Here is a 126954-nt window from a genome sequence, read left to right on the forward strand (position 1 = left end):
AAAATTTTGTATTTAATTTAAATATCCTTTTGTAAAAAATAAATTGTATATAATTTGAATATTTAATGTTAATTCGATGAGGTTAGAGAGCGAAGCGAGCTTTAGCTTATTGTTTGGTTGCGTTATGTTGATTCCACTTACGATAACTGGGTGGGGACTCCCTTGAGATGCCATTGGGGGGAAAAATAAGACTGTAGTCCCGGTGGGGGATCCCTCTGCGGGTTTCTCACTAGAGGGAAGGCATCAAGACTGGAATCCCGGTGGGAATTTCCCTTTTGGGAACTCTTCACTTGCGGCATGGCAAGCAAAAAGACTGAGTCCCAGCTACCTGGGCGGGGCCTTGCGTCCTTCCGAGGTAGTTGAGTGAAGCGAGGGCAACCCCCGGAGCTGAATTAATGTTTCGTCGCGGATCTGGCTCTGGAGGGCGGAGGAAAAAATAGTTATGTTGATGTGTAAGAATGTTAAAAAAAAGAAGGGTTATGTTCTGTCTGCGTCAGAAGTTGTGTTTTCACAGTAACGTCATGGTGTCTGAGGGAGAGCTCCCGAGAGAGCTCTCCCTCAGATACTCGGGAGGGGTGAGAGTCTTCGGTCTTCCGCCTTCAATGATCGGGCGGAGACTCCTTTGAGATGCCACTGGGAGGAATGCAAGACAGTAGTCCCGGTGGGGGATCCCTATGGGAGTTCCCCATTATTAGCGGCGAGGGTCAAGACCGATGTGCCGGTGGAGAGCAAGACTACACTTCATTTACATTCATGCATATTATCTTCTGAAGTAATACCATACGGCGGTTCCGGAGGCTAAACAGAAAAAGAAAAAAAAAGTGGTTATGTTGATATCGTACGAAGTTCAGTACAAGGAATCATTAGCTATGTTACTAACCTAAATAACCTTAACTCTATCCTTGATGTAAACCTAACCTTAAATATTAACCTAATTAATTATCAAATAGATGCAATATACAAATTGACAACATAAAACCGAACCGATAACGTAACCGCTGTAGAATCGATAGGTTATGTTGGAATGAAATTTTATGATTGATACGGATAAATTAAGCAAGAAAAACATAAAACGTAATTAAAATGTTGCATTTATTTACGTTATTGTTACAAAAGATGTTCAAAATGACCACCCTGGGTATCGATGCACTTTTGTGCTCGACTGATCATATTGAGAGTTGTCCGACGCAAAACGTTGTTGTCAATTGCGTTGATTTCTAGTTGAATGTTCACCTTCAGTTCATCAATATCATGGGGATTAGATGCATAAACTCTCTTCTTTAAGTAGCCCCAAAAAAAAAAAAAAAATCGTTAGTAGACAACTCTGGGGAACGTGGGGAGGCCACCGTCCTTTGCTGACAGCTCATTCATTTGTGAAAGCTGCATGAACGCGATTCAGTAAAACGTTTGATGTGCGACACGTTTATCCGTCTTGTTGGAAGAAGCTGTATTATCAGTTAATTGCGCATAGAATTCTTCGAAAATGACATCTTCTGGACTGGCCTAATTCTCCTTTCAATATCGAAAATGGCCTGTGGAGTCCTAACGGAAGGTTACCTATTTCGTTTTGCATCTGAAACCGAACCTGTTGTACGCCATTTTTTAACTAAATTGTGTATGCTACTCTTCGCCGAGATACAGGTATTCAGAAAATTTTTTTACCAATACTTGACGTGATTCTTCAAACGATCCAGAACGAATATAGGCCTCAATTATAGCTACCTTCTCCTGGACTGAATAGGGAATTTTACACAAACACAACTGCACTCCAATACTGCACTGACACGTAATCACTTGACAAACGGCAGCAATAATCAGTAAGTCTACATATAAAACATTGTACTAAAAACTTTTACTTCCGATGTGGTGGACGCTATCCAGAAAATCTTTTTGTGGGCTATAAGTTGAAGATTCCCTAGTGTGTTTGTCAGCAGAATGTCCAATATAAAATGCAACCCATCTATGTCAGTAGGTATATTTAAATAAAAAAGCCATTTGCAAGTTATGAAATTAAACATTTTATTTCCAAACTTTCCGATACTTTACATTCCACAGTTAATGCGGGAAGTGGCCGCCATCTTCATGAGTGCACGCTTGCACCATTTTCAATGTGTTTGTTTTCAGAATTTGTGGGTTAATATTTAATATAGGTTGTTCGATAGTGACCTTCAGTTGTTCAAGTGTTCATGGTTTGTTGTTGTAGGATTTTTCTTTGAGGTAACCAATAACGCGATCACCAAAGAATTCGTTAATGAAATCAGAATTAAATGTGCGTAGTGTGATGTTGGAACAAGTAGTATCGATCTTTCTTTTCCAAGAGTGCAATGAATTACAATAAAATATTCTGATATTGTTCTGTAGTAATGGTTTACTCGAAGAAAAGAGGATCAATAATTTTTTCGTGATATTGCATATTATACAAAAACGAAAGTTTTTTTACCAAAAAACTGTGATTCACCAAAAGTTTTTTTTTGTGAATCTTCTGCGGTTGCAATGATTTTTCATGGTACGCGTGGGAATTTCAGCACTCCAAATCCTACTGTTATGGCTGTTTACGAAGCCATCCAGATGAAACCACACGTTGTCTGTGAAAAAAAGAGTCCATCACATGAATATCCTCACACACGAATCGACAAAACCGATGACGATATTCTTCTAACCTTTTCCTTTGTCTGGATCAAGATGTAGATGAACTGTTTGATTCGATTTGATGGTAATTTTAATGATTTATAGACTGATGAACGGTTGATTTTGGTAAATTAATTTCAGCTGACAAGCGTTTAATTGATTTTTTTGACGAGTCAGTTAATCGGTCTTTGATTTGTCTTTTTTTTTTTTTTGACTGCGCCTGCATTCAACACTGTCATGGATCTTTTGTATTCCTTGTTATTAACAGAACCTGTCTGTATAAATTTAATCACTAATCTCAAAACTAATGTCTTGTTAGGTGCTGGTTTGTCACGGTACTTACGGCCAAAAGATTTTTTTACTACAACCACTGATCGCTTACTAAAGTACGACTCAAGAATAAAGACACATTTATCTTGTAAAAACAACATCTTTTCTTTAACCAGTTATGATTGTTTTGTTATGGCTATCAATAGCAGTCTACTTAGTCGGCGCGGTGTTCACTTGTTGGACGAGTCCAATACAGTAAAACGTAGGGAAATTGGACAGTCAGTTCAAATATTATAGAAGGCTGATTGGTTAGTTTGCATTTTAAATGGGTCACTCTGTACTACTCTATATCTAGAGCTAGTTATAGAATCATTAGTAAATCTAAGAACTTTCACGGATTTGAAATTCATTAGAGATTGTCTATATCATGGAAGTTTACTGTCTAATCAGAAGATTGCGTTAAGGATTATTTCAAGAAATATTCCGTATTCCGATTATTGTATATAAATCTTCTGAATGTTATCTTGCCACAAAGTGCCTGAGTTTTAACAATGTATTAGAATTCTTGGATTGACAAAGAAAGAATAATCTCTCGTGGGAGTAAAATTAAATCAACATGGGGTTAAAAAACTCTAATAAACTAAACTCTCTTTAACAGTTAAATTTGTAAACTGAAAATTGTATTTCACAAAAACATTTGAATCATTATTTTACATTGTCTGTATACATTTTTAAATACCGAATTTTCTTTTATACTCTCGTAAATATGCATTACTCATTACTCTACTTACGAATGTGTCATAAGTTATTCATTCAAAAACATAAATATGCACAGATTCATTCAAAAACCGTATGAGTGTGCTCAGATTAAATTACAGGAAGACAAAGAAGAAACAGAATTTAGGAATAGCAGATGAGGTCACGAGTAATTCAGTAAAATTTACATATGAATTTAATAAGAATAAAATATGTGTTGCTATATTAATATGGATACATGTTGCCGAGGAGTGAAATTAGGCATAACACCAACATATTTGCATAAATATGTCAGCTAGTTCTTGAGTTGCATTTATCACAGGCGTTTGCGGAAACAGAGGGGCAAATGAAACCACAGGATGTATAAAGCACAAAATACAAAGCTACCCCTGAATCCTCGACCCTAACCTTACACTTCTATCTTTGTCTTTCCTTGTCTATCCCTTATTCGTTACCCTTAAAAGTTACTTTTGGGTGCGTTCTATCTCTCCTAATTCTCTTATATTTTAGGTATCATTATTCATGCTTTATCAATTTTAACTCCCCTTTATCGTTTACCACTTCCGTTCATTTATCGTTTACCACTCTACGAATGAACACACAAAGGTTTTGTACAAATAATTTATTTTAATTATGAACAACAAACAGATTAAATACAATAGGTGTCTATTTATATAAGTTAATATTAGTTTTAAAAAACTGGCAATTCATGACTTACCGGTGATTTACAATAAAAATTAAAAACGGTACAAAAAAACCAAAAAAATATATATGTATTTTTTAGAGGTGAGGAACAAATTTTAACAAACATTTTTCTAAAAATATTCACATATAAACCAAAATTAAAAGATTTTTTAAGTAAAGTTTTTTTTCTAAATCAAACCCCTTGAATAAAAAAAGAAAAAACCTAACAAGATAATGTTCTGTATTTTAATTCCCGGGTCTATAATTTTTTTAGGCAAATTTCAGAAGAAAGAAAAAAAGTAAAAAATAATAAAATAAAATAATAGGGTGTCCCATATAAAACGCAACCCAACCTTATATTGATTGGTATTGAAATAATAAAAAGGCATGTGTAAATGTAAATGTAATTTTTATTATTGCCATCCATTACCTTACTACATTTAGAGTAAATGTTGGAAGTGGAATTACTGCGCAGTGCAGGTGAGGAAGCGATTGATAGATTATACAAACTGGTGTGTAATATTTATGAAAATGGGGAATTTCCATCAGACTTCAAAAAAAGTGTTATAGTTATGATACCAAAGAAAGCAGGGGCAGATAAATGTGAAGAATACAGAACAATTAGTTTAACTAGTCATGCATCAAAAATCTTAACTAGAATTTTATACAGAAGAATTGAGAGGAGAGTGGAAGAAGTGTTAGGAGAAGACCAATTTGGTTTCAGGAAAAGTATAGGGACAAGGGAAGCAATTTTAGGCCTCAGATTAATAGTAGAAGGAAGATTAAAGAAAAACAAACCAACATACTTGGCGTTTATAGACCTAGAAAAGGCTTTCGATAACGTAGACTGGAATAAAATGTTCAGCATTTAAAAAAAATTAGGGTTCAAATACAGAGATAGAAGAACAATTGCTAACATGTACAGGAACCAAACAGCAACAATAACAATTGAAGAACATAAGAAAGAAGCCCTAATAAGAAAGGGAGTCCGACAAGGATGTTCCCTATCTCCGTTACTTTTTAATCTTTACATGGAACTAGCAGTTAATGATGTTAAAGAACAATTTAGATTCGGAGTAACAGTACAAGGTGAAAAGATAAAGATGCTACGATTTGCTGATGATATAGTAATTCTAGCCGAGAGTAAAAAGGATTTAGAAGAAACAATGAACGGCATAGATGAAGTCCTTCGCAAGAACTATCACATGAAAATAAACAAGAACAAAACAAAAGTAATGAAATGTAGTAGAAATAACAAAGATGGACCGCTGAATGTGAAAATAGGAGGAGAAAAGATAATGGAGGTAGAAGAATTTTGTTATTTGGGAAGTAAAATTACTAAAGATGGACGAAGCAGGAGCGATATAAAATGCCGAATAGCACAAGCTAAACGAGCCTTCAGTAAGAAATATAATTTGTTTACATCAAAAATTAATTTAAATGTCAGGAAAAGATTTTTGAAAGTGTATGTTTGGAGTGTCGCTTTATATGGAAGTGAAACTTGGACAATCGGAGTATCTGAGAAGAAAAGATTAGAAGCTTTTGAAATGTGGTGCTATAGGAGAATGTTAAAAATCAGATGGGTGGATAAAGTGACAAATGAAGAGGTATTGCGGCAAATAGATGAAGAAAGAAGCATTTGGAAAAATATAGTTAAAAGAAGAGACAGACTTATAGGCCACATACTAAGGCATCCTGGAATAGTCGCTTTAATATTGGAAGGACAGGTAGAAGGGAAAAATTGTGTAGGCAGGCCACGTTTGGAGTATGTAAAACAAATTGTTGGGGATGTAGGATGTAGAGGGTATACTGAAATGAAACGACTAGCACTAGATAGGGAATCTTGGAGAGCTGCATCAAACCAGTCAAATGACTGAAGACAAAAAAAAAAGTTGGAAGTGGCCGCCATCTTCTTGAATACAAGCTTCAATTCTTTTTACAATGTTTCTTGCAACTTTTTTCAAAGTTTGTGGTTGAATATTTAATACAGCTTGTTCAATGTTGACTTTCAATTGTTCAAGTATTCGTGGTTTGTTGCTGTAGGCTTTGTCTTTGAGGTAACCCCATAGAAAAAAATCCGCCGCAGTCAAATCTGGAGATCTTGGTGGCCACAAGCCTCGACCGATAACACGATTACCAAAGAATTCCTCGTTAAAATCAGAAGTTGAACCTGCGTAGTGCGATGTCGCACCGTCATGTTGTAGCCAGCAGTGTCTGTCTTCCTCTTCCAAGAGTGCAATGAACTGAAATAAAATATCCTGATATCGTTCTGCATTAATGGTGTACTCGAAAAAAAAAGGACCGATTATTTTCTTCCGCGATATCGCGCACCACACGCCCAACTTCTGCGGGTGTAATTGTTTTTCGTGATAAACGTGGGGATTTTCAGCACTTCAAATTCTACTGTTTTGGCTGTTTACGTAGCCATCCAAATGAAACCGTGCTTCATCTGTGAAAAATAACGAATCCATAACATACTTCCCTCACGCAGAAATCGACGGAACCGTTGACAATATTGTAGCCGTTTTTCTTTGTCGAACTCAAGAAGTCGATGAACCGTTTGAATGAGATTAGGTCGTAATTGTAATTGTTTGGTCGCCCGATGAACAGTTGATTTAGAAAAATTAATTTCAGCAGACAAACGTCTGATCGATTTATTTGACGAGGCGATTAATCGGTCTTTGATTTCAGTTACTGTATCTGTATTCAACACTGACGCAGATCTTTTGTGTTCCTTGTTATTAACAGAACCGGTCTCTCTAAATTTTGCGACTAACCTTAATACTGATGTTTTGTTAGGAGCTGTTGAGTCGTTCTTCAGTATGACTCAACAGCTCAACAGAATTCTGTTTTCAACAGAATGAAAACACGTTCATCTAGTGAAAACACCATCTTGTCTCTAGCAATACACTGAACGTTATGATTGCATTGTTACTATCGGTAGTGTTCTACAGCGTCGCCGCGATGTTCAGATGTTGGACGAGTCCATTTCAGTAACGAGTAGGGGAGTAAGCTTGACTTTTGAAATTTCATGGATGAGTGATTGATGGGTTGCGTTTTATATGGGACACTCTGTATTTCATACGGAAGAAACTACCTATTGTAAGGGTACCATGATTAGACTTCTGAAAACTTTCGACATATCTTCGCGTTTCACATCCCACACTCCAAAACCACCGTCAGCTAAAAAGTTATATATACATTTATATATATATTTCACTTTCTTGTAGACATGACAACTGCCGTAATCTTGCTACAAACACTTTCAAATTGTACCTTAAAAATAACTCGTCCCAAGATCTCGGTTAAGTTCGTTAACGGCTAAAATCGGATCGTGGGAATAGAAATGGGAGGGCTTTTTCGAAAAAACAAAATATCGCTATAATTTTCTTATTAAGAAAAATATCAATTTTTTTTGAGTTCCTACTATTCTTTTGATAAGGGCCTAAAACTTATGTAAGTAAGGTTTTTTGATATCACCAACCATTGGCCCAGGGGATGGAAAAAATAGGATTTCGAAGACAAAAAAATCATACCTCCCTTAATAGGGATAGTATCAAATCGGTTTAAAGTGGTCCTTAGTCCTCTAAACATTACCGAAAACGTTTGAAACATTTTTTTATATGAACAACCCTTACGGCAAGGGATGACAATAATGTTGCTAGAATTGTAAGAAGATAGATTGTAAGAAGAGTAGTATGATAAACATGTGAAACTTTTTTTCACATGCAACCTTTGTCGTATTGAGTAAATTTGAAGTTTTTCTTAAGTTTATGGTGGAAATCTTTTTTATCCCCTACTTGCATCGGTGAAATCTACTTCCGCTTTCCGGTGTTCCGAAAGCGATTTTTTAAATTGTAGATATTTCTTGACAGCTCTATGAAAGAGATAAAAATTTAAAAAAAAATTCGATATTTAAATCAAAAGGGAATAAAGCAAAAGAACAAAAAACACTTATTTTCAAGATTTTTTTTTTATATAAATATATGCATTGTAGATAACAAAGTTGCTTTAATAAAGTTTTTTCTAAAATGTCATGGAAGAAAATCGAGATTGGTTTTTTCACGATATCTCTCTAACCCTAAACAAATTTTGAAGAAAAAAATAATATGATCAATGCCCTTTATATAGAAATATTTCAACCAAGATTTGAAGAAAATCGGTTTGGTCAATCGTGAGATATAAGGCCAAAAGCAGTTTGACCACTATACCATATATTACGTACATACATATGGCGTTTTAGTCTAGATGAACTAGTTGGACCCTAAAACGTAATGGTTTGAGAAAAAATCCGATACCCCATTTCTGACATCATTACCGTACTTTCCCCTTTAATATAGCTGTTATAGCAATATTCCCAGGAAAGGAAAAATAAAATTTTAATTAAATCCTATCACTTTCAGTTAATATCATTACATTTTAATAATGTTATAAACAGTGAATGAATTTTTTTTTTAAATCAATCAAGCCCTGTCTGTCTTGATTTTAAACGCCATCATTGATTGTTAAAGTACCCAGATTTTGATTTTTATAATAATTTTTATTTTTTACATGATTTTTACCAGAAAGCCGTTAAAAAAGGTATATCTTTTATATACTATACTGGTATTAATTAGTAAAATATTCTATTTATGAATACTTCTAAAAAATCTATTTACTTCATTGAGAATTCTATTGAAACTACGAGTCGATTAAACATTTTGTTTAGGTTTTTTCACTTTCTTAGCAACTATGATCCATTTCTCATTAATTAAAAAATGTTAAAATAATTTTATTTTATTTAATTTACAAGTTGTTTAAAAATTGAAAACATTTTTTATTGTTATTGTAGTTTAAAATTAGAATTTAAAGTACTATAAATATTTTATTTGATTGTTATAATAATTTTTATTTTTTACATGATTTTCACCAGAAAGCAGTTAAAAGTATATCTTTTATATCACAATAAAGAGTATAGCAAAAGATAATTAATTAGCAGTTAAAAATAAATAAAGATATTAAAATATGAATAGATATTTTTTCATAATAATTTCAGATATGTCTTTAGTATAAGAAATTTCAGAAATCTTAACTGGAAAATCGTCAGTGAAAGAGTAGATTTTGCTATGACTTACAATGAGGTAAGAAGCTAAAAAATCGAGTATGTTAATGAAAGATAAAGAAACATGCCTCTTTTATTTTACCCTAAGTATCCTAAACTGCAGTAATTCTTTTATAAATAAATGCTCTTTTGGTGGAAATCTTTAGGGTAATGAGATCAGAAGAAGCCAGTTTTCAAGAAGTAACGTTAAACACATATGTGAATAAAAAATTAGAATGTTATGTGGATTCAAAAGTTGTAAATGGTGAGAAATGATTCAGTATGCAGGATAATTATTAAAAAAAAAAATAATAATAAAGCAACTCTGAAATATCATTATCAGTATTTATGACAAATTGAAAATTACATTAGAAAAATGTTTTAAAATTATACTATCGAGAAACAATCGACATACTGATGACATGAATACGGCCAGGATGGTATTGAAAGGTTGAGTGGTAGATTTCTTGGTGATTAGACGTGTTGCTACGCTCCTTGGTTTTTTACTACTTTTCGTATTCGAGTGTATTTTTTTTGTGTGATTTTAACTTCTACTTTCAAATACTTTAAGGGTTGTGTGTATCAGGTGAGCTGTTTTAGTAAACACTTAAAAAATGTAAATAAACTTACATTTTTTAAATAAGGCATATTATTTTTTTAAATTAAGGCCTATTGCTGCTTGAATACAGTATAAGTACCAATCGGGCTGTCAGCTGTTAGACACGGTCAGCCAGTTTAGAGGTTAGATCTGGCTGGAATTTCTACCTACAGGCATTTTCTGTCCTCCGTTTTATAGACAGAAGCTAATCTCAACGTTTTTGAGGTTAGTTTAGAAGGGAATCTACTTTTCCTACACAGAGACTGGTTTAAGGTTGGCCTGGGCGGGAATTCTTCCCGCCAAATTAGTCGGGTGTCATTCTTAAAAATGGATCACAATAATCCATTTAAACACAAGAAGAGCCTAGCTAGGTCTCCGCCCGCCCGATGGAAGTAACACTGTCGAAAAGCATCACGGCTTAATAGAGACTGTACTTCTGAGCGGTTTATGTTTACAAATTTATTTGAATAACCGTTTAACATAACTTTTTTTATATTTATCTTTTTTATTACATTATTGGTATTTAGATACTGATGTTCGTGGTGGAGTGATAGAATCTCTGCTTTTTCATTTGGAATTTTCTGAATTCGAATCCTTATTAGGTTGCAATTTTTTCATTTTCTACAGAATGTATCTCTTATCATTAACAAAAGGGATAGATAAGTTTAATTGGATGTAGCCCCGTAATTAGCGAAGGTAGGATAAATAAATACATAAATTATCGTTGAAAACTTTGAGAAGGATTTTAGTAATTTTATTTATGTTTAAATGTATATTGTTATAATCTGGTTAAATCAATTGAAATAGTTTAGGTCTGTCTGGTTTGCTTAAATTTTGACAGGATTATCACCATTTGATGAAATTTTATGTCTAAAACACTGTTTTTAGATAAGTATAGAAAGTAAGTTTTAGGAAAATTTAAAGATGAGTAATTTAATTAAAATTATTTAATAAGATGTATATCCTTAAGAAAATCAATATTTTATTATAAAATACAAATTGTTTAGTTTAAGAAAGTAGGAATATTCCGTTATTTTAAATATCCAACAAAACAATCGATCGGATATGAAAATTCAGTTTTTATTTAATTAAATCTGAGAAAATTTTATGAAATAAAAAATGAATGTTATTATTTATAGGCTAAGGGTGTTGTAGTTATATAGAAAATAAAACGATGAACGAATGGAAGGCTTTTAATGAAATTGTCTCGGCTGATATCAGGCAGGCAGGGTAGAAACCTGGACCCCCTCCTATCTAACAAATATGACAGCGACAGATTTCAAGTTATAGCCCAATGCCGTGCTATCTAATTTACGCTACCTCCCCCACCATAATCTCTCTTCTTTTCTACCCCTCCACAGTTACATCCACCACCCTCCATTCTACTTCAGAGTATCCTTTTTTTTGTTTGCAGTGAAAAAATCTAATCCAGTAAAAAGGTGTTTTTTTTTTTTTTACATTATATATGGGGTGTTTTGTGTAGGATACGTATTGAAAGGACGGGAAATTCGTATGTCAGAGACCAGGAAATATAGGAAATTATTAGGCCATAAAAATTGTCCAAATAGTAGGCTATAGTGACAGGCGACGTGACGTCGCCTATCTTGGCATGTTGTTCACGACAGGATGAATTTCTTTACAGTCCAGTGGATTTCTTGATGTTATGATGAGTAAGATACTGTTCATATTATCTCATACAAAAGATATAAGAAATAAAAGGGTGTATATAATATAGATAAAAACGTGGGGAAATGTTGGTTGGTAATATTTTTCATAAATATATTTTTTGGATTGATGCCAGTTGTTTTAACTATTGAATTTCTTCGAATTGATTCAGTTTTTATTTATTTAAAAATATATATTTTATTAGTTTTATTTTTAAATTGTTAAAATACGATGCAAAAAAATTGTTTTGCATGTAGTATTAAAATTTTATAGCTGCATGCTCGTCATCATATTATTGAATGTACAAATACTGTTTCTTTAACGTAAATTTTTTAATTCATTTCACGTAGGATAGATTAAACTTAAGCAGAGTTTATGTTATAGTTTACATAAAGTAAGAAAAGGAGAAATACATTTTTATTTTAAGCTGGATTTAGAATGGAATATTAGTTCAGTATTTTTGCGGATATTTGTTTGTAAATCTGTTTGTTTTTGTTCTTGCATAATTTAAATATTCAATGGATTTGATTGAACATCTCATAATTATAAGTGATTTTTATTTAGTAAGTACCCAATACCTTCCTTTGTATAAGAATTGTTTTAACCATTCTGTAGCTAAATAAATAGTATAGATTAAAATATAATATTCAGAAATTACTGAAATTAAAGATAAGATAAAACATAGAGAATAATTTAATACTTAAAATTAAACGTGTAAGAAAAAATAATAAATTTTTTTTTTCTCAATAACAATTATAATTACAATCGGCTCTCCTGCGGAGCCATAAGTAAGTTTCTTGACAAAATCACGTGATAAGAAGGTCCTTAAGGAAAATTCCGTTGATTGTTAAAATTTTAAGTGAAGAGATCTATAATATTAGAAGAGAAATATTTTGTGCAAAACTCTTGTAAACGAGAAGGAAGATGATGGACCATATATTAACTAATATATTCACGTTTTTTTAATCGGTTAAAGAAGAAATATCCAGAAAGTAAAGATAGTAGAGATAGACAAAGATTAGGCTACGGTCTGACCGGAAAATAAAGAGAATCAAATAACTGCATTCCTTTGGGTAAACTTGGAGAATGACCGTTCAAGACTACTTATATTGGTATCACAGATATAAGGATTCTTTTCAGATTTCTCTGGCTTTCATGGGTTTGTATTACTGACTTTATATAATTTTTTTCAGTATCTCGTTCCAAAAAATGCAAGCTAGTTTGGAAACGTTATGAAAAAAAATTCCACTGAAGCTCGGGAAAGATGCATTAAAAACAATTAAAATGTTAAAAAGAGTTTATGGACAAGCCACCCTGTCATCAACACAAATATATAGGTGGCACAGGGATTTCAAAGAGCACCGTGACAAGTGAAAACGAACAAGACATTCAAAAAATGATAGTAATGTGAGTTTTCGGTTCTGAGCGAGATTTCTGAACTGAACTAAACTGTTCATATGAATTGAAAAAAGAACTTTAGAAGAGGTAAAACTACTTAAAAAAATTTGTTCATGAAATTACAGGAAATTATTGAAAAGTTGTTCCCGAAATATTGATTTCTGACCAGAAGATACGTCGTCTGCACGTCAGTCTGAAAATTTTGACTCGTTTAACAACTGAACCTGATCTCTTGAATCAATTGATTTCAGAAGATGAAAGCTCGAATAAGACCGGGAAACAAAATTCCGAAGGCACACCTCATCCAAAGAAAGCTCTCATGAGTAAAACAGATCAAATCAATAACCTTGATTCTCATGGAATTTTCCATAGAGAATTAACACCACCGATCCAAACGGTGAACCAAACTTTATGTAGAGAAATTTTGGAATATTTGAGTAAAAGAACATTTGTGTGACTCTTCAGGTTATTTATAGAGCCTTACTATGACAATGCATAAGCCATTCATCCGTAGCTCTAAATGTTTCCTGGCCAAAACATCTACTGCAGTCCTTCTATATCCTTATCACTTACAAACTTGATTGAGCACCTTGCGATTACGTTTTCCTCTAACTGAAATCTTAATTGAAAGATTACTATTTCAACACAGTAAAAAACATCCAAAAACGGTGACGGGTCCTGAACACGTCAAAAAATTATACAAAGAACAATTATTATTATTATTATTATTATATTTATATATATATAATAACTTAAAATGTAAGATGTAATAATTATGCTGAGATTAAAAGAGAAAAAACGAACGGAAAGGAATTTGGAATCAGATCAAAACCTCAAGAAACTTGAGAATAAAAAAATAACTGCCATATTTTAAATTTTTTATTAATTTTCAAATAATAACTACACACATAAGTATAAAGTAGATAACTTTAGGCTACGAAAAAGAAAATTAAAAGATAATAAATAATAAACAAGTTCTATTAGAAAATAATTATAAGAAAAATTATTATAAAATTAAATAAACTTTACTAGAATAATAAAACTAATTCTAATAGAAAACTATATTTTATAATAAAATAAATTTATTAGTTTAGTTAAAACAATTTGATAAATTAAATTTATATGAGTCAGCATTTTGTAATCGTGGAAGGAATTCTCATTGTTTCGGTCCTTTTAGATTTCACACAAATAGACTAAGTTAAGTATGATTGAGGATCTGTGTTAGTATGCAAGAACAAGTAAGATGGTAGAGGGGGTGTTATATATAAGATTGCGGCAATGAAGATAAGACACTTAAATGCCAGCTCCCTAAGGAATAAGGCATAAGGAATGTTAATACAATTATATACGTGACTATACGTATCACCACAAGTATATACGCATAAATTTACTCATAAAATAAAATAATTATTAGTTTTCTTTATTTTTAAAAATAAAGAATTTTATTTTATGGTGTATGCGAATAGAATAACAACTGATTATTTTCATAATCAGTGTTACATAAATTCTAAGTGAGATTAAATCAAGAAAAAAATTATTTATCAGTTTAAAAATGTGTCCTCAATAATTAAAACCGATAAGTCGACCTTTTGAAATCATATAAATAAATTTATTTATTTATTTAATATATTATTAATTATTATTATAATTACAATATAATTTTTTTTTTTTTGAATTTTTATGGGCATTGACTGCTAAGGTCATTAGCCCTCGTCACATTATTTAAAAGAAATTATTATCTCCATCAGTATCGTCATATGTAAGGGTGTAAAGGGCCCTTACATTTTATTTAAAAAAACACAAACTTCACAATATACATTAAGACATAAAAGACAAGGACAATCACAAACACTTACGGGGTGTAAAGGGCCCCGATATTAAAATTTGAGATAAGGTTCTCAAAAGACCATGAAATTAAAATTTCAACTTATCAATACCATTTCTTTCTTTATATATATATAAAACTACCGCTTAGACATTCTTTTATCACAGCTTTAAACTTTCATTTTATAGACTTTTAAGAAGTCCACTGGCGTGTAAAAATGTAACTATATTTTCTTCATTTCCATTATCCAGATCAGCACTAATATTATTTTTAAGACGGAACCTCTTTCTGAGGTCCTCATATATGGTACACTCTTCTATTAGATGCTTGATTGTTAGTGTTTTATTACAAACACCGCACACTGGTCTCACTTCGCCGGTTAACAAATATAAATTTGTTAAACGCGTGTGACCGATTCTAAGTCTGGTCACCGCTACTTGTTCACGGCGAGTCAACTTAAAGTTGCTTTTCCATTTATAAGGAGAAGTTTTTACTGAGATTAATTTTTTATTTAAACTCCTCCATTCAGTTTATTAAGATTATTATAGAATCATATATAAATAAATTTATTTATATATGATATGAAATTTATTTATAAAAAAATTTAAAATAGTACTGCACATAATTTTATTATATTGATATTTTCTAAAGTAATATTATAATAAAGTATACCATTCTATTTAAAAGCATAAATTTATAATTAAATATACATATATATATTTAATATATAAAACCATCAGAGATAGTATTATACGATAGTGTAAAGTCATTTTCATGCTCTTTACCATAGTTTGCTAGATAAATTGCCTGGAATATAAATATACCAGGAATATTGTATGACCTTCAAAAACGTGTAACTCCTGTAACACTACAAAAAATTTTCCAAGGTCATGCATGTGTGTGACTACATAATCCAATGTAAAATTTTCTTTTATTCTGATTGGTGGGGCCAAAAATAGGTGATTACATTTGAAACAATCTTGTTAACCGTAAAATAACGCAAAGGTTAACCGTAATAAAGGTAAAGGTCAAATCCAAGGTCACCATGAGGTGTACCTCTCCAATCTGAGTAACTTTTGGTTGGTCTTTTTTTTTTTGTATTGTGCGTAGTTTATGAGAAAATCGCCTGGGGTGATTAAAATAAAACATATATATATATATATATGAATTGGACTAACTACTTTTTTTTTGTATACTCCGAAAAAGGGTATGAGTTTATAAAAAAAAAGATGTTTTGTTATCTCTTTCTGGGTTTCATTTTTAACTCTTCTACATCTTCAGTGTAACTCATTACTCGCAGCTTAGAAATCATGGCAGATATGTTCATAATATCTTTTAAAAATTTCTGGGTAATTACGTTACACAAATCTAAATTCTATAAAACAACTGAACTCTAAATATAAGTACATCTAAAATATACTCTAATTCGGTAGTATATCTAATTCATGGTGTCCGAATGGTAATTGGCATTAAACCTTTTCCCCATTCGATGTCACATTTATCAAAATAACTTCCAAAAATTCAATTTGTCGTTTGAATTGAATTACAACTAAATAATTTTAATATTTTTTTTTTAAATAAGTATGTCGCCCATCAAATGATATTGTAGTACAATCTTATGATGATATGATCCCTTTTAGGTATAATGAAAAGGGATGTATACATAAAATCAGAGTCGAAATTTAATCCATCTTAAAGTAATTTTATTCAGTTTTCCTTAAATTGACGACAAAGGAACGTAGACGCTAGAGACGAGTCATACATTTTATGATGTGACAGATGGAAAGCGATAGCAGACCTTGGATGGATAATACCCGATAAAAACTGTAAGCTGTGATACAAGGGGTGGTAAAATAGAATGCTATAGACGGTTTGGCCACGAAAATTCTTCAGAAAAAAGAAATAGAGTTTCGTTACTGGAGCAGGAACAGCAAGTATAAAAAAAAGGAAGAGAAAGACTGGGACCCGGCTACTTGGGAGGATTTGGAAGCGGCATAGCCGGAATTGGTTTCCCTCCATGGTGGCTTGAGGCAGATAAGAGGCAAGATCGAGTTCCGGTTACTGTGGCCGGGCCCGGAAACGGCAAAGCCGGGCCCGGTTACCCCGTCTCAGTGATTTGAGACAGGCGAATGAGGTGAATAAAAGATCCGCTCCTCCTGGGTTGAGTATTGCTTGAATCCCGATCTGGCCCAGAGGAGCAGGAGAAAAAAAACCGTTTTCCTTAAATTACTGTGAAAAAAACTTTAAGAGATTATAATTAAGCTGTGTCTTCTATTACTTTTTTCGGCCGAATTTCACATTGAAATAAAAAATTTAGATTAGAATTTGAAAGTCATATTATACTTCTCGAATATAAATACCAATTGACTAGCTAAGACTATCTACTCCCACGTCAGGTCAGATTATTGGATGATTATTTATTAAAATTCTATGTTTGAATTTTATCTTAATCAAATATTATTACTTGATATATATATATATTAGAATTTTGGTATGAGTTAAAAGCCAACGTTATTTTTAGGTGTTGGTGAAACTGAACTACTGTATTTACAAAATATAGTCCAACAGTCGCTTTTCATTTTTTATTAAATCAAAAAATTTGTAACATTTTATTTATTTTGTTGAATTTTCTCACTTTCCACATCAATATAATGCAGCAGTAACTTATTATGTTATAGTACTAGAGTTGTATGAACTGCAGAAATGTTTACGAACGGGTTGAAAAATTTAAACAAGGTCGAATTTAAGTAACTGACGAGTACTGTTTGGTAACTCTAATTGATGTTTAAATTCTAGCCCTTGAAACTTGAATTTGATTGCCTCATCCAAGAAGACCGACAGATTACAGTTAAGATTATAGCTGAAAACCTAAAAGTAGATGTCGGAAACAGTTCAATCATTATCACCGACAAGCTCGAATATTGTAAAGCAAGTGCAAGCTGAGTTCGAAGAGAATTGACCGATAACATCAGGTGACAAGCTTCGAATGAGTACATATTTTTAGGACATATATAAGCGGAAACAAGGTGGTCGCAGGAAAGCGATGCTTTTCTGTATAGAATTCTACTCTGTAATGAGACCATTATAAACCAAGAATCAAAAAGACAGAGCATAGAATGAAAGCGCACGAGTTCACCAGTCAACAAAAATTCCGAACGCGACCATCAGCAGGAAAAATTAGGATAACGATCTTTTGGCATGCAAAAACTTTTGTTGATTTTCTTGAAAATCAACGAGCAATAGACTGTGCTATGGTGACATGCTTATCAAGAAAATGCAGTCGACAGTTTTAAAAACGTCCTGGATCTCAGCGCAAAGGGATTATTCTGCTTCAACATAATGGCCGGGCTCAATGGCAAAGGTAATTCGACAAACCATCGGATTACAAAGGGAAGAACTACCTCATTTTCCAAACAGTGCTGATTCAATCTCATTAGATTTCCGAATTTTTGGTTCACTAAAGAAGGTAAAAAATTTAATGGAAATGACGCCATCAAAGAAAATCTTCTAAATATCCTCCGACATCAAAACAAAGATTTCATTGCAGCAGGTTTAAATAATCTGAGTCAGATATGGGACGAATGCAATATTGTTGCTGGAGATTACATTGCAAAGTGAAAAAAGTCACTTTGATTAAATAGACCATTTTAGTTCCAGAGCAATTTGTGTCTGTAATTAACGAAACCGGTTTTTTTTCGGAAAGTAAAAAATCCGTTTCGGCACGCCAGAAGTCGGAGGTAGATTTCATCGGTGCTAAGTACGGGATAAAAAAGATTTCTACCTTAAAGATAAGAAAAAATTCAAATTTACTCATTACGACAATGGTTGCATGTGAAAAAAAGTTTCACATATTTAGCATACGACAAGCCACGTGATTTTAAAATTCCAGGAATATTTTGGTTATCCCTTGCCGTAAAGGTTGGTTATATCAACAATTGTTTCAGACAAAATATTTAGGTAATGTTTAAAGAACTATCTAACACTTTAAACCGATTAGATACTGTACCTTTAAAGGGTGGTATAATATTTTTTGTCTTCGATACCCTATTTTTTCCACCCCCTGAGCCAATGGTTGGTGATATCAAAAAACCTTCCTCAAATACGTTTTAGGCCCTTAACCAAAGAATAGTAGGAACTTTAAACAAATTCGATATTTTACTTAATAGGAAAGTTATAACAATATTTTGTTTTCTTCGATAAAGCCTTCCCATTTTCAACCCCATGGTCCGATTTTGCCTATTAACGAACTCGACCGAGAGGTCATTATTTTAGGTCATTACCTAAAAAGACCGAGAGGTTTTAGGTCATTATTTTTTATATATAAATTTGAAAGTGATTGGCGTAAAATTACGGCAGTTATCGTGTCCACATAAATATGTATATAAACTTTTGAACTGAAGTGGTTTTGGAGTCTGGAGGATGTGAAACGGGAAGATATGTCGAAATTTTCCGGAAGTCGAATGCCCATTACAATAGGTAGCATTCTTATGAAATTTACCGAAAACCAGATCACTGTATGCTGTTCAACTAATTTGCAATCTTCAAAAGGACTCACCATCTTAAAGAGAGAGTTTTAAAGTTAAAAAACAAAACAGCTTTATTCAAACATCATATTGAAAGTCAGTAGGCTAAAAAAAACAGGGTTACAGTATACTACTCTGAAAGAATCATATTCCTCTTACCAACTCTTTTGGCTCCACAGCTATTTGGGTCTTTAATAATTGAATGACCCTTGTATATCCGTACCAGTATAATATGTTTGGATTTAACAATGGAATAAAAATTTAAAAAAAAAACTCTAAATCCAGATTTCTATTTAGATTCTGAATATTATTTGACTGGTTAGCCTAATTTCAGCCAGTGTTTAATTTTTAAACCGTAATTCTAAAACATTATTGCTCAAATATAGTACTGTAGCTAGGAATATTTTTGCAACATTTGCAGAAAACGTTTTCGTTCATGTAAACTGATTAATATAAAACAGTTGCTAAAAAGGTCGCAAATTCGTAATGTTATCCGTTGAATTTTATCTTACTGCATCGATTTATATAAATTTCTCAGATGTGATTAGCATATAAATGACAGTACACGTACTCAAGTAATTGCAATTTTAAAATTCGGGAAATAATTTTTTCGTTTTCAATTAAATTAAAAACTTTTGTGAACATTACCTCATTTGCTATATTCTTTAAAATTTCATACAAAAAATTTATTCGTATAGATTTATCATTATAAAAAATATGTAGAAAAGAAATTCGTATTGGAGTGGTAGCGTCTCGGCTTTTCATTCGGGGTTCCTTGTTCGAGTCCCGATCAGACATTGAAATTTTCGTACGCTATAATATTCCATGAACAAGCTTCTGTGGTGAATTATTGAGCTAATTAATCAAAAAAAAAAAAAAAAAATCTAGATCGGAATATACATTCCCATAATCAGCTGTTTTGGAAGTCGGGAGTTCCATCGTTCAAGTCCTACCTAGTAAAGTCAGTTATTTTTACACAGATTTGAATACTAGATCGTGTATACCGGTGTTCTTTGGTGATTGGGTTACAATTAATCACCCATCTCAGGAATGGTCGAACTGAGACTGTACAAGACTACATTTCATTTACACTCATATATATCATCCTCATTCATTCTCTGAAGTATTATCTGAAAGGTAATTACCGGAGGTTAAACAGGAAAAAGATCGGAATATACAATTTATTGGTTCGTAATACCGACTGGCTGGTTGCCGTAACCACATAGAAAATCTCAATTTACCTATGGTAAATTCTAAAATTTTTACTGTTTAGTTATGTTTTATAATTTTCTAGGAATAGTTAGGAAAACGTGATTCGGTGTCTCAAATTTATTGAGATAAAAACTGCTTTTAAGGAAAATAGTTTTTAAATGTTTTCAGTAATTTAGGTTAATTTTTTTTTTAATTTTGTGTATTCTATTCTATTTCAAATCAAAATATTATACATTTGTAAATTTAAGAAATAAAAAATGTAGTTAAGAAAGTTAAAACGTTAAATTCTTCATTTGAATCGAAACGCTAATTAGTTTCGTAACTTTAAGCAACTCCTCGGATTATGATAATTTCTTAAAACTGTATTCATTAATCTAATCTTATCGTAGAATATCATTGCCTACTAATAATTTGGAATAAATTTTAAATTTTGCACGTATATGTATACATGATTTTACATCACAGTACTGTTATATATAATATACTTAGAAAAGGAAAGCATTGCTGAAGAGATCTAGAGCTCTGCTTAGATTTCTCTTGTATTTTATTCTTGTCCTTTGTTTTGTTTTGTTTCAATGTTTTTTTTTCCCCGTAGCGGAGGAAAAAGCTCTGCCAGCCGCCGTCAGGCCCGCACTGACGGCAGTGCGGAGTTCTCACCCGCTAAAAACCACCCCTTCTACCATGCAGGGGTCGGATCTAAGCCATATAATATGTACAGCCCCTGCATGATCACCCAGGCACTCCACTATCCGAATCCGTGTGACCGGAAGGCGTCCCCAGGGGACGATCGACGAGCGACGACTCCGAGGAGCCCCCGCCGCCCACCCCCAGAAGGTGGCCTCCCTTGATCACCCATCATCGAACTCCAAGCCTCCATAGATTTGAATCAACTCAGCCTGCCGTCGCCTCTCTTCATTGGCCTTCTCTCGTATCATTGATGAGATCGTAGTCGAGACACACTCTCACTTGTTGCCATTGCTGAGCATTACCTCGATTATATTGTTGGCCCCCTCCACACCCTGACCCTCGAGCACTACGCGGAAATTGCGCCAACTAGGGCAAAAAAATACTACATGCTCTGCTGTATCCAGTCCACCGCAATCGTGACAGCGACTTGTATGGCATCTGCCTATCCTGTACAGGTAGTCTCGAAAACATCCATGTCCAGACAGGAACTGGGTGAATTCGTAGCTTGTATTACCATGCTTTTGCTCCACCCAGTTCCTGACGTCTCGTATGAGCCTATAGGTCAGTCCACCTTCTTTTGTCCGAATCTCGCCATCTGTCACGCCTTAGGTCTTTTCAGTCTTGCTTAAGACTCGATGAGTTGTTTTTTATTTTGAGTTCATTAAATAGTAGTACACCGATGGGAATATCACTCGTGATCACTCGACATTTGCATCGGTGGCTCCTGACCGAGGTGGATTGGAATATGTCAAAGGCCGAGGTTTCGAAGATGACCTCCGTCAAAGCCCATAAGGGCTCAGAACGGAGGGGCGGTGGAGGGTGCCTTCCCCTACGGAATCAGTACTCTTATAATGCTACTTAGAAATCAAGATTTTTAAGTGGCATTAAATGTACGCATGTGCATTTTTTCTTGAGGTTTGTAATATAAAATCATTTCAGAAAATTTTTTTTTTTTATTTTTAAAATACGAATTTATATTATTAAAAATTATTGAATTGTATTTTAGAAACTATCTCTGTTTTAATAAAAGTGATTTTCTAAATATTCCATATTTAGCACGTATAAATTTTAAGATTACAGTCAGATTACCTAAGTTATTTCAAAAGGGTAACAAAATAAACTAAGTGTAAATTCTTCAATGTTTTTAAAAGTTCAGCGAAGAACGTTTTAAAAACAGTATGGGATTTAATTTATCAGTGTGAATATGTATATACATATATAATAAAATACTTTATAATAAAAAGAAATCCTTTTGTATATACGATCTATGTGTAAGACCACTCCAATTTAAAGGGTGACAGAATGGAAATATCGCAAAAGAGCGAGGGTTAAGCTTGAAACCTCTACGGCATATGCAACGTCTCATCTCGCAATTCATCACAAAAATTTAATCTGCGAAATGGATTTGGCCTGTCCTTCGTCCCCGACCAAACTAACTGAACTGAACTGGATAAGTGCTAACTATAACGTTTTACGGAACAGCAAAGCACACTTGCTGTCAAATAATTCATGCTAGAGAAATATGCTCTGGTATGTTGTCGCGGTCCTGTATTAAATTTTGAGATTCAACCAACGCAGACACAAAACAAACAACACAAGGTCTTTTGATTTATTTTATCAAAAAAATATATTTATGTGAGGTAGCTTTACTGTAACTTATTTTCAATCACTATAATTTTATTGATAACTTACGGTATATTTTAATCTTTTATAATTGTAAAAACTTTACTTAGCTTAACTTATTTTTGCTTCTTCTTTTACACTTTCTACGTGAACGTAAAATAATTCAACTATATAACTAACAAGTATTTGTTTTATTAGTGGATACAATAAAATACTGAATTTAAATAAAAAATCCCATTTTTTTTTATAAAATCAATATTATCTTTATTATATCTTAAAATCTTATCTTATATCTAATATAATATCTTTAATATTTATCAATATTATTATCTTGATGTAGAAAATAGAATGTCCCTATGTTTGTTTATATCGATTTTCTCCGAACTGATGAGATGAGCTAAATTATTTATTTTATCACTCATTTTTTTTTAAATTTTATAATATTTAGACATAAATACACCCAAATAATTAAAGAAATGAAATAACTTTTACCGGAAGAACGTAATGTATACAAATTTACATAAAAATTAATTTTTCTAGTATTAATTACCTCTATTTCTTTCACCACTTTTTTAAGTTTCTGGTAATAAAATTTAAATAATAGGATAATTCTTTTACTGGTATTTCATTAGTTTTCATATTTATTTACTGTGTTTCACAGGTATGAGAAGATGGAACTTTTCGTAACGAGATCAACTTGTTATTATAAAACATAATTTTAATTACGTATTTAGGAACTCTTGGATTCTTCAAGTTCATGAAAGTATTGTACAGTTCAAGGGCCGTTCAGATAAAGAAAATTTAACGAAATATATTTAAGAAATATGGATACTATGTTTAATTAGTTAGGTAGAATTTAAACCTTACATACATAATTTGCCTAAATATTTTAAGTAGTATTACAGTTTTATTCGATGTGTTTACACATTTCTATGTATGAAATTTTTAACTGTTTTGAACATGATATAAGCCATATATTACAAATAATTTTTGAAATTTTAGAAAATTATTTTCTACTTTGATTGAGATTTTGGAAAAATTCTAAGGGACTATTACGAAAAAAAACATAGATTTCTTTTGGTAAGATAAAAATATTCTGTTTTTAACATAATTATTTCTTTCCTATAATTATTTCAGTTATATTGCTTAAAATGAGTAAAAAAAAATCATGTACGTCCATACACCTTGTTATGTACGTCATTTTATTTTACTCGGAGAATTACGACCCCGATATATATATATATATATATATATATATATATATATACACACACACACGCACAGTCAGCGAAGCGGGAAAATGTAAAACTCCATAAACATATATTTTAAAATAATTATTTCATTCAACTCTATATTACTTTTTAAATATTTTCAACTCCATAATTTAAAATTAATTTTTTTTTCAGTTTTATGTTGACACGCCATTTTAAAATACCGCTTGGTAGGAGGGCACTATTACGATCTAAATATTCTTGTAGTCTTAATTGAAAACTTTCCATACTCGCTGTGACATGGCTGGTGTAATTCACGCAACATCTTGAATTTTCAATTTTAGTTCTGCTAACGTTTTCGGACGCTTGGTGTACACTTTGCTCTTGAGTAAACCCGAAAGAAAAAAATTTGCATATAGACAAATCAATAGATCTAGTTTACCAAATATTCTCCCAATTTTTGAATATTATTTTGTAAGAAAGATTTTTCTTTGAGTAGTAACAGACACAAGAGCAGTATTACTTGTCTTGCTGGAACCATTTAATTTGTTGAAATCAAGCTAATTCTTGCCTCAAAAATGTTATGTCTATGCTTCTGTAACGCGCTGTAGTAACCGTTGTAGCGTTTCCTCGATCATTTTGACAGAAGAATGATCCATTGCCAAAATGATCAATGAAGAATGGTCTTGCCAGATGACGAAAGTCCACGTAACTTTGTGATTATTCATCTGTTTTTAGCGTAACTGAAGTGAATTATCAGCATTGCAATATCGACTTCTCTGCTTATTTATGTTCAGGTGAAACTGAGCTAACAAACATAAAGCGGGTTAAGTTTTTATCATCATCCAAACGTTGCAATATTTCTTGACAAAAATCCATGCAAGCAACCAAATCAGCATCTTTTAAAAAATTTCAATTTTATAGGGACGAAAACATAAGTCTTTTTTTGGGAATTAAAAGATCGATGGTCCATTGATATTCAATACTAATGCATGTTAATTGCAGCATGTTTTGGACTGTGTGTTTGACAGTTCAATCTTTTCTAACACTTTTTGCTGCTCCTGTATGTTTTAAATTTAATGTGGACCCAGTATCGTCAAACTTTTTAACCCATAAGTTAATTGCATGAACAGACGGTACCCACCCATGATGCTGATTACTGACCCGATTGCGAAATAACCTTCGTACAGTTGTCGCAGTATCACTGTTTTTGTAAAATGATTTAACACAGAAAGCAAGATGTGAACCTGAACACTGTTCTTTTGTTACTAAATGACATTAAATTGACATCAATAAGTTCATTATCCTCATACAAACATCAAATGAATAACTAAGTTTTACATTTTTCCACCTTACTGACATGCACAAACTCAGAGTAATTCCAAATCGCACGGAAATTTCTTGGAAGATGATTCTATAGCCAAAAATAAGAAAAAACATTCAAATAAACAATAAGACGTTCATATAAACACAATCTTAATAGACTTTATTTCCATTAATTTTCTCAAAATTAAATTCTCTATAAAGGTAATTAGGAATTTTTATTTATTTATTGGTAAATTAACAAAGTTATTTTATTCCAAGCCTAAAAAATTGTATTTTCCGACAAAATTGTTTCGTGTTTTACCCCGTTTTTCTTAAAACTTAATTGATATAGATATCTGGACTACTTTTATTCAATTTCTTAGATTAAAAACTACAAGGAAGGACTAAATTTATATCTCTATTTGTACCCCAAAAAATTCAGTACGGTTTAATTTCACAGAGGGAGCAGAAAGCAAAGTTAAATGTTTCGCGAGCCGAAACACGAAATAACGAATCGTTTTCTGACGTAATAAATGAAGAAGTATTAAGGAGTATAGAAAAGAACAGGAAAATGCTAAATGTGATTGAATATAGAAAAAGGAACTGGTTAGGACATTATATGAGAAGAAGGTGTTTTTATTAGTAGATGCGATAGAAGGATTGGTGAATGGAAGAAAAGGAAGAGTTTCAAATGATGAACGGGATATGGAAATGGAAAAATATGCGGAAACAAAGAGGTTGGCAAAGGATAGAATAAGATGGAGAGCAGCAGCCATGACAGAACCTGCCTAAAGGTAGAACACTATGAATTAATGAATAAATCAATGAATGAAGTTGTTTCTAGACAGAAATGTTATATTCTAAATGCTTACTCATATCTCTTTCTGAAAACGTTTTAGCGGCTGATTACAGCATCATATTATGTACTCGTGAGATTATAATTGAAAACGGAGTTTTAACTTCGAAACATTTAAAAGAAGAAGACTTGATGTTTTATTTTTGAAAATCATTGATATAATTGTTATTCGTCGCCTTCCGCTATAAATAAATCTTTATATACTTCACATGGGTAATGACGCTTCAGTGCTTTCAGTTCTTATTTTGGGTATGTCTTCAACCTGTAGGTTTGGGAGACCTTACCAGATTAAGTAAGCTATACCCAACGTAGTTCTAAGGATCAACGGACTAAGCCTCCCACTATCATCAATATTCCCTTTTTTTATGCTTTTCATGAAGGTTTTATCTCTAGGTCTACAACTTTTAGAAATATGGGACACAATGTATTGATCTCGTAACGAATTCAATGTTATAATTTGAATATTACAACAAATTTATGGTGATCGGATATTTTTTTTACAATTATTGATTCTTTTAATTTTTATTATATGATAATAAAATTCCTTTTCTGGACGTGGGAGGAATGAGCATGAAACTTTCTTTCGGATAGTCATACCAGTTTAGAATTTATTTCCTTTTACACCCGAAAGTAGCACTAGATTTTTTTTTTTTCAACAATGTAACTGAAAAAATTGCTTTAAAGCAATTATAACATTTTAATTGCTGTTAATCTATATATATAAAAATGAATGTTTGTCCTCTGAATGTCTCTTATACCTTCCTAAACCGTTCATCCGATTGCGATGTAACTTTGGTGAATTGTTGTGTGCGCTCCTGCAAAGATTTCTGAATTAATTTGGACCCGCTAGGTGGCGCTGGGGTCGATATATTTCGTAAAATTGTATTTATGGTCCGATTTTGCTCATATTCAGAATATATGTTATTTACATGAAAAGAAATGCCGCTGCAAAAAATGGATCCACTAGTTGGCGCTGGGGTTGAGATATTTGGAAAACTTGTATTTAATGGTCTGATTTGGCTCATATTCAGAATATACATTAGTTATGTGAAAAGACAAATTTTTGCAAAAAACTATAACCGTTAGGTGATGCCGGTGTTGAAATATTTACGAAACAAACAAATATACAAACAGACTTTCTTCTTCTATATATATGTAAAAGGTAATGTTTGTATGTATGTCCGCTATAAACTAAAAACTGCTGGACCGATTTACATGCCGTAAAAAGGGAAAAATCAGAAAATAGAAATAGGGAAAAAGGTAAATAGTGGAAAAGTGAAGAAGGGAAAAATGGAAATAGGTAAAAGGGGAAAAGTGAAGAAGGATAAAGGGAAATAGAGAAAAAGGAAGAAAGGGAAATAGGGACAAATGGGAAAAAGAGATAAAGTGAAAGGTTAAATTTTGTGATGTTCCGTAATGTTCATTTTTTTTAATGTTTTATCAAACTTTCAATTGTGTTCATTTAATACATATATATATACACTCAAAGCTAGCAATAGCGAAGCATTGCCGGGTCTGCTAGTTTTGTATAAATGTAAGCTTCTATAAAAAATAATATACTTACACATTATACAACCATTAAATAAATTTTGGTATAAACAAATTTTTGCACCTAAATAAAAAAAGTAAAAAAAAAACAAATTGTAAAATATATATTTTCTTATAATACAAAACTTATTATTATTATTATTATTATTATTACAGTATTACAGTACAATTGTATGACGAAATATATCTGTTTTAAGGAGGTACGTTACGAAGAAGATGGAACTGAGCAATCTGTAAGGGAGTTCTCTCAAGTGGAAATCATGAAATACAGTAACTTAACTACTAAGGAAGTAAGGGATTAATTAATAAACATGGCGTTTGTGTTGCCTAACAGGCCAGTTGTAAAGATAAGGAAGAGTAAACCATTTACTTTGTAAGATCGTCTTCTCAGTGCTCATACATAAGGTGTCGTTAGGTTTATGGTCACGTTTTATATTCTCTTAAGCTTCTACGATAAAACAAAAACGTGCTGCGAGTGTTTTAACCCTCTCTTCGGCCTATTTCTTTTATTATTATTCCTTTTTTGTATATATTTTTAACCAGATTTCTTTTATTTATATATAAATATAATTTAAACGTGATATTTATTCATATATTATGCTAATAAATTACTTTTTATTAAAAAAAAAAGTTTAATTTTATCATTTATCAATTTATATTACTAATACATATTTTAAATTATTTTTCTTCTTTTTCCTTCAAAGTATAAGCGATACGCCTTATCTGATCTCAAAAGTAAGCGTCAACGTACCACGCTTCTTTGGTCTTCCTACCTCTCTTCTTCCTTTGTATCTCCATACCTTCTTAAATAACCTTTCATCCGACATCCTCTCCAGGTGCTGTAACCTCTTGCTGTATTCTCTAAAATTCTACTTTTTATCTTAAATATATTTAATTCCTTCCGGTTATCACCATTTTAAAACCTATGCAGACTCGTAAAACCTTTCATAGAAACCGTATTCACATTCTTGATTCTACGTTTTTGCTATTTAATAGGCATTCACATATTTGAACAATATAACAAAAACAGTACAGCCATCGTTCTATAACATTTTAGTCTTGTCTTTTATTTCCTAATTTTCTTCATCAATGTTTCCACATCTTGGTTAGAACTTGTTCAGTTTATGTTCAATATCATAGATTATCATCACATGTAATGTAGCAACTCAGGTAACAAAAATGAGGTAACTGCTCTATTAATTTACTATTTACTAGAGTACCCTAAATTTGAGTGTATGAATTAAATAAATTTTGTGTAATATTTGACAAATGATATTAGGAAGATAATAAAATCTATAATTCAATAATAATTGTATTTCAGTTAAATAAATCAAAATCATTGCAATGCTCTGTGATATACGATGTTTTTGGTGACTCCTATAAATAACAAACATCTCATGCCAAGTTAATAAATATATAGAACTAATGAACATTTAAACACTCCCGAGACAAATAATAATAAATTGTGAAATTTTCAGCGTAATCGGTTAAGTAGTTTTTGAGTTATTACACACACAAGAGGAAATGAATTAGAAAATGGTGTTATAGAGGAAGAAGAGGAAGTTGAGGAGGATGAAATGGGAGAAACAATACTGAGATCTGAATTTAAGAGAGCATTAAAAGATTTAAATGGTAGAAAGGCTCCTGGAATAGACGGAATACCTGTAGAATTACTGCGCAGTGCAGGTGAGGAAGCGATTGATAGATTATACAAACTGGTGTGTAATATTTATGAAAAAGGGGAAGTTCCGTCAGACTTCAAAAAAAGTGTTATAGTCATGATACCAAAGAAAGCAGGGGCAGATAAATATGAAGAATACAGAACAATTAGTTTAACTAGTCATGCATCAAAAATCTTAACTAGAATTGAGAGGAGAGTGGAAGAAGTGTTAGGAGAAGACCAATTTGGATTCAGGAAAAGTATAGGGACAAGGGAAGCAATTTTAGGCCTCAGATTAATAGTAGAAGGAATATTAAAGAAAAACAAACCAACATACTTGGCGTTTATAGACCTAGAAAAGGCATTCAATAACGTAGACTGGAATAAAATGTTCAGCATTTAAAAAAAATTAGGGTTCAAATAGAGAGATAGAAGAACAATTGCTAACATGTACAGGAACCAAACAGCAACAGTAATAATTGAAGAACATAAGAGAGAAGCCGTAATAAGAAAGGGAGTCCGATAAGGATGTTCCCTATCCCCGTTACTTTTTAATCTTTACATGGAACTAGCTGTTAATGATGTTATAGAACAATTTAGATTCGGAGTAACAGTACAAGGTGAAAAGATAAAGATGCTACGATTTGCTTATGATATAGTAATTCTAGCTGAGAGTAAAAAGGATTTAGAAGAAACAATGAATGGCATAGATGAAGTCCTACGCAAGAACTATCGCATGAAAATTAACAAGTACAAAACAAAAGTAATGGAATATAGTAGAAATAACAAAGATGGACCAATGAATGTGAAAATAGTAGGAGAAAAGATTATGGAGGTAGAAGAATTTTATTATTTGGGAAGTAGAATTACTAAAGATGGACGAAGCAGGAGCGATATAAAATGCCGAATAGCACAAGCGAAACGAGCCTTCAGTCAGAAATATAATTTTTTTTACATCAAAAATTAATTTAAATGTCCGGAAAAAATTTTTGAAAGTATATGTTTGGAGCGTCGCTTTATATGGAAGTGAAGCTTGGACAATCGGAGTATCTGAGAAGAAAAGATTAGAAGCTTTTGAAATGTGGTGCTATAGGAGAATGTTAAAAATCATATGGGTGGATAAAGTGACAAATGAAGAGGTATTGCGGCAAATAGATGAAGAAAGAAGCATTTGGAAAAATATAGTTAAAAGAGGAGACAGACTTATAGGCCACATACTAAGGCATCCTGGAATAGTCGCTTTAATATTGGAAGGACAGGTAGAAGGAAAAAATTGTGTAGGCAGGCCACGTTTGGAATATGTAAAACAAATTGTTAGGGATGTAGGATGTAGGGGCTATACTGAAATGAAACGACTAGCACTAGATAGGGAATCTTGGAGAGCTGCATCAAACCAGTCAAATGACTGAAGACAAAAAAAAACACACACACAAAACGAAGACTTTTTTTTATTTATGTAACTATTTTTAAACGACTGGTTGCTTCCCAAGGGACCCGTAGATTTGGTCTTCTGTGTAGAAATCATTGTTGTTAAAACCAGTTAGTTTTAGTCTGTATACGGCACTGAAATTCATATTTATTCTGCTGTATAATATTTTGGTCATCAAAAATAACATCATATTTAACACTGCATATTACAAATTAATTAAATTATTTTTTAAACTAAATATTTATTTTTATTTATAGTACCGGTTGAGGACCTTTAAAGTATTTGCAATTCGATTTTTTAACCGTTAACATTTATTTTCGTTGTTTTTATGACTTAATCCCTTATATTTAACAAATGATAATCTCGTTTAATGGGCTAAAAAATATTTATCTCCCTTTAACCGCCCACTAATTAGTTATATGAATAATCAGGTAATTATTAGTTTAATTATATTTTAATCCACATTAAAAATGTCCTTATTAATTATTGCTGACCATGAAGATCCGGCCACTGCGTCTCGTTTTATTCAAGATTATATCACTCTCCTTGAATCGTACCGTACATGTTGGAAGATAAAAATAAACGAAACAAAATCAAAGCACGTGACGTTCACCCTTCGTAGGAACACTGTCCTCCTGTTTCTATCTTCAATGTTCCGATTCCGAGATCTCAGGGTTGTGAATATTTGCGTTTTTATCTTTACTGTCCACTTACTTGGGCGAAACAATCAAATCTAAGCGGAAACAGTTGGATCTCAATTTTCAAAACATTTACTGATAGGACTGAATTCACGCGGCTAAAGCCGCTTTCCGGGGAAATTGTGCAACTGTGGGTTGTTTCTGATGCACGGCTTACACATACATAAAAACACAACTTAATTAAAAATATTTATCAATAATTAAAATATTATATTTTTTCGTTTAATTCAATGATTCTAACTAAAGCGCATGTGTGCCTCCGTAGCGCGAGTGGTAGCGTCTCAGCCTTTCATCTGGAGGTCCTGGGATTGAATCCCAGTCAGGCACGGCATTTTCACACATGCTACAAATCATTCATCTAATCCTCTGAAGCAATACGTAACGGTGGTCCCGGAGGTTAAACAAAAAAAGAAACTACAGCCCACGCGCATACCGTATTTAATTAGCGCGAATGTGGCGCTAATAGCGGCGATGGTTGGTACTAATTAAACTAATATCATTTTATAACTTATATAGAACAAATTTTGCTTTTGTGTTCGGCAGACAGGTGTATCTGTCTGCACTAGATACCGACGCACTACAGATACCGAAACATCCCGCACAGATACCGAAACATCCCGAGGATCGAGTTCTAGACTTACCCAGACGAGTTACTTTTTAACACTTTAAATTATATTCATTTATTTAATTCTACCGCTCACCTGCGATGTCAGTGCTACACTAGCGCTCCTTGTTGTGAAAATGGGTAATATTAACGCAGTATGCTCACTTAGCCACTAGTTTAGACTATTTTTGGGATGGTAATACGATTTTGCAAAAAAGATCTTTTTTGTATATATTGTTATTTTTTAATTGTTAACAAATTTGCCTAAGAAAATAAAAGGCCAAATTTCAAGATACTGAGGGTGACATTGATCTACAGCCTCACCCAATTGATCTTTTAAGTTAAATATTTAATGGCATCAATGCCTCATTTATAGAAGTAATCTGAACAAGTTTGATCAAAATCGGTCCAATAGTTCTGAAGATATAAGGTGATTTAAAGGGCGACATCAAACACACAAAGAAACGTACATACGAACATCCGATTTCTTTGGTGTCAAAATATCAAAATCCGATGAAAACCGCATATGCCCAAATTGAACAGATTACAATATTTTCCCTTCTAGTGTTATAGCTCTCCTATAGCACTGTCTATACGGGAAAATAAAAATGATAAATAATTATGTTTTTCGAGATTGTGTTATTTTTTTTTTTACAAATAAACGTATTTTTAAATTACGTTAAATGAATTCTTTAAGCAAATGGATCATTCTTGTTTCATATGTTTGTATATGCAGTTAAGAATACTAAGGTGTATTAGGAGTTTCCCACCAACGAAAATCGTAATAAAGGTTTATTACTATTTTCGTTGGTAGGAGTAAAAAAATGTTTTCCACACATCAGTTAACAAGGCTTAAGAATTCGGTCTGGTTTATTAGATTATTTCCAGAATTTTTATTTTATTTTAAAATACATGGAAAATTATGAACATACTTTAAGTTGGTAAATTTATTTAATAACATTACAAACGCGCTTGCACATTATTGTTCTTTATAAATACTTAGTTTTAGTATGTTGAAATTATTTTATCTTAATATATCATTTTCTTGAGCTTTTATTTCATCGTATTTATGTTTTTTTTTTTGTTTTTTTTTATGATAAAATACCCTAAAACACGTTTATATAGCATTATTATACTTCATTTTTTGTTATTCTTTGAAGACAAACTAACAGATCGTAGTATTTATAAGATTGATTGATTGACAAAAAAATGAAGATAAAAAAGGGACCTTATGTTACTGAAGATTTAGAGTGTATGGTTTTGACAGATATATGATAGAATGTCCTTATGATTAATACTAACAGATGTCATTATTTTTCTTTATGTACCAAGCACATAGAAATAGAAAAAAAAAATGTAAACAATTTTTTTATCTTTAAAAAAACTTATAAGTACCTATTTTTTTCATTATATTATATTCATAGCCATTAAATTTATTTTAACTCATTTTAACATTATTTTATATATTTATTTATTGTGAGACTAGCAGGTTACCTGTCACGGCCTCGCCCGACGTAGCCTCACTCGCAACGCTTTTTTAATAGCAAACTTATTTTTTTATAAATAAAAAATATTTAATCAACAATATTATATTCATTAAATCCTGATAAAACGGTAAATAACATTTTTTATGAAAAATACTGAAGGAATATACGACATCAATGAATTGTTGCCCATAATTAAAAAACATTATAAAACTGAACATTACGGAACTTCACAAAATTTAACTTTTCCCTTCTTATCTTTTTCCTTTTTCTCTTATTCCCTTCTTCTCTTCCCCCCTTTTCCCTTTTGCCTTTCTTCCTATTTCCCCATTTCCCTTTTTTAATTTTTTGCAAAAATATTTCTTTTCCGTAACTATAGTAATTCAATATAACTATAGTATCGCTATATTTGAGTATATATACAGATGAAATGAACATAATTGAAAGTTTGATAAAACATTAAAAAACGAAACATTACGAAATTCACTAAATTTACCCCTTTCCCTTTTCCCTTTCCTTTTTCCCTTTTCCTCTTTTCCTCCTTTTTCAATTTCCCTTTCTCTTTATCCCCCGTCTCTTCATCATTTCTCCCGTTTCGCTGTTTCCGTTCTCTTTATTCTCCTTTTCCATTTTCCTGATTTCCTTTTTCCTTTCCCCAATTTTTACTTTTTCTTTTTTTAATTTTTCCCTTTTTCCCTATTTTTATTTTTTTATTTTTTCCTTTTCTTTCTTTTTCCCGGGCGTAAATGGGTCCAGTATTTTTTTTTAGTTTATAGCGGACACACAAACGAACATTGCCTTTTATATGCATATATATATATATAGAAGTTGAAAGTCTGTATATTTGTTTGTTTCGAAAATATACCTTCACGACTCTCTCCCGCTAAAGCACTCTAATGTCAATTAATTTACAGATTATTCTATTTAATTTCTAAGCTTACATTATTTTAAATTATATTTTATATTAGTATTTTTATTTACTTATTATTATTTATTAATTTTATTTATTTAATTTTATTAATAAAAGAAGGAGATTATTAGTTAATATTTAGCAATAAAGAACATCCTTAAATGATCAAAATACTGTTCATCAAAAAATCATATGACTTCTTTTTTCTTAAATGTTTATAAACGATCGGTAAAAAGAAGCAACATCAACAAATAAGAGCCAGAAAAAAGAACATGCTTACATGATGTGATGCCCGTAAAATATCATAAGATTTTTTCTTAAAAGTTTATAAATAATAAATAACAACATTAATAATAAATTTAAATTATATTAAAAAAACAAATTATTAATAAAGTTTACTACCGTAATCCATTCATTTGATACCGATTGATGTTAAACCACAAATATTTTCGACACAAATAAATCGATACTGAAAATACTATCAAATATTCATTTGAACTCCTTAAAATCATTTATTTGAACCACTTAAAATCAAAATTTCACAAAATCCTTTCTTAGTGCACTTAAAGATACGAAGATACCCGGCGTGTAGTAAATACAGACTCGGCACTTGTCTTTAACCAAAAATCTAAGCTAACATACACCTTTTTGGTAAACAAATTATGAAAATGGATATTCGATATCCCGACAATAGAATTGTATTTAAAAAAATTTAATAAGTGAAAATCTGATAATGTAATTTGGCTTTAATATATTTTCATCTGGTCTTATAGATTTTTTAACTTACCTAATGATAATTTGTATTATTAATGAATAGTTTTATCTTTTCTATATTTAAATGTAGTTTTATTAATCAAATATGCGACAGTCGTTAAATAGTTAGATTGTATTATCAAATAATCATAATATATATAATAATAATTATAATTATATATGAATAGACTAATAATTAATATGAATAATTAGTTAATACGCGCATATTCATTTGTTATTTAGTATTTCATAATAATTTGATTGTTGCATCTGTATTCTTTTATTACTGTAAAAGAATAATAACATCATATCATGCATGTATAGAGTGATTCCAAAATTTTGTTTCGTTTAGTACCTAGTTAAAATCTGTTACATTTTGATATGTTTTATTTTTAATAAACTTTGAAATTCTTACGTTTTTGTTTAATTTCTGTAGATTATTCATACCATTTTACTCAAAATCAAATTCTGTACAAATTTTGTGTAATTGTTATGCGTTTATTACCGATATAACAAAATTATTTTACGCTAAACGTAAAATAGTGTGATTTTCGACCAACAAACTGTTTTTTACGCTAGATTTCTGAAAAACTTATAATGGTTGAGGAAATAAAAAAAAACGATTAACGATTTCTTTGTTTTTTACGCACGTTGTAAATTAAATATATTTTCAAAAAAGAAAATTATTTTAAAAGATTATTATAATACAATTTTTTTTAAATATATTATTGAGGTTTATTTAAAAATTAACTATAATTAATTCCATTTATTTATACTGTTTTCATTATTTTTATTTTTATTATTATTATTATTATTATACTGTAATTAATAATAAGTTATGAACTGATTGAATAAGTTTTGACAAAATCATAATCATGCATGGATTAATTTAAGCGTCTATCTACATTTTGTATAACCACGTAGTCTACAGTAGATACATATTCCTTTTAAGATAAATAATGGGAAATTTATGGAGTTAGCGATAAAGCTATTGTATAAAACAACGACACAGTAAAGTGGTTTTGGTATAAAGTGGTAAAATCATGTTAGTTAACGGAAAGGCAACAAATTAATTTACTCCCTAAGGGTTTAAGGAATATTGTGTAATACTTGCATACGTAAGACGGCAATAAGTGTTACCGTTGTATGGTCTATCTAAACTCTTGTTTTAGGTTTGTAATATATGTTCTTGTATTATATGGGGATCACTTGTTGTTATCGTAAAAATATTATTTGACTGTAGCTATTAACATTATTATTATTATTGTTACGTGGAAATTATTTTTTAATAATTCATAAAAAGATAAAGATTCTTTAATTAACAATTCAATATAATAAATAATATATTCTGAGTTCAGCTCACTAGCAGATTGTTAGAGGAACAGTGACGACTCGCGTATAAACACTGTGGAACTGCAGCACCCTTTATTTCCACTTGATATTGTCGATAAATACAATATCATTCTGTTTTCATAAAACAGAATTTTACTAGTGTTTTTAGATTAAATAAAAAAAATTTCAAAAAATTATTTTTGCAATTTTTTTGCATTCTTTGGAATGCGGTATTATGAATTGTTTGTTTTTTTTTACCTTAAATTTTCTAATTAATTTTTATAAAATTTTAAGTAAAATTAGTTTCAATGTCAAAATGACGTTAGTCTACGAATCATAATGCTACAGTAATATAACACAAATCAGTGTTGATAAAAAAAATGGAACTTGATTTCAAATTTTTGTTTAGAAAATCTTCCACTGTTATTATGAAAAATAACTGAAAGATGTTAAGAAAAGAAGAGAAGATGAAGCCAATGAATTTGTAAAAGAAGGGTATCGTTGTTAGGTGGAGATAAAATAAAGGGTCAAAATTTAGAGAATCATGTATATAATCGGGTTTATACTTTACTTATTAAATACTTTAAAGAAACAATAATTAATATCTCTATTCAAACAAATTATAATGTAACTTAAGTATTGTGTATTTTATAATTGTAATGAATTATAAATATATATATAAAATAAACTTAAAGTTTAGAAAGCGTATATACAGTGCAGTAGTAGTTCTACCTGAGGTATATGAAACCCCAGAACTGTTAATAGAACGAGATGGATATGTACCGTGTGCCAGGACGTCGTAGAACAAGAAGCGAATCGCTGGTCCAGTAACCTATCGTCACTCTTCACGTCAACTGAGCTTTCTAAACTTTGAAATTAATAGTTATAACATTTAGCCATTTCTTTTTTTAGCTACTTATATATTTTTATAAACAACTTTTGTAATATTCTAACGCCAAATTTTTGATTTTCTATTTTTTTTTTATCTTCTCATTTATATTAATTATTTTTATTAATATTTTGATATTTACTCGTATCTACGTACCTAGAAAACTTCATACAAAAAGAATGAAATAAATAAATATATACAGAGGCAGTAAAATTTTAAAATTTATTCATCGAATATAGATTACCCAAGCTATAAATATGTAGAACATGTGTGAGTGATTCATAATCAACGCCCAACAAAAAATACTGAAGATAAATTGATGAAAATTTGTATACACGTTCTTCTGACGGTGTAACTGCACGCTAAGAAAGGATTTTTTGAAATTCCAAGTTTAAAGGATAAAAATGGAGTAAAAATGAGATTTACTAATTTTTTTTAATTTCTCGGTAAAAAATGAAGATATCAACTTGATTTTTAGTGTGTGTAATCTTCATGTAAATACCTATAAGTTATTTTTTTATTTTTTTAAAATTTGGCCTTGAAATCAAGTATTCGAAAAATGATTACAAACTTTTCCATTTCCGACTATACTAAACGAAATATTCACTCAATTTGGACTTGTAAATACTGTGCAGATAAATATCTAAAAACCATTTTCAGGTTTTTTGAATTTGAATATTTTAAGGAGTAAAAAATAAAATGTGTTTTACATTGTTGATATTTTATAGTACCGCTATTGAATCAATGTTTATGAGATTTGGTAACATTGTGATGATAATTTGAATTTGTAATTGTGATAATATATTTTGCGAGTGAAGCTGCGATGGGAAATCTAAAAATCAATTTGTGGATCCTGTACTGACCAAAGTTTTGTTCTGAATAAAATACAATACATTGATGGTTTTTATAAATTGAACAGGCTTTAATATTTATTTATTATTATTATTATTCTAACAAGTATGAGTTTAATAAACAGGGGTCCAGGAGCAGAGATCCCTTGCTAGACAAGAAGACTGAGCGAAGCGAGCCTGACCGTCTGAACATCCCCTGACTGCGACGGGAAACAAAAGTAACCATACAGCGCGGGTAAAGCCGCGTTCGAGATACGGCTTTACATATATGCAGCTTTATGTAAATAAATATATATATTTATCATTTATATATTGATATATATATATATTTAAAAATACAAAAATGAAAAAGGAATACGTGTTAAAGATGAATTTATTCATTTATTCATTTTTTTCTCTCATATAGAAGATAACTTATGTATATAAACAAAACTTAAAATTGAACGCAATTTTAGGATATAAATGTGTCTTTGCTATAACCCATTCTTTATATTTAGAAGTTCGTCCTAAAAATAAAAAAGGATTCATACACTTCATTGTTTTATTTAAAATCAAAAAAAGTTTTAAAGATTTATAAACAGAATAAGAGCCTGAAGGTGTGTTAGTATGAATAATTTTGAAATTGCTGTAAAATAAAAGTCGAAGTTGATAAAAAAAAATAAATAAAAAATCTCGTTTTCTTTTTACTCGATTTTTGGAATTCCGTTTAGTAGCGATGTTTCCCCTCACTTGTCACGATGAGGTCGATGTAGAATGAGTTTGAGAGACCGAAAGCAGGCAGCAGAGGGGCCCAAGGCCTGGGGTTACTGCTGCCGTAATGAACTAGAAGATTGAGGTCGCGTCGGGCGTTATTCAGAATCAATTCGACTGAAACGCCCCCAGCGGCTAAAAGAGACACTACATCATCTCTAGATTGGGGTTGTTAGATTTACCCTCCACTCTTCAGAGTTTATTTTCTGAAAGTATTTATAGACATTTGTGGTGAATAATTATACTTTTTTAAGAGGAAATTTACTTTTTGTTTGTTTCTTGAATTCTGAAATTTTTAGTAGGCTATTTCAAGATTAAATTACATCATTTTTACAACTTTTACAAAGGAAAAATATATAAATATTTTGAAAGGGTTTTGAACAAAATTATCCTGATAACAGAATTTATTTTTGTCTTCTAAATTACACGAATTATTTCATTTATTTACTTTATTTATTTTTTATATTATCAGTAAAGGAGAAAATAAAATGTACCCTTTTTTAAATGGATAAGAATTACCCAATTTATAATTTAACTGGATTGAAATCAAAATAAGAGCAACAATACAGTTTATTAAAATCATTAGAAATATCTTTCAAAATTTTATTAAGCAAAATAAATTTTACTTTTTTAATTATATGCAACCGATATCGACTATTGTCACTCACGAAACAACAGATGAAGAATTTTTATCTGACATATTAATATTTAGATTTTAAAAAAAAAGATATATTCAAATCATACATATAGAATTTATTTTTTTTTTGTTATTTCTTACATTCGAATTTCTAAAAAAATAACTTTTTATAACTCTAAATTAAAATAATTTCTCAATGATATAAACAATTTAAATTTATTTTAGCATACCCATCTATATTTCACTTCTTGATTCTGAAATGTAATATTTACTAAAATAATTTCTCAATGATATAAACAAATTTAAATAGTACAATTTAAATTTATTTTAAAATACCCATTTATATTTCATTACTTAATTGATTCTCAAATTTAATATTTTTTCGTCATGTGTGATCTGATTAATTTGATATTTTCTCAATTTTCTTCTTTTATATCTTTAAACATCAACATAATTATTATATTCTCAAATACCTATTTTATACATTTCCAATTTTTGTATTTCTTAATATTTTTTTTATTGGTTACACATTTCTGTGTGACGAAATCAATCAATCTTGGGTTCATTAAATCATTTTAATAATTTACTTCTCTTTACTAGATTCTACCATAAATTTTCTCCCTCCTATTCTTTTTAAGAACTCTATTTCTTTCTCATCTAATTTCCAATATTATTGTGTGTGTGTATATATATATATATATATATATATATATATAAATATATATATATATATGTGTGGGTGTGTGTGTATGTGTGTGTGTGTGTGTGTGTGTGTGTGTGTGTGTGTGTGTGTGTGTGTGTGTGTGTGTGTGTGTGTGTGTGTGTGTGTGTGTGTGTGTGTGTGTGTGTGTGTGTGTGTGTGTGTGTATTTCAAAGGTCTCCACTATTTTTCTTTCTGATTATTATCAGTGTTTCCCTAACGTAAGCGTTATATTGCACCTTCTCTTAAGTATTTTTAAGATTATTTCTCTATTATTTAGATCAAAACAACTAAGATGTATTTTTTGTGTGAAAGTTCTTTTGCTTAGGCTATTCTGATCTTGATTTTTACCCTACTACGAATAATTCTTGGTAATTTTACTACCAAGGCAAAAACATTCTACAATTTCTGATTGTGAAATTACAAAACCTCTTCCTGCATTATTTTTCTTTTTGTTGTATTTTTTAAATTTTATTAAACTCCTATTTATTTTTATGTTTAATTTCTTTAGTTCCTTTAATTTATTATATCTAAAAAAAAATATTTTTATTTTTATTTATAATAAATATGATTCATTTATGAAAAAAAATGTACAAATTTATAATAAAAAATTAATATTGAGAAATGTTAAATTTAGTCACTATAAGACAGTAATTTTACCTCCAGCTTCATATGGATCTGAATGCTTGAATTTCTTTACAAAAAAGAATTGAAAAAGTGGAAAGAAAGATAATAAGAAAAATTCATGCTCCAAATCTAGAGGAAGGAATTAACTTAAAAAAGGAAGATCTTTACAAAAATTGGGAAAGAATTGATCTTCTTTTGAGGAGAAAAGATTAAAATTTTATGTTCTTTTATAGAACGGAAAATTAAAAAAAAATATTTTAACTTTTTTGAAAAACAGAAAAACTAAAACAAAAACTAAAAACAAAACTAAAACAGAAAAACTAAAACTATGAAAAGATTTCTTTTCAGAACGCTAAATCAGAAGTTAAGTTTCCAAAGGAAAAGAACATTTTTAAAAGCCTAACATGGACCGTAGAAAGAAGAAAGAATCACAGAAAAAGAGTGATTAAATATTAGAAGGACAGGAAAATTTTATTCATTGTGATCCTTAGGTGATCCAAACGAAAAAAATGCATCATTTATGTAACGTATTTATTTTTTTTATTTTTTTTTTTTTACTTTAATTAAGCTACTATTTATTATGAACTAAAGAAAATTCAATCTTTGTCTAGCCAGTTTAGTTTTAATAAAACGTCATTAATTTTTTCTTTTACCCAGTTTTACTTAACATAATTCATACAAATCGTTTATTATTTATAATATATAAAATTCGTTTATATTTTTTTTTTTTTTTGGTTATCGAAGCATAAACAAATATATATATATATATATATATATATATATATATATACGTATTATCTAAACTTATAACATTTTTAATACATTTTGATAAAGTTCAGATAACTTCTGTTTTCTCATTTTTCTAATTCGTAATTTAACCGCAATAAAATTATAATATTTGATTGATGTTAATGTATTTATTGCCTCCTTCCCCGAGCAACAGAAGTCATCTTAACTCGGCTTAAGATTGGACACACCAGGCTTACTCACACACTCATCTATTTGGCTCTCCAGAAAATCTGTGAAGCTTGCGAGGTCAAAATTTCTATTGAACCAGAAAAAAGGTATAAAACATCTGTTGCGGTTCCTCTGCTTCAGTGGAATGAAGAATACGATTTCGTGATTTTTGTCTGATTTATGTATTTTAGTTTGTATTTGTTGTTGTCAATTGTCTATGTTTATTCTTTATTGTTCCTGTTTCTTTATTTTTTATTTTTGTTGTTTTATGTAACACTACATGATAGTGTTACTTTAGTCGCTAATGACTGTAATTGTTGATCCGACTGTAAAAGCATTAAGAAAAAATTATAATATTAATACAGAATACAATACAATTATCTGACGATATCTATTTAATGGGTAATTTTTACAGTTTTACTTAAAAATATCACTTCGTCTTAAAATCATTTATTTACTACTCCTCTTAGTTCAAACCCTGGTTTAGCTTTCTTTGAATGGATTTCTCAATAGATCACATTTCTTATGGGATTTCTAAAATTTCTAGCTGGATAGAATTTCGATTTTGATAATTGAATACAGTAAAACTTTAAAGAGTACCTTTGAGATATCCTTAAAAGATATATAGTGTATAGAGATAATTTAGACGACGGTTTCTTTTTTACAACCATAATTCGAGGTATTTTTAGGTAACAAATTTTTGGTTTTAACAAGATATTCCATTATTTTAAACATCATTTAGGCTAGAATGTCTATAAATATTCTCAGAAAAGTTTTTGCCAGATTTCTCATTTCACTTTATAGTAATATTTCATTACCTGTAGGATCACCTGATTTTGCCACTGTCTACTAATTTTCTTTAAAGCTTTCTCAAGTAAAAATATAGTAATCATAAAACAAACCAAAAAACAGATTTATAATACGAGAGATTTTTATTGATAATTTTATTCGTTTTTCATTATATATTACAAAAAGAGGAGCGTGGAATGTTAGAAGCTTAAAAAAGGTTGGTAGGCTAGAAAATTTAAAAAGGGAAATGGATAGGGTGAATGTGGATATAGTAGGAATTAGTGAGGTTCGGTGGGAAGAGGAAGGCGACTTTTGGTCAGGTGATTTTAGAGTAATTAACTCAGCGTCAAATAATGGGCAGGCAGGAGTAGGTTTCGTGATGAACAAGAAGATAGGGAGGAGAGTGGAGTATTTCAAAACGCATAGCGATAGAATCATTGTAATAAGGATAAAATCAAAACCTAAACCGACAACGATTGTTAACGTTTATATGCCTACAAGCGCCCATGATGATGATGAGGTAGAGTGTGTATACGAAGAGATTGATGAAGCAATTAAACACGTAAAAGGAGATGAAAATTTAATAATAGTTGGAGATTGGAATGCAAGCATTGGAAAAGGCAAGGAAGGAAATATAGTGGGTGAATACGGGCTGGGCAAAAGGAATGAAAGAGGGGACCGACTTATAGAGTTTTGCACGAAGTATAATTTAGTAATTGCCAACACCCAATTTAAAAATCATAATAGAAGAATATACACTTGGAAAAAGCCAGGCGATACTGCAAGGTATCAGATAGATTATATCATGGTTAAGCAAAGATTTAGAAATCAACTCGTTGACTGCAAAACTTACCCTGGAGCAGACATTGATAGCGACCATAATTTGGTGATAATGAAATGTAGATTGGGGTTTAAAAACCTGAAGAAAAGTTGTCAGATGAATCGGTGGAATTTAGAGAAGCTTGAGGAAGAGGAGGTAAAGAAGATTTTCGAGGAGGACATCGCAAGAGGTCTGAGTAAAAAAGATAAGGTAGAAAATGTAGAAGAAGAATGGGAGAATGTTAAAAAGGAAATTCTTAAATCAGCAGAAGCAAACTTAGGCGGAATAAAGAGAACTGGTAGAAAACCTTGGGTTTCAGACGATATATTGCAGCTGATGGATGAACGTAGAAAATATAAGAATGCTAATGATGAAGAAAGTAAAAGGAACTATCGGCAATTAAGAAATGCTATAAATAGGAAGTGCAAACTGGCGAAAGAAGAGTGGATTAAAGAAAAGTGTTCAGAAGTGGAAAGAGAAATGAACATTGGTAAAATAGACGGAGCATACAGGAAAGTTAAGGAAATTTTGGGGTACATAAATTAAAATCTAATAATGTGTTAAACAAAGATGGTACACCAATATATAATACGAAAGGTAAAGTCGATAGATGGGTGGAATATATTGAAGAGTTATACGGAGGAAATGAATTAGAAAATGGTGTTATAGAGGAAGAAGAGGAAGTTGAGGAGGATGAAATGGGAGAAACAATACTGAGATCTGAATTTAAGAGAGCATTAAAAGATTTAAATGGCAGAAAGGCTCCTGGAATAGACGGAATACCTGTAGAATTACTGCGCAGTGCAGGTGAGGAAGCGATTGATAGATTATACAAACTGGTGTGTAATATTTATGAAAAAGGGGAATTTCCGTCAGACTTCAAAAAAAGTGTTATAGTTATGATACCAAAGAAAGCAGGGGCAGAAAAATGTGAAGAATATAGAACAATTAGTTTAACTAGTCATGCATCAAAAATCTTAACTAGAATTTTATACAGAAGAATTGAGAGGAGAGTGGAAGAAGTGTTAGGAGAAGACCAATTTGGTTTCAGGAAAAGTATAGGGACAAGGGAAGCAATTTTAGGCCTCAGATTAATAGTAGAAGAAAGATTAAAGAAAAACAAACCAACATACTTGGCGTTTATAGACCTAGAAAAGGCTTTCGATAACATAGATTGGAATAAAATGTTCAGCATTTTAAAAAAATTAGGGTTCAAATACAGAGATAGAAGAACAATTGCTAACATGTACAGGAACCAAACAGCAACAATAACAATTGAAGAACATAAGAAAGAAGCCCTAATAAGAAAGGGAGTCCGACAAGGATGTTCCCTATCTCCGTTACTTTTTAATCTTTACATGGAACTAGCAGTTAATGATGTTAAAGAACAATTTAGATTCGGAGTAACAGTACAAGGTGAAAAGATAAAGATGCTACGATTTGCTGATGATATAGTAATTCTAGCCGAGAGTAAAAAGGATTTAGAAGAAACAATGAACGGCATAGATGAAGTCCTACGCAAGAACTATTGCATGAAAATAAACAAGAACAAAACAAAAGTAATGAAATGTAGTAGAAATAACAAAGATGGACCACTGAATGTGAAAATAGGAGGAGAAAAGATTATGGAGGTAGAAGAATTTTGTTATTTGGGAAGTAAAATTACTAAAGATGGACGAAGCAGGAGCGATATAAAATGCCGAATAGCACAAGCTAAACGAGCCTTCAGTAAGAAATATAATTTGTTTACATCAAAAATTAATTTAAATCTCAGGAAAAGATTTTTGAAAGTGTATGTTTGGAGTGTCGCTTTATATGGAAGTGAAACTTGGACAATCGGAGTATCTGAGAAGAAAAGATTAGAAGCTTTTGAAATGTGGTGCTATAGGAGAATGTTAAAAATCAGATGGGTGGATAAAGTGACAAATGAAGAGGTATTGCGGCAAATAGATGAAGAAAGAAGCATTTGGAAAAATATAGTTAAAAGAAGAGACAGACTTATAGGCCACATACTAAGGCATCCTGGAATAGTCGCTTTAATATTGGAAGGACAGGTAGAAGGGAAAAATTGTGTAGGCAGGCCACGTTTGGTATATGTAAAACAAATTGTTGGGGATGTAGGATGTAGAGGGTATACTGAAATGAAACGACTAGCACTAGATAGGGAATCTTGGAGAGCTGCATCAAACCAGTCAAATGACTGAAGATAAAAAAAAAAAAAAAAAAAAAATACAAAAAGGCCATAAGTCTTTATTACAGTTGAACATTAAATATGGCTTTCAAACGCTTGCTAACGATGTAACCTATACGAATGTAATAATAAAAAATTATTTCAAATTTCGTAAATACTGCAAAAATTTGTAATCTATAATTTTTAGAAATTCAGTTAATGTTATCTTTTGCTACTTTTTATCAGTAAATTATAATATTTTGTATAGATAACTATTTCAGTTTATGTATTTTATTTTTAACAAAATAATTGCTAAAATCCTTTGTATTTTGATTAAAACTATTACTAGAATTTTCAAATACTGGAAAAAAGTTTCTTTGACTTATTTATATATTTAGTTTACGATCAAATGATCAAACACAACTAAAAAAAAATTTCTATTAAATTAAAAATAATTTTAAACATATTTTTGTTTAAAAAAAATCTAAAATTAAAAAACACACTGGGTTGATCTAGTGGTAAACTCTTCACAACCAGCTTCAAAGTCGAAGAGTTCTAAGATTCAAATCCTAATAAATAGTTATTTTTATACGGATTTGGATAGTAGATCGTAGATACCGATGTTCGTTCGATTGTTGGGTTTCAATTAACCATATATTTCAGGAATGGTCGTCCTGTGTCAAGACTACACGTTTATCATTACATTCACACAGATCTCGATGAGTCGCTAAAGAGTTCAATTGTTATGCAAATATAAATAAAAATATTTAAAAGAAAAAGAAAAAAATTATTTTTTTTCTTTTTTCTCTTTTTTTATTGCTTTTTTTCTTTTAAAGTATTGGTTACTTGAGATTTTTACAATTCCAAGAAAAGTATTTCGTTAATATGCAGCTAACTTTAATTTTTCACCTAAGTAAGTTTGCATTGAATAGCTTTATGATTACTTCTGGAGCCCCATATTTGAATTTTTATACTACGGAACGCAAAATTGGTGGGAGTTTCACAAATTTCTCCCTTCGAATCGCAGAGCCTGAACAGTGTCTCTTGTTGCTGTGTAATCGGGCGTGTTTCAAGTGTTTATTTTAATGTCGGGTCTAAGTTTAAAGTTTTGTTTTAATTTAATGGACGGATTTGTAAATAGCGTTCCGTATCCTTTTGGACCAGCGTTCTCAAACCAATTTCTGGGTCCGACCGCGAGAGACTAGGCTTTTAAAACCTGTGCTCCCGACGTAATTCCCTTTCAGGCCCTCCACTAACGCTTCATAGGCTAGCAGGAATAAGCCACAACGGGGCACTAATTTTTTGGAGGGAGCAATGCTTCCCCTTCTCCGGAGGGAGTCGCAATTGCTGATTTAATTTAATTAATTGTAAGTAATAAGGTATTTTAAGGAATGGATAAGGAGAAGATCTTCATCCACTTCTTCAATGGCTGCCCTTCACGGTGCTTCTCTGCAGGGCTTTTTTTCCGGACTTTTATACTAATAGAAATAGTTTATACTAATTTTACTAGTTTTTATACTAATAGAAAAAGTTTATGTAGTCTTAATGGCTGAGTGTAGTATTGCGTTACAATAAAATTATTTCTAGTTATGATTTCTCCATTAACTTTTTTCTACGTTCTTCTCAATTTTGTCTTACTTTTATTCCTTCTTTTCTATTTATTCCTCTTCTTCTTTCCTCAACTGCTCCTCTTTTCTATCTCCTCCTTCACTTGTATTTATTTTTTTCTTCCAAGCGTTAGGCGTATGATATCGAAAGCATCTTTATTATTTTTAATAAACTATAGTATTGTAATGAATGTTTTATTTTTAATCCACAATATTAAAAATGTAAGGATTCTCTCTCCCGCTTTTATTTATTTTTATTTTTTTATTTTACTTGAAATTTCTATTAAAAGTCATTGAAATGTTGTTTTTTTATAGAATTATATTTATTTTAAGTCCTTTAGAAATTATTCGAAAAACAAAATTTTAATTAGTTTAAAATTTTCTTTCTCTATTTTTTACTCGTCATTAATTCGTAATTATAAGACTAATACTAAATAACGGAAAATTATATGGATTCCAAAATAAGTAACAATTATATTATATTAATTTAAAAATCTGCGTCCAATAAAAATACCGTTGCTGATAAAATTTAGGTCTACAATTATAGTAGTAATCATTAACCTTTAATATCTTCGCATAATTAATAATGAGCACATTAATAAACGCACGGGGGCACAGTTAAACACAATTCAGAAAAAATAATTTAATGAAAATAAATAATTTGGAAAATAAGTTAGGATTAGTTTAAATATTTTTATTATTCCACTTTTTTATTATTCTTTTACAATCAAAAATGTTATTAATTTTTATTTTAAAATAATCTTTAAAAAGAATTCAGAAAGAGATATTTATTTTTAATTTTATTTTTATTAATATATATATATATATATATATATATATATAAAGAGTTGCATTTACGCTTAGCATAGTAAATTTATTTAAAGAAAAAAGTAATTATATCTTTATATGATGGGAAACATATAGAATTTTATTGTGTATGTAAGCGTGTGTCTATGTGTATATTTTGTGTGAGTGCAAAGGGCATGATGTTATGTATCGTATTTGTATTTGAGAAGATGGTAGGGGGAATATTTTGGATAGAAGCCAAGATGTTATGCCCTTTAGTAAACGAGAACGTTGCAGAAGATGGTCAAGACAATGTTTGAGGAGGAAGAGAAAGGATAATGGGTGAGGGGTCGTCGGGTATAAACAGGGGCGAGTGGAGGAGATTGCAGAGTTACTTTTCGGAAATATGGAGAAGGGAGATTGGCCGCAATCTTGGCTGCGGGCTAACTCAATATGGCCGCCATATTTATGGAAATGGGACGCCATTTGCTGTGATCTATGCCGCGGTCAGGCATTTTTCATCTGAACAATCGATTCCAAGAATCTGCTTTTCAGTCGCTCTAAAAACATTTTATCATTCCACCCTTATTCTTTTCTTTTCCTTCTTTTTATTCCTGTAGCGCATTTCTTCGCCTTAATACTTACAGTTCATTTGAGGCCAATTTACAAGACCTTGCTACAGATACTACTACTACAAATCATTACTAGTAAAACCCAGATTGCTTTAACAAAAACCAATCTGTGGTTTTTCTCATTATGACCAACCAAGTGGAAATCTATTTAAAATATCATTAACATTTATTACGCTTTCATAAATTAACAAAATTTATTATTTATAGATGTTTTCTTACATTAAAAAAACACTAAGACATAATTAAAAAATAATATTCTAAATAAATAAAATATATTTAGCAATAATAAAAAAAGTATAAAGCGAATATTAAAAACGATTTGTAAGTGTTTTTACCAAATTTAAATTAAATATATTTTACACATTTTTAAAATGTTTGTTATTTACAATATATTATACATTTTATCTTTAATATAAGGTAAAAAATATATCTTCTCTTCTGTAATGCTAAGTACGCCAAAAATACCTGCGATCTGACAAATATGGTCATGAATAAATCGCTTAACTGCATTATTAAATCGCGTATTAAGAAAGAACACAACATGAATAATATCAATTGTTTATCACTAAAAGAAACACTTTTAAATATTCTAGCCCGATCTATCCTAGAAAAAAAATGTCTTTAAAATTCATTCTCTAATTATCCTTATCCTTATTAAAATGACTCCATACATGTGAAAGTTTGCTTTTCTATAAAGAAACTTCCTAGTATTTGTCTGAACGGATTAAAGAAAATCACAGTAAAATCTTCATTAGAATAGAATCATAAAAAAGCCAATTATACAATCAAAAATAGATGTGGTTAAAATCTATACCGATAAATTAAAAGTGTAAAGACAATAAATAAAATAATTACAAAATAAATCACTGTTCAAAATGTTATTTTTAATGAAAATTATACGAACATTTATTTACGCACAAGTCAAACGGAAAAAATTATTTTTTTTTAATACTGTTTTTAAATCATGAAACGAGTTCCTTTAAAAGAAAATTGATTAATTTTATCTTAAATAAATTGGTGGGAAGATCTTTTAATTGATTTGGTAATTTAATTAAAATGTCAGTTGGAAAGTAATAAGGTTATTTCTCATAAGATGAATTATTTATTTGAGTTACACGAAAATAGTTTTATTGTCTATTTTGATAAAAATGAATTCTTTTTTTTTAATAAATGACTATTCTTTTTTTTAATGATTACACTTTCATAAATACAGACTTAAACATTCCAATATTTTAATATTTTTAATTTTGTAACTACTATTCTACATGATTCATCGATTTAACTTCATGGAAACCAAACAATTAGCTGACCGCTCGTTTTTATAACCTAAAATTTCTTTTTAACTTTTGAGGAAATCTAAGAAAAAATATTTTACTTTATATAGGAATATACGTAGGCACAATAAATAATTAATAATCATGACAATCTTAGAATTTTATTTAGGTGTTACAAAGCAAATACGATTTGCTTTGAAAAATGTCATGCCTCACCGAGATTCGAACCCAGGATCTCCGGAGGAAAGGTCGAGATGCTACTACTTGCATAAAGATTTGATCATGCCAAGACAATTTATGCTTTAATATAAAACTCAAAATTTTCTCATTATATACAACAGAAAAAGCTCTCTTTATCATTTGTGGGTGACTATAATCAGCTTGAACCAGACTTTTGGAAGAAGAATATGATGAAGAATTACCGCAACCTAGATTCCCTGTACTTCCTTTATTTTACAATTACTAGACAGGTAATCGCCTAAAGGCATCAAATCTGGGAAGAGAGTGCGTTAAACCTTCCCCAAAACTAGGACCCCGTCAGACCCATCACTGCTAAACCGAAAGGTACCAACACTGAAAGGTCTTCAATGGGCGGACTGAAGGGGAATCGCATCGAGAGACGCATATCTTAGTAATTTCCCAAGGAAAAACACAAATAAAATTTTTATAAACACAATCTACAAAGAACCGGAACGCAATTCTAAATTATGTCCGTCTTAAACTAAAAAAATAAATATATACCCTCCACTAAAAAATTAAATACTCGCCAGAAAATTAGAAAGACCCAGTAAGCAACAGACTGTAAAATATAGGAAGATAAAATATCCTCGCACCTGCTTCTGTTCCGTTTCGTTCCGGTAATTTATCCATAAAGTTATCAATATTACATCTACCTGAGAAGCAAAATGAAATCGTTTTATTCATATTTAAAATTAGATTTTTAAAACCTATCCTGTGAAAAATTTTTTAAATTAATCTTTTATTTGATTTTTCTTATATGTCCTATCATTTATTACGTTTTTACTATTATGATACTAATATTTATTTATTTACATAAAAACAACAGGGTTCGCTCTCTTAATGTTAGTAGATGAATCATAATTAAAATTTTGTAGCTTTGGAAAATTGCATACCTGACCAGGATTTGTACACGGGATCTCCGGATCAAAGGCCGAAGACGCTAATACTTCGCCACGAAAATCGTGTGTATAAAGCGATAAATTTCAGAATCGGTTTATATTTGATTTAACATAACAAAATTTATATTTTTTCTATAAAAATAATAATCGATTGGAAATTATTATTTTTAAAACAAAGAAAATTAATTTTCAATTACACAGTGCGTTCGGAAAGTTGCTGTACATTAAAATTATGGAAGTATAATAACGAAATTTTCTTAATTATTACTTTGCACTTTTATATCATTATTTTATAGAAACGGATATTACAATAACTGGGATAGTTTGTAAAAGGTGTTGAAAATGACCTCTTCCAACGTCATACAACATTGTACACATTTCAATTTGTTTTCAAACACATTAACTAGCTGATATACTGGAATACATATTTCGTTATTGCAGTTTTTAGTTTGTCAATCATGCATGCTCTGTTGCGATACACTGCTTCTTTCGTAGCTTCCCATAGAAAGTAATCTGAGGAAGTCAGATCGGGCAATCGTGTAGGCCACAAAACCCTTGAAATGATTCGTTCACTAAAGACATTTTCTAAAAACTCATTGACCTGTTAGCTGTTTGCGCTGTGGCGCCATCTTGTTGGAACCGACCGTGATTGAAGTCCACTTCTGTTAACTGACTAATGAGTTTTGTTAAAACAGCACAGTAACGATCACTATTAACTGTATTTTCAAAAAAATATTGGACCCGCAATGCAAGTTTGGAGTCTGGACCCTAATTTTTGCTTCGTGTAAAGATTGCTCGTATAATTCATGGGGATTAGTTGTCAACCACAAGCCACCGGTTTGGTCAAGTGGTATTCTTTGCAAATCAGCTGATTTAGAAGTCGACAGTTTCAGCGTTCAAGTCCTAGTAAAGGCAGTTACGTTTATACGGATTGGAATACTAGATCGTGGATACCGGTTTTCTTTGGTGGTTGGGTTTCAATTAATCACACATCTTAGGGATGGTCGACCTCAGTCTGTACAAGACTACACTTCACTTACACTCATACATATCATCTTCATTCATCCTCTGAAGTAATACCTGACGATAATTCCCGGAGGCTAAACAGGAAAAAAGGAAGGAAGTTGTCTACCACAGTCGTGTATTTTGTTAATTAATATACCCTCAAATGAAACTATGCTTCATCTATAAAAAAGTAATGTCGAGGATATCTACAGAGTTATGGTCAATAAAACGTTTTACCGATTCACAAAAATCTAATCTTTTGATTTGATTAATAGCTGTCAGTTCTTGAACATACATTAATTTGTAGCGGAAAAGTTTCTGTTTTTTCTTACAGATTTATGTGCGGTAGCAAGTCCGACATCTTGTTCTTATAACGAACCTACAGGGCAACCAACCTAACGCCGTTAAGAACAGAATTCACCACATAATACTAAAGCATACTACACAACGACGTTTTGAGCGCACTGTGTAAATTTAAATTCTTAAAATAACATTTTTCTTTCTGATAGTATTACTAAATTCGTTTAATTTTTGCTAATTGTCCAATGTCATTTTTTTAGGTTTTATTGAGGTTAGGTTATATCGCTGCTTCTAAGGTTTTAGGACGATTTTAACTCAGACTTTTAGCATTTTTATCTTATTGTATTTTTCTGACACAGTTAAATCGATATATGCATTTTTCAATTTTTATAAAATTTTTCATTAAGTAATAAGTAGAACGACTTTCCATAAAATCTTTCTTCCAAAATGGCGTCCAGTCAGTTCTGCATCTTTTAATTTAACCAAATATTGTATGAATGCAACAAAAAGTTTTAAAAAGCCCCTTTTTTTTGCTCTTCCACTTCCAAACTCACCTTCCAAAGAACTTTTTTTTATTTTCTTGTTTGCTATGTTAAATGAAAAGAATTTAAAAAATTTAATTAAAAAATGTAAAACCAAAAAGGTTTTAGCTAAGATTTCTTTTTTCGGCGTGGGGGTGGATTATAATGAAATTTTATTTTAATGTTATAAATAAAAAATTGTTATTTGAACTTTTAATATTATTAAAAGTTTTGGAAAATTCAAAAAAGTCGATATTTTTAATCTGATCGACTTCCTCAACTACAAAATTATCTCTAAAGTTTTGTTTTGGGTCGCTTGCACTACTACTATACCTCCCACTCACTCACTCTCTCTCTCTCTCTCTTCTCTGTTTAGCCTCCGGAACCGCCGTAAATTATTACTTCAGAGGATGAATGAGGATATATAAGAATATAAATGAAGTGCAGTCTTGTACAGTCTCAGGTCGACCATTCTTGAGATGTGTGGTTAATTGAAATCCAGCCACAAAGAACATCGGTATCTACGCTCTAGTATTCAAATCAGTATAAATGACTTTAATAGGATTTGAACCTTAGAACTCCCGACTTCGAAATCAGCTGATTTGTGATGACGATTTATCCACTATACCAACCCGGTGGGTTAATATATTTTACCTGTTTTTGTGATAATCCTAAACATTGAAACCTTTCTGTTTAATTACCGAAAATAAAAATATTATGTTCGACGATGTCCCCGATTATGAAAACTTAAATCTGTCTTTGATCCAAGAAATAATTATAACAAAACATTGCGTATTTTATGTTCGGTATAAAAGAACCCTAATGTTAAACTTACAATGTACGAAAGTTTTAATTATACAGTTTATTCTAATAATTATAATTAAATATTTTATTTTTGACAAGAATATACTTTGTTTATTAAGTAAAATAATTCAAGGTTTTCTTTTCTATTAAGTTTATATTAGGGTAAGAATTAAGTTCTGGAACGATATCAGTTGTTAAAATTGCATTTAAGGCGGTCTGTGGACCCATTACAGCTCTTTTGCATTTTCAATCCCGCAACACCTTGGGGCCGTTTCTCTCTAATAGGTACACTCAGTTTGTATATAAATTGGTACTTTAAAACCAACAGATTATAAATTAATATATTTCTTATTTGTTTTTTTATTATTTGTATTGTTTTAAGTAGATTTTCCATTAATAACGTAAGTAGCTTATTATTTTATACATAAATAATTTTTTTTAAATATATTATAACAGCATTTTAATACTTTTTTAAACCGATTTTTATTATAATTTTACTGTATTATTTTATTTTTGAAATGATTGTACCTTTTAAAATGGAAATAGTATTAAAATTTAATTTTCAGAGGCAGTTTTTGATTAAAAACGTATAATGTTAACTTTCATTGTAAAACGCAAACTTTATGTTGTATTATTTGCATTGCTAAAATTATTTCATCGTTCCCATATAGTGTTTTAAATAAACAACCGTCTGACACATTGTTTATCAATTTTCTGTTTGCTGCTAAATTTGAAGAGGAAAATTATTTTCTAAATAAAGTTATTTATAGCTTAAAATAGTTTTTTTTTTTTTAAATACTGGATTTATTACCTGACACAGTTATTCTAAATATTTATTACACTTATTATAATTTTTCGTACAATATTAAAAAACAAAACAAAAAACTTCAATAATAAAGTTACACATATTTGTGTGTAGTATAATGTGCATTTTTTATTTTCCTATATAAATATATATATATTAGAAGAAAATATATAAATATTTCTCTTTCTACTTTTAATGATGCATTATTTTCAAAGGAAAAATTATATTAATTCACCGCTTTTCACTCACTTTGTTATAGCTGTATAACACATAAAGCATCTGCAATACAGGAGAAATTAGTCCGTGTTGCTTTTTCTGTGAGTTAAGATTTTTGCTCCGCAGAATATAGTGAAAGGTTTCATTTGTAAAAGCTGAATATCTTCTACATTTCAGTAGACTTGACGTTCCTGTGTTCAGTCAGTATGTTCGGCTCAGTAAATAAGACAACGGGAAACCACTTCATTCCTCATAAGTAAGCAAAAATGAGACTCATAAGCAAGCATGGGACTATTGTTAGCCTGAAACTACTGTCCTAATTTTGGAAGTGACTTTAATTTTGTATCAGATCACCTTCAAACGTTTTTATTATGCCAGTTAATATACATCGTGCATACATTTTTTTTGTAATTAAAGTAATTTAAAAACGCAATTTTTTGATACTAGCGTGTAAAATATTTTGTTACTGTTTGAAATATTTTGATCTTAGCATTTATGCATTCGTTTATGGTAAGTGTTTGAATAATATATTCCATTATTTAATTTAAGCTCACTTTTTGTTTAAAATTTAGGATTTTAAATAAATGACTATAAGTTGAATGAAAATTAGATGTAGATTTAAGTGTTTTTAAACACTAAATCATATGATTTATTACAAAAATTGTTAATAGTTTAATCGTAATATCATAGTCATTATGAATTTGTTTACGTCATAATTAAGTTAATTTTTTTATATTCATTAAACATTTTTTAATTTAAAACTGTCAGGTTTAAATTTTATTTGTTTTTTTTCGTAAAATAACTTTGTTAAATGGGTAATAAACACGTAAACTTTTAACGAAAACTTGTAGAGAATTTAATTTTTGGTATAATATTAACCATAAAGTTCTCAAAAACTAAATACAAATCTAAAAATGTTGAAATTTATAAGCAATAAAATATACACCCCTTAGTACTAGGGCATGAGATATTAAAGCAAAGATTCTGTGGCTTATTCGGAAATCTTTGATGATATTCTAGCAGTGCATCTCGAGTGTTCCATTCTGATAACAAAATCAAAACACAGAATCACAAAAATAAAAAATAAAGAAACAAACTTATTAAAAACTCTTCCAGCAGAAAAAAGCATAGGTGATAATATTAAATTTTTTGTATTAACCCAGCACTAAGCAAAAATAGAAACATCCGGTTTAAAACTTTATTATCATTGTAAAAGACACCACGGATGTTTCTGGGTAGTTTAAATTTACGACACAACGTCGCATAACATATGCAATCTATGAGTATGTGGCGCACAGTCATGCGGCAGTTGCATCGTGCACATAGGGGTGCGTGTCCTCCTGACATCAGGTATTCGTGATGGTTTATTAAGTTCTATGCTACAGAACGTTTTTAAGTTATGTACGTTAGTTATATGTTGCGTTCTTTTAAGATTTTAAACTATTGTGTAATTATTGAAAATTATATTACAAGTTGGATAAAATTTATAAAGAAAATATTACATCTAAAATGGGTATATGAGTTAATGAAAAATTTCATAATTCGTATTACCTTTTAGGCTTCAAATATAATTATTTTTTACAGAAGTATATTATTAATTATTATTATTATTTCGCCGACCTTCTTTTACTTTTTCCTGTTTAGCCTCCGGGAATTACCTTTCAGGTATTACTTTAGAGGATGATATGTATGAGTGTAAATGAAGTGTAGTCTTGTACAATCTCAGTTCGACCATTCCTGAGATGTGTGGTTAATTGAAACTCAATTACCAAAGATCACCGGTATCCACGATGTAGTATTTCCGACCTTCTGTCGGTGTAACTACTTCTGTCAGTGGAAAACTATTGTATTTCCATTAATCTAAAAAAAAATTCTGGCATTGAATCTCAGTCAGGATTTAGCATTTTTTATTCGAATATATTAAAAAATTAATCTCTTACATTAAAAGAAATAAAAGGAGTTAAATCCTACGGTTCATTCTCAATAGATTACAAATAATTAAAAACTAAATGCAATATTTAAATTTATAATTAAATAATTATGTGAAACATAATATTTTACTCTTTGTGTACGGTTTTGAGATATGGAACCGGTGGTAATTGTATCTTTCCATCCCTTTGACCAATTGTAACAAAAACTACCTATCATCCATGACTAATATTGAAAAGTCATCTTAAAATATTTTATATAAATCAATTAATTCATTGTGAAAATCAAGTAATATCAAATGAAATATCAAGCAAAATATAACTAACGAAAAAAATTTCAAATAATACGCTTATTACCCTCACTCCTGAGTAATATTTCCCAAATATTAATATAATGTAATCATCTAATTAGTACAAAAATGTAATATTTTGATTCAAAAATGACAAGTAAAGAAAAAAGGTATTTTTTTTACACCCACCCCTTTATGGGGATTTGAATATCATCAGAAATTATCTTAGCTCTCTAAGGGCATTGAATTATACAAAAAAAAAACCATGTTTTTATAAAATTTTGAGGTACTAAACCCCCATGGTGATTATATCTCCTCATCTATTCGACTAATTATGATCAAAATTAAATGACATCAATGATCCATATACTGAAAATACGTATATACATACTCTACATTATTCGGAAATCTTTTAATGCTGAAATAGTATTATTTTTAATGGTTTTTCAAAGAAAACTTCGGTATTACTTTTGATTTTACGGTGGAAGTGGAGAGTGAAAATGAATTTTCATTACGTTTTGAGTTATGAGGAGTACGATAAACCATTCACTTGAATTTTTTTATTATAAAATTTGATGGTATATAAAAATTTGGTTAAGTCGTTCTTGAGTTAAACTAAATTTAAGATCGAAAAAATTTGAGCAGGACAAATTAAAAAATATATACCTTCATATTCCATATTTTATATTTTCAAACGACAAGTCGGTCTCCTTGCCCAGAACATAGTAAGATTTTTTTTTCATATTTAAACAAAATACGCTGACTTATAAACAACAAAAATTAAAATAAAACTTTAATTTAATGATTTTCTTTTATAAAAATGTACAAAAATTATTTAAAACTTTTATTATTAAAAGAGGTGAGATTAGCTTTGAAGTTACATATATATATTAATTCCCTGAAAGTTCAGCAACATCCTTGCCAGATTTGTTATTAGTATTATAAGATTTTTAACGTTAGATAAAAACTGATAAGTTTTTATTATATTAGTCTGCAGTATATTCGAAAAGCGATTAATTAAACAGAATCGTAGTGTAAGAGAATACGCGATACGCTAAGAGTAGGGGTGTAGAAATAGGAAGAGAAACAGTTGAAAGGCTGTTAGATAAGTGATTCAATAAATTGGAAATCAAGTTCTTTTTATGGTAGCCAAAAGAGCGATATGGGATGAAATACGATATCACTTAACCGTGTTCAAAATCAGTGTTCTTGCGTAAAGAGTAGCGAACGGTATCTAAAATTGGTACGTACGAATGTCGGGCGCTACCGGAGTTTATTCATAGAGAGTGTACCGTAATGTTGAATGTTGAACGTCGTTAGAGTATGCATCATTGAACCAGTGATTTACAAGCCGCGACTACAACCGAACGTAACCTTATCTCCTCTTTGGAGCCATAAAATATTTTGACAAAAATACATGTTTGGCTCAGTGTAAAAAGCAATAGTAATACTATTGAACTAAACCCACATATATACCACCACACAGACCGTTAATATGAAAATAATGACGATTATCAACAAAGCTTTATATGGCTTTAACGTACGTACAAAAGTGCTGCTGAGTTGGTACCACTGCTATACCTAAATGTACCACCCTTCATCCTTTTTTTTTTGTTTAAAAATACACAATCATAACTCTAACATCCCTTACTACCAACAATGAAAAAACACAGCCAAAAATTCATCCAATTTTACCATACTGATACTGATTACAAACATGCTGAAAAAACATTAAATCAGCCTAATTACATAAATCTGCCTTATCTGTATGCTATAAATTTATTATTATTATTATGTAAGTTTCAGATCATAATTTATAAATCATTTCATTAGATTTAATCTGTTTAAATTTCTTAATTTAATAATTTTTATTTTTAAATTATGTAAAAACGTTATCGAATTAAAATAATAATTATTATTGTTCTTCATTTTTTATTATATTAACTACTTTAAAAAGTGAGTAATATTAAAATTTCGAAAATATACTCGTATAATAAAAGAGAAATGATATGTATTCTTAAATTGCCTGTTTCCTCCATAATACAAATCCTACGTTAGACGTCAAAAGTATAAAAAATAGGTTTTCAATTCGACTATAATACTGTAAGTATTTTATTATATTTTTTATTCTTTATATTATATAGGAAATTCCTACGGTAGTGGTGTAAAATTTTTGTATATAAATTAAGTGCCGGCCTCCGTGGCGCGAGTGGTAGCGTTTCGGCCTTTTATCCGGAGGTCACGGGTTCGAATCCCGGTTAGTCATATTGACATTTTTCCACATTGCTAAAATCATTCATCTCGTCCTCTGAAGGCAATACGGTAACGGTGGACCCCCCGGAGGTTAAACACCGAAAAAAATTAATAAAAAATGATAATTTAAGTAATAATTTGTTTAATGAAAAATTACATATTTTTTTATTTTTAAATAATTTTCATAACTTATGGTATTGAATTATATATATATATATATATATATATATATATATATATCACCTGTACTATTATCATTTTCAAAATATTTTTACATAAAAATTCAAGAAAATTAAATGGATAATTACGGGGAATAAATATATCAACACTACTAAGGTTTGAATCTTAATTCAAGTTCAGTAGTAGTATCTTAATGTTGCTTTTCTGAATTCCGGTGTTTTTTTTTTTTTTTTTGGTTTGTTTTTTTATTGTGAAAATTTTCAAAAGAAAACGTAACTTATTGGCACCAATAATATTTGTATTTATCCATATTTTAAATAAAAGTAAAATTGAAAGAATTAAAAAAAGCCGTTTAAATAAATTATTATATTTATCTTAGCCAGAATTCCGTATAGAAGGAGAGTGGAAGAAGTGTTAGGAGAAGACCAATTTCGTTTCAGGAAAAGTAAGACAAAGGAAACAATTTTAGCGCTCAAATTAGTAGTAGAAGGAAGATTAAAGAAAAACAAACCAGCATACTTGGCATTTATAGACCTGGAAAAGACATTCGATAATGTAGACTGGAATAAAAAGTTCAGCATATTAAAAAAATTAGGATTCAAATACAGAGATAGAAGAACAATTTCTAACATTTACAGGAACCAAACAGTAACAGTAATAATTGAAGAACATAAGAAAGAAGCCGTAATAAAAAACGGAGTCCGAGAAGGATGTTCCCTATTCCCGTTACTTTTTGGATTAAGACTGTTGTAACATCTAGTTGTACATCTTCCCTTTTGATTGCAATTGAATTGACCAAATATGTCCAAAAAATGTGAATTTTGAACTTTTTCTTAACTGCAGTAATAAGCCCTCATTGAGAGCTTACGATATTTCATAAGTGGTACTTATTTATTTTCACTGGTTCCAGAGTTATAGTCAAATAAAATTTTAATTAATGAAATATTTTGATCTTACAAGGAGAAGTCATATCTGTTCGAATTCGACTTCGACTTCATTTACGTTTTTTTAATTTAAAAATACTGGTTTATTAATAATTATTAACCTGTGATTGTAAAAAAAATTACAATAAATAATAATTCAATAATAACAATAAAAAAAATCAGAAGTTGTTAGTGAATAAAATTTTAAGTAATTTTAAAAAAGTGTACATGTAATTTAACAGGCTTACACAAAGGTGGTCAAGTGGTGTCCACAACAGATTTTTTTACTTGATACTTATAATTATATCATAGCAGGTATATTTACTTTATCATAGCAGGTATAACTGCTATATTACTGTATTTTTATTATTTTTTTAAATAAATGTATATAATCAATTATTCAAAAATAAATTAAATTTATTGAAAAATTTACATGATCTAGATTTCATAATTTTTTATCTCATTTAAAAAAATGTATACCCCTTTTATTTATTTGATTCATTACAGTAATTTTAAGAAACAATGTTACAAACTCGATTTCATCTTGTCATTAAGATGATTTGCAGAGCAAGCAGTTTTTTCAATCTTGCTCGTTTCATTTGATTAAATCAATGAATTATTTACGGGTTGATATCAGTTAGGGATTGACTATCTGTTTCTCTTTCTCTCGAACTCATTTTTAATTTTTTTCTCTCCCTCCTTTTTTTCAATCATTCGTTTTTTATATCCTTATTTTAAAAATTTAATCTAAAAATTGTATCTAGGAAGGAGTTGTTTACTGAATTAAAATTTGTTGACTATTTCATTTTAGTTTTTTTTTTTTTTTTTTTTAATGAATGAATTAATTTAAATATAGTAACTATTTAGAAGTGCAATAACTATCCGTTTATAGTCAGTGCATACCACAAAAATATTACACACATATAAATATCTTAATATTCAAAGAAAAAATGTTGAATGTAATATATATGGTATATGTAAAAAAGGTGAAAATAAAAATAATGTAATAAAATCAATATGTAATTCAAAAATTATAACAACACAGTAATTTTACAATCTGTTCAGCAAGATAATTGAACAATAAATAAATAAGATCTATTTGAACTAACATTAAGTAGTCACAGACGCTTGTAACTTAATAATGAAATAGAAGAGCGTACGGCCAGACCATAAAGTCACCTAACTGAAATGATAAGAGAAACCAAGCAATCTTGAAAAATCCACTGACCATGATATCTAATAAATTGACCGCCAAATATATCGGATGCCGATCCAAACGATTTTGATACCGTTGGCTGACCAGAGAGGTTTCCTGCCGAACGGTTCGCAACTTAACATCATTATACATGAGGCTATTGCTTATGAACCAGGGTATGTTGAGCATTTTCGCAGTGTTTTTCAATACTGAAATTGCATACCGTACTCCACACTTCAAGCCCGTAAGTCTAAACAGGCTTAAAAACTAATTTATAAATCAATTATTTACTTTCTGTTGAAAGCCGAGATGTTTGTCCTATCAGCCAGTACATGTGTTTAAACTTGAAATCCAATTGTTTCCTCTTAGATGTGATATGTTTCGCCCAAGTAAGTCGACGATCAAGATGAAAACCCAAATATTTACAGTCTTGAGACCTCGGAATCGGAACATTGAAGATAGAAACAGGAGGACAGTGTTCCTTACGAAGGGTGAACACTGTCCCGTGCTTTGATTTTGTTTTGTTTATTTTTATTTTCCAACGTGTAAGCCAGATATTCAAGGAGAGTGATATAATCTTGAATAAAACGAGACGCAGTAGACAGATTTTCGTGGACAGCAAAAAAAAAAATAATGTGTAATTTTTTTAATCACTTAATCTATACATATAAAACAATATATGAGTGATTCATAATCAACGCCCAGCTAAAACTACTAATTGATGAAAATTTGTATACACGTTCTTCTTACGGTTTTAGTGTGCACTGAGAAAGGATTTTTTAAATTTCTGAGATTAAAGGATTAAAATGTAGTAACAATGAAATTATATGTACAATATAATTTGTATTTAACAATATATTTTTTTTTAAATCCGACTATTTATATATTTTCTCGGTAACAAATAAAGATACCAACTTGACTTTTGGTGTGTGTAATCCTCAAGTGAATATCTAAAAACAAATTTCTAGGTTTTTCGAAATTCGATCTTGAAAGAAGTGAAGGAAATTACTTGAACAATGATTACAAATCTTCCCCATTTCCGATAATACTAAACGAGATATTCACTAGATTTTGTCTTGTAAATATTCTTCAGATAAATATTTAAAAAAACATTTTCGGGTTTTTTGAATTAAATATTTTAAGGGATGGTCAAAAAATTGACCACGATGGAAAATGCAAATAACCTTATAAAGCGAGCGAGACCGCCCGGAGATGCTATTGAATAATAGTAATATTTATAAATTTCAGTACGTTACAATTTAATGCATAATTCATGCAAAATACACATGATAAAAATTATTTTTCAAATTAGAAACAGTTTTATTAAATTTCATCAGCCCTGTTTCTGTATTGACCTGCGATGAACACTTAAGATGTTGTTATACTATAGGCTACTACTACATGTTATTGAACATTAGTTTTATTAATACATACCAAAAATTTCAACTGTCAAATATATTACTTAATTACATTACATTAATATGCATTTATTAAAATAAAAAATAAAAAATTATAAAAATACAAATTTTTAAATGGTTATTTTTTACTTTGATAATGTTATTTATTTAAATTTAGGTATATATATATATATATATATATATATATGTTTATAGAAGGATATAACAAACTTTCAAGACATGTTCTACTAGTAAAACTAAAGAAGAGAAAGTTCATATCAACTTAGGATTCAGAAATGCTACGTAAACGAGTGTTACTAGTTACTAACGAAAGATTTCGCCCTGATTTCTGCGCCTTCGGTAAATATAAACTAGACTATAATTCTTGGAACCCAAATTGAGGGGTAATTTATATGATTTTATATGAAATCCGAACTGAAAAACTGAAAAAATAGGTCACAAAACTGGATTTTTATTAGTTAGCAAAAATTTGAAATAAAAGACAAAATATTGGGAGTAGAAAATCACATTTGGCGTAAAATAGCTTTGTAAAAGGGTAATAAACATATAAATGTTTTAAATAAAATTTGTAGAGAATTTGATTTTGGATAAAATGATATGAATGAAATTTATAGAAACTTAATACAAACGTAGGAATTTTGAAGTTTATTTAAAATAAAACATATCAAAATGTGGTAGATATTAACTGGGTATTAAGCGAAACAAAATTTTAATTATTACAAAACAAAAAACTGAATATTTTAGAAAAATCAACAATGAAAATTTAAAAAAGAAATGAAAAATCAAATAAAACAACATTAATAAAACAATTTACTAGATTTCACGAAGCTTTTCCGAACATATGTTTATGAACTTTCTTCTTTATTTTCACCCGTATGTACTGAAAGTTTGTTACAGTTTTCGTAAAACAATCTGTACATATATAAATTGTGTGTTAACAATCCACGTTTAGATATTTGATTAATCGGAATACGAGTAATAAGATAAAATAGTATTTTAAAATATGTGAGATTTCTTTCACGAATTATATTACCTTATTAGATTTGATAAAAATACTTTTCTTTTATAATGAAGAATACTTATTACAATTAGTAAATCTAAAAATGGTTCAGGAAACTGTAAGTATAGAGGGAGTACTTGTGTGTAATTAAAATGAAAAAAAAGAGTAAAAAAACTCTACTGTAAATTCTGAATATTACTTCAGTATAAATTTTAGTATATTTCAGCACTGCAATATAAATCTCATTCAAAGAAAATATGACATCTTTTAAAAAATTAGTTTTAAAAATATTTGAACTTTATTTTTAAAGCACATTTAATTATTTAGATTTTACTGCTTTGACTTATTCTTCTGTTTTTTTTTTTTATAACAATTTTAAATTATTTTTGCATAGAATACCCTACTATCAATAACAACTTACTTCTAATTGATCTCAAAAAGAAGGCTTTCAATTAATTTTTTTTGAATTGAATTTTTTTATGATAAGTGAAAAATTTGCTTTAACAAAAAATTGAACAATCTCTGAGATAGATTTGAAAGTATTTTTCATTCATTTTTGCTTAAATACTGGATTGTAATAGGATAAGGTAATGATGATATATATAGCCTGATGTCAACTATACGTTGAAATTATTTTTTCATGAAAATTCAGAAGAATTATTTTAAATATTTAAACCTAAAAAATAATACATACTACCGCTTTCAAGACAGCCTTATTACACACTTAGTCTTTTTACATAGTATCTGAATTCCTTTTATAATTTTTAACAAAATTCAAGTATCCAGTTTTTTTTTATATGAAATAATCTTTTGTAATTTTTATTCATTTTTTAAAAATAGATTTAAGATTACACAAATCTTAAAATTAAAAGTAAAATCCACATTTAAAAGGCAATAAAAATTATTAAAAAAAAAGTTTTCTCAATTCTTTAAATTTTAACTTTTTGTAGATGGCGCCAAATTAAGGGTTATAAGTTACTGGTAGTTTTTTATGTTTGATTATATGTTTATATTTGTAGCAATGGCTACAAAAAAAAAAGTGAAATTTATAATACTGAATAATGTGTTTTTATTATGGGATTTTTAAAAATGTTTTTTAAAATTAATTTTATACATTACAGTTTATTAATTATTACTTATACGTAGTCATTACTTCATCCGATAGTTCTATATATTTGTAAACACGTCTTTTCAAGCATTTTTTTTCCTTTTTTTGATATTACGGGCACAACTGCTATGGTCTTAGCCCAAATAGAAATTTGTAGCGTATGAAAAATACCACGCCTAACCGGGATTTGAACCCGGAACCTACAGATAAAAGGCCGATACACTACCGCTTCACCATGGAGATCGGTACTTTCATTTTATAAACCTTGAGGGGAGTTGCAAAAAGTTTTGGTGCACAATAAAAAATAATTATGTACAACAACCGTCACTTTATTTTCATTTTTTCAACTCTGTCACTTAACCAGTTGAGATAAATCAATTAAGCTCTGTTTTATAAAAAAAAAAAATTGTTATTAAATATTAAATAGGATCAAAAAGAAAACTTAGGAAAATCCGATAGGCATACTTTCATAAAATTATTAGTCTAATTGCTCTCCTCTGTTTTATCACTATTTATTGTATGTTTTCATTTTCCTGGAGTAAACTTAAAAGACTAAATCCGTAGTCAAAAAATCTCTTGGTAACTTTATATTTAGCCCTCCGGGCTGTAGTAAACTCATCGTCAAAAATCACTTTCTAACAGCTGATTTTCTAAGTCCAATGTTCTGAGATTCAAATCCCAGTAAAGGTAATTTATTTTTCTATGGATTTGAATATTAGACAGTGTACTTTGAAGGTTGGGATTCAGTTAACCACACATTTCCGGAACGGTCGTCCTAAATTTGTACAAGACTATACCTCATTTTATTACACTCATCTCATTTGTGTCACGGGGGGGGGGGCTGCTTATTATACACTAGTTGAACAGATTGCAATGCACATATTAGGAATAAATATCTTTATATTCTTCGATTAACATTTATTGAATTTATTTCATTCAAAATTTTACCTATTAAATTTTAAGTTAATTTTAGATTTCCAAAGCTAGTTTACATTTTTTTCTGTGACTTATTAAAGTTAAGATGGAATAGGTCTTTAATCTCACGAAAATTGTATATATTTTCTTATATAGTTTATTCTATTCAAATTTTCTTAAAATAAAATAGTTTTTATAAAAATGTATATTATTCTGATAGTTACATAATAACACATTATATAAATCACATCAGGAATAGATAGGTTTGTTATTCCACGGACAAAAAAGGGACTGTCTTTGCATTAACCGGGATGAACCGTGGAAAACTATGGCAAAACCTTGATTAAATCAATGTCACAAAATACGTAACTAATTATGGAATAAATATAAAAAATGGATAAAAAGTTAATATTAATAATTTAAATTATAAATACATGAAATAATAGTAACTTAAACATCTGAATTTACTAAATAAATATTGTTACAAAATAAATCACAATTCAGAATCATTAACGTAAATTATTTAAACACATATTTTTATAAATATTTTATTGAGATTTAAAATATTTTATGCCTTTTTTTATTATTTTTATGAGAGTTAAAATGGAACGCCGATGATCCGAACGCAGATTTTCCAGATATCAAACTATTCAAACCGCATAGATCCGCACTAGACAATTTTTGTAAAAAAGGTTTTTACATTATTTAAAATATTTAAATTACTATTCAATTGTTTGAACACGAAATATATTTTTATCAATCTTTGTTTTTATTGAGATCGTTAATTGACTTTATTTGCAATTTGTATAGCATTAAATACATAGCATATTTGTATAGCGTAAATTGATGTCTGAACTTATTATAAATTATAAAATTAACTTCTGAACAGATTTATAGAAGTATATTAATTGGTCAAAAATGAACTATGATGTAATAATATATGTTTTTATTGTGCTCTGCATGAGCACAATAAAATACTGTTTTGACAGTTAGTCAAAACAAATTACAACATTATTGTATTGTTTATATTATCTAATCATAGGGTCAACCCACCGGGTTGGTCTAGTGGTTAACGCGTCTTCCCAAATCAGCTGATTTGGAAGTCGAGAGTTCCAGCGTTCAAGTACTAGTAAAGCCAGTTATTTTTACACGGTTTTGAATACTAGATCGTAGATACCGGTGTTCTTTGGTGGTTGGGTTTCAATTAACCACACATCTCAGGAATGGTCGAACTGAAAATGTACAAGACTTATACTTCATTTATACACTCATACATATCATCCTCATTCATCCTCTGAAGAATTATCTAAACGGTAGTAGTTACCGGAGGTTAAACAGGAAAAAGAAAGAAAGAAATAAACTTTCATAGGGTAGTTATCTAAGTTTTACAAAGAGTTAGCTACGTAATTTTCATGACCCATAATGAAATTGATTGCCACAAGTTCTATTTATTAAACTTATTGTAATTTTTTCGAAAAATAGAAAAAATTAAATTTGTAATTTCTAAGAAAGTATATTTTTTATAGCTTATAATAACTTTTTTCCTCAATAATTATTATAATTACAACCGGCTTTTCTGCGGAGCCATAAGTAAGTTTCCTGACAAAAGCACGTGATAAAGGGGTCCTTAAGGAACACCTGAAATAAGTAATACACAATAAATAATAGTTGCAAGAAAACTTAAACTTCAATATGAAATTTCAAGCTCAGTTATAAATCACGAAACATTAATTTTAGCTCTACATAGTCCACAAAAAAAAAGATTAATGACAAAGAATAAAAAGAAAAAAAACAAGAAAAAGAGTAGTAACAAAGAAATTAGATACGACACCACTAAACTTGATGGTGTTAGATTCCAAACTATTACGCAGACCCTAAGTCAAATACTTAGGACCCGCCTCAACCGTTAGACGTCCCTGCTGTTATCGAGTAGATTAATTGCAAAGTGATTCTCAAAGTGATTCTCTTAATTGCACATGATTCTCAATCCTCTGCAGGTATTTGACACTGTGCTGTCGTGCAATCTCACGAACCGACGGCAGCTCCAGATAATCGTGAGTCTGCTCATTCCGCGTGAACCATGGCGCTTCGGCAATCACCCTCGCTACTTTGTTCTAGAACCTTTGTATAGTTTCCATATTACTAGTACTAGCCGCTCTCCACAACTCCTACAATGTGGGTCCAGATTGGGCGCAGAATAGCCTTATTAATTAAGATCCTGTTGGATAACGTGAGGCCTGAGTTCCTCCGTATCAGCAATGACGTTCTCTGTACCTAGCGTTCAGCTGTTTTCTCTTCGTCATCACGTGGCACTTCCAGGTCAAACGCTGATCCAGATGAAGTTTCAGGTACTACACAGTTTCCGTTTCCGGGATCAAGACACCATCGTATTGCACACCGGGACAGTCACCTCTTCGCATGATGAATGTGATGTGCCTCGACTTTCTTTCTTTACTTGTTTAGCCTCCGGGAATCACCGTCAGATAATACTTCAGAGGATGAATGAGGATGATATGTATGAGTGTAAATGAAGTGTAGTCTTGTACAGTCTCAGTTCAACCATTTCTATCATGTGTGGTTAATTGAAATCCAACCACCAAAGAACACCGGTATCCACGATCTAGTATTCAAATCCGTGTATAAATAATTGCCTTTGCTAGGACTTGAACGCTGGAACACTCGACTTCCAAATAAGCTGATTTGGGAAGACGCGTTCACTGCTAGATCAATCCAATGGGTTGTCGTGCTTTGACATACCTTGATTAATCTTAACCCTCCACTTCTGCCACGCGCAGACATGGTCTAGCGCCATTTGTAGGTCCTGCGAGGTTAGGACTTAAAAACGTAATACAATTTTTCTTCAATAAGTTTTTTTTGTAAGTTATACTTACATAAGTTTTCTGTTAGTTATTTATAAAATAATAGGATAGTAGATATTAATTTCGTTCAGATAATTTTTGTAAATATTGATTCTTTTATTAACAAATCTCAACTAGGTAAAGCTAGATAAAGTTTCATTTCTACATAAGAAAAGATCGTGAAATTTTGGTATAATTTTTAATTAGTTCACTAAAACAATAAACCAATAATTTTTTTCGGATTTTCACCAGTACAGAAGCACCGATTACTTTTAAGACAATGAATTATGGGTTTTTAAGTATCACAGAATTTGATTTTTAAATTAAATTTTATTTAAGCTGTAATAAAAATTATATATTTTTATGAAAAAAAGTGGAATTCTACTCTTTGATGAAAATATATTAATATTTTTGCGCATTAAATTTTTCGTTTAGTTTCATTAAATAAATCAGTATAATTATATAAATAATAAATTCTTTTGATATATTTAACAAATAAAACAATGACCAACGATAAAAATAATATGTAGCAAAGCTGTTAAATATTTGAGATAGCGGCGTCGAAGACGTCTGGCGCCGGAACAGCAGACGGTGCGAAATGGCGTACGGCATTTCATACTGAAAAACACAAAGTTTAAATTGGAATTGCAGCAATAACGTGGCAAAGTTTGTTCCCCCAGTCGTCCCCCAGATTGTGCTTGTTACTGAATCCCCATGATATAGTTTATTACTATAATCAACTCTTCCTCTTTCATACAGTTCAGCGTATCGCCATTATACCAAATAATCTTTTTACAAGAAACACATGATGACCTCGAGTGTATAAAATGGCAGATTACAATAACTTAAATACTTCTACTATCGATATTGTAGTCGTTAAACAATATTTTATTATCAAAAATATACAATGACCTTTTAAAAAAATCTGATGTGGATATCATATGACTTCCTTGTACGCCTATTAAATTACATAAATTTTTTTTTTTAAATGAAAAGTACATAAATCTTTTTTCATTAACAACTGATATTTTTCGATATTTTTTTTTTGTTATTATTGAATTATTATTTATCGTAAAACCTTTTTACAATCAGAGGTTAATAATTATTAATAAATCAATATATTTCAACTCAAAAAAAGAAGTTAAAAAAAGGAGATGAAGTCTGATTTCAACCGATGTGCTTTCCCTTTGTAAGATCCAAATATTTCATTAATTAAAATTTTATTTGGCTATAACTCTGGAACCAATGAAAATAAGTATCACCTATGATATATCGTTTAAAAACTCTCAATGATGGCTTATTAATGATGTTAATAAAAAGTCCAAAATCCAAATTCTTTTGGATTTTGGGCTTTTTTGAACACTTTTGGTTTAGTCGATTGCAATCATAAAAGGAGTTGCACAACTAGATGTTACAACAGTCCTAAATCCAAAACTTCAATATGGTACGGCTAATAATTCGTGAATTATACGAGATACATTCGTTCAAACGTCACCCCGAAAATAATCAAAATGGATTCAGGAATGATAAAGATGGATATTTCGGTTAAAATCTGAAAACCGAAAATTTTCGCAATCACAATACTTTCTTTACTTCGTACAAGGAAGTAAAACGTTCATTTGTTTAATTAAAGCGTTTCCAAACTTATTTTTTTATTAACTTCTTTATTTTCACCAGTAGAATATAACCGAAAATTTTATTATATTCTTCATGAATCACTCTATATTTTAACTATAGTAATTGGCAGTTTCTTCTCATCTGTAAAGTACAAAAAATGGGTGCCAGAACTTTATCTTCAGTAATTTCCGAGAAAATTATGATACAATTCTGTTTGTTTAAAATGATACATTTTTCTGAGATGAACTATTAATTTTTACCTACATAAATTGTAGAAATTAAAATTTCTACAAATTTATTACGAAATTTTATTTGTTTATTGACATTTAACGACGTAATTTTATGACACCCCTAAAAAGTATCATTTTTAACTCTTCTCTTCTCTCTTTCTTTCCTGTTTAGCCTCCGGTACCGTTTAGATAATTCTTCAGAAGATGAATGAGGATGATATGTAGTATGAGTGTAATGGAAGTTGTAGTCTTGTACATTCTCACAGTTCGACCATTCCTGAGATGAGTGGTTAATTGAATCCCAACCACCAAAGAACACCGGTATCCACGATCTAGTATTCAAATCCGTGTAAAAATAACTGGCTTTACTAGGACTAGAACGCTGGAACACTCGACTTCCAAATCAGCTGATTTGGGAAGACGCGTTAACCACTAGACCAACGCGGTGGGTTTATCATTTTTAACTCTAAACATCTTTTTCTTTACAGTAATTTTCTCGAAAATTTAGAGGAAATACAATTCAGGACCCATTTTTATTCTTAATTTTATCAGTTCGTAAAACTATACAAACCACCAATTTTTTTCATAATTTATGCCTCACGAATTTCAGTACAATCCTAATTAACCTTTGGAAATTTGTAGAATTTTCCGTTAGCCGTAATTTGAAAAGAAAAAGTATTTCTGGATCTATTTTTATTAATGTATTGATTATTTAAAGAAATTCTAACCGAATCGTTAGTAGTTATTAAAAACTATTTCTTTAGTTGAAAATAAATTATAAAACACCATATGTTTAAAGTTATGTTAATAATATTTAAAAATGTTAATTCTTATAAATGAAGTATACAAGGTGGTTCATTTAATACGGCAAGAGGCCGTTTTCTTATACCCTGTGGAGTACGGTCCTCTCGGCAGATGTCCCGGAGCTGGCCGTGTTCGGACACGGCCGCTCTCCCGAACAGTCTTCGTGCCTGCGCCACTCCCACCTTGGATACGGTGTGTACTCCCGCATCGTAGCGAAGAGTGATGTTTCTGACGAAACACGGTGCTCCAAATATCGTCTGCAACGCTATGTTTTGGACGGCTTCTACTTTCTTTTGAAGCGTGGAGAAAATATAAACCTACTTTATATTTGTTCAGTATATACGTTTATCTTAGCATCTTTTTTTAAATTGCCCCAAAATTCACTCTGTTCCACAAAGATCGAAAACATGATCTTTCTATTTATTGCATGCTTTATAAGCCAAATTTTTTTTTTGTTTTCCTAGGGATAGTAGTAGTGGGGCAAGTGACCCCAAATAAAATATACTTTGGGGCCTTATTGCGTACAGAAAAGCTGATAAAAATTTTAAAATATCAATTTCTGGAATAACTTTTTTTTGGTTTACTAAAATGTTTCATTTTTTTCACAATATAAGAATAAATAACCAATGCTGGGGAAACATTATAACTTTTTTTGTCAATTTTTTTACATCCTCATCATTTATTACTAAGATAAGTTAAGAATACATTTATTAGACAAATCAACAGGCTAACATAAACTTTTAAATAATTTCTGAAGTACAGTAAGTTAACATTCCTGATTTACCATTCTATAGCTGAATAATATTGTGTTCGATTGCTTTGTGATAAAATAGATATCAAATAGTTCTTTTCAATCATCTGAGTGACAATAAATAAATAACAATATAATAGAAATAAGATATTTATTTATTAATAATTAAATAGTACTTTTAAATATCAGAATGGTAGAAAATAGATGACTTTTTCAAAAAATGGTTAAATAATTGGCAGAATAATCTTTCTTAAATGGATCATAACCTATTAAAAATGGTCATTCCAACTCTATAAGGACCATTTACATAAGTTGAAAAAAATAGTTCTATTCTTGGGTTTGTTAACCACGGATATATTTTTTTAAGGAATAGATTTTTCTTATTAAAGGTAGCTTACATATTCATGAGGTTATGAAATAACATTCGCATAAATCCCAAACCATTTTAAGTAATAAAAATTTCATCATTAGAGGTCATATGATTTTTATTTTATCTTGCATAGTCTATCCTTGATGAGTTAAAGAACTTTTTCAACAAGTAGAGGCTGAATCCCATTTCGAAATGTTGTTTATATTTACATTTCAAATTCTTATAAATCTTGTTCTGTAAAGTTATTTCAAGTTTTATGGGACTTATTAAACCAAAGTATGTAAAAAGTAAATATTGCCATTGAAAAGGCTTAAAATAAGATCTATAATAGTTTGCAATTAAGTGTAAACTATCAAATATTTATAATAACAAGACATATTTTACTTACAAATATTGTTTTTATTAATCTCTTTGGTTAACTAATCAACTATACAAACTTATAAATTAAATTCACTACATTTCACTTAGAATTCTCTAAGCTTCCTCAGGTGACAATACACTTTCATAAACACATCATACAGAATTCTCTTGCATACTCTGCGTATGCAATAGTGAATTTAATTTATAAGTGTGTATATGTATATATATCCGTTTTGAAAATTCAAATAACCCATCAACAAATTGACTACTGGACTAATTAAATTCAGAAGACAATAACTTATCCACCAAACACAGTAACAAAAAAAAACCTAAAACAGCTAATACCAAGAGTCGACTTTCACAGAATTCCTCATCATTACTAGGTACATAATTGTATAATTATATCAACAAGTAACAAAAAAGAAATAAAAACTTAAAAAATTAGAAACCATAACAACACCACAAAATTTTTGGTTGTTGTGCATGTCCATTAATGGCAGTGTAGTTGTGTTTACAAATTTTGTGGTTGTTAGAGAGTAATGTTTTCTAAATTTTTAAGTTTTTATTTCTTTTTTGTTACTTGTTGATGTAATTGTAAAATTATCTACCGACTAATGATGCAGGATCTACAAAAGTCGACTATTGGTAATAGGTTTTTTGTTACTGTGTTTGGTAGTTAAATTGTTGTGTTTTGTGTATACATATATATACATATGAGTAAAAATTATTAATTGTTTATCAAATGATAAACATCAATATTATGATTCTAATTACTAAGATAATTGAACCTGATAATGTTGGAAAATAATAGCCTTCAATAAAATAGAAAAAATAAAAGATGAAATAATTACAAAAAATTCAAAGTAATGAAATACATAAATTTATTTTTCAAGGAAGAATTTAGTTCATTTGTAACCAAGGGTAAAACAAAATAATTTACAAAGATTTATTTTATAGTTATAATGAATAAATATTTGTCAGAGAATGCTTTCGAAACTGTTATTTTATTCTTTGCTGATTTGCTATTATCTTCAAATGTATTTGTAAATCTAAATTACAGGGTGGCACATTTAGAACTGCTCCAAGATTTTACTACACTGAATTTGTTGGCTGTTTAATTTAGCAAATATAGTAAATATTTTTTTTTTCTCTTCATAATTTATTAATAACAAAGGTAATACAGATTAACCGTGAAGATTAGATAAAGATTAGGAGGTAAAGACCAGATTAAAGTTAAAACTATAGATAGAAGTACTTACTATCAATGGATTGAACCTACAGCAAAGTAATGAAATATATAAATTCATTTTTCAAGGAAGAATTTAGTTCACTTGTAAACAAGGGTAAAATAAAATAATATACAAAGATTTATTTTATGGTTGTAATGAATAAATATTTGTCAGAGAATGCTTTCGAAACTGTTACATTAGAACTGCTCCAAGATTTTACTAAATTTGAATTTAAATTTTTTGAATTTGTTGGCTGTTAATTTAGCAAATATAGTAATTATTATTTATTATTATTATTATTATTTTGTTTCATAATTTATTAATAACAATATTTTTTTTATTTCATTTTACAACTTTAAGTAATAAAAAATAAAAATAATTATAATTTGTTTCTATTTACAATTTTATTTATTTTTAAATATTATGGTAAGTTTAAACACATAAGGAATAGTACTAACTTAGTGTAGAAAATTAAATCTTATTAAATATGTATTAATAGTAAAAGAATACCAATATTACAATACAAAGATAATAAATAAGGATGTAGGATTTAGGTATTACAATGAGGTAAGAAATTTTCCAAAAAAAAAATTGATGGAGAAGCATCAAAACAGTCAAATGACTGATTATAATAAATTATGCTGTGTATAGTGTCAACTAAAATATATTTTTTTTAATATACTACATTTTAATGCAGTTAAAGAATAAAGAATTATTTGCAATAATTTTTTTCATAAGGTAAATGACTTTTTGAAAATTTGTCCATCTATTCTTAACATCATTTAATAAGATATCTGATAATTTTACTGAATCTTGTATTACTACATTTTGCTTTTCAAAAGTAGGCACTTGTGTTACAGTTTTATTTATAAATGAATACATGTAGCATGATGGTGTTGAAGATACTGTGTATACTCTATGAAAGATATCTGATTGTACAGATTCACTCTGGCCAGATATTATTGTCTTATTTGATTTACCTGGTGTTTCTAGTATAACAGATCCATCTAATACTGTTAAACTTACATTCTGTAAATCCTTCTTTATATAATTTTCAAGATATAAACCTTTAAAACAAAAAAAAATATATATGATAATTTAATAAAGAAAATTAAACAATTATTATGCAATAAATTAATAATTTATAAAGAAGCAATGGTCGATGAACATAACTGATATGACAGGGATTTTCTTACAGATTATTTCAAATTTAAATTTTAGTATTTTTAATCTGGCTTCAAATCAGTTAACCAAATTTTTCTACATGACAACCCTTGCCAAAGGTTTTTTTGTTAGTTTATTTTGACATTCTGTAATAAAAACTTCCTGTTTTTTAGCTCTAATGGATCAAAAACATGTTGCTATCTATTGACAGCAATACTAACTAAAAAGTTACACTCTTTGACGTTAGGAAGCAAGACTATCGAATATTTTGTACATTTTAAGAACGTAATAAATAACACGAGCTAATAAATGTTGTGTCTAATATTTTGAGTAATCCTGGGTGCAAGACATGTTACGGGTAGGATTTAGATTATGTACTTTATTACAGTACTCTTTTGAACGAGTTCTTCATTACCAGATATTATTAACAGTAACGTTCATATTTTACTATCAACAACTTACTGCAATCTAGCGGCAATATTTTGAAGTTAATAATGCTAAGAAAATAACAAGCTAGTGTAATATCGCAGTTTCTGTACCAGTAGTTGAACTTGTACGAATGTATGTGAGTTATTTTCTCTTATAAAAAGTAATTATTATGAAATATTTGAGATTTCGGATATGTAAAAAACACTGATGAATGAAAGAGTTATAGTAGGTAAGTATGTAAAGTAACCTATCTAACTTTTAAAGTATCACTAGCCGCACGTGATTTCAGTAATGAGCGAGAAATAATTTGGCGCGACTTTCTTCTACAAATTAAAATTATGTAATTTACAAATTCGTTTCACAAAATCAGAATACTCATTAGATATTTAAGTATTGCCAATGCAACAAAGTAGTAGTAATATCTTTACCTCATCTTAAAACAAACATTGTTTTTCAGAATATGAGTAACTTATTTTTGGTGCCTAACGGTGTACAATTGTGTACACAATAATTTAGTATCAATTTATTGATACTAAATTGAACATTTTAATGTACGATTTAAGCATAGAATCATATCTTTACCTGTTTCCTTATTTATTGTTTTCAAGATGCAAAACTTTCTGGCAAATCATATTTTCTTTGTGATGATTTAATTTCGTTTGACATCACATTGAATTGTAAATTCAAGACTAAAAAACTAGCAAAAGCATCTATTCAGAGTTAAGATTTAATTAAGATGAGCTATGAGAAAAACAGAATTAAAATCAGGTAATTTTCTTTATGAATTCCTTTATATCTTTATTCTCTTATAATGTTTTTTACTTATAAAACTTATTTTAAATTACACTGTATATTCTACTCTATTTTTCACAATTTTATAAGTCGCCAAGTGAGTTTAAATATTCTCCTCCATGTTGAATAATCAGACATAAAAACAGTCTCCGACAGCTGTTTTAAGTTCATAAAAGAGGGGATTTTTTTTACACCAAAAGTACATATTCCTAGATCTGTTACTCAAATAAACTGCACATTCATCAGAAAAGAAAATTAATTTCTGTGATTGAATGTTGGGAAAACATCTAAGAAGAGCATTACAACAAATTTCCCTTAATACCATAACTTAGTCAGAAAGTTCATTAACATGAGCTGGCTTAAAGGGTTTAATCGTAAGATCTTTTTTCAACAAAAAAAAACAATTACTTTTTTCTTAACATAAATTTTTTCCAGTTTTTCTGTAGTTAGTTTAATGATGTTTGATATTAAAATGATATGCCTAAGCAGGATATAAACCTAGAACTTTCAGGCCAGACAAAGTTACCACTTAAGGCTAAACTGGTTGAAAGGAAAAAGTAAAGTAACTGGTAATGGTAAGTCTGATCCAATAGATCTCTAAATAAATTCAAACACCAAATGTCAAAGCTTTCAGAAAGAAATTCAGTTGCGATATCTTAATTAATTATAATGTAACACTTGAATATAACTTACAGAAGTCAATTATATGTAAATATTTATCATTAAACATTTTATTTATTTATTTTTTGTACATCTGTAAAAGTAAATAAATTTGAGTGGTAGAGATAATATAATTATGTATATCATAAAATATTACTATAATCTTACCAATCTTCTCGATTTTATTATTACTAGCAGGTCCTTGTTTATTGGGTCATTTGTTAGCATACCAACATAAGCATTATTCACTTATTTTCCTTAAAAATAGAACTGAAATATGAAACAAGGTGTGTATAATTTTCACACAATTTTCATGTTTAGCTAATTATTTTCTTTATACTCCTGCTTTCAATAATTTAGAATTTCCAGAAAAGAAAACCAGTTTAATAACCTTACTTTGATAACCCAGATGAAATTTGGATTTAAATCACAGCATAGACCAAATCTCACTTTACAAAATTACCAAAGATTGCTTAGTACTTCTTTAATCCATTGTGCTGTAAAGTAAAAAAATGATTGATATGTTTAAAAATATTTTTAAAAGCTAATTGTACCTGGAAAGTCTGCATAAAATAAAACATCAGTATAGTCTGACCAAGACCATACTTCCTCTTGAAGATGAGACATTTTTGTTCTCCAATGATTTAAATCGCTTAACAATGGCATTAACCAATCAACTGGTTTAAATGGTGACCATGGAGCTGTTAAAAGATTCACTTTTGGATCAAACATACGTTGTTGAAATCTTCCATTTAATGAACACCATACATCAATATTTATAGATATATTATTTAATGAAGGTTTTTGTTTTTTCATATTATCTTTAATGCAGTGAGCGAATTGTATTACCATATCAGCATGTGTTGTCCATCTTTCACTTGTTACCCACACCTGAAACAGTGTAATATTACAATTCAGGTGTACGCTTTTGTAATAAAATTAAATATTCACCATATCAATAACCCTTTTGTATAAAAAATGTTTCTTATAAACTAAAAATAAATATAAATTTATGTTCTTTCATTTATAGCCTATTTTCATTTGATTGCACATGCATATTATCTTATTTGTTGTCTAGTTTATTCAAAATATTTTTGGCTATGAAACTTTATAAAAGATTTAGTAGGTTTATTGTTAGAACAATGAACAATTTCACTTCTTTATTATCTTGTTTGATATTCCTTGTTAGTTCTCAGTAAATAAAACAGCTAATTAGCAGTTGCTTTTGGATTTGCTAGATGTTTCTCCTGAACTAGTGTCTATTCAGTTGAATTTAATGCTAAACTAGGGTCACATTACGTCATATTAGTTTCTTTTGAGAGGCCCTGGCAAAACGGTTTACATTTCAATTGGATATTTGGACATATTATAAATTTTAAGGATTATAAAGGTTGTTATTTAAAGTAGCCCACTGCTCTTGAGTGGCTCTTTAAATATTTGAGCACATGATTTTTTTTGACATATGATTAAAAGCAGATCAGTCCAAAATCATTGCCCCTTGCAAAAAATGACCTTGATCTCCTGAGAATTTGTGGATGGAGTGGGTGAGAATGTTGGTTGGAGGGGCTATTGTTTTTGTTGCTTAGAGTTATTTATCTCATAGCAGATTGTTCTTTTGGTGCTATTTTAGTATGCAGTAACATCATCATGAGGTCTAAATTAGCTCTGACCCACCTACTCGGTAGTGTCCCACCTAATTTTTTTTAAACGGTAAACTAATATAAATTTTACACAAATTGTACATAATTTGTATATTTAATGTTAATTAGATGAGGTTAGCCAGCTTTGATTAAGTTTGGGAGGTAATGTTGATTACATATGAAGATCAGTACATAAAAACAACATAACCTAACAAAACTTAACCTTGCTTTGCTGTTAATCTCATCTAATTAACATTAAATATACTTAGTGGTACAGCAGACCACATTTACTGTAGTGGTAGACCTCATGTTGATGGTAGACCATACTGAAGTAGCATCTTCCTTTCTTACAACCCTTGCTCGTTTATAATTCCTCATTTCTCTTGCACATTTTGCATACTCAAAGAGTAAGTCAAAGCTTGGTAGGCCTTTGCTAATGTACAGGTCTGGTAGGTCTATAAAGGCAATGCATGCTTACTGTGGAAGCCCTGTGAAGTCCTGTGGAATTTGTTTCCTGTAGCTTCATAATTAACTTAATGGCTTGAGTATCTGATACATAAAGCTTACATCTGAATATCAAAATAATTTTTATAAAGATTATTTATTTGTTTATAAATATATAAAGAAAAATAATTTTGTGTATTTTATGTATAAAGTTGTTATAAAGATTATTATCATTTTTGCTTGGAGCACACTTATTTAATGAATGCTATCTCATGTTGTCAGCTGATGCCGGTGTGATAATAGTTGATCTCATTTTTCTTGATTGTGCGAATTTTGTATGGTTTATTAGCCAAAATTTGAAGTAGTAGTTAACAATATTTGTAGTATTATAAGTGTAGTGTGACTAATATAGGAAAAATTTTTAATTTTGGATTAATAAGAACCAAAGTTCTCCCTTCTAAGTTTACTCTTTACAATCCTGCTATGATTTCTTTCAGTTTATCAATCTATACATTTATGCTTACGTATGCAGTTCTCTTTTTAATTTTTATATTGTAAATTTTTTCTTAATTAAATTTTCCAATTTTTTTTCAACCATCTTGTTTTATTTTTTCAGTGTTTTATTTACAGCCCTTTTAGGCTCATTTCTATTTTCCTTCACATTCTGTTATGTACTTTCTGTATTTCTGACAGAATTGAATATTTCTATATAATATGTATTTGTTTTGGTGATAGTAAACTTTGTTTATTTAACCATTAAATTTAATAAATACAAGAAAAATTTTTTTTTTCTCTAATCTAATAAAAGCTGCCAAAGAGAGTATATTTTTTTCTTCAGTAAGAATAAGTATTATTTTCATTTCTACTTCTAGAAGTAACCAACTGTAAAATTCTGGAAAATATTCCCAGAAAATTAAATGCCATTAAATTTTAAAAATATTACTAAAAAGATAAAAAATTGAAACTAAAAAATCTCATATATCAAAAGTTTTCATAAATTAATTATTTGAGGATTTTTATTGAGTTTTATACAACATTCAGTCTCTGTATCTTCTAACCAGGATAACATTTGTAAAATGAAATCTCTTTTTATGAAAAGCAGTTTTAAATACTGTTAATCTATATTATATTGTTTTTGTTTTTTTTAATTTCCTAAGATTATTCTTACCTCATGATTAAGAAAATATTCCTTATTTTTTGACATATCTACAATTTTTACATTAACTCTATTCCTGTCCCATGTGTGAACCATCATATCCCATGAATAACCGTAAAGACCATTTGTCCAGTTATTGTAACCCTGTATAAAAACAGAAGAATACAAATTATCACTGTTTATTATCAGTAACTACTCTTCTAATTTCACAGAAAAAATTTAATTACAACTACAGTTGCCCCAGTGAATCTACGAGCTTGTGATGTCACTTGCTGACATTTCATTATAATATTATTTTCCAAAACATTATTTTTGCGCATAATTATTATTTTTATTTCATTTTTCAACCTACAAACAATACAGGAACCCAAACAATACATTTATGTTGTTGTGTGTTCAATTTTTTCCACTTGAATTCATTACATATATAAAAATGCTTAATGACTCAATCTTGTAAATAACAATTCCTTAACCAATGATTAATGCTCTGATTGGTAATATGTACAGGCGTATAAAAATTTATACATGCAGTCAGAAATGATGTCTTTCATCACGACTATATTTAGATCCATTATTCGTAGCACACAATGTGTGTATAAAGAAATAAACTTTAGTCCAGTTTATATCGTGTTCAACCTTTGCTATTGAATACCTTCACTATCCGAAGGTATCCGGATAGCGTTTTTGTGTGGTCATATTATTTTATAGTTACTCATTGTTTTTTGCAATTTTTTTGTAATATATTATTTTTTGTTTTATTTTTGTTCGTGTGTTATTAGTGCAGTTTGTTATTGCAAAATTTAAATCTGTTGTTAAGGAAAAACTTAGGAGTCAAGCACATGAAATTATCAATAATGTTTGTGATCTTATGAAAAAATAAGCTCTAAAAGTAGGTAAATTAACTGACAACAGACATATAACTGCCATTCAAAAATACGAAGAAAGAACTGCTGCTATTTGCTTATTTTTATTTTATGTATAGATTTTTAATTTTATTGTTTTATATCTTTTTAAATGTAAATGAGTATCTTTGCATATCTTATTGAAAATTACAATGTAGTTAATTAGTTACAAATCAGAATTAGTTGATCAGAAATGACATGCATTCAACTTCTTTACAAACTACTTTGATCTTATCAAGTGTTGTGAATATGATGATCACTCATTGCATGTAGAATTTTATAAAGCATTGCTTCAGAGATGTTAGTTGTGAATCAGAGTTTCTCATTCTTCTTTTTTACTTTTGTTCTCTCTCTGTAATTTGATGTCTATGAGGTCAAGCAATCTCTTGAATCCATGCTGAGAATACACAAACCAGAGCTTCCCCTTTCAGTTACCTCACCGTTCACAAATATGTTTGTGATGTTTTAGAAACTTGAGTTTATATTTTTGTCTGTGAATGTAATTTTATGAAAACTGATGGTGGACCGTGTCCTGAAAACTCTCTTTAAAGTATATTTATATTTTTGTCTGTGAATGTAATTTTATGAAAACTGATGGTGGACCGTGTCCAGAAAACTCTCTTTAAATATGTTCATTTTTTAAATTAATCTTTGCACAGGTATCAATTTTATTGAAACTAAAAAAGATATGTATTTATATCTAATATTAAATGTGCAGAGAATATTTGTAATCTTTTTTGCTATTACAACTATTCATACAGACCTTTGTAACAAAATGTGAGTATGGGAGAAAACACTGAAGTCCTACATAAAATAAAACAAATACACATGTCAGTTTCTTTTTCCATCCAATTGATTTCTTTTGTTCATCACTTACCATATCAGATTTTTCTTCAGGTTCTTTCTCTGAAATTCAGATTTATATCAGGTAAAAGAAAGTATGTTTTATTAGAAACATTAATTGTACAAAATTACATAATCTCAAAAATACAAATTATTACATGCTTTATGCTAGTAACTATTGATTGATTAATTTTCAAGTCTCGTTTTAGCTACTATCAGAAATGCTTCATTTCTTCATCTATTTACTCTGAAAATTATATGGGAAGAATTTTAGTACCTTAAAGTTGACCTAGAATATAATTAAACGTAGGATCTAACAGATTAGTTAAAGAAAAACAAAAGTTTCCAGTTTATATCCTTATTTGCAGCATTAGATTTAGACAAATCCTTAGAGATCCCAGCACATTTAAACAGTCCAGCCAAAGCAGAGTAAAGGGCGTCAAAAAAAAACAAAATAGAAACCTTCTGTGCACCTTCCAAACTGTTGTTGCTTTGTAAACATTTTTATGTCAAAAGTACACTGTTGACCATTCCACTGCTCCATGATGACTGAGTAGTAATGTTACCATTGCCAACTGTAGTTGACCAGTCATTGCAGCCAAAAGGCTGCAACGTGATCTCCAGGAGCTCGTTAAGTGCTGGTGGATTCCCACTTCATAAGTGGTCAACAAATAGTAAGGAACTCTTAGAGGCAATCCCAATGAAACTGAAAGAAACACTGTATTCACTGAACATTGATGGCAGCAATACAGTCAAAACACTTGGATTACTGTGGCTATCAACCGGTGACCAACTTCAAATTGTATGTGGAAGTGGCACTAAAAATAAATATTTTCAAGTGAGACCCACTAAAAGCAATTTCTTACCTATTATCGCATCAATTTTTGACCCTCTGGGACTGTTAACTCCAGTTGTGATAATTTATAAAATAAGTATGCAACAGATTTGGTAAGAAAACCTTTGATGAGATAATCCCTTGCCCAAAAAAAATAGATGGAAAAGTATTTATCAGTGTCAATCCTCCATGAACAAGATCAAAATTGACAGGCTAGTATTGTCAAATGACAAATGTTATAACTTACAATTGCACGGATTTTCAGATACCTCTGAAAGGGCACATGGTGCTTGTTTATATATACGTTCCACAGACAGTAGCAGAAACATTACATCAATCTTTTATGTGCAAAATCAAGGGTAGCTCCTCTGGAACAAATCTCACTTCTGAGGTCAGAACTCTGCAGAGCTGTAATACTTTTCCAATTGACATCAAAACTTCCTGACGTCATCAATCTGACCTTTGATCAAATCTACCTATGGACATATTCAATCGTGTTAGCTTGGTTAAATAAATGTCCTCTGTCATGGAAAACCTTTGTAGCAAATATGGTAAGCAAAATTCAAGAAAATATGCATGTAGAGAACTGGAATCATGTACCCTCGAAATGTAATCCAACCGATTTTTTATCAAGAGGTCTTTATGCTGAAGATCTTAACAATAGTTCGCTTTGGTGGAATGGCCCCAAATGGTTAACCCACGACCTAATTAGGTGGCCAAATTCAACAAAACTATCAGAAGAGGAGGATATTCCTGAGCAAAATCATAAGGTAGTTTAATATCTGTAGAAACAGATTACAATTTTATTTCAAAACTCTTACGATTACAAAGAACTATTGCATATTGTATGCGTTTTATAAGACATTGTAGAGTAGCTTCTACAAATCAGATTTACCTTTTGCATCCAGACATCAAATTATCTTATCACCTAAACATCACCTTATGCATCTCATAATAGAAAACGAACATCGTAAGTTACTAAACACTTGTCTACAGTTATTGATTGCATCAATTCAAATGAAATATTGGATACCGATAGTGTGACATTGTCACACTATCAAACAAATCCTTCATAACTGCCAAACATACTTTAAATTAATTCATCAAGTATTTATGGCTGCTCTTAGATTTATGGAACGCAGAGGAAAATGCCTGAACCTTTACAGTGATAATGGTACCAATTACATCAGTGCACATCACATGAGCTTAATGAATTAAATAAATATTTTAAGGATAATCAACATGAGGTATCAACAGCAGACTCTTTGGGGTCAAATCATTGGCACTTCGTACCAGTGTATTCTCCCCATTTTGGCGGAATGTGGGAGGCTGGTGTGAAGTCAATGAAGTACCACCTCAAATGAGTGGAGCGAAATAACATTTTAACGTTTGAGGAAATGTCTACTTTGCTCACTCAAATAGAAGCATGCTTAAATTCTAGATTATCTAAACTCTCAGACAATCCATTAGGAACAACTTATCTTACTCTTGGATATTTCTTAGTTGAACCTTTATACAGTATCCCTGACTCTGACCTAACTGACTAGCGGTTCACAGGTTAAATCGTTGGCAGCAAATTCAACAAATAACTCAACATGTCTGGCAAAAATGATCAGCCGATTATCTCAACTTTCTTCAGCAGCGCCAAAAATTGAAAACTGAAGAAGCCAATCTTAACATCAGCGACATAGTTCTAATAAAAGAAAATAAATTCCAATCCCTGCGTTGGAAGCTGGGTATTTTAGAACAAAGGCATGCTAGATCTGACAATCTTGTGCAGGTAGTGACATTACGCAACAATCAAAGCAACTTTAAAAAACCAGTTGTCACTGCCTGAAGACCTATCATCTTGAATAAATCTTTATTAACTAACAAGTGTTTATTATTATGTCTTGAATAATGTTGTCGTTATCATTGGCATATGCTATGTACTCATATGTTTGTCAATTAGTTTATTGTATTGTTCTAATCTTATCATTTTTTTTTATATCTTGTTATCTTTACAAACTCAATGTTATTATTTTAGCATAACAAAAAAATATAAAAATATATTTTTTGTGGCCAGCATGTTGGATAGCGCCACTGTCAAATCAGTAAACTAAATAATATAAGTTGTTTAGCAACCAAATAATAATAAATAGAAACATCTCTTTTTATATAATTTCTTGTTATTCATGGTTGCTAGCTTCAACTCATATTATTTATTTTACTGATTTGACAGTGGCACTATCCCCAATATCCTCCATTTTATTGAATTTTGTAAAATGCAAAACTTTCAGTTGAACCTGTTTATAAATTTTTTTTTCATTGAGCTCCAAAATTTCATAAACTGTTAGAGATCTAATAAAACTTCTACCAGACAATTCAATTTGTGTTTAGTAAGTAGTTAATGCTGTCATTTCACCTTGATTACTTTGTAATTAAATATTGAATACATTAATTATATGTCAGGTCAAGCTTACTTAGAAAAAATATAAAGTTAGAACATTTAAATATATCAGAGTTTAGATAATTCTGTTAATAATGGGTTTTACTCCAGATTCATATACAAACTTAAAATTTTACTCTTTCATTCATTCATACAAGATAATATCCCTTGAACCTTTTATTTCCCAGTTGGAAATGTTTATTTTGCAGGGAATTTAGATATATCCATGACAACTCTTTCTGTAATTACTAACTCTGGATAGTCTGTTGTTCCAAGGAAACCTTCTGAGAGTGTCCAGTCATCCTGCATCCATAATTATCATCAACATGCTTGTTGATCATTATTAGTTGATAAAAACTACATGTAAGCTGCCTCTTACGCTTAGTTGTTAGGAAGATTCTAGACTCTTAAGAATGAAGCCTGTCATCAGCTGTTATTGTGATTTATTTTTTGAATTATAAATGTATTTTGTAAAAAATAACAACCATAACTAAGCAAAGATAAATGTTATTTTAAGAAAGTAATAAAAATAAATGAATTTTTAATAAACTTACCACATGAACGTTTTTCTTCATTATTCTTATATTGAACAGGAACATAAAAAATATTTAATGGAATAAGTAAAAAGTATTTTACTTGTGAAAATAATTGTTTTGGCCAATCCATACGACAGAAAATAGGCATAGTAACCATACACATATATGGAAACATACCTGCAAAGTTATAAAATTTTGGATTAATTTATTTTGTAAAAATAAAAAAAAAACATATTAGAATCATATCACAAATCTTTTGCCTTATTTCTTGTAGAAAATAACAATGTAAGAAATGAGATTTGTATATTCCATACCTGTATGGTGTATACACAAATGTGTTATATCACATAGGTTTTAGTTTCGTAATCAGTCTTGTTACTCAGACAGGTTTATTTTTTTTTGGATGAATAATTCACAGCATAAGAATATGTGCATGGGAGTATGAAATGGGAGTTTTTGTAACATATGAAAAATACCATGCTTGACCAGAACTCAAAACTTCTGGATGAATGGCTGAAATGTTACCATTCTGCCATAGAGGTAGGCATAGGTCATTTGGTTATTTATTTATTCATTCCTGAAATAAGTAGCTGGTGCTAAATTATAGTTTCTGAAGATAAATGAACTGTAACGTGTATGAAAAATGCCAAGCATAACTGGGTTTCAAACCTAGAATCTTCTGAACAAAAGGTAGAGATACTACAACTGCATAGACCAATAATGATAATATAATGTAACTAGAGTCAATTTATTAACTTTGTTGACATGTTTAATAAGAATTACACATTTTCTTTCTTGACATGGGTTTAAATCTTTTTGTATCAATTTAATCTTCTTTTTACGAGTTAGGTTAGGTTAAAAAAGCCTGTCAATTCTAAAAAAAATATTACTTGAATTAGTGTATATATTAACTCTTTGTTGATAAATTATTATTGGTTAATAATTATTAATATTAGTAGAAAAATAATTATTAATTATTTAATGGTTATGAAATTTTACTAATGATTTTTTTTAACATTCTTTTAAAATGTTAGTAATGAACACTGAGATAATATTGAAGATTTGCAATAAAGAATAAATGTATATAACCCTTGAACTTTTATTTTTTTTACTACATATGCTATTTTGACAAAGTTGGTAAGTAAGACATAAAAAAGCCATGTTCAATGCATACATTCCAAAAGTAACTGTAGCTGTGATAAGGTTAGCAAGTACTGTTTAATGTGCAAGCACAGCTGATAATTTACCAGTGAAAATATCAGTTTCTTTGATATTATTTTACACGTTATTGATCATAACAGAAGCAATGTTCAGTGTTTGACCTTTTGGCATTATGCTTCATGGCTAAATACATTTTACAGCTTTTTTTTATGAAATTTTGCGGTAAGGATCCCTTACTATTAACTGAAACAACTTATATGTAAAGATTTTCATTAAAAACAGTAGCTAATACAACTGATGGGAAGAGTACAGAGTGTTACCTACACTCACTGAGTTACTGCCTGACAGGTACTCTTTGTACATTATGGTTTGAAATAATTAATTTACTTGTATATTTATTATATGTAACCACTGTTATTTTAAGCGCTAATAATATAAGCACCTCCTGGACAGTCAGTCATTTATACCTGATTTCTCTGGAAACAAAGCTTTCAAAATTATATTTGGTTATGGCTTCCTCATTCAGTAACAACTGACAATTCTATTTTAATTTATATTCTAATCTTTTATATATCGTGTTTGAGCTCAATTTGTTAAAATCAGCACAAAATTGGTATTGTTATTAAACAGAAATTAATATTATTTTATTTTTTACATATTAGAGTATAACTTAGTAAAACACTAATTGATTGTAAACATAGTAAATATTGAACAATATATATATATATATGAGGCATGTTTAATTTTAAGAAATTGCCAATTGCCTTTTAATATAAAAGTAAGTGAGTGAAATAGAAGAAACTTTGTATGTTTGTATATTATTTGTATTACTTTTTCACATATTCATCATAAACTACAACATATTTTTCATATCATCCACTAGTTTTATTATACTGTCAAGTCATTGATATGCAGAAATATAATACCATTAGACAGCTCTCCACTCATTTTCAATATCACATCAAATTTTTTTTAGGGGTTTCACATGTATTAGTAGTTAAGAGTTCTCAATAAGCAATACTCTTTGTCACCTCCCCCCTAAAAAAAAAACCATGGTCATAAGTTTTCTGTCTGCACTTTCTTACATTAACTTCTTTGACCTTGCAGATGATGAAACTCCACTACATCAATTGCTGCTCTATTTGAACATTATTATATAATATCAAATTCTCATCACCAGTCACAATATGATTAAGGAGTTTACCTCTTCTTCATTTTGGTAGTGCTACAAAAATAATTGAGCTGTAGCAAGAGATTTTTCCTTATCTGTCAAAATATTTGACACCCATCAGGCATGCTACTACTTTCTGTACCCAGTTTTTCCATTCAACTTTTTTAAAATGATATAAATTGTTGGTTTTAATGAATTTTTCATTCACTTTTTCTAATTTTTCATTCTTTTTTTGTGATTATAGACAAGCAACCACTTCTTCATTGTGAACATTCATCTTTTCTTCTTGAAACAAATGCCACCATTTACAAATCTACCTTCACATATAACATTTTGTATATAAACATCACAAATTGTCTTGTAGTTTTCAGTAGTAGATTTGTTTTTTACCACTAAGAATGAATTACTATTTTGATTATTTATTTTAGCTTACACCAGTTAGGTTACACATACCAACTAATATTAATGCAAGTAGACTGTTGTTGCCAGTGGATGACTACTGATACAAAGAGCAGCACAGTGTATGCAAAGTATAATTCGGCAGAAAATTGGAAATTAGGCATTCTTAAAAAGCATTCCTTGTAAATAAAGTGTACAAACATTAAAAGTAATTTTAGGATTATCATATTTTGAATAGTTTTTACCAGAAATGAGATAGGTAGAAAACAAAATATTTTGTCTCTGGTCTCTTAATCAATATAAACCAAATGTTTCTCCTTTTCTCATACAACTCAACTGCCTATGTACAACCTCCAAAGTAATAGCTCTATAATGATTGTAATATATTATTAAATAATAAATACCTATATGAAATAATCTTGAATTCATTAGATGAAACATTGTGAGGAAGAAGAATGCAATGAATCGAGTTGAATCAAAAAATATCAAGAATCCTGCTGTGAAATCTAATAAAAATCCTGTAATATGTACAATCCATAAATCAACTTGATCACCAGATAGTATTAATCTGTTGTAACAAATAAATAAATTGATTATTAATAAATCGTAATTATTTAGCTTTACTTTAGAATATAATAATTTATTCATTTAAATTGTTTTTGTTTTTTCTTGATTTTGAATAATTTAAGTTTTTAGTTGATTTTGTATAATTTAAGTTTTTATGAATAGGAAAATGAGCAATATATTATTCTTTTCCATTTAAGAAATTGTTTAATTAATTCTTTTTCAAGATTCTTTTACCATGAATTTTGTATTTTTCTTGGTTGCTTTGAGCAAGAATATGCAAAAAACATTCTTGTAAATCTGGCCCACAAACAAAGTTGTAATTTTCTAGGAAGGGGGTAAATTTTTTTTTTTGCAAGAAATACTAGAGTAAAGATTATCAAAAAATTTAGATTTCAATGGTTAACTTGCTATTAAATGATAGATTTATATGTAAAATAATTTTTTTTTTAAATTAAAAATAACTAAAGCTTGCATGTATACTGTATTTAATTCGCACGGGTGTGGTGTTACTAGGGACAACGGTCGGCACTTAATTAAACTAATGTAATTTCACAACTTACATAGGACAAATTTCGCTTTTACTGTCATCAGACTGGTGTAGCCGCGAGGCTTAACAGCAAGTACAAATCAACTGGGCAATTGAGTTCGAGACCCAGCCAGACTAAGTTTTTTTATGCTTTAAATATTATTCATTTATTTAATTCTACAGCCGACCTGTGACGTCAGAACATAACAGATGGCTACAACAGCAATTTTTTGGGAGGGGGGCAATTTTGCAAAAACATATTTGCAAATATTTTTATTTTTTAATTACTAACAAATGTGCCTAAGAAAAATATGACCTTAATTAGGCAGAATCTCGAGATACTGATGGTGCCCTTGCTGTACAGCCTCACCCCCTTGACCTTTTAAGTTAAAGATTTAATGGCATCATTGCTCCATATGTAGAAGTAATATGACTAAGTTTGGTCAAAATTGGTCCAGTAACTCTAGAAATAAAAGGTGATTGAGAGGCCAGCATCTAACACACACATGTACATATGAAGATGAGATAATATCCATTTGTTTTTTTGGGTCCCTTAGGTGTCAAAACGGCAAGATATGGTGAAAATCACTATGTCCAAATTAGACTGATTACAATACTTTCCCTTCTAAAGCTATAGTGCTATCGAAACGAGAAAGTAAACATTTTATACTATTTAAAGGTCTAACAATGTAGAAGATGTCAGTGCAAAAAAGTCCCACTAACTCCTTTCTTGAAACAAGATATAGCAAAATAAAAAAAAATAAAAATATATATATATATATATAAGGAGGGAGGGGGGTGAATACTACATAAAAGTAATTTTTAATCTTGAAAAAAAACTTCACCTTTTGTAAGAAAAACCTATTGCTTAAGTGCCCCAGTAAAGATCTGAAATTTTATATTGCCCATAATATCCCACCCCTTTTCCCAATTTTTGAAAAAATTTAAAAGATTCTTTCCCCCTCAAAGGTAGTATCTGTCTACCAAGTTTAAAGAAAATCAGTCAACATGGTCCAGAGTTATAAAACCAAATACAAATCAGCATGCATACAAATACATTCATCTGACAAAAAATAATTTTTTGGACTTGGAAGTACTGGAATGAAACATTTTTTTCACATATTATTTAGCCCATTAGGTTGGTCTAGTGATGTACTCATTGTTGCAAATCAGTTGTTTAACAACTGATTTTTGAAGTCGAAGGTTCTGAGGTTCAAATCCTAGTAAGAGGTAGTTGCTTTTATATGGATATGAATACTAGACCACGGATACCAGTGTAATGTAGTGATTGGAGTTCACTTAACCAGACATTTCAGTAATGATCAGCCCGAGTCTACACAAGGCTACACCTCACCTCATTTATATATCATCCTTATCTCTTTGGTCTGTTAGTGGGGGGGGGGGGGGGGGTTGCTTACTTTTCAATAGCTGAACAGATTGCAACATACACATTATGAAAATAGAACAAAATAATTATATTATTTACAATTTATTTAAATCTGTTTTTTTTTTTTTCAATTCCATAGGGACAAAATAAAAAAAAAAAATTTTTGATTTTTTTCCAACCTACGTACTTTTCCCATTATTGCTGTAGCAGTGTATATTGTTATAGCTGGAAAAGAAATGTAGTAAGAAAAAAAAAATTAAATTTAACTGCATCATGATTGCTCTAAGGAAACTGATGCTGACATAGTCTGGCCCAGAGCTGATGTAAGGAAGCTTATTTTATCAGTAACAACATCCGTACTTGTTATATGCGGCCCTGGTCTGAAGGTCAGTTCGAGAAATTAAGAGGAGCTGTGGGCTTTTATAGTCATTCCAGTGTAGACTGGCGATCACGTCAGCTATGGCATACTAAACAGTATCCGGGGCAATAATAGCCGGTGTGCTACTGATCAGCCTCAAAATTAATTTGATTTGCAGAATTCATGATGGGGTTCCCAAGAAACAGGCAAACCAAATAAATAATGATGAAAGAATGGCAGATTTCCTGGGAAGCCTCAACTAAAGGAGTATGGACCAGGTGTCTGATTCCCCGACTTGAACCCTAGGAGGGAGTGTGGGGGATGTCATACTTCCTCACGCAGTTCCCCTTGGGTCATGGCGGATTTGGGGCATGCTAAACAGGTTCAAAAGAAGATTTATATATATACCTGACTGTATATATTGTGGAGTGGAAGATACTCCAGAACATGTGTTCTTTGTTTGTAACAGATGGAATGTTTTTAGCTTCTTGCCCGAAGTATTGTAGCAAGTATTCTCAGTACAAAGGAAATAGAAGAGAGAACTGGAATACTGGCTGATTGAGCTGGGTACTCGGTAGGATTTCTACAGTGCCGCCAGCAGAATGATAGTTTCTGGAAAATGTTCTCTGCAAGAGGCAGAAAAACACTACCGGAGGACAAAAGGGTGAAGAACAGCTTCCTGCTGAGCTGTCCGTCCTTGTGTGGATCGACGACGGTGATGACGCACGGGGACTCTGAACCCCCTAAGTCCGAAGGCTAACGCTGGGGTCGTGGTAATGCTTTAATGCTGGTCTGGCCCCGGACATGGGGGTTTATGGGTTTAGTCGGTAGGGCGCAGGAGCACATACGCACCTGAATCAACACCTTGCGGAACCTTGTATAGGGTTTTTCTTCTTTTTAACCTCCGGAACCACCGTTAGGTATTGCTTCAGAGAATGAGATGAATGATTTGTAGCGTGTGTAAAAATGCCATGCCTTACTGGGATTTGAACCCGGGACCTACAGATGAAAGGCCGAGACGCCTTGTGATGAAAGGTCCCTTGTATAGTTAACTAATGAATTATATACTCTGATTTCATTCAATATAAGAAGTGTACAAATATATACAGGTATAGAAATAAATATTGGTAATTTTATTTTGGAAAATAACATTTAAAACTGCCAATACGTTAGAAAATATTTTTGCATCGTATGTATACCACATTCCAAGTAGACATTTAACAAGAAATCATAAAATTCAAAAACTAATTATTTATTTTTTAATATAAAAATTTATTTTGTATAATTAGGTAAAAAATGTATTGCATAGATCTATTGATAAATGCTGTATTAACCTAATTATAATATTACACTATTATCAATTTACTGAACTTAATTGATTCGTATTATCTATAAACTAAATTATTAAAAATATCAAACATAATTCTGGTGACAGAACTATATAATAGAAACAACATCCATTTACAATAATAAAAAGTATAACATATTTTGTAAAAATAAAAAAATTAGGTCTATTGTTAGTGGATTTGACTGTACATTTATTTAGGTCTAATATCAACGTAAGAGGATTATACTGTCTTTAAGTATAAAGGTGCCCAGCAGTCTGCATGTGGTTGTAACATCAGTTAGTTAGCTGTTATCAGATTACGTCAACATTAGTCATGAAATTACATGTTCACCTAAACAGCCGAATACACACGAATACAGCCGAATGAACACGGCTCCTCGTACTAAATCAACAGGTTTAGTTTCGTATCGTACGTCGTTAGGTTACGCTGTGTGTGAGTTGTGCAGTGTTTAAAATGAACATTTAACTAATAAATAATAAAAGAATATAAATAATTATTGTTGTTATGAATTACAGAAGAATAACGGCACATTAAAAAACCATCAAGGTTCGTATGAATAATATTGTCCTTTTTTTTTGTAATGTAATTGAGAATTATCTCTCCTAGTATTCTGTCTTAAGTATATTAGAATTTAAATATCTGACATACTGTTGAATATATTAAATTTATTTGTTGAACATTTTATTCTTAATATTGAGCTCTGGGTAATATAAATTGTCAAAATAAATTTTAGATTGAATCGGCACAGTACTGGCGACTCAACAATTCATGCTGCCTATTAGAGGTTACTAATTTTATCATCTTTTCTTGCTTATTTATTAATTCTGTTAGTATAGATTCATATCTCTTCTAGTAAGCGGAGACATTGTTTTTGAAAGAAGATACTATGTTAATTTTTTTTTTTATGCTATTACCGCTTGTCAATTTTCCTAGTGGCCTGGCACGGTAAATTTGAGAATGCTGTCTTGGGTCAAGTCAGCTACAACTCTGTTTATGGCTAATAACATACATAATGAAATTTGGCACTGATACTTTTATAATATAGAAAATAAATTGATTACTTAAATGTATTATGTTTTTATCTAAGTATATTAATTTTGATTCAAAATTTTTGAAATCAGATGCGGTTTTGAGGGAGGAATTGTATTTCAAAAGGGAGAATGGACATATTAAAAATTTTATTTGGGCACAGCCTTACATCATCAAAAAAGTAAATAAATAAAGTTAACGTTAAAAAAACACAAGCATAACTTGCTAATTGAAAGCTTTTAATACATAAAATTACGTTTTTTGAGCTTCATAGTAAAAGTAAGCCAACAATGATGTAGATTTTACATTTTGTTTCGGACGCTGTAAGGCGATGATAGTTGCCAGAAAATCGGCGGTTGAGATACCAAAGTCGGACGCGATGAATTTACAATTTTTCACTCGGCTTTCACCCTGTGCACCCGTTTTTACACGCCAACACATATGAAGCATTTTGTGAATTCTTGCACCCTCGAGCATCCTTTTAATTCATTTCACCGAGTCTTGATATTATTTTGTCTGGATTTCTGGGGCAAGATTGAAATCTTCTCTGGTACTCGTAACAAACTGGGTCTCGTAATTTAATTACAGATGATAAAATAAATGATATTACCCGTTGATAGACTTATCATCAAGCTAACGCGCTCCTGACTTAGCGTGACGAGATCTCTAAAGTTGACATTTTCCTCTTCAACCTAGTCGTTCTTCACGAATTTTTGCCCAAACGGTTTATAAGTATTAGAGAGTGACATCTATTCTTTATCCAACGGTATATAAATCATATATATTATAACTCTAATAGGTTTTGTGTGGTAAGCATTTCAAATTTTGAGATTTTGGGGGATATTCGAACATCAGTATCCCCTTGTCCAAACTTTGGGATGGACGTAATTTAAAAAAAATTATATGCAATAAAAAATACATCAATTATATATATATATATATTTATACACACACACTCACACTTCAAAGCTTCTTCTTTTTTACTTTCACGGCGAATATTACTAGTGGAAGTATGGTGATCGTGGCAAAAATGGGGTATCAGGATTTCTGGGAATTTTTAAATTTCCGACTAGTTCATCTACATCAAAAAATGCATGTGCATGTATGTATAAACATATTTCTGTACATAAGGAATTCATATTAATTTATCAAATTCGTTCAGAGGTGGTTTGTAAAAACCAATTTAAATTTTCATCAGAAACATTTTAGAGAAAATATTAAAAGGAAATTTTTTATCTACATTGCATATATAAACAATAAAAGAATTTTTTTTCAAAATACCTATCTCTTAAAATTGAAATCTATTTTTTCTCCATTTATTCTTTGTTTTTAATATTTAATTTTTTTTTTGTGATATTTTATACATCATGTATAAGACTATCTAATGTCTACAATTTTCCAGTTGTCAGCCACCTGACAAGAAATGGAATTTCCAATTAGTCTACAGGTAGTCCCTCTTATCAAAAAACATAAGAATTTATAGCTATAAATTCTTATGTTTTTTGATAAGGGGACTAGTGGTGAACTTGTCATCGCAAATCGCTGATTTCAAAATTGAGAATTGTAAGGTTCAAATCCCAGTAAAGGCAGTTACTTTTGTACGAATTTGAATACTAGATCGTGGAACCGGTGTTCTTTAGTGGTTGGGCTTCAATTAATCACACATCTCGAACGGTCGAACTGAGACTGTACAAGACTACACTACATTTACACTTTTACATATCATCCTCTGAAGGAATACTTTATGGTGGTTCTCAAGACTAAACATTAAAAGAAATAATAGCTATAGATGATAAGGATGCACCATCCTCAATATGAGGGGTCCATCAGGCTGAGATCTACATCTGTAGATTTTAAATTTAAAAAATAAGAAGAAAATCAGATTTTAATAGTAGTCTATATCTTTTAATTGAATAAAATAGTAACAAGATAATTCTAAAAAAAATTAAGATGGCTAGATTTTCTGAAGTAAAGTGATTCAATGATTATACTTATGCTGATAGATTTTTACATGTCTGGAAGATTGTTTTTTTGGAGTAGTGATGTCAAGGAAAATACATTTATTATTATTTTTTTTATAACTGTAAAATGCGACTGTTAGTAAATGTTTCTTTTTTGTTTTTGTTTAATGGAAAAGCTCCTTACATATGTTTTCTTTTTCATTTAAGCAGTTCTGTTTAAAAGGTTATTATCAAAATGCTATTGATAGTAGATGAGTCTTGTTAAATTAATATTTTTAATGACAAATCAAACAAAATTTATTTAATATAATGTTTGAATAAGTCAGTTCATAATACTTTAATCACTTTTTGTTTTAGACAGCTTCAATGACCTGTAGTTGTTTCTTACTCTGGCATCATGATATCGGGTAAAGTTATTCATGATAATTTTCTTCAATTTAGAACATGTATTTGAAATTTGGTTTAAAAGTATGTTAAATTTGAATTGCTTCTTTTTATTTAGTGTATCTTTATTGTGTTATAATAGTTTTGTGTGTGTAGGTGTGATATTGTTATAAGCATGTTTTGTTAAGTTGTATATTACACCCTGAGTAAAATACAACCATAAATCTAGAAATATGACTTCTAGAAAAACATATTTTAAGTTTTGACATCATCTCAGCTGCTGCTACTAAAATTGTGTCATATGTAACTTAAATCTCTATTTTACCACAAAATCTTATTCTTATCTAAATTGCTGCTAAAGTAGTGGTACTAGTAGCTTGCTACTTTATTTTACTGTACAACAAAATGATAAATTACTGCAATAAAATAGTGAATTTGTTTAAATTTTCATGGTTGAGTTACATCGCTATTTTTCTAGCAAAAAGCAAAGAATTCTGAATCATTTAGTATGAAAATACCAATATCAGAAAATATAACCGACAACATTATTTTAATTGAGGGGGGGTAATTATTTTTCTAACCTTAAAAACTGTTCTGGTATTTTATTCTCAGTTTGTTTTGAAATTTTCAATATTTTTATCCTTGTAGATTGATAAAGATTATATTAACTATTCACTTTTAATGTAAAACTGAATTAAATATTTTTAATATAAACTTTTAATAACCGACAATGTATATTCAGTAAAATGAACAGATTTAATCCAAATATGATGAACAATTTTTGTGGCCATTCCAGAACATACCTTCCTAACTCAGAGAAACTATCATCAATAAAATTATCTTATACCAGAGTTGGGATAGCATTAGTCATTGAAAATGACTTCAAAAACACTTGAAAGAGTTATGTCACATGTTATTAAAAACATTATATTAGATAATTTTGGGTTGTTTTGCCATTAAAAATTAATAATTTTAACTACCAACAACCAAACATAAAAACAAAACAGATATTTTAAAAATATGTTTTCATAACATGTGTAATATCAAAAATAGATTTGACCTAGTATATGAATTATTATTATATCTAATGTATCAATATACCCACTGACCAGATAAAAATTTACATTACAGAATCTCTTCATCAGTTTACTACTTTACTAGTTTCAGCCATACCTCAATGATATCCTACATGGTTTTTATGTTGAGAAACCTACATTATATATATATATATATATTATATAAAGAGGAAGAGGGTTTTTGTTTGTTCGGAGATAAATAAAAAAACTACTTGATCAAGCACTATCAAATTTTTACCTATGTTTCTTGGCATAACTGACAAGGTTTTTAGCTACGTTTCATCTCAAAAAGAATATATGAATATTTATGTAGTACTGGAGATTTGCCGGTTGAAGAAAAAACTTTAATGAACTGTGAGTCTTTATCATTCTGTGAGCTGGTTTTGAACTGAATTATTCGAATCAATGGAATGAATAATATTATAAATTACAGAATTAAATTTACATTACATAAAATAATGTTAAATAAATTTTAAAAATTTCTGTTTAACAATAACAGACTTCCTTTGGGAACTGTGTGTGAGGCTAGAGTGGTGAGGTATGTCAGCACCTTGTGGAAGGCTAGACCAATCATTACCATCAACTGGTAACAGACAGAGTGCCCCATGGGGCGCTGTTTTGGGTGGTGAAATGGGGTACTCTTATATCTGCAAGTAATCGTCTGATTTTCAAAATTCAAACAGGTTATTTGTTAGTAGGTTGAAGGCTAACTTTTGCATGCATGCATCAGGTACACTCTCAATCTAACAGATCATGGTTATTTAGAAATGTATATATATAAATATAAAGTTTGCCTGTTTGTTTGTTATCGCATCATGTGAGAACCAACCCACTGGTTATTTTCAAATTTGCAGGATTCATTTGTGGCCCTTGCTCCCTTGAAGGTTAAGATATTGAAAATATTCATTTCATTGCCTCCAATGAGGGTGAAGTTGTGAATTAAACATATTCATTAAGAAAAATACAGATAAATCTTTTTTACTTCATTATTATATTTTTGCCCTCATGGCAAAGAAAAGTTATGAATTTTTCATCATCAAAGGTGTGTCTACTTTAGTTACCACAGCTAATTTTTGTAATTTAGTTTCTTTTTCAGATTTCTTTCTATAAAATTTGAATACTACTGTTATTATTTATCAGTATTATTCTCACAACCATGAGGCTAATGTGCAATGTGAGATCCAGGAGGTGGAGCCCTCTGGGTAGATGGGAATGATGATCAAAGCAAGTTCTGAGGGTGTCCAAGGTGTCAATCCCCCCCTGGAAAATTGGGAATGGCTAGTAAAGCAAGCTCTGCAGCCACAGGGTAGGTCCCTTCACTACAAGAAGCTCTTGAGTTAGCTCTGGGATTTGCCTGGGCTGACCTGAGCCTCGAGGTTCTAGGTTCTGGCTAGATGGGCCAGCTAGTTCTTTCATATTTTTTGTTAAGCGAATCAGTTCTTCATAATTTTTTTATACTTTTTCTTATATTTTTTCTGATGTATCTCTTAGCAAACATTCTTTTTGTTACTGCATACCAAATCATGTTGTTAATACAATTATTGTAAAACAGCTATGGTTCTACCTCTCCTTAGAACTTCCTAGTTTCTAATTTCTCAGATCACAAAATTAATATTTTGTTAATTTTTATATTCATGACATATATTTCAAAAATTGTAAACCTTTTTAAAGATGAACTGCAGATAGATAAAGTTATAAACTTTGCCTTTGTGTGAGACAGTTATCAGTCTAAGTTAAGTATCATCGTAGAAGCCTTAACATAAAACTAAGAGATCTCTCAGGAAAGTTAAGGTAGAGTAAATGATGGCTTAGACAGATAACATTTTTGCAGTTCTCCCTGTTGAAAAATCGTAGTGAAGTGAATTTTTAAAGATATTTTCTTACTAAAACATATTTCCAGTGCTTCAGATGCTTTAATCCTTCTGTCCTTTCTTTGTGTAAATCTCACTACCATAAAATGTGTATTCTGATCAATATTTTCCTTAGTTTAATCAGTTTTGTTGATTATTACATTTTTTATTATACATCCCTTTAGTTGTCATTATCCTAATTTCACCATTACTTTTATTCTGTTTGTTAGTCTTTCATAATTACATGAGAACCTTCCTACAGTCCCTTATATGATTTGTTTAATTAGTGCATTGAGACATTCATCATTGGCATTTCATAATCTTTATTTATTATATTTTTTTTGCATTGACTTCTAAATAAGTATTCTTTCATTACTCTAGATCATGTCATGATCATTTTTTTGAAATCTATTTTGATCTCTATTAATGAAATTGTATCAATGTGCAATATTTATTTCATATAAAATTGAGTATTTAAAATGTTTAACATTTTAAATAACAAACCAAATTAAATTTAACATTTTTTAAAACTTAAGTGTTTTCCGTTGAGCTTAAGACAATGTTCAATGACTGAGCTGCTATTCTCATTCTGATAATTGCATAATTGGTAGATTTTTATATAGGCATGTATTAAAATTGATCAAACAGTGTATTAAATATGAACTGTGTCTGTTTCATATAGTTTTTTTTTTTCAGACTACTCATTTTAATTTTATTATTGATATTTCTTCAGATATTTCACAATGTTTAAGTATTAAGATGTGGTCCTTTTTTATGTATATGTTGTATATCAAGTTTTTTTTGTTGCTGGGTTTATAAGATGATTCATAAATTGTGAAAGAGTGTTCCTTAGGTAGGCATTTTAGTGTTCATTGTACCTGTTTTTGAATCTGCATTCCATTTGTTTGAAATGTAAAACATTGTATAGTTAAAATAGTTCAGGTTTATTACTCCAGCTGGCCTTCTGTGGCATGAGTGATAGCATCTCGGCCTGTCATCTGGAGGTCCTGGGTACAAACCCAGTCTGGCGTGGCATTTTCACACATATTACAAATCGTTCATCTCATCCTCTGAAGCAATACCTAATGGTGGTCCTGGAGGTTAAACAGAAAGAAAAGAGGTTTATTACTTAATTTGCTAGGTGATTGTATGCAACTGCATGGAGTTCCTTTTGTTTATTGTACTGAAACCCATATTTTGTCCAGCGTTTTAAATTTGCACACTATTTTCTTTGAGTTTTTGATTATGTAAGTTAAAACGTTAAACTTTTTGTTTTTTTTAAAATTTGTTTTTATGTTTTATATTTAATGCAGGAGTGCATCAATTTGCTGTTGTATTTAGTTGCATATACTGTCTATTTTCTAATGTTGAATTTGAGGACTAAGAATATTGTTTTCTACTTGCATGTTGAGGGATTTTGTATATCATAATTTTTTTTAACAAATTTGTTTAAGAGGTGGATACATAATTATATATATTGTGTTAATATGAATTATATAATGAATATTAATTAATATTGAATTATATAATGTTGTGAATTATATGTATTGTGTTTGTTAATTATTTATATGTTGTATATGGATACAGAGAGGATATGTTGTTTATATGTATATATATATATATATATATATATATATATATATATATATATATATATAATTTTAGATTTGACTTTTAATTTAATTTTAGTAAATAACTTCATATTTATATATATGAAATTTTTAATTTTAATTTAAATTAAAAATAAAAAATAAAAAATTTGATTTAAAAATTTGTAGTTTTATTTCTGTTCTGATTTTAATTTGGAAAAGGATCTTTTAACAATTTTTAATTTTAAATCTTAAGTATAGTATAGGGTGATTTTTAATTTCAATTTTATTATGTAATTTGATACGATTGATTTGAAAAAAATTATATGGAGCAACTGTTGATGCGAGTAACTCGCGAAAGCGCTCTTACATGAATTATGGAATAAGGTATGTGTCATCCTATTTTATTTATTAGTTCTGTACTTATATGTATATATATATATATATATATATATATATATATATATATATATATATTAGGTCTGCCTTAATTTTTTATTGCTGTGTCATTTTCTGGGTCACATTTGGCTGACGATTTCATATGGTGTTTTAGCAAATTTTTAACAATGGGGCTAAAATCTGATTAAAAATATTTTATTGAAGTATCAATTTTGAAGGTATAATAGCTGTCAGTTTTGCATATGTTTTTTAATTATTTGTGGAAAAATATTGATTGCACTTTTTATATAAAGATCTAAAAAAATTCTGTGGTAAACAATGGTTGGTAAATCTTTAGGAACTCGTGCCAAAAATTTAACATGATTACCCATGTGTAATTGTGACACTGTGTAAAAATTGTCACTGTTGACAATTTTTAACAACAGTGACAATTTTTAGTAAATATTGCAAGCATTTTAGTATAATCAAAGACAACTTAGAAGAGATTAATATAAGACTCTTAAAAATTTATTGTTTAATAAAAAATGTTAGATCTCATTTGACAAAATTATGTTTGTATCATCAAAATTATACTGTATCTAATTTTAATTACTAAAATAATTGCTAAATAATAAACTTAACCTACGCTCGCCAACCTTGATTAATTAATACAGTAATGTTTTGAGTATTTAAGTAATAAATTCAGTAATTATTGCAATTTTATTTATATCAAATATTCAAAATATTACTTACTGTTAATTGGTCCATTAGCGAGCATAGATTAAGTTTGGTTAATTTATATCTATAATTGTAAGTAGTAATACTTATATACATTTTTTTTTTGTCTTCAGTCATTTGACTGGTTTGATGCAGCTCTTCAAGATTCCCTATCTAGTGCTAGTCGTTTCATTTCGGTATACCACCTACATCCCTAACAATTTGCTTTACATATTCCAAACGTGGTTTGCTTAAACAATTTTTTCCTTCTACCTGTCCCTCCAATATTAAAGTGACTATTCCAGGATGCCTTAATATGTAGCCTATAAGTCTATCTCTTCTTTTAGCTATATTTTTCCAAATACTTCTTTCTTCATCTATTTGCTGCAACACCTCTTCATTTGTCATTTTATCCACCCATCTGATTTTTAACATTCTCCTATAGCACCACATTTCAAAAGCTTCTAATCTTTTCTTTTCAGATACTCCAATCGTCCAAGTTTCACTTCCATATAAAGTGACACTCCAAACATATACTTTCAAAAATCTTTTCCTGACATTTAAATTATATTGCTGACTGAAGGCTCGTTTCGCCTGTGCTATTCAGCATTTTATATCGCTCCTGCTTCGTCCATCTTTAGTAATTCTACTTCCCAAATAACAAAATTCTTCTACCTCCATAATCTTTTCTCCTCCTATTTTCACATTCAGTGGTCCATCATCGTTATTTCTACTACATTTCATTACTTTCGTCTTGTTCTTGTTTATTTTCATGCGATAGTTCTTGCGTAGGACTTCATCTATGCCGTTCATTGTTTCTTCTAAATCCTTTTTACTCTCGACTAGAATTACTATATCATCAGCAAATCGTAGCATCTTTATCTTTTCACCTTGTACTGTTACTCCAATTCTAAATTGTTCTTTAACATCATTAACTGCTAGTTCTATGCAAAGATTAAAAAGTAACAGGGATAGGGAACATCCTTGTCGGACTCCCTTAATTATTACGGCTTCTTTCTTATGTTCTTCAATTATTACTGTTGCTGTTTGGTTCCTGTAAATGTTAGCAATTGTTCTTCTATCTCTGTGTTTGAACCCTAATTTTTTTAAAATGCTGAACATTTTATTCGTCTACGTTATCGAATGCCTTTTCTAGGTCTATAAATGCCAACTATGTTGGTTAGGCTTATATTTTTAATATGTAAAATATGTTAATGATTCTGGTAACTTTGAAGTGTTATCAAAGTTACGGAATCATTATATTTACTGTTGATGGGCTAACATTTGTATGGTCATGGCTAACTATTGTCGGAATGATAATGTAATACTTTCATAGAGTTATTTAAAAGTTGTAATTAATCTTATTTTTAAAATAAATTTACAACTATATATTATTATAATAAAATTGATATTTCTTTGATAATAATATGAGTGAACGAGTAAATGTAGAACAAGTATAAGTTAAGTTAGAATTAACAATTAATATCCATAATAATTAACAATTTATAAAAATGTAATTACACTATAGAATTTTTTTACTTACTTAAATGGATTGAAAACCCAATGTTTTGATAAAGTTCTCATTGAATATCCATGTAACCAATCTCCATCAATTTTTTTTAGACCCGCAAAAAAATATAATGCAAATATTTGAAATCTAATAAGTGTGTAATTCCAAAGTGGTACTGTACTTTCAGTTTTTATTTTTCTAATTAATTTATCCAGTGACCTGCAAGAACAAGTTATTTAGATATAATTTTTTTTTTTTCAAAACGAAATTAATAATTTAAATTCATTTCACCATAATGCTAATATTATCTGTTATGTAAATTTATCTTCATTATATTTGATTAAAATATATTCTGTTGTAAATACTATATTTGGTAGAATATAGGCCATTTCAAATGTTGTGTATTATTATCTAATAATTATATAATTTTTGTTGTAACTAAACTTTTTATATAGTGTTCAAAAAGTGATGCAACCTTATGGGAAAATAAGTAAGTTACAATAGTTGCTGAAAGTGTCCTCCATTATGCCATTCACATAATTGAATATGATATTGCATGCTCTGAAACACATGTAAAATTTGTTTAGAAATTTCAACGACACATTGTTCACTTTCCCTTCACAATTCAGGAATGGTGTGAAGAGTTTTGTAAGTAGAATCCTTAAGGTACCTCCCCACAAGAAAAGATCAAGAGGGGATAAATCAGGAGACTGAGTAGCCATAACCCTGAAATCACTTGCCCATGAAAACACCGATCCAAGAAAGTCATAGTGTTGTTGACTATATGAGCTGTAGTATTGTCCTGCTGAAACCACATGTATTCTAGCTGGTCTGCAGGTATAGTGTTTACAAATTGTTGCACCATCTGTAATAATCAGTGTAGCATTCATTGATCACTTTACCATGAAAGAATTTCATGAAGATTTGCCGATGTAAAATTGCACACCAAACACCCACTTTTTGTCCGTGTAGAGGAGACTCGTGCAGTTGATGTGGATTTTCTATACACCAAACGCATCAATTCTGTTCATCCACGCATCCATCAAGGTGGAACCATATGTCGTGAGACCATTACCAATCATTGATTTCTTCCCCAACTGGAAATACAGATGACATAACCACTGACAGAAAGCTATATGTTTTCCAGCGTCTGGAGGTATAAAAACACCAATTCTGTACGGATGCATCTTTAAACACTTGCACAATGCTGTGTGGCACTACTGACGAAGAGACCAGTCTGGCTAGATAGGTGTCACATAGACTTCCTGGGACTAACAGAATATGCAGCTTGCAAATCGGTCAACTTTTTCGATGTTAGCACTTTTGGTCGACTACTTTTGGCTGCATCTTCCACATTCCCTGACTCTTGGAACTTTTACAAATACAGCTGCTTGATGGAGGACTTGTTTAGTGCATCCATACCATACTTTTCTGTGAAGGCATTCTGGGTCTAGGCATAACTGGCACATCTAATGCGCCGGGAGACAATGAATATTCTCTGCAGCATTGATAACCAGCAACAAAAGAAGGAAACATTCTTCCATAAGGTTGTGTCACTTTTTGAACACACTGTATTATTAAATCAAAAGATTATAAGCATATTGAGTTCATTTACTTTTATATCATTATAATGATACCGTGCCCAATTTTTTACCACTACAAATATGTTAGATAGCTCATAATCTGATTAAATTTTAAATTAATAATCATATTACATAAAATTATTGATGAAATCCTTTTTGTAAATTGCTCTATGTTTAAAAATTTCCAAATAACTATCTGCATATAAAATACATTTTTCTAATAAATATTACAATTACGTGAGTCAATATTGCTGGTATCCACAATATATTTTCCTATAATCTTTAATTATATAGTAACTACTAACATTGTTATATTAAATGTCACTTATCTTTACCATGCTACAAATTTTGATTTTAATTAATATCCGCCAAATTCAGTGTTTTTGTATAATTAGCTACATATCTAATGAGAAAATTATTTTACTAAATTTATTTAACAGTTGATGTTTACTTTAACTCTTTTGTGGTCAGCTATATAGATTTGTTGTTAATAATAACTTAAATATCTGTTAAGATAATGGTATTCATGCAATAAAAATTAACTTCAACGAGATTCTTACCAGCAGTTATTAGCATTTGAAATTGTTATTAGAATCAGTAGCAAACCATAAAGGTATGAATGATTATTCCATGCAGTTTTGTTCAAAAGAAAAATATACCAGTATGGTATTAACACTGCAAGACAGCATTGTCTAAAATATAACCCCAAACTAATACCAATTGCTCCTGAAATAAATAAAAATGAAAAATCAAATATTAGTTTTCAAAATATATTTCTAATATATCGTGTATAAAAGTATCATAGTTTTCTTTTTAAAACATTCTTGACTTGAATTTAAAGATTTTTCTGATTTCTCTCCTGAAAAGTCAGATTATTTCTGATAGAGTTAATTCCATTTTATTTTTTACTTGAGAAAAGGATTTTATACAGTTTCATCAGCAAAATCCAGCATCTATATTTCCTCCTTTACTTTCTGGACGCGTTTTCATCCTGTGTGTTTAAGTACATTATTTTCCATACAGTTTACTTTTTTGCTAGTTTCTCATAAGTCATTTCAACTTATTTTATTTTATAATATTTAAAGTTTATTTTATAAATAAACAATTCTCAACTACAGCGTTGTTTCCCATTTAAATTAATCATCTTTCTACTGACTTTTTTGAATGTATTTATGTCTCATAAGTAGTTGTCTGTCTGCACATGCCGAAATTAAATAATTTTGCTTTGATCTTATTTATCTTAATAATGCATAAGTAATTATTTACAGTTACATATACTTCTGTCTTAATGCACCTAAATATAACCAGATTGTGACAAAAGACACCTTGAATACTGGTTGTCATGAAAACTGCCATATTGTAAATTAGCTGGTGGGGCAGTCAGCAGTGGCAATTGAGACTGCCTTAACCACTGCAAAAAGCTATTTTTTCTGTGAGCTCCAGAAGTTGATAGCAGTAAAACCTAAAGTTTTAACCTTGAAATGATTTTAGAACTATATTAGCATTCCATCAGAGGATAGGACTAAAACCTAATAGAGTAGTCAATTTTAATCTTTTAAGTGATTCTGAGAAAAATCGTTTTGGTGTGGTTTGGTTTTGCTAATTTGCTCTTTATAGCTGTCAAACTGCAATTAAGGGAGAATCCGGACTGGTTTTTATCAGTGGATTGTATTAGTATCTGGTGAATAATAATAATGGTTACAAATAATTAATAAATAGTTGCTAATATTAAGTAGTTATTACAGATTGTTCCACCTTTCACTACTAATAGTTAAAATAACAACCCACCCAGTTGGTAACTTCATACCAATTAATTGGTAGTGAAGTAATTTAAAGATAATGGCACCTGTGGTGTAACAAATATCAAAATGTTAAATTCTTATCTAAAGGCCCCTAGCATCTGGAGAAGCGCAGGATCTAGGCAGTAAACTATCTATTTGACAGGAACAGTGCACTAGTAGTGGTGAAGCTAGCACCATGCCCAAGCGCGTAAACTTTACCTCTTATCATTGAAGAGAAAGTAATCATTACATTAGGCCTAATAGATTCAAAATTTGAATTAGCCAGAACCATGTTTAAACTAACAATCCTTTAATCAGACAGCCATCAGTCTGTCAGTTGGCTTTTTCCAGTAGCAGGAACAAGTGTTTGGGCAGTCAATTTAAGGATTACATAAACCAAAAGGAATTCATGTTTCTTGCAGCTGATAATAATATTGATTTATGTAACACAATAAATTTTTAAATAGATTGTATAGTATACAGAATAAAAATATAACATTTTCATTAAAATATTTACCTACACACATGATTGTATATAAGAGACACATCCATTGCACAGGCAGGGGTTGAAGAAAATTGAACATTGGAAACCTGCATTCATTTGGATCACCCCATAATTTCTCAGCATTTGAAAAACCTCTTTCCTCCACAATATCTATTAACATTACTATACCTAAAAAAATAAATACATTTGTAAATTAATTTTAATTTAAATATAAATAAATTATTCATTAAATATTTTTTTAATTTTCTGAAAAGTTACTTTTTATATATTAGTCGATAAATGGGTTTTAATTTACATAGAATTGTAATTAGAGTATAAATCAAATAAAAACATTATTTTTATTCCAAAATATTTTTTTTTTCTTTTTATTAATATGGATTTGAATGTTTTAATTCAGTAACTTGATATAATTAGTCTCACATTACTGCAGTAAGGCTAAATGAATTATCATTTTTTTCAGATATGCTAGAGGAGTAATTTTAATTATTAATTCTTAAAATCTAATATAAATAATATCCTGGATTAATAGGCATGAATTTCCTATTTTTGGACCTATTTTCAAACTGTAACCTCCAGAATTAAATCTAGTAATGGGTGACTATGAAAACAGGTCCAAAAAAAAACAGATAAAATAAAAAAATTTTGATTATTAATCTGGTATATTATTGAGATAAAATTTTAAAAAAGTAATAATAAAAGTTTATTTAAATTCTCAATGTTATTATATTTTTTGGTATTCTTTAGTGTAGGATATTTAAGTGTATATTTACTTGAGGATTTGCAGGATATTTTATCATTATTTTTACTAGAAAAAGGCCAAGTTAATTATGAACATATTCATAGCTTTCATTTTTTCTACATTTTGTGAGAGTAGTTTTGATCCCATTGACCTTTCCAGCTATGTCTCTCGTAGTTTATTATTTCCCATATAGACAATTTTCAGGGTATCATAAACAATTATTTTCATCTTTCATTTTATTTTCATTCAGTATATCTTTTTCATATGCACATTGAAATATGCATCAAACTAAAATCACTAAGGTTGGTATTCCATAAAACATAGTGTTTTTATACACCTATTCTTTGCAGAACCTGACATCACTACCTTGCTGCTGAGTCTTTCTATTTATCTATGGGTATTTAATTTTTTTGTGGTGGTTACATACTTTTAGTTTAAGATAAACAAAGTTTGGGATTGCATTTCAATCCTTTATTGACTGACTGCTTGTGAATTATTTTACTTGGGTTATTCCTTGGGAAGTTAGCAAAATATTTGCGGCCTTCTCCCCAGTGCAATTCCCTTTCAGTCCATCCTGTGAAGGCCTTTCATTGCTAGTGCCTTTTGGTCTAATAGAAATACATATGAATTCTGTCTTCTCTCTTTTTCTCTTTACCCTTCGGAATCATCGTAAGGTATTACACAGAGTATGAACGAGGTTGATATGTATGAATGTAAATGAAGTGCAGTCTTGTACATCTCAGGTCGACCATTCCTTAAATGTATGGTTAACCCAATCACCGAAGAACACCAGTATCCACAATCTAGTACTCAAATCCATATAAGAGTAACTGCCTTTACTAGTATTTTATCCTTAGAACTCGTGATTTCAAAATCAGCTGATTTGCTATGAGTTAAGCAATAGACCAGCCCATTGGGCTGAATTCTATCTTCACAACCTTCATAATGAAGAATATATTTAAACATTTTATATCAGGTCAGATATTTAGAAGTTTTTAATCTTATTATAGTGAACTTAAATTTAAAGTGGAAGTTATAAAAGCTTTACCTTAGTCAGAGTTAGCTTTTGTTTCTAAACCAAGTTTTCTTTGAGACTGGTCCAGAAAATACTGAGTGTTATGCATGATTGTGAAGGATCATTGCTGTTTTTATTATACTTTATTGTTTATAATTGTAGAATTTAAATCGTATTAATTTAGAATATTTTTTTGTAAAAGTTTGTATGTGTTTACATATTTTGAATTGCTCAAATAGGTCTTAAATTTCATCATTTTGTATTCATGTGTAAGAATTTCACTACGTAAGAAATTGATGTGTCAGATGTCTCAATGAAGTGATTTTTTTTTTAAAGTGGATTTAGTGATAGAATCCACCAAATCCAAATAGTGTTTTTATGTCTCCTTAGCACTGTTGTGAAAAGCTATGCCCAGTTTTTCTTATCTAAAACTTATTGGTTTTAGATCTATCAAGTTTATAAACCCTCTGAAATCAAATTTGTTTGTTTTAAAACTTATTTTGAAACAATTTGTGTTAAATTCAAACTTTTAGATCAGAGATTTTTTAATTTAATTTTATTTACCAGAGCAACTGAGAAGAATTAGCTCATACAAAATAGGTGAAACACAATTATTTTTTTATCAATTTATATATTTATTTGTGGCATAAATGTACAAGAAATATGAACATATTTAATGTAATTTTGGAAAAAAATAGTAAAATTCTACCCTCTTACTATTTAAATTTGATGTATAGTATGAACTGTGGACATATTTATTTTAATTTATTTAATGTTAATAGAAAAAAATGATCAGCAACATGTGTGTCCAATTAAAATGACCGTTGAGAATAAACAAATAAAAAAAAAACTGCTAATGGCAAGTTAATTTGTTTGTATAAACGTTAAATGAGTACAATCCAGAAATGAAAGCATATATTAAACTACAAATGTACCAAACATCATTCGAACTGCAGCTAAAGAAGAGCCATCACATTCTTTGTAAAGTAACGATGTAAAATTTTCTAATGATGTCAAAGAATCTAATTTAAATCCCAGACTATCTTCAATCCAACATTTATTGTTTATGATTATATCTTTTAAGGCAAGCTTATGATGCTCAGGTTGTTGTTCTGGGTGGTGTTGAGGTTGTTGTTGATGATTGATCTGCTTTCTTTTTCTCAGACTCATTTTACTGTAACAAAAGAAAAGATATATTTTTTTTAAACTTTTATTAAATGACTTTACAATAACATTGTTGCGTGTTCATGGCTCGAGCAGGATATTGAGAAATTGACAAACAGAAATGTTTATATAATTACAATCTATTGGTTTAAAAACATAAGTAAAACAAGACAAATCATTAATAATAATATTGACAATGGTAATAATAATATTAAATGACAATAATAAAAAAATACAGTAATCACAACCACAATAATAATCAGAATAATAGTAATAATAATAATGATAATGATAATAGACAAAAAACCTCACAATAATAAATAGAATAATGACAATATTTGCAACAGTAAACAATAGTAATATTAAATATCTATAACAAACGAATAATTATAGTAATCACAACCACAATAATAATAATCATAAATTTCAATAATAATAATAATAATAAACAGAGATTACATACAAAACAGAATTTAAAGTAATCGTCAGGATTTATTCACAGGTAGAAAAATAATGAAAACCAGAATTCAATCCCATTGTTAAAGGACATAGCATGACCATTAGTCTTAACACTTACCACTAGTCTTGTATTAACAGCAATAGTACATTAGATAAGACAAGTATAAAGTTCTTTCACTGCAAATGCCCTTGCTGTTCACAAATAAAACTACCGTAACAGTTTATGAATGAAATTTAGTACATTATCTCTTTCACTTATAGTCTTACAGAAACTCACCGAACTATTTATTTTTTTAGTTTACTGGAATTACTTGTGATGTCACCTTAATTGTGTCGAGAACTTAATTCACTAGAAATTCACTTCTTCACGGTCCTCCTCACAGAATACTTTTGCTGACTGATGTCTTGTGGACTCACATCTCGCAGACTGACATCATAATATCTCACCTAGACTGATTTTACAGAACTGCTTTTCAACTGATCTTCCCTGGAGCATTTATACTCCTATCTTCTTCACCTGCCAGAGCAGACCCCAGTTGAGCGTGAGAACAATTGACCAAGCCCTTTTGTTCCCATGTATTCCTAACCTGGGTCCGGTAACTCTTCTCATGGAATAACATCTGTTTATTCTGTGTCAGTGGGCAGTATTATAAAAAATGAATAATGAAACAAGACAAATCAACAGACCTGTTACCTTTACTAAAAGGGTTTCTTTTAGCCCCTTTCTTGATTCCTCCCCTTACTATTTTTTCTGCTACTTTCTTCTGATTGGAATGAATTTTTTCTGCTACTTTCTTCTGTTACTCAGGTCCATTACACCAGTCTTGTTACAATAATCTTACCTGATGCCACTTTTATTCATAAATTACCTTACTAAATAGCCTCTTTTTTCCATAATGTGTTTTATATTTCACAAGAACTACATAAAAATCTCCAAGCTTTTAGTTTTTTTTCCATTGGGCTGTGTAAAATGAATGGTAGTCTTGTTTTAGTGACCATACTTGATGCAGATTCCACATTATTAAAACAATTTAAAAACTGAAAGTTTATAGTATGATGTTACAGTTACAATTTTTATATTAAAATTGTGTGGTAATTCATTTATATTGTCAAGGTTATGTTCTGCAATACCATCATTTTTTTGAATTTTACATTCTTAAGTTATAATCTTTTGTTTTATTTATCTAATTCTCATTTAAGGTACTCCCTTTTATTTGTTAAAGGAAACCTTACCCACAATTATATTATTACTTTTTGATTACTTCTTAATTGTTTACCTATAATCTGAATTACATATTCTAATTATTTTACTTTCTTAAATCGACTGAACAGTTAATAATAGAAATTAATGTGATCATCCAAAAACTTGAGTTCCAGATTTCAACATGATTTTGACATTTTAAGGGTCTCCTTAAAACTGATCCCAAAAAATTGCTGTTTCATGGGTTTTGGCTACAAATAGATATTAAATAACTGGATCAATTTTGTATAAATTTTATGTAAGCTCTCAACAGGACCAAGAACTATATAATTCTGGTCCTGAACGTGAGAAAAAATCCAGAATTTTTTTTATGATCCATTATAATGATTTTGATTTAACTCAAAAGCAATTATCCCATTTTATTGAATTATGATCCTAGAGAAAATGATAAATTATGAATAAGAGCAATTTGTCTGTGTTTTGATTGTTTTCTTGTTCTATTTTCACATTTCCTTTTCCATCATAAAAATTATGTTATCTACCTCCCTGTTTATAACTGCTGCACAATAGTGATACTGTTTAGTAACTGGTAAAAAAACTTTATTCTTATTTAAAATTCAGTTAGTTGGCAGTTTTGTCTAATTGTCCAAGGACTGTTATTCATTTTTAGCTTCTTATTTGACGATTGCAAAAAAGCTGACTTAATGGATGAGGTCTATTAGGGATAATAAGGTCTGTATGAAAGTAAAGCCACCAATTATTCTTACAGTAAAAAAGTCTAATATAATATTTGTAGGATGGTATGTACAGCGAAATACATTGAATTTTTTCACCATCATTTACCAAGGGAGACTTAATATATTTGTGCTGAAATTTTGCTAAATATCCATTTTATGGAAAAACTTTTAGTAAGATTTTTGAAATTTCATTCATTTTGTTGAAGCTTTGTAATCCAGGCATTTTTATTCATTACAGCTTGCTAAGGTAGTAACTTTTTCTCAACTTAACAATATTTTCACACTTGAATAATATAAAATTTACAAACACTAAATTTGACAAATAAAAATTAAATGAACAAAAACAATACAAACAAATGTGTAATTTTACTCTGTACTGATGGAGTTTCCTAACCATTTTAAGAGAGGAACTATTAACAACAACTCCACAGAAGAAGGTACAGTGCAAAACATCTGAAAGGTCTTTGGAAGAATGAATTCAAAGTAAACTTAAAATGAATCATCTACAGATTTTAACCTCAACTTCGGAAATAACTTTTGACAAACTTGAAAAGGAAGAGTAATGTTTTTGATAATCTTATACACACAGCATATGTACAGCAGGAACTAAAACTGTGGACATGACATAAACGATATCCTGAGAAAATATTTCCTATTCTTTGAAAACAAGTTATGTTAATACCAGTTCTCAAATTAAATTAGTTATGTAATATTATAAAAGCAATAGTAATTAGTAAAGCAATTACTGTTAAGTAATTAGTTTATAAAAGCAATTAGCAAGTAGTTACTTTTTTCCTCAAAATTGATACAAATTTAATACAATAGCTTCGGTAAACTGAAAACATGAACATAACAGCTCCGATTATTGAATATGCATTGCATGCACCTTTGTGGCATTATAATTCCAAATATGAATGCACTTGTAAATTTTCCAGCTCTGGAATGTCTGATTTTGTACTATAGCTGTGCAAACCACAAGAATATGGTTCACCCCCACAGGCAGTTGGTATGTTATGAGGAATGCAGTTTCATTTTGATGTTTATTTTGATAAGGAGCAAAAATTATCTTTTTTGCTGTTGTCAAAAAATGTCAAATGTTACATTTTTTATGAATTGAATTTTTAGTGACTTATTTTGCTTGCCTACAGAGATCAAAAGGTCCATTTTTGTGTGGTCTGATTTTTATAATTTATTACACACCATTTATTCTTGCCACACATTTAAAGAAGTGATATCATTCATTAAGAAATATGATTAAAATGAATACTTAATGTTAAACTAAAATGTAAACCATACTTTAAATTAAAATAAATTTTATATGAAAGGATAATTTTTTATTTCTACCAAAAAACAGTACTACAAAAGCATTCTGGCACCAGTGCCCTCCTGACTCCAAAATAGCAGCACCATTTTTTTTTTCAAGAATAAGAATAATAATAAATGTTTAATACCAATCCTACAAGTATTACTAGGTGATAATGACTTTAACATTAAAAAATTGATAACAGTAATACATAGTATTTGTGCAACTTATACAACTAAGTTTAGTGAAAGAAATCCTGGTTTCCAACCTTTTCTTTAATACTGTAATCTTTTCTTTCAATACTGTAATGATATATAATGATGTGAATTAGCTTAATTGTAATGTGAGGGTTTATCCATAATTTTTGTTTTTTTGTTAATATTTTTATTCTATTTACTTTTAGGTCAATAGCTTTTGTTTGCAAATTTCGTGTAAATTTCTCATTCATGTTTGAAATTTGCATGTAAGAAATATGTCGCAGTATTTGTTTTTGTTAAGATAGTTTATTTCTTTTTGTTTTTATTTTTTATATTTCCTTCAATTATTGAACTACTCCTAAATTTCTTGATGTAAAGCACAACAGCTTATTTATTTAGTTTATATACTTAGAAACTGTTTCTTTTTCTCTAGAAAAACCTTCTCATTTTAAATGATATAAATATATTTAACTTCCGACATTCTCCTTACATCACCATTTTTTTTATGCCTAAATTGTACATCTTTCTGGCTTTGCTACTCTTACTGTATTACTACAATCTATATATTAATAGAGTTTGACTTCTTTCAACTCCTGTTATGACTTATGAATTATTTTTGTTGAAATAGTCTTAAGATAAAGATATAGAGAATTTTTATATAACTAATAATTTACTTAAAATAAAAAACATTTATGCAAATATTCATGGCTCGAAAGATGAAATTTATCCAGTGTTTGATTATTAATAAATTAGCTTTATGTTGTTTTGCAGTAACCTGATTGCATTAGTATATCAGCTTGTTTTCTTCGTTTAGTTTTCTTACTACTTTTGAAAATATGTACTTATTGAAACATATTTCAAAATGATCATTAAGAAAATGGTTTTTTTTAAATGAGAATCGCAAATAACAAAAAAATAAAACCAAAATATGTTTTTGATTTTCACAAAATTTATTTAGAAAATTGACAGCTGTTTTTTTTATTTAAAATAAAAACATAGTCTGTTTTCATTTTCTTTTTGTTGCTACAGTAATTATTGCTGTAAAAGATTTTTCCTTCTTGTTCTATTGTAAAAAAATTAAGTACAGGGAAAGATCCCTGTTAGTTTGTTCATAATACTTGTAATTTCATCTAAAAAACTTTCAAATTATTTTTTCTTCATGATCAAGGAGGTGGCTCTTTTGAATCTTGAAGAAGAAGTCTTGAATTATGAAGAAAAAATAGTTAGATTACTTCTTTATCATAATCTGTCCATTATGTTTGATCATTTCCTAGATGGTGATTTTATGACGTTTTTCAGATGTTCATTGGATGACTGTTAAGATCTAAATTTTTGGAATGCCTTTGTATTACTGTCCATGTCATTGATATTGGTATGGTGTGAAGGGAACAGTCTATGTATTGACTGTCCCAGAAACTATAGTATCCCACCTAGCAACTGTACAAAGAATCCAGTCTAAGGCTAAGGATTTATTGGGTAAATTTGATACTCCTTATATTCTCCAATACAAGTCCATGAATTAGAAACTGTATGTCATTATTCATTTGTAATGTTAGGTTACATTTAAATTAATAAAATTGTATTATCCATAATAATGATTATATACTTAGAAATTTAAAAATATATAAATCATTCTTTTTTTTAATATCTCTGCTTTCAAGAAGAAAAAACTGGAAGTGGGAATTGCTTAAACAATTGCTTTATTTTTATTAACAATAGTTTTAAAACACGCATAATTTGTTTTTTTATCGCAGATAAATTACATTCACAATATCATTTGTTAAATATGCATGTTTGTTTTCAAATATGCAAGTTTGTATGTATTTGTAGTACTAAAAGAGGTATAAATAATATTTTGTGTATGAATTTAAGTGAGACTGCATGTTAGTTATCATTGTTTTGCACTTTTCTGTGGGTGTTAATAAAGAACACTTTAGAATCTTGATATTATTCTATTTATATAAGAGGCCTTCAAGTTCAAGATCATGTAACAAAACCATTTATTTCATCTGTTCTTTTATATCGTACCCATTTTATTTATCATTTACTGGTCATTCTCTTTTTATTCATTATAATACATCATTTTCAATTTCTTTTTAGTTCTTGTATTTAACAACTTATTATTCTAGTTACAATAAAGTTACACTCTTTGTCAGAACGTGAACTGTACCATTATTAGAACCTCAATCATCAAAGTACTGAATTTGGGGATTTAAATTAAAATAAAAATAATTACACCCATAGTTATTTAAATTAGATTTAAAATCTGATTATCAATCAGATCGTCGACCAATAAATTGTAAACTTTTGGGTTATTGTTGATATCATCCGATATAACCATTTATATTTATTTATTTTTTAATTATAATTTAACCAAACAACCCTACAAGCGCTTCGCTTGCTAACCTTGACTAATTAACACAGAAATATTTTGTGTATTTAAATAATAAATTCGGTAATTATTGCAATTATTTATTATCTAAATAATCAAAACATTACTGTTAATTTGTTGAGGTTGGCAAGCGAAACGAGCATAAGTTAAGTTTGGTTATTTTATATTTATAATTATAAGCAATAATGCTTACATTTTTAATATGTAAAATATGTTAATGATCCCGTAACTTTGAAGTATTTTCAAAGTTTTCAGGATCATTATAGTTATGGTCGACAGGCTAATACATAAGTACCAAAAAAACATTTCTTGCATATGACCTAGTTTTCATTTATGTTAAAGTTCTTCAGAGATTGCTACTGGAAAAGATTATTGGATGTTGATATATTTGAAGTGGATTTGAAAAATCATTGTTGTTTACAATTCATTTTAAGAATATGTAATTTAAATTATGTTTTATCATATAGAATGTCGTTTTTATTTGTTTGTACATTTTGGGTTGCTCAAATATATTAATTTTATATTGTTTGTAGTTTATATATCAGGCTTCATATTATTGTTCACATGTTTACATGAGTATCTTGTTTCAGCTGGTAGCTGGTGAAAGTAGATTCTGTGGTGGAGTAAATTGCTTCAGTGTATTTTTAAATCACTTTAAAAAACTGTATCCCGTTTTTCCTCTATAGAAATTATTACAATATGAGTATTCTAGTTTATATTACCCAAAAAATCAAATTTGTTGGATTGTTTATGTATTTTTTGTCTGATAATGTGTATTTTGTTTTATTTGTGGTTCTGTATGAAATGTTACTGACCTGATTTTTTTTGTGTGCAATTTTTTTTCAGTGTTGTCTTTAATATAAGTTTTATGAATTTATTCCTTTTGCTTTTTGAATTTTCACAAACTTCCTCATTGAAACAAGCCATGTACAAACATCAGCAACATAAAAATCACATGTTAATTAGTGTCACATCCTACATTACCACAACCATTAATGCACCCAGCAGCAGTCACGGAAGAAGCTTTGCTGTTGCCCTGCTAAAAATAATGATTCATTATTCAGCTAAACAACAATACATATATAACAATGATACACTAATATTCCCCCTATGAGTTCATGTGTGTTGGTCGGTTAACTCATTTTTTTAAGATCACAAGTTTAATATTTTACTGTCTTTGTTGAATTTCTGTTATTAAATTACAGCTGATATTTCCTTTTATTGTCAGAATTAATACAATGCGTTGACATATTTTTTCGCTCTTATAGTTTTCAAATTTTAAAATTGCTCAGTTTTTTGTTGCATCTATCTTATAAAATTTGTAAGGTTTTTTCTATATAATCATACTTTTTGTTATTTTTAACCAGATTTTAATTTATATTAGATTATTATTTTATATTAGATAATAAAACAATTAGATATTATATATATTTATATACATATAACATGGATTTAACTTGGATGCTCAGGACTTAGGTCAGCCCAGGCAAATCCCAGAGCCAACAACTCAGGGGCTGCTTGGGGCCTACTCCATGGTTGCAGAGCTCACTACATTTGCTATTCCCAATTTGCCTGGAGGATCGACACCCTGGACACCCGCATAGCTTCTTCTGTCACCATTCCCATTTACCTAGAAGGCTCCACCCTGGACCCCTGCACTGTACTTCATCCTTATAGTTGTGTGAATAATACTGATTAATAATTATATTATTCAGGTTTTGTAGAAATATGAAAAAAAACTAAATTTCAAAAGACAGAATAATAAATAGTAACTATGATAACAAATTCATAACTTATTTCTTTGTTATGGTGCCAGAAATATAATTACGAAGTATAAGAATATATTTTTTCCTTAATGAATATCTTCAATTCACAACTTCACCCTCCTTGGGAGCAAAAATATAAAAAATATTTCTAATATCTTAACATTCAAGAGAGCTAGGGCCTCGGTCGATGGCCTAAAACCTTCCCTGGGATAACACGAAAATATGAAAGTAATTGGTTCAGGTGGTTTTCACATGATTCAATAACTAACAAACAGGCAAACACTGATAGATTGAGAGTGTACCTGATGCATACAAAAGCTAGCCTTCAACCTACTAACAAATAACCCGTTTGATTTTTGAAAATCAGACAATTGCAGATATAATAACACCCCATTTCACCTCCCAAAACAGCACCCCATGAGGCACCCTGTTTGTTACCAGTTGATGGTAATGATTGGTTTAGCCTTCCATGAGGTACTCGCATACCTCACTAATCTAGCCTCACATACAGTCCCAAAGAGAAGCCCGTTATTGTTAAACAGAAATTTTTAGAATTTATTTAATATTTTATTTAATGTAAATTTAATTCTATAATTTTTGTAATATTATTCATTCCATTGGTTTAAATCATTCAGTTCAAACCCAGCTCACAGAATGATGGAGACTCACAGTTCATAGTTCATTAATTCAATTTATTAAGGTTTGTGCTTTAACTGGCAAATCTCCACTACTACATATATTTTTTTTCCAGGATTTTTTGAGATGAAATATATCTAAAAACCTTGTCAGTTATGCCAAGAAACATGGGTAAAAATTTGGTTACGATTGATCAAGTATTTTTTTGTTTATCCCAAAAAAATAAAAACCCTCTTCCTTTTTATAAATATAAATATTTGTTTATTTATTTATACTCCCTGTGATAATTTATATAATTTTCATACTGCATTTTTCTAGGAAACTCAACTGTTTCTAGAAGAAATATTGAACAATAAAAAAATAAGGAGCAAGCTGGGAGCTATTTTATCTTATTTTTAAAGAACTTAACAAATCTTAAGTTGCCTATTAGTCAATTATTTTTCTGCATGCTGTAGTGAACAATCTTTATGTATACAGTTGTGAAGTGGAATATTTATTGATAGACATTTTAAAATCTTTCTTTCAAATTAAATTTTTTTTTTGGGTCGTGACTTATTTTTAATTTATATTTATTTATATTGGCTGGAAGCCATGTTGTGAAAGCTGAAAGTAATTTTAAATATTAAAATTCTTTTACATATATTTTGTATTATCAAAATGTATATTTATATCAGTTGCTTTCTCTTAGAGTAGTAGTGTTTATTACATATCCAGCCCTTTTAAAGAACAGAGTGAGCAAGGATCTGACATACTGATATGCAACAGTGTAACAGCCCCGTGAAAAAAGCAACTGGAAATCACTTCACTCCTCATTATAAAAAAAAACATTGCTAGGTTAATCAAATGCAAATAAAGTATTTATTTATATTTCTTTTAATATTCAAAAAAAAAAATAAATAAATAAAACCAACTCAAATGTGTACTAAAAAGTATAAAGTATATAAATGATGCAATAAAATATTTAAAGTTATGAAGTTTGCCAAAATTAACAATAAACACGTAATAACATTATCGAATCTGAATTTCATTCAGACCAACTTAAAAAAGTTACAGATTAAAAAGTATTATTTTCTTCTATTTAATATGTTTTTAAGTAAGTTTTGTAGTATTTTTCAAGTTTATTTTATTTGAATTATTTTTAAATATTCCCGATATCTGAGGCGGAATGGGATAACGTCTCGACCTTTGATCCAGGGGCTCTGGGCTTCAAAGCCCGGTCAAGCGTAGCATTTTTCATTCGCTACAATATTCCATTTCCATATTTTCACGCACAAGCTTCAAAGTTTCTATGGAGAATTAATCCATCAAGCAAAAAAGGAAAAAAATTAATAAATCTAAATTTAAAAAAATACTCTACCCTATACGAAAGAAACGAAAAATCCAACAATTGTACGTCCTGTTAAAAATAAGGAAAATAAAAACTAAATACATTTTTATTTTGTTTTTTAAATTTAGCATTAATGTATATTTATGCAAATTTCAAAGAGTTTTATCAGATCGTTTTTTATGTAAATTTACTTCTTTATGTAAAAAAAAAAATAAAAAAGTAACGTAGGATACGTAGCAAATTTTTCAAGTAATTTTTTTTATGTTTCACATCAAAATTTTTTAAATATCAGAAGGTCATAAAAGATATTTGTGATTAACAAATCAATGAAAATCCAATATTAAGGTAATGATGATGATTACAAATAAATAAAAGTTATTTTTTAATACCTACATAGAGTAGTAAATAATTTGAAAATTCTGCGTAAGTTTCTGGAAGAAACTTATAACGGTATCACCAAACAATAAAAAAGAAATCATTTGTTACAAATTACTGCTTACATATTTACATAAGAAAAAAAATACATACTGGTCGAATTATGAACTCTTTTTTGAAGTCTGATAAATTTCGGTTGAGCACTTTTTTGATGGGGAAAAAACAGATATAAATTTGAAATGGTTAGGTTCTTTAAAAGTATTCAGAATTATTATATTACGGCTGATAATTATCAAATTTACCTCCAGGAATTCACAGGAAGTTATATTTATTTACTCATGAATTATTATTTAGTTAACGTATTATTTCAATTCTAATAGAATATTTTTAATTACTCGTCCGTTTTGTTATACTTGATATCTAATAAAATAACCTTCATGTAACAGTAAACAAATAAAAACATTTACCTTTTTGATAAGTTTGAAGAATAAAAAGTTTTCAAATTATATTTTTTTGAAGATTAACTAACTATAAAGGGAAATTTAACTAGTATCATCAGAACCAGATGCCTTGTTAACTGTATAATAATATTAACATTTGAGAGCGAAGTAACTTGTTGACTAGTCGACCGTTACAATCTTACTGACTGGAGTCAGGAGGCACCATCATTTTGTTTGTTGTATAGCTAGCCCTATTTTCAGAGATCGATTTTATGTCGTTCGTTATTGTATAAAATCTATAATATATACAAAATGACAACGGGCGCCTTTTAGTCGCTTAAACTGTTTTTCTTCTGGAAGAAAAATCATCTGTCGATTTAATTATCGTATCTCCAGATAATATTGAATTAACGTCGATTGTATATTTAAATTTTTACTATATAGCTGCGGTTTTTTTTTCTCTCATGTGGTTTAATAATAATTTAATTAATTTATATATATATGCTAATGAAATCAAATTTTAAATGGTAACTGAAATTTTTTTCTACCGTCAAATGTTTCCATTTTAGGTAGTTTTAATTAATATGCTTATATATTTTGTAAACAACTTTTAATTAGTTTTGATTTTTAACATTTTTAATAGTATTATCATTCCCCCTTTTTTTTCTTTCTTTCTGGTTTAATATTTTGCCACAGCAAAGCTACACATTCCATGTACTTTTTTCAAGAATTCTTTTTAAATTTATAAATTCATCTTTGTTAACAACCGATTATTTTCTGTAAAGTATATTCTTCTTTTTCATTCACCTTCCTTTTAATTTATTATTTCTTTAAAAAAATATATCTAAAATACAAAATGATGAAGAATTTTTCTTAATTTGTTATTGATTGTATAAGAAAAAATGTACTTTTATCGAATACCGGTGCCACCACTTTTTTAGATCGGTGAGTTTTTTGAACGGATTTCTTTATTCATTGTTAATTTACGGGCTACTCTCTCTTTTTCTTTTTTTTCTCCTGAACCACCGTAAGGTATTTCTTTAGATGATGAACGAGGATTATATGTATGAATGTAAATGAATCGTAGACTTGTACAGTCTCAGGAGTGGATACCGGGACCTATCGGGTTGGTCTAGAGGTAAACGCGTCTTTGTAAATCAGCTGATTTCGAAGTCGAGAGTTTCAACTTTCAAATCCTATTAAAGGCTTTTATACGAATTTTAATTTTTTTTTTTTCGTTAGAGGGAGGAAAAAGCTCCGCCAGCCGCCGTCGGCAGTGCGCGAGGCTCCCACCCGCTAAAAAACCTCCCCTCCTCTCATGCAGGGGCCGGATCTAAGCCACATGGTATGTACATGGCATGATCATCCAGGCACTCTACTAAACGAATCCGGATGACCGGTAGGCGTTCCCAGGGAGCGATCGACGACTGATGACTCCGAGGAGCCCCCGCCGCCTACCCGGATTTGGATATTAGATCGTGGATACCGGTTTTCTTTGGTGGTAGGTTTCAACTAACCACACATATCAGAAATGTTCGACCTGAGACTGTACAAGACTACACTTCACTTACACTCATACATATCATCCTCTGAAGTAATACCCGACGGTGATTCCCGGATGCTAAAACAGGAAAAAAAGGGCTGACCATTCCTGAGATGTGTGGTTAATTGAAACCCAACCACCAAAGTACCACCCACCGGGTTGGTCTAATGGTGAACACGTCTTCCCAAATCAACTGATTTGGAAGTAGAGAGTTCCAGCGTTTAAGTTCAAGTTAAGGCAGTTACTTTTATACGGAAAAAATTGTGAAAAAAATATGTTTTGCATGAACTAGACCCTAAAATGTAAAGATTTGCAAAAAAAAAAACGCGATACCATATTTTTGACATGATCCATTATACTTTCGCCTTTATAATAACTACTAGCATACCCCGTCGCGACTTCGCCCACAATATAGATGTAGCTTCTTCACTCGCAATGCTTTTTTAATAGCAAACTTATTTTTTTATAAATAAAAAATATTTAATCAACAATATTAAATTTAGGTTTTCATTAAATCCTATTTACTGTAAATAAAAAATTGTTATGAAAAATACTGAAGGAATATACGATAAACTTTGAATTTTTGTCCAAAACTTAAATAAAGGAAAACAAAAAAGGAATATAAGAAAACTGAACAGTATTTGTTAGACCAATCCATTTTATGAATGAATTAAAATAGTTGAATGTTAAACTCCAATAAAGATAAAGAAAAAATTTATTACAATCCCAAATCTAGCATCCGCCATCGCGGCTTCGCCCGTGCTCTTTGGTTACTTGCGCTTCCCGTCACGATCAGAGGGTCATGGCTCGCTTCGCTCTCCCTTACTTCCTTTTCCTCTTCCTCTTTTCTTTGTTCTCTTTTCCATTTCCTTTTCCCCGTTTTTCTTTTTTCCATTTTCCTCTTCCTCCCTTTTTGTCCTCTTCCCTTTTACCTTTTTCGATTTTTCCCTTTCTCTCTCCTTCCCCGCGCGTAAATCGGTCCAGTAGTTTTTTAGTCTATAGCGGATACACATATCGGAAACATTACAATGGAATCGTAAAATTTTTAGTATAGCGTATGTTGCTTTTACGTCCAACAGATAGCGCTGTTAACACGAAATTTAGTTTTTTAACGATTTGAACCCTTTAAAATCAAAATTTCGCAAAATCCTTTCTTAGTTAAAGCCTACTTTAAAGATACGAAGGTACGCTGAAAATTTCAAGTCTCTCTACCTATAATAGTTTTGGTTGTACGTTGATTATGAGTCAGAGAATCGGTCAGGACATTCTCTTTAATAAAGAAGATATTCACCGAGAAAGTTAAAATTATGACAAAATTTCCTGAATAGTCAAATATTTTAATTATTTAGAAAATACTGTATACTATGTCTCAAGTAAGAAATAAGTTTTTTTAAATTAAATTTGATTGGAAAACATTTAAAAAGCTTTGAAGAATGTACATAAATTTTAGAAGCTTCAAACAGTCAGTAAACGTAAAGAAACAAAAATCTGCCGAAACCTAAATTCTTCCGATACTCAGTTTTTCATATTATATTTGGGTTTTAGTCTGATGCAGATAGTTTATCTCTCAGTAAGAGAAACAAAAGTATCGAATCTGCTGAGTTATTTATATTTTAAGTATAGCAGACATTTGATTCTGTTTTCCGCCACTTTTGATGGTTCAAAATAACAGATATTTTCACCTGGTGATCTAGATATGTAACAAACTAAGTAGTTTTGTTACATTAATAAGGGATTTGCAGCTACTTTTAGTAGCTGTAGAGTAGAGTCCAGTTTAATAAATCTTCTCTAGATATCTTTAAATATAAGGAATATTCTAGCAACCATTGAATTGAATTTTTTGATTTAATCAGTAGTAGGCGATAAGGTTGTAAAAATCCGATTTAAAAATAAAATAAAATTTGAATGTACATTTGGTTTTGACATGAATTTATTTAATTTAATACTCAAGCTCTAATTTTGTTACCATAAGCGTATTAAGCTTTGGAGGTAACACTCACACGAAGACAGATGAGACACGAATAAAAATATAGTTTTAAATCCGTAATTAGTTTACTAAAGTTTTCATTTTAAATTGCATTTCTTTTTAATTGCAACCATTTTCTTAATTCTTGACATTGAAATTTCAACAATTATACCAATATTTGCAACTAAAATAATATATTTATTAATATGAAATACAATTTATAATATGTTAACTTTAATATTTAGCTTAAAAAATAATTTTAACTAACGCGGACCAATGGCTTACATTGCGAAATAAAAACCTTATATATTTAAATGTAAACTATTTATTTGTAATACACAACACTATTAAACCTTTAGTTACAGATAATTGAACTGATAGTAACAGAGGTCGTAGAAAGGCGTGTTGTCTCTTTAAACTTACAGCGGACAGTCATTCAGATAGTCTTCACACAACAATCACTTCCTGCACTGCCCAACTAATTGGGAAAACCCTCAACAAACGCCTTAAAAATTGTTATTTTATTTTTATATTGATTTTAAGGGGTAGCGAGAAACAAAACATAAACTTAAAATAGTTGCATCAATATAAGTTTGGTTCGGTTCATCATCGTAAGTTAATAGGTTATTGTAATAGTTAGTGCCAATCTTCTTAAAAACATTAAAAATATTTTAACGAATAAATTTACCAAAAATAATTTTGTTAGTTTAACAAAACTAATTTGGTAGCATTGATTAGTTTTTGCGGAGTGGTAGCGACTAGGCCTTTCATCCGGAGGTCCTGGGTTCGAATCCAGGTCAGGTATGCCATTTTTCACGCGCTACAAAATCTTTTTATCATTCATCTAATTACTGAAAGATGGTATAAGCCTATTTATACTGTGTAAATAAATAAACAAATTATTATTAAATTTTTTTCTTTGTCTTCAGTTATTTGACTGGTTTGATGCAGCTCTCCAAGATTCCCTATCTAGTGCTAGTTGTTTCATTTCCGTATATTCCCTACATCCTACATCCCTAACAATTTGTTTTACATATTCCAAACATTGCCTGTCTGCATAATTTTTTCCTTCTACCTGTCCCTCCAATATTAAAGCGACTATTCCAGGGGATGCCTTAATATGTGGCCTATAAGTCTGTCTCTTCTTTTAACTATATTTTTCGAGATGCTTCATTTGTCACTTTATTCATCCATCTGATTTTTAACATTCTATAGCACCACATTTCAAAAGTTTCTAATCTTTTCTTCTCAGGTACTCACTCCTTTTCTTTCTTTCTTTTTCCTGTTTAGCCTCCGGTAACTACCGGAGGCTAATAATTCTTCAGAGGATGAATGAGGATGATATGTATGAGTGTAAATGAAGTGTAGTCTTGTACATTCTCAGTTCGACCATTCCTGAGATGTGTGGTTAATTGTGAAACCCAACCACCAAAGAACACCGGTATCCACGATCTAGTATTCAAATCCATGTAAAAATAACTGGCTTTACTAAGACTTGAACGCTGGAACTCTCGACTTCCAAATCAGCTGATTTGGGAAGACGCGTTCACCACTAGACCAACCAGTGGGTCTTCTCAGGTACTGCGATCATCAAAGTTTCACTTCCATATAAAGCTACACTCCTAGCATATACTTTCAAAAATCTTTTCCAGATGTTTAATAAATATTATTAAAAAATTACAAATCCACCTTACCAGCAATTAATTTTTTAATTTTTAACTTTATTTTATAATATATTTTAATCTCCTGACGATGGTCTAAAGACTGAAAGATTTTGAGAATTTCAAAATTAATTGCTGGTAAGGTGGATTTGAACTTTTTAATAATATTTTAATTTTTACAATTAAACATCAGAATATCAACCCATTCGAACAGATGAGACTTACTGTTTATTAAATACCCACATGTTTTGTTTTTGTTTTTTTTTAATTATAATGAATTAAAACGTTTTGACTGTTTGCAACATGTAATTAAATTAGATAATTATATCCTATATTCATGTGAGTAGGCTTGCATATGCTTGAGTTGATATTACAATAGTAAATATACTTGTTTCTAAATTAATTCTATGTCCTTAATTTTAACATTTTTTAAATCAAGAATATTTAGCTTACATTGAAATAATAATGTATTATAT

The 126954-nt window shown here is 29.7% G+C and overlaps 1 protein-coding gene across 2 annotated transcripts; it reads right to left on the reverse strand.

Moving 5' to 3' along the window:
• Positions 1-75108: 75108 nt before the first annotated feature.
• GC (gamma-glutamyl carboxylase) lies at positions 75109-121491 on the reverse strand. 2 transcript variants are annotated; one of them, XM_075376877.1, is made up of 11 exons: positions 121336-121491; positions 110247-110485; positions 107570-107725; positions 105832-105997; positions 103722-103907; positions 89412-89575; positions 86295-86453; positions 82398-82540; positions 80745-80876; positions 78047-78383; positions 75109-75514 (listed from the first exon to the last, which is right to left on the reverse strand). In XM_075376877.1, exons 2-11 carry the CDS (start codon positions 110479-110481, stop codon positions 75129-75131), a joined length of 2064 nt encoding a protein of 687 aa, XP_075232992.1. In that variant the 5' UTR covers positions 110482-110485; positions 121336-121491; the 3' UTR covers positions 75109-75128. The 2 variants fall into 2 exon arrangements, with proteins under 2 accessions (XP_075232992.1, XP_075232993.1); XM_075376878.1 differs by lacking the exon at positions 121336-121491 and adding an exon at positions 117580-117726.
• Between the last annotated feature and the right edge of the window lie 5463 nt (positions 121492-126954).

The sequence above is a fragment of the Lycorma delicatula genome, chromosome 10 (assembly GCF_047948215.1).
Source record: "Lycorma delicatula isolate Av1 chromosome 10, ASM4794821v1, whole genome shotgun sequence".
Classification (NCBI taxonomy): domain Eukaryota; kingdom Metazoa; phylum Arthropoda; class Insecta; order Hemiptera; family Fulgoridae; genus Lycorma; species Lycorma delicatula.

Bases quoted from the DNA above. Each gene is read 5' to 3' on its own strand.
- GC (XM_075376877.1), bottom strand. From the start codon at position 110,481: ATGAGTCTGAGAAAAAGAAAGCAGATCAATCATCAACAACAACCTCAA. The intron at 105,998-107,569 runs GTAAATATTTTA...TATTTATTTCAG, and splicing joins ATATACAATCATGTGTGTAG to GAGCAATTGGTATTAGTTTG. The intron at 103,908-105,831 runs GTAAGAATCTCG...TTGTTCTTGCAG, and splicing joins TCAAATGCTAATAACTGCTG to GTCACTGGATAAATTAATTA.